Source organism: Rutidosis leptorrhynchoides, chromosome 1 (assembly GCF_046630445.1).
Source record: "Rutidosis leptorrhynchoides isolate AG116_Rl617_1_P2 chromosome 1, CSIRO_AGI_Rlap_v1, whole genome shotgun sequence".
In the NCBI taxonomy this organism is placed as follows: Eukaryota; Viridiplantae; Streptophyta; class Magnoliopsida; order Asterales; family Asteraceae; genus Rutidosis; species Rutidosis leptorrhynchoides.
The window spans coordinates 97,226,261-97,370,439 of NC_092333.1; the positions used below are offsets into that span (position 1 = coordinate 97,226,261).

General features: G+C 35.2%; 1 protein-coding gene across 1 annotated transcript; it reads right to left on the reverse strand.

Annotated features, from left to right (window-relative positions):
* Positions 1-60,692: 60,692 nt before the first annotated feature.
* Positions 60,693-62,374, reverse strand: LOC139887505 (uncharacterized mitochondrial protein AtMg00810-like). Its single transcript, XM_071870649.1, has 3 exons — positions 61,967-62,374; positions 61,731-61,869; positions 60,693-60,958 (listed from the first exon to the last, which is right to left on the reverse strand). The coding sequence occupies exons 1-3, from the start codon at positions 62,372-62,374 to the stop codon at positions 60,693-60,695; spliced, it is 813 nt and encodes a 270-aa protein (XP_071726750.1).
* Positions 62,375-144,179: the final 81,805 nt, after the last annotated feature.

A 144,179-nucleotide genomic window follows, 5' to 3' on the forward strand; every position in this document is an offset into this window, starting at 1 on the left:
GATATATGCAATTGATATAGGTTCTTGAATCTGAGGCTAACCCTGCATTGTTCAGTTTCGTCGTATGAATATTTTTACTACAAAATATTGGATAGTGAGCTCATTTGCTCCCTTTTACTCTTTACATTTTTGGGACTGAGAATACATGTGCTGTTTTTATAACTGCTTTATTAAATGCTTTTGAAATATATTTTTTGAACTGAGAATACATGAAATGCTTTTATAAATGTTTGATGCGATATGACACAAGCGAAACATTCCTCGAATGAATTATTATGTAGACAGAAGTTCTGTGGATTATTATTGAATTAGTTGGACGTTATAATTGCCACTAATTGTTGTGAATATTTCCCCTGATTATTATTGCTTGGTAACCTAATAATTAGAAACGGGTATGGCCCTAATTTACGCGAATCCTAAAAGTAGCTACCGGGTTTAACACCCCCACCCAGAATGTTCATTAGACGGAAGAGCTAGTGGGTGTGGTGTTTAGTACTTCGAAGTTTATATATTATACAGACGAGATGTTCTGTTTTGGGGATATTATTGATGCGCATTATATGTTAAGGTCGGTTACCATGTTGAGCAATAAAATAAAATTGAATGTTATGTATCGAGAGAATGATTTTTATACACAGGTTATGTGTATTATTTTTGTGCACGAGATATGTGTTCGGTTATTTAAAAATCGCGAGGCAACCTACGGGTGAGAAAAGGATACGAACCTACTCTGCTAAGCATTATGAAAAATAGTTTTGTACACGAGATAGGTGTACTGTATTTAAATCTTGTGGTCTATCAAAATGATGAATTTTACTATTTATGATAAACCTATGAACACACCAACCTTTTGGTTGACACTTGAAAGCATGTTTATTCTCAGATATGAAAGAAATCTTTCGCTGTGCATTTGCTCATTTAGAGATATTACTTGGAGTTATTCATGGCATATAGAGGTCTGTACCTCACAATGGGACCAGGTGTTGAAGACTTCGTCCAGGTGGATTAGGACGGGTCACTACAGCCATGGTCCCTTCGAGTCTTAATGAAGCTCCGTCATTGGATCTATGTAACTACTAACTAGATCTGCTGTAGGTGGTAACCGAAATCGTCAATTACGATTTAGATTCGTTATGTAGTATCACTGATTTAATTATTCACAATTAACTATAAATTTACTTGACTAAAGGTATGCTGGTATAGTGAATAATAGATGGAGCATGTAAATGATTATATTCCTTAACTTCTCTTTCGGATAAAATGATATGGACAAAATGATATTCATTATGTTAAAGACCAAGTATATGGATACAATGAAATGTTATGCATAGATCTACGTTAAGATAGATAAAATCCCAATAACTATTTAGAAAGTCTCATACAGATGTAAAAAAACGAATGAATAATAGTAATGTGCTTACAGTTACAAAATCACTAGGCCTGTTATGCAGTGTGTGTGTGTGTGTTTGTGGACAAACAAACCTGGGTAAATTTGTTTTATCAGTTCAATATTTACTTTTTAATCATGTTATGGATCTTGCAGCAAGATAACATATGGTCAACAGTTGGTCAGGGTAGTCTTTATACTCAATATTGGACATAGGTGTTTACACGTGCATGCCATTACATATTCGTCTAAATCATCGTGAATGCCTACGTATGTTATCGAGTCTTCTTTGGCTATTAGATGTTAAAAGTCACAGTTTTTCATTATGTAGATAATATACCATCTGATAGATATTGGTGCACTTTCTCCAAATGTAAGATAAGTTATGAAATTTTGTACGGCGCAGGTACTTGATTGGTAATAGGTTAGGCAAAGCTTGCAAATAACGTTTTGATGGTCACAATAAGTAAGTTTTTCTTATAGAACTTTTTGTGCTTGGTTATTAGAACAATTAATAAGAATCAATATTGTTTCTACAAATTATATTTACAGATTCAACCTAAAGACTGATTTATGATATGTTTCATGCTTTAGATTATTTTAGGTAATCCTCATTCATATTTGGCTTCTTTTGAGTTTTACATTTGCAATTGTGTTGTTTATTAACATTCATCTACACAAGGTTGAATAATTTGTCTAACTTAATATGTTATTTGCATCTTTTGTAGACACACAGGAAAGAAACAACGATGCTCAAAAGAAGAAAGACTAGCATGACAAAAAATTAATCTTTATAGCCGCCACTTGAAGTCATTTTGCTAGCTTTTACAATGATCCAACACCTTTTGTAGAACATTATATATGTAGATATATAACATAATCATTGATTGATGTATGCAACATTTCAGCTTCTTTTGTACAAGAACAGAACACACCATCTATGTAAACTACCCAATTTTGCCGCACCGCGCGGACCACAAAACTAGTTAATAAATAATTGATATTGATATATATATATAAGGTGGAAAGAATGAGAAATTTGATTTTTAATTTAAAAATCTAAAAGCTAACTATAGTTGGACCTCTATGAAAAAATTATAATATTCAAATTCATGAAATTGCTAGTAAGTATAAAATTGTGTGGAGTGGCCATGGCCCATTCGGGTCTTAATGAAGCTCCGTCATTGGATCTATGTAACTATTAACTAGATCTATTGCAGGTGGTAACCAAAATCGTCAATTACGATTTAGATTCGTTGATCTTCGAAATCCACTATGTAACAACCCTGCTTTTTCCGTTACTTCCGTTAACCTTCCGTTAGTTTATTTAACGACGATTACTTGACGTTTATGTGTTTATATGTAATAAATGCGTACTTGATCCATGATGGGTTACAATAATTAATATGGGTTGATATTAATTCAAATATATATTTCAGATAAAGAAATACGATAAAAACGATACAGTTTTGATAACTGCGTTTTGAACAACGAAACGCTCGGATTTATTTTAATAATTAAATTATTAATTATTAACTTTTCAAAAATATTTAATTTTTGGGTTTTTAATAAATTAACGTTTGGTTGCGTTTAACGATCGGTTTAGCGTTCCGGGCCTTCGGTACGATTAAACGGCACTTAAAATGGACCACGAATACGCGCTTTTACAAAACGAGAGTCCGGGATGCCCATAGTGGGCCCCATTTGGCCGAAACCCCCACTCCCACCCCTTGAATTTCTATTTTGGGCTACTTTGTTAATTATATGCTTAATTAGGGCCAAAGTGGAATATTTTATTAGACCTAAAAATCACTGGAACCCTCCCCACTTCACACATACAGTCGACATTCTTCCTGCTCTCCCTCTCCCTCTTGGCCGTCGCCCATAGCACACACACATACACACTCAAAAATTAATTTTTGATCAATCTTGCTTCATCAAAGTTGCAATTCGGGTTAACCTCTACGCGTGTGTATCATTAATTTTGTGATCTAAGGTATAATCACATAAATCCTAATCTTAAAAATCTGATTTTTATTAAAGTTTCATAGTTATGTTGTCAATAGCTCGAGTCTATACGCGTACGTGTTAATTGTTATCGTTAAATTGATCGTTTGATGCGTTAGGGTTTAAAACTAAATTTTTTTATGCATGATCAGTAAATTTAAGTTTTTAAAATGCATGATATTATGTTATATTCAGATTCTTTGCAAAAAACTATTGAGTTTAGGCTTTGGATTCGCTTGATTTCATTTCCGGATGATCAAGTTATGGCTAATTGAAATTAACGTTGTGTTTTTGTATGTAATCAGAAATATGGGTTTGATAGATCACGAATTGGCATGTGAAACTTATACCACTGGAAATATAATTTAAAAACACTCAATTTACACTAGGATATCATGTCGTTTGCTTATGTATAACCCGAGATATGCTTGATTTAGTGTAAAAGTGGATTTATACAGCACTTGCATGAAAACAGCCTTGTATGATAAAATGTGTTGACTTCTATGATTAAAGCTTTGCATATTTGAAACTTACACAAAAAGTAATTCACCTTTCATGTAGATATCATAGACTAATTGTATCTAGATCTTCGGCAATCGCGTGCGAATGTGACTAGCTAAACTAGAATCGAATCTGTAAATTGCTCTCTGTTTTACACTCTGTGGATTGTGTTTATTGAATGAGCATGTAAGCTTCTGGAATATGAATTTTGACATGATATGTGACTTATGGTCAGTTTATTGCAAACTCTAAAACTTTATGCATTGGGCACACTAGTGTCATACTTTGTGTGACTTCTGAATTGAGCTGAAAAACTGAACATTCAAATTGCATGAATAAACTGTACAAATTGGCTAAACAAAAATTGCTAAATTTTTGATATGTGTTAGTTTGACTTGTCCTTGAACTATGACCACTGGTCTTGTATCAATTGCATGTTCCTAGCTCCGGTTATAGGCAAAACGATATCAGTGCGCGGTCAGAAACTGACATGGCAAACCCCAAATGTACCCCTTCTGATTCCTGACTTTTAATTATCGTATGAGGCCCTGGATGGACTTTTTGGAATCTATTTTGAGTATACTTATGATCTGAAGTTTTCCATGTTTGCATGAATTTTGTACTATGAGATAATGTGCTAAGTATGCTACGTGTTCATGAACTTTGTGCACAACGATAAACTGAAATTGTGAAAATGATCATTTATGACCTGAAACGTGTTGTTTGACTTAGTATTGACATGTTGACCAACATTTGACATGAAACTACTGATGTTGACTTTAGTTGACCACATTGACCAAGTTTGACTTTCGGTTTGACTTCGGTTGACTTTATTTGACTTGCATGATATAGTTGACTTTTACTTTGAAACGCGTCGAGTCGAGCAATAAGACAATTTATACTATGAAACCACCCTTATTTGAGATACATATGTTGACCAACCTAAATACGTATACTTAGGTTACATTACTCAGCTGTAAACCGTACAAGTTTTTGTCTGTCATCCGAGCTTTATTCAAAGGTGAGTCTACAGTCCCGCTTTTTACATGTTTTCAGGGATGAGAATACATGCTGTTATACTTACTTTATCAAATGATTTTGTATTAACACGAGTACTATATATGCGTACTGAGTTTGTTCACAAAGCCTCTAGCTTGAATACTTTTAATACCATCGGTGTAAGCACAATTTAGATGGACGGATCTGTTAGGTTGACAACCTCACCCTACATTATTAACTGTGGTGCATTCACTTTGAACATTAGATACGCTTGAACAAGTGTATAACATTTTACGAGGTAAGGGCGGGTATAGCGGTTTCTATACTCTGGTCATTGCTAGTATTCAGGTGCTCAGATTATGCAAACGTTTTTGCAACTAGGTGTTGTACTTATAAAATCTCGTGGTCAAGGAACTTAAACTATATTTTTCTGATAACTATTTTTCAGATACTGTTATATAACTTTAAACCTGTAGATTCACCAACATTTTTGTTGACCTGTTTTTGCGTGTTTTTATTCTCAGGTCCTAAAGAGGTAGGCTTCCGCTGTGTTTGCTGCATGTCTGGCCGTGAAGTCAGCATTTAATTTAAAAGAACATTATTACTTTCGCATTTAAAACTTTTATATCTGTTTAAATACTGTTGGCTTGTGGTTACGATCACAACAGTGTTTCTATTTTCGGGATTATTGACTTATGTTTTGAAAGTCAACTTTTAATAAAATTAAATGCGATTGCTTTAAACGTCTCGTATAGAGGGCGTAACTATTAACTGTAGGACCTGGATTAACACGCCGTCAGATGGAAATTTGGCGGGGTGTTAAAGTTGGTATCAGAGCTAACGGTTCGTAGGGAAACTAGGACTTGCATTAGAGTGTCTGATATGGTCATTAGGACACTTTGGAGAGTCTAGACTATGACCGGGACTTAGTCATTACATGAGTACTTTATGACTAACGTTATTTACTTGACTATCTGCTTTCTTATGTGTTCTTGTATTGTGAGTTAGATGTCACAGGATTCCGGAAACAGTAGCAACGACACAAGTGTGGCTGAGGTGAATGCACCTGCACCAACACCTGCTCCGCACCAGATACCTAACCATCCCGTCAATCTTTATGAGCTGGACCTGATTCATACTAATCGAAACAGGGATGTAGTTGTTCGTGTTAATGCTTTGAGTGATATTACGCGGACATACCCGCACCCCGATGATCTTGATAGGTTGGACTCAAGGGTCACGTCCATAAATACTTATACGTATGAGGCTGAAGCGAGGTTCTTCGACATGGAGCGATTGATAACAGCCTTGACTGCCAGGGTTGCTGCGTTGGAGGCAGAACGTAATAGGCCGAGGAATGATGGACCTGCTTCCTGTACCCGACAGAAGAGGAAGTGAAGGTTCATTCGACCATGAGCTTTCTTTTCTTTTTCATCCATCATCCTTTCCTTATTGATTATATAAGACTACCGGGTGTTATAAACCGGGCTACTAGTACATTATGATTATTGTTTGGGTTATTACTTTTGGGAGTTGGTTTATCACTCTTTGGATTTTATTATATTAATGGTGGATTATGCAATGAATAATTATTATCTTTTATTGCATGCGGTACTATTATTAGTTAGTAAGACTGTATGATTTATGATGCTTATGTTTTGTGATACTGCCATGATTACCATTAATGTTACTACTTAGTGTTACTACTACTGCTACTACTACATAACGCTAGTACCACTACTATCACCACTAGTGTCACTACTACCACTACTAACACTACTATCACTACTCATCACTACTAATACTACTTACACTACTTCTCACTACTAACAAATCTTTTCGTACTATTATTATTTACTAGTCTTCAACACTCGTTGCTAGTGTATTTTCATATATAGTGTTGTTTTGACACTGACCTAGTGTGTTTTTCTGTGTTGAAGATGCCTCCGAAGGAATCAACCGCCGCTCAAATCAGGAGAATGGTCGCCGAAGGTATCGCGGTTGAAAGAGCTAAACTACTGAGAGAATTCAACAACGCTCGAAACAATAATGATCGTGGTGGTTCGAGCAACACCAATGGGAACGACACTCAAGGCCGTAATAGATGTTCTTACAAAACATTCACTAGTTGCAACCCGCATTCTTTCAACAGAACTAAGGGACCAGTTGGTCTCACTCGATGGTTTGAGAAGCTTGAGTCGGTTTTTCGCATTAGTGGGTGTAATGATAATGACCGGGTAGGTTTTGCTACGGGCACACTGTCGGACAGTGCACTCACCTGGTGGAACAACTATGCTCAATCCCTGGGTCAAGATCAAGCTTATACTCTACCTTAGGATACTCTGAAGCAAAGAATGATAGAGGAGTATTATTCAAGAAATGAGATTAAGAAAATGGAACGCGAGTTCCGAGAGCTGAAGTTAGTAAGCAACGATCTCACCGCCTATAACAAGAGGTTCTTTGAGCTAGCATTAATGTGTCCTGAAATGGTTACTCCTGAAAAATGTAAGGTAGAGCTGTACATCGAAGGTCTAAGTGAGAATATTCAAGGCGGGGTCACTACTTCCAAACCCGCAAACGTGCAAGAAGCTATTGACATGGCTACTTTGCTATTGGATCAGATTGCCCAGAGAGGGAAGGGCACTACAGTGAATTAGAATAAGTCCAACGATGGTAAGAGGAAGTGAAACGGTGGTCAGGACAAGAACTTTAGTCAGCAGCCATTCAAGAAGCAAGATTCTTACCGCAAAGACACTGGGGTCACAGGAAATAACTCCGGGTATAAGGGCAAAAAGCCACAATGTCAGAAGTGAGGCAAGCATCACACTGGAAACTGTTCTATTCTAAATTGTGACCGTTATAAGAAGTTTGGCCATTTGGCGAAATATTCAAGGTTAATCTCAACGGAAACACCAACAACAACACTGCGAGCAATCCGAATAATGCTAATAATGGTAAGAACTTTTATGGTTGTGGACAGCCGGGTCATTTCAAGAGGGACTGTCCTAAGAACAACAACAATGGGAATGCTCGAGGCAGGGCGTTCAACATCAATTCTGCGGAAGCTCGTGATGATCCGAAGCTAGTCACGGGTACGTTTTCACTCGATGATCAACCTGTTTATGTTTTGTTTGATACTGGATAGAAGTTTTATATCTAAGGATATTTGTCACAATGTTAAGAATCCTGTTTCTCCCTTAGATAACGTGTATTCCATAGAACTAGGGAATGGTAACTTGATGAGAGCCGATAAGATTTATCACGGTTGTACTTTGACGTTAGAGGGTAAGCCTTTTAACATTGATGTGATACCTATTAAACTGGGAAGTTTTGACCTTGTGGTTGGAATGTACTGGTTAGCTGATAACAAAACCGAGGTGGTGTGCGACCTAAAGGCTATTCGTATTCCTATTGCTGACGGTGAACCTATGATGATTTATGGAGAGAAGAATGGCTCACAATTACATCTCATTAGCTACTTGAAAGTTCAGAAGTATGTGAGAAAGGGATGTGTCGCGTGTATGGCTCATGTAAGCCAGATTGTACCTGAAGAAAGGAGACCCGAAGACGTTCCTATAGTTAAGGAATTTCTTGAAGTTTTTCTGGAGGAAATACCTGGTCTTCCACCACATCGAGAAGTTGAGTTTCAGATAGACTTAGTGCCATGAGCGGCACCGGTGGCTCGCGCACCGTACAAACTTGCACCCCTAGAGCTTCAAGAGTTGTCTAGCTAATTGCAAGAGTTATTAGACAAGGGATTTATCCGACCGAGTTCTTCACCTTGGGGAGCTCCAGTCTTGTTTGTCAAGAAGAAGGATGGGTAGATGAGACTGTGTATCGACTACAGAGAATTGAACAAGTTGACAATCAAGAATCGGTACCCGCTACCGAGGATTGATGACTTATTTGATCAGCTGCAGGGATCTAGTTGTTATTCGAAGATTGATTTGAGATTCGGGTATCATCAATTGAGAGTCAAAGAAGCTGATGTCCTGAAGATGGCATTTAGAACACGTCATGGACATTATGAGTTTACAATGATGTCGTTTGGTTTGACGAACGCACTAGCAGTGTTCATGGATCTCATGAACTGTGTGTGTAAGCCATACCTAGATAAATTTGTCATTGTGTTTATTGATGATATATTGGTGTACTCCAAGAACAGGGAAGAGCACGAACAACATCTACTTTCGATATTGACTATGCTTAGAAAAGAGCAGTTGTATGCAAAATTCTCTAAGTATGACTTTTGGTTACCAGAGGTACAATTTCTTGGCCATGTTGTAGGGGCCAATGGAATACAGATCGATCCAGCAATGATTGAGTCGGTTAAGAATTGGGAAACTCCAAAGACGCCAACTCAAATCCGGCAATTTTTGGGTCTAGCTGGTTACTACAGGAGATTCATTGAGGGATTCTCTAAGATTGCCCGACCATTAACCGCATTGACTCATAAGGGCAAGAAGTATGAGTGGTCAGAACTGCAAGAGACTGCATTTCAGTTGTTGAAAGAGAAGTTAACAACTGCACCAGTATTGTTTCTACCCAAGGGAAGTGAAGATTTTGTTGTTTATTGTGATGCCTCGCGTCAAGGAATGGGTTGTGTGCTTATGCAACGAAATAAAGTTATTGCTTATGGATCGCGGCAGTTAAAGATTCAATAGCAGAACTACACTACGCATGACCTTGAATTAGGAGTTGTTGTCTTTGCACTTAAAATGTGGAGACACTACCTGTATGGAACCAAATTTACTATCTTCACTGACCATAAGAGTTTACAGCACATATTCGACCAGAAACAGCTCAACATGAGACAATGACATTGGATGGAACTACTTAACGATTATAACTGCGAACTTCAATACCATCCGGGCAAGGCGAATGTTGTGGCGGATGCTTTAAGCAGAAAGGAGCGATAGATACCTCTTAAGGTTAAAGCTCTTAACATAGTTGTCCGTACAAATCTCACATCACAGATCCGTGAAGCACAACAAGAAGCAGTGAAACAAGAAAATGTCGATGTTGAATTTCTCATAGGAATGGATAAGAAATTTGACGTCAAGGAGGACGGAACACGGTACTTTGGTAATCGAATATGGGTACCAAAGTTTGGTGGATTGAGAGAACTAGTGTTGGAGGAAGCACACAAGTCAAGGTACTCAATTCATCCGGGATCAGATAAAATGTACCAAGATTTAAAGGCGTTTTATTGGTGGCCAAATTTGAAAGCTGATATTGCTACCTATGTCGGAAAGTGCTTGACTTGTGCTAAGGTCAAGGCTGAACATCAGAAGCCATCAGGGTTATTAACTCAACCAGAGATTCCCCAGTAGAAATGGGAAGGTATTACAATGGATTTCGTCACGAAACTACCGAGAACAGTGGGAGGTTATGATACTATTTGGGTTATCGTGGATCGTCTCACAAAGTCTGCACACTTCTTACCGATAAGAGAAACTGATAAAATGGAGAAGTTGGCTCAAATTTACATTAAGAAAGTCGTCTCTAGGCATGGAGTGCCTATATCTATTATATCCGATCGCGACAGCAGATTCACTTCTAGATTTTGGCAGTCATTACAGAAAGCAATGGGGACTCATTTAGATATGAGTACATCATATCACCCCCAGACCAATGGCCAGAGCGAACAAACTATTCACACTTTTGAGGACATGTTGCGAGCATGTGTCATTGATTTCGAAAACGGATGGGATAAGTATTTACCACTAGCTGAGTTCTCATACAATAACAGCTACCATGCGAGCATTAAAGCTGCACCTTTCGAGGTGTTGTACGGAACGAAGTGTAGATCTCCCGTTTTTTGGATCGAATTGGGAGATAGTCAGTTGACAGGTCCTGAGATTATTCAGGAGACAACTGAGAAAGTCCTAGAGATTCAGGAACGATTGAGAACGGCTCGGAGTCATCAAAAGAGTTATGTCGATGTTAGACGGAAGGACATAGAATTCCAAGTTGGTGACAAAGTTATGCTTAAAGTATCACCTTGGAAGGGTGTTGTACGATTTGAAAAACGAGGTAAACTGAGTCCTAGATATGTTGGACCATTCGAGATAACTGAAAGAGTTGGACCGGTAGCTTACAGGTTGGAGTTGCCACAAGCACTCAGTGGTATATACGACGTTTTTCATGTATCCAACCTAAAGAAGTGCCTAGCCGATGAGAATTTGATTATTTCATTAGAGGAACTGCATATAGATGACAAACTTCATTTCATTGAGGAACCTGTCTAAATCTTGGGCCGTGAGGTCAAACAGTTGAAACAAAGCAGAATTCCTATCGTTAAAGTTCGGTGGAACGCGAGAAGAGGACCGGAGTTCACGTGGGAGCGTGAAGACCAGATGAGACTGAAATACCCGCAACTATTTCCTGAGGAAACTACTTCAGAGGATGATCACTAAAATTTCGGGACGAAATTTTTAATAACAGGTGGGTAATGTAACAACCCTGCTTTTTCCGTTACTTCCGTTAACCTTCCGTTAGTTTATTTAATGACGATTACTTGACGTTTATGTGTTTATATGTAATAAATGTGTACTTGATCCTTGGTGGGTTACAATAATTAATATGGGTTGATATTAATTCAAATATATATTTCAGATAAAGAAATACGATAAAAACGATACAGTATTGATAACTGCTTTTTGAACAACGAAACGCTTGGGTTTATTTTAATAATTAAATTATTAATTATTAACTTTTCAAAAATATTTAATTTATTTGGTTTTTAATAAATTAACGTTTGGTTGCGTTTAACGATCGGTTTAGCGTTTCGGGCCTTCGGTACGACTAAACGGCACTTAAAATGGACCACGAATACGCGCTTTTGAAAAATGAGAGTCCGGGATACCCATAGTGGGCCCCATTCGGCCGAAACCCCCACCCCCACCCCTTGAATTTCTATTTTGGGCTACTTTATTAATTATATGCTTAATTAGGGCCAAAGTGTAATATTTTATTAGACCTAAAAATCACTGGAACCCTCCCCACTTCACACATACAGTCGACATTCTTCCTGCTCTACCTCTCCCTCTTGGCCGTCGCCCATAGCACACACACACACACTCAAAAATTAATTTTTGATCAATCTTGCTTCATCAAAGTTGCAATTCGGGTTATTCTCTACGCGTGTGTATCATTAATTTTGTGATCTAAGGTATAATCACATAAACCCTACTCTTAAAAATCAGATTTTTATTAAAGTTTCATAGTTATGTTGTCAATTGCTCGAGTCTATACGCGTACGTGTTAATTGTCATCGTTAAATTGATCGTTTGATGCGTTAGGGTTTAAACCGAATTTGTTTATGCATGATCAGTAAATTTAAGTTTTTCAAATTCATGATATTATATTATATTCAGATTCTTTGCGAAAAACTATTGAGTTTAGCTTTGGATTCGCTTGATTTCGTTTCCGGATGATCAAGTTATGGCTAATTGAAATTGACGTTGTGTTTTTGTGTGTAATCAGAAATATGGGTTTGATAGACCACGAATTGGCATGTGAAACGTATACTACTAGAAAGATAATTTAAAAACACTCAAGTTACACTAGGATATCATGTCGTTTGCTTATGTATAACCCGAGATATGCTTGATTTAGTGTAAAAGTAGATTTATACAGCACTTGCATGATAACAGCTTTGTATGATAAAATTTGTTGACTTCTGTGATTAAAGCTTTGCATATTTGAAAAATACACAAAAATTACTTCACCTTTCATGTATATATCATAGGCTAATTGTATTTAGTTCTTCGGATAATCGCGTGCGAATGTGACTAGCTAAACTAGAATCGAATCTGTAAATTGCTCTCTATTTTATACTCTGTGAATTGTGTTTATTGAATGAGCATGTAAGCTTCTGGGATATGAATTTTGACATGATATGTGACTTATGGTTAGTTTATTGCAAACTCCTAAACTTTATGCATTGAGCACACTAGTTTCATACTTTGTGTGACTTCTGAATTGAGCTGAAAAACTGAACATTCAACTTGCATGAATAAACTGTACAAATTGGCTAAACAAAAATTGATCAATTTTTGATATGTGTTATTTTGACTTGTCCTTGAACTACGGCCACTGGTCTTGTATCAATTTCATGTTCCTAGCTCCGTTTATAGGCAAAACGAAATCAGTGCGCGGTCAGAAACTGACTTGGCAAACCCCAAATGTACCCCTTCTGATTCCTAACTTTTAATTATCGTATGAGGCCCTGGCCGGACTTTTTGGAATTGATTTTTAGTATACTTATGATCTAGATTTTTACATATTTGAATGAATTTTTTACTATGAGATAATGTGCTAAGTATGCTACGTGTTCATGAACTTTGTGCACAACGATAAACTGAAATTGTGAAAATGATCATTTATGACCTGAAACGTGTTGTTTGACTTAGGATTGACATGTTGACCAACATTTGACATGAAACTACTGATGTTGACTTTAGTTGACCACATTGACCAAGTTTGACTTTCGGTTTGGCTTCGGTTGACTTTGTTTGACTTGCATGATATAGTTGACTTTTACTTTGAAACGCGTCGAGTCGAGCAATAAGACAATTTATACTATGAAACCACCCTTATTTGAGATACATATGTTGACCAACCTAAATACGTATACTTAGGTTGCATTACTCAGCTGTTAACCGTACAAGTTTTTGTCTGTCATCCGAGCTTTATTCAAAGGTGAGTCTACAGTCCCGCTTTTTACATGTTTTCAGGGATGAGAATACACGTTGTTATACTTACTTTATCAAATGCTTTTGTATTGATACGAGTACTATATATGCGTACTGAGTTTGTTCACAAAGCCTCTAGCTTGAATACTTTTAATACTAACGGTGTAAGCACAATTTAGATGGACGGATCCGTTAGGTTGACAACCTCACCCTACATTATTAACTGTGGTACATTTACTTTGAACATTATATATGCTCGAACAAGTGTATAACATTTTACGAGGTAAGGGCGGGTATAGTGGTTTCTATACTCTGGTCATTGCTAGTATTCAGGTGCTCAGATTATGCAAACATTTTTGCAACTTGGTGTTGTACTTATAAAATCTCGTGGTCAAGGAACTTAAACTATATTTTTCTGATAACTGTTTTTCAGATACTGTTATATAACTTTAAACATGTAGATTCACCAACATTTTTGTTGACCTGTTTTGGCGTGTTTTTATTCTCAGGTCCTTAAGAGGTAGGCTTCCGCTGTGTTTGCTGCATGTCTGGCCGTGGAGTCAACATTTGATTTAAAAGAACATTATTACTTTTGGATTTAAAACTTTTATATCTGTTTAAATACTGTTGGCTTGTGGTTACGATCACAACAGTGTTTCTATTTTTGGGATTATTGACTTATGTTTTGAAAGTCAACTTTTAATAAAATTAAATGCGATTGCTTTAAACGTCTCATATAGAGGGCGTAACTGTTAACTGTGGGACCTAGATTAACACGCCATCAGATGAAAATTTGGCGGGGTGTTAAACACTATTTAAACCCACCGTTAAAACATCTTGGCAGGTGGTGGTGGATGTCGTACGGCGTGGGTGGGGGTGGCTTTCAAAATCGAAACCCACTTCGAAACTCACCGGAGAAAATGTCGGAATTATCGCCGGTGGTGGTGGCGGAAGATGACGGAAACCCACTGGTGGTAGTGGCGTTTTTTGTTATTATAAAAGTTGAAATGGGTGTTTTTAATTTAATTGATATATTTTGATGTACTCGAGAAAAAAAAAGGTGAGATGAAAAGGTGGATTATTGTAATTGTGTGATTCCAATTCTGAGAATCTTTTAGGGTAAATGATTTGATTGAGAAAAAATAATTTAATTTAATTGTGATTGAGATGAGATGAAAATAAAATATGTGAATATGGGTGTTAGAAAAAGGAGAAATAAAAGATTTATTAAGTTTATAAATTTGTGTTGAAATTAAGGTGAATAAAAGAAGAGGATAAAAAAACTAAAATACCTCACATGTTTGACACATGCTACGATTTAACGGAATAATTTGATGATCCAGTGACAGATTGATTATAATTGAAAATTATTACAACTCAAAGGACTACTAATGAAAATTTAAAAGCACACAGGGACTACGCGTAAAAAAAATTGGTAAAAACTAAAGATCAGCGTAATTATGTCTTTTTTAAAAATTTTACTCTGTACATTCAAAGGGAACACTAAGGAATTTAGACCACTCTTAACCATGACATAATATCATGGCATCACGGAGTGACACATCACCGCCACATCAACACCTTCTTCCCATCACTAACCAACCACTAATACTAACAACCATGATGTACTCATCACACACTTCCTCACACTCACTAAATAAATTAATTATTTACGGGTACAAGTAACAATGCAAAATGTACAACAAATTAATACAAGTGTTCCGTGTGTTGGAAAATAAACTTGATTTTGGGCTATTTGTTTTGGATTTGGGCTTGCAAGTATACAAATATTTTGGATCAAGATTATAGCCCATTATGTAGAAGCTTCTTGTAATATGTAGTAGTGAAAGTGTGTAGAATGTGTGTAGAATAATCTTGTAAAATATCTAGGTCTAGAAATACTAGGAAATATCTAGATAGTAGTAGATGATGGAGTGATCTAGACTACTCCATTGAGTAGTATAAATAGAGGGCTTCACCCCTCATTTGTAATCAAGCAAAGCAAGCAATAAGCAATAAAAGAAAAGCTTTCAAGATCAATCTAACTTCTAAAAATCATCAATCCACTCTTCCACAAATAATATACATAACCTCCTATTTCCAACAAATTGGTATCAAGAGCTTGGTTCGACAAGATGATGGCCAACAATGTCATTACATTTCCTCGCCTCACAAAGGATAATTATGATCGATGGAGCATCCAAATGAAGACCTTCCTAGGTGGACAAGACTTATGGGAGATTGTGGAGGAAGGCTATGAGGAACCTGCAGAAAAAGGTCCTCTCGGCAAGGAGAAAAAATTAATGAAGACGAACGATCAAAAGGCTCTTTCCATCATCCAACAAAGTGTAGATGATGGAGCTTTTGAGAAAATTGCAAGTGCAACCACCGCCAAGAAAGCATGGGAGATCTTGGAGAATTCTTATAAGGGAGTTGATAAGGTGAAAAAGGTTCGACTACAAACACTACGAGGTGAGTTCGAATCCTTAAATAAGAAAGACTCAGAATCAATTTCTGATTATTTTACAAGAGTCTTGGCTGTTGTCAATCAATTAAAGAGGAATGGTGAAACTCTAAGTGATGTAAGAGTCATTGAGAAGATTCTTAGATCATTAGATTCAAAATTCGACTATATAGTCGTAGCCATTGAAGAATCTAAAGATCTAGAATCAATGACTATCGATGAACTCATGGGTTCACTGCAAGCCCATGAAGAGAGGTTCAATAAGAAAAATAAGGAGCCTTTGGAGCAAGCTTTACAAGCAAAACTCTCTTTCAAAGAAGAGAACAGTGAAAAGACTAATCAAACGAGTCAACGAGGTCGTGGTCAAGTACGTGGCCGAGGACGAGGACAAGGATATATCAAACGTGGAGGTTATAGTTCTTACAGAAATGAAGAAAGAAGTCAAGATTTTCACCCGACAAGAGGTCGCGGGAGAGGCTACACAAGTAGAAGGCCAAGGTATGACAATTCTCAAACCAAATGCTATAATTGTCATAAATTTGGCCACTATGCCTCGGAATGCGAGAAGTCAAACAATTACGTGCAAGAAAGAGCAAATTTAGTGCAAGAAGATACCGAAGCCGTGAAAAACACTTTGTTACTAGCATGCAAAGGTGAAGATAACGGGGAATCAAATTTGTGGTATCTCGACACGGGTGCAAGCAACCATATGTGCGGTGACAAAAACATGTTTGTGGAGTTAGACGAGGTAATTAGTGGAAATATCACCTTCGGAGATTCCTCTAAAGTCCCGGTTAAAGGCAAAGGTAAGATTCTCATCCGCTTGAAAAATGGAAGGCATCAATTTATCTCTAACGTGTATTATGTGCCCAATATGAAGACGAATATACTGAGTATTGGACAACTCTTGGAGAAAGGCTATGATATTCACATGATAAATCGTACCCTTTCTTTAAGAGACAAAAAAGGAGGTTTGATTGCTAAGGTGCCAATGTCAACGAATAGGATGTTCATGCTAAATATTCAACATGACATTCCAAGATGTTTAAAAGCATGTTTCAAAGATAATTCTTGGCTTTGGCACATGAGATACGGGCACTTAAATTTTGGAGGCTTAAAATTATTATCAAGTAAAGGAATGGTGAAGGGTTTGCCTCCAATTAATCATCCGGATCAAATATGTGAGGGATGCCTTCTAGGAAAGCACTTTCGAAACAGTTTTCCAATAGAAGCTTCTAGTAGAGCGAAGAAACCTCTAGAACTTATTCACACGGATGTGTGTGGACCCATCAGCCCACCGTCTTTTGGTAAAAATAGATATTTTCTTCTATTCATTGATGATTTTAGTCGAAAGACATGGGTCTATTTTCTAAAAGAGAAGTCGGAAGCTTTTGGAATGTTCAAGAAGTTTAAAGCATTTGTGGAGAATCAAAGTGGTCTCACCATAAAGGCGTTGAGATCCGATCGTGGAGGAGAGTTCACATCCAAGGAATTCAAGGAATTTTGCGACAACAATGGGTTACGACGTCCTCTAACCCTTCCGTATTCACCTCAGCAAAATGGTGTTGCGGAAAGAAAAAATAGGACCATTCTTGATATGGCTCGGAGTATGTTAAAGAGCAAAAGGATGCCTAAGGAGTTTTGGGCTGAGGCAGTGGACTGTGCGATCTATCTAGCAAATCGTTCGCCCACTAGAAGCGTCAAGAACAAAACGCCCATTGAAGCTTGGAGTGGAAGGAAGCCCGGCATCTCACACCTTCGAGTGTTCGGAAGTGTGGCATATGCTCATGTGCCAGATCAGAAGAGGACGAAGCTCGATGATAAAAGCGAGAAACTCATATTCGTGGGCTATGACTCAAGTTCGAAGGGTTACAAGTTATACAATCCCAAGACCGGTAAAGTAATCTCAAGTCGAGATGTGGTGTTCGATGAAGAAGAAACATGGGATTGGAATGTTCCCGAAGAGGAGAACTACGACTTTCTCCTTTATCCATTCGAGAGTACTGCAAGGAACGAAGAATATCTAGAAGTTCAAGAACCTTCTAGTACACCATCTCCGCACTCTCCACGTACTCCAACCACTACACCTAATGAAGTGACACCAACATCAGGAGGAGAATCAAGTAGGCTACAACATCACACAAGGAGCATTCAGGAGTTGTACGAGGTAACTCAACCTATGGAGGATCTAACATTGTTCAGCCTTCTTGCCGATTGTGAGCCAATAAGTTACGAAGATGCAGCAAAAAGCCAAAAGTGGAAACGTTCCATGGACGAGGAGATTCAAGCAATCGAGAAGAATGATACGTGGGATCTTGCTACACTTCCAAAAGGGCATAAGGCTATTGGTGTAAAGTGGGTGTACAAGGCCAAGAAGAATTCCAAAGGTGAAGTTGAAAGATACAAGGCAAGGTTGGTGGCGAAGGGATATAGTCAACGAGCTGGCATAGACTATGAAGAAGTATTTGCTCCCGTCGCTCGTCTAGAAACTATAAGATTAATAATCTCACTTGCGGCTCAGCATAATTGGAAGATTTATCAAATGGATGTCAAATCCGCGTTCCTTAATGGCCACTTAGAAGAAGAAGTCTATATAGAACAACCTTTGGGATACATCGTGAAAGGCCAAGAGAATAAGGTGCTGAAATTGAAAAGGGCCTTATATGGGTTGAAGCAAGCGCCTCGAGCATGGAATAGCAGGATAGACAAGTATTTCCAACAGAATGGCTTTACAAAATGCCCACATGAGCATGCTCTCTATACCAAAGTAAGCAAGGAAGGAGATGTTATGATTGTGTGCCTATATGTGGATGACTTAATATTCACTGGCAGTAATCCCAAAATGTTTGATGAGTTCAAGAAAGCAATGGTTCGGGAGTTCGAGATGACCGACATTGGACTTATGGCTTACTATCTTGGGATTGAGGTAAAACAAAAGAAAGAAGGAATATTCATATCCCAAGAAGGTTATGCGAATGAGGTGCTCAAGAAGTTTAAGATGAATGACTGCAAGTCAATGAACACACCGGTGGATTGCAATCTCAAATTGTCAAAAGATGATGAAGGACACTTGGTGGACCCAACACAATACAAGAGTTTGGTTGGAAGTCTGAGGTACCTAACCTGCACGAGACCAGATATTCTCTACGGAGTTGGACTAGTAAGTCGATATATGGAAGCACCTACAATAAATCACTTGAAGGCGGCCAAGAGGATACTTCGCTACATCAAAGGTACGATTGACTATGGCCTGTTTTATTCGCCTTCTGAGCACTTCAAGCTAGTTGGATACAGTGATAGTGATTGGGCTGGAGACATAGATGATCGTAAGAGTACGAGTGGTTTCGTGTTCTATATGGGAGATACGGCGTTCACATGGAGCTCGAAGAAGCAACCCATTGTGACTCTGTCAACGTGTGAAGCCGAGTTTGTAGCAGCAACATCGTGCACCTGTCATGCAATATGGCTCAGGAAGTTACTAAATGAGCTTAAGTTTTTTCAAAAGGAATCTACAGAGATATATGTGGATAACAAGTCTGCGATTGCTCTAGCGAAGAATCCAGTCTTCCATGATAGAAGCAAGCACATTGATACGAAATACCATTACATCAGGGAGTGTGTTACAAATAAAGAGGTGCAGATAAAGTACGCGAAGTCACTTGACCAAGTTGCAGATATTTTCACAAAGCCTCTAAAACACGAGACGTTTCAGAGATTACGGAATATGCTCGGAGTAACGAAATCAAGTTTAAGGGGGGCTGTTGGAAAATAAACTTGATTTTGGGCTATTTGTTTTGGATTTGGGCTTGCAAGTATACAAATATTTTGGATCAAGATTATAGTCCATTATGTAGAAGCTTCTTGTAATATGTAGTAGTGAAAGTGTGTAGAATGTGTGTAGAATAATCTTGTAAAATATCTAGGTCTAGAAATACTAGGAAATATCTAGATAGTAGTAGATGATGGAGTGATCTAGACTACTCCATTGAGTAGTATAAATAGAGGGCTTCACCCCTCATTTGTAATCAAGCAAAGCAAGCAATAAGCAATAAAAGAAAAGCTTTCAAGATCAATCTAACTTCTAAAAATCATCAATCCACTCTTCCACAAATAATATACATAACCTCCTATTTCCAACACCGTGATCCATTTTGCTATCCAACGACAAAATGAAGTACGGGTGATGCAACGGCGGCCATGGACGAAATGCTAGTATTGGGGTGATGCAACCACGGGCTCAAGCACGGTTCATTCACGGAATCGATATTAGTGCTCTAATGATCTATTTATTCGTTAACATCAGAAATAATTTTTCGTGATTTCAATTACTATTTTCTACTGTATTTTTGTAGTTTTCGTACACAAAATCTAAAAGGTAGGAAAATTTGCATTACCTGCAAATAAGGGAATTGAAACATCGTTTTCCTCACCATGTGACTACGTGAGCATATAGGGGATTATTGATATGCAAGTTGATCATATGAGTTTTAATTTGAAGCTTTGACATCTATCTATCAATCTATCTATTACTCGTCTATTATCTATTACTCGGTATAAAAATAGAATTAAAAATATCAATTAAATGAACCAGAAATCAATTGATATTACTAAATAGATCATATTTACGTTTATGTTAACCAATACTATATTTAATGAATTTATACCCAACCGAGTGCGGAAACGGAAATTTTTTTCACCGGGATCAATTTTTTTTAAAAAAGTGGCAATTAGTTTGGGAAAAATATGAATGTTTTTGGGCAAAATATGGAGACTTTGTGAGTAAATTATGAAGACTTTTAGATAAAAAAAAAAAATCCATTGTGGCCAAATTAAAAAATCCAAAACTTTTACATAAAAAATTTTGAATCCACTGGAGGCGGCCCCGTTTGTCCCTTACTACTTCCGCCCTCGTTTGTCCCTTACTACTTCCGCCCCTAAGTCCTGTGTAGGTTTCGATTGTGACTGATTGGTAACTTTGGAACTTATTTTTCATAGAGCAATGTTGTACTTACAGAAATTTTTTATGAAATTTAAAGGATCAACAAAATTATGAGAGACTATCAAGTGATAGAATATAACAACTCACGTGATTATTTCACATATTATATCATATTATATTATTTTATTTAATAATTTATATAATTTCATTAGTGAAGTTTTTGAAACTCTTAACATCTCTAATTTCATGAACGACACCTAAATTATTGAGTAACCAAACAGATTTCTCCATTTCGATATTCCGTAACTACAGACAAAATTCCGATGTGTTGGAATATAGATTGTTGGGCCATATTTTAATGGCATGGGCTTTCGAGTAGCTGAAAGTGGATACTTAAGCCTATTGGGGCTTGTTTCATGAGGATATACAACTATACAAGTAAAATATATTTTTAAAAATGGTTTTGATAGTTTAGTGTGTAAGTGTAGGATCGTGTAAACAGGATTAAACGATCTTAGATTCAATAACTAGTGCGGAAAATCTCGTTATTGGGTTTTATACTCAAAATACTCTAATCACCTTTGATCTTAATGAAGAAAACAACTTTTGTATGTTAAAGATCGACTTAGATGAATGCTAGAACACCTGAGTATCAGTTTAGACTTGTAGAATAGGTTAGGACTCGTATCCCTAACAATGAACCCGTAATACCCATTATTTACACACAGCACGTGCAACCGTGCGGTTGCACCTTGCAACCGTGCGGTTGCGTTGTCTATCCGTTCGGTTGCATACCTGCAACCGTGCGGTTGCATTCCAACAGTGAAAGTTAAACGTTAAAGCATTTCAACATGATCGTAATGAACTCGGGGACTATAATGCACCAACAAACTCCCCATAGGACCCAGTTCGAAATAAACTGAAATTTAAAACATTCAAGTTCACAGTTCATGAATTCAAATTCAAAAGATAGACATTTAAGCATAAATATCATATGCATAGCATCATAACACAGTTTGATAATTTAAGCATTAAAGCACAAACATTGTTAAGTAATTCCAAAGTTCAGATTGTCCGAATTACATCCCATAAAGCCATACTCAAAAACAATTCACCACCAAAGAACTTTATAGAGTATCAACAAACAAACTCGGATATCACATAACCAACATGAAATAAACATTTAAGCAGCGTACAAAGTCTCAGATTCCACCTCCTCTACATCTGTTGGATAAACCAACTCCTCTTCATCAGCAAAGAAATTATTTAGCAACATCCCATAGGGCAGACCTCTTCCAGTAGCCGCAGGTAGCCCTACCATTCGATTTGCTATCACATAAGCGAAATTTATAGGAATTTGACTAATCAGACACATCAGAATTAGAACTTCAGTCACATAAAGTTCTACATCATCTTCCTCTCGAAACATAACATTTTTCTTAATGATCCTCATCATTTGCCTGTATTGATCCAAAATATTTTCTTCTCTGATAACGACAGGTCCTCTACTTGGACAATTGTAATCTGGTTTACATAAACCCGATACAAACCCAAAAGATGAGTACAGGTTGCCCGTAGTTGACCTTCTAGGAGCACAGTTCACATCTTTACTTATACTGAAGAATTTGAAATCCCCAGCCGGTATATCAAGTTTCTCAGCGAACTCCTCCAAGGTCCAATCATAAGGATACCCAAACATTTTCAAGTGAACACATTTTACCTTACGCTCATCAAACACATAATTTGTGTAGAATTCCCTGATAAGCTTAGGGTAGTAAGATTCATCTTGATGGAGAAACGCTCCAACACTTATACCCCTCCACTATAAAGTGAAACTAGGTTGAGATCTAACATGGCATCCAGTAAGGATAACATGATCAGCAACTAAATTCCTCCGTTCAGGAATAGCACTTTCAGTTTCACTCTGTGAAACCCTTCGTGATGATCTGTTTGCCATGTGTATAAACTGAAACACCCCAAACTCAACACATAAAGAGTTAGACTTGTCAAAATAATCAAGAACTGCCTAGTTAAGGTAATCGTACGGTTTTACAGTGTAACCGTGTGGATGCACTGTACAGTAACCCGGATGCACGATCAGCCGGGCAGTTGCAAGTTGCAACCATACGGTTGCGTTCATCGAGTCTGTTAGGGTTTTCAAAACCCAAAACCTTCAAAACATGTATTAATCATAACAAATACAGTTGGTAAAAGTCGATACACTTCCAAATAACATGTGTTAAGCAATAATTTCAGTAAAAACCACTCATAGATTCTTGTAATAATTCAACCCTTTTTCCAAAAATAAACGCAAACAGATCTCAAGATTTAGGAAGTTTAGATGTTACCTGTTGTGATGAAATTGACCAGATACACGAGTAGAATATGAAAAACAAACACAAAAACTCGTTCCAACACTTTTTAATTTTTGATGAAATTCGCACTTAGAATATTTGAGAGCACAAAAGTTCCACGGTTCAGCTTTTGGGTATTTATACCTATCCTGCAACCGTGCGGTTGCAGGTCTGTAACCGGCCATAAGTTGTGCAACCATGCGGATGCAAGATGTACCCGTACGGTTGTACTTTAAGTCCAATTTACCCTTAAAACCTATGTATCCGGGTGGTTACATGATGTAACCGTGCGGTTGCATAGTGTAACCGTCCGGTTGCAAATTCACAAAATACGATTTAACTTTTCATACCGGCTTTTTCTAACTTTAATTTCACGACAAATTCATCTCATCTAAACAGTCACATTATCATTTAACTATCAGTTTTCCCAATATAATCCATGACTTCTCAATTTTATCAACTTTCACAAGATCCATTAAATTTCAAACTAAGTCAAATAACCAAATACCCGACTCATTGAACTTTTCCTGTAACATCCCGTATTCCTCATACATGTCCTAAGGTACGTATTCGATCTTAAGAACGTTCATACTTGGTCGTATATGTGATTAAATGATTTAAAGATTTAGTTTGAAGTACACGATATATATATATATATATTATATATATATATATATATATATATATATACATATACACACACACACATGAGAATGTATACATGTATAAGTATATGCATGGTTTAAGAAGGTATTAAGTCGAGTGAGACTTTGTGGCGAAGTCTAAGTGTATACGCGAAGCACGTATGAAGGGTACGAGTCATGCTACGAGTCTTGGCAAAAGGTTTTGAGGTGCTCGTTTTGAGAAAGAGTGGCTTTACTTTTGGTAAAAGAAAGTTTGAAGCTACTAGTCATTCCAATAAGAAAAGTAGGGGTGCGAGTGAGAGTGTTGGTAGTGTGAAGAAGGGTGCGTCCGGGGGTTTCGGACCTAAATGTTATAATTGTGGACGACAAGGACACATGGCTCACGATTGTACAAATACATCTTCAACACCAAAGCTCACTTGCTACAATTGTCAAAAGGAAGGGCACTGAAGGACGGAATGTCCCGAGTTGCAGGGTGACCATGTTAAGAAGTTGGAGAAAGCGGCGGGTACATCTCAGGGGAGAAATTATATAATGACCAATGATGAAGCCAAGCAATCCAATGAAGTTGTCTTAAGTACTTTCATGGTTAACTCTAATCCGGTAAGGATATTATTTGATAGCGGTGCTAATTTGTCGTTTGTGTCTCCGAGATTTGTGCCTAAACTCAATAAACCGCTAGCTAAGTTAAGTCATCCGGTAGAAGTCGAAATAGCGGATGGTAAGACGGTGCTAGGGGTTGATGTTTGTAAAGATTTTAAGGCACAATATTTGGTGCCGAAAAGTTTAAAATTGATCTCATTCCGATAACTTTGGGTGAGTTTGATATTGTTGTGGGTATGGATTGGCTCGATCGTTATAGAGCCGATATTGCATGCCACGAAAAGTTCATTCGTGTAAAGACCCCAAGTGGGGGAGAGTTAATCATTCATGGCAATAAGCGAAGAAGACTCGTATCATTTTGCACTTATACGCGTGCGCGACGTTTTCTTAATAGTGGTGGTATGGTTTTTCTCGCTCATGTAGTTGATACTCGCGATGAGCCACCATCCATTCGTGAAATTACGGTGGTTAATGAATTCGAAGACGTTTTTCCGGACGAGTTACCGGGTGTTCCGGCGGAAAGACAAGTTGAATTTCGCATTGAGTTGGTTCCGGGGGCTACTCTCATTGCTAAAACTCCTTATCGTTTAGCACCGACGGAAATTCAAGAGTTGTTAAATCAAACCCAAGAGTTGCTTGAAAAGGGTTTCATCCGACCTAGTGCCTCGCCGTGGGGTGCTCCGGTTTTATTTGTGAAAAAGAAAGATGGTAGTATGCGGATGTGCATCGATTATCGGGAGTTGAACAAAGTGACGATCAAGAATCGTTATCCATTGCCTCGGATTGACGATTTGTTTGATCAACTCTAAGGTGCAATGTATTTTTCTAAGATTGACTTACGGTCCGGCTATCACAAAATGCGGGTCCGTGAGGAAGATGTTGAGAAACGGCTTTTCGAACTCGTTACGGGCATTTTGAGTTCGTAGTTATGCCCTTCGGTCTTACGAATACACCGGCGGCATTCATGGATCTTATGAACCGAGTGTGCCAACCTATGTTGGACAAGTTGGTACTTGTGTTCATTGACGACATACTTGTCTATTCTAAGAGTATGAAGGAACATGAACGCCATTTGCGTGAAGTGTTGAAGACGTTGCAGACGGAGAAGTTGTATGCCAAACTTTCCAAATATGAATTTTGGCTAAGGGAAGTACAATTCCTTGGCCATATTGTGAATAAAGAAGGTATTCAAGTAGATCCGGGGAAAATAGAGACGGTGAAGAATTGGGGACAACTGACTACGCCTACAGAAATTCGAAGTTTTCTCGGATTGGTCGATTATTATCGTCGGTTTATCCAAGACTTTTCTAAAATCGCCTCTCCTTTGACGAAGTTGACAAGGAAGAACGTGAGGTTTAATTGGGAAAATGAGCAAGAAATTGCTTTCCGATTGTTAAAGGAGAAATTGTGTCAAGCTCCGATGTTGGTATTGCCGGAGGGAATTGAAGATATGACGGTTTATTGTGATGCCTCATTAAATGGAATCGGGTGTGTGCTAATGCAAAGATGTAAAGTCATCGCTTATGCCTCTCGACAATTAAAAGAGCACGAAAAGAGATACCCGACTCATGATCTTGAATTGGCGGCGGTGGTTCACGTGTTGAAAATTTGGCGCCACTACTTGTACGGTGTCAAGTGTACGATTTATTCAGATTATAAGATTTGAAACATCTCTTTAACCAACGAGATTTGAATTATCGTCAACGTAGGTGGATGGATGTGGTAAAGGATTATGATTGTGAGATACTTTATCATCCTGGTAAGGCGAATGTGGTCGCGGATGGGTTGAGTCGAAAGAGTCAACATCCGGCGGTACGAGTAGGATCGTTACGCATGATTTTCTTGTAAAGCTTGGTGAGATTCAAATTGAAGCTTGGTGAGATTCAAATTGAAGCTTTTGTTAACAACAAACACGAGGAACGAATCATGGGGCAAACAGAGTCCATTACCTTAGGCTCGCATGGTTTGTTGTCCTTTCAAGGAAGGGTGTGGGTGCCTAAGATGGGGGATTTTCGACAAGTGCTACTTGAAGAAGCACATAAGTCAAAGTATTCAATTCATCCGGGTGCGACAAAGATGTATCTTGATTTAAAGAGAGAGTATTGGTTGTCGGGCATGAAACATGATGTTGTTAAGTATGTTGAATAATGCGTCACGTGTTTGCAAGTTAAGGCCGAACACCAAAAGCCGTATGGTATGTTACAACCGTTGGAAGTTTCAAAGTGGAAATGGGAGCACATAACCATGAATTTCATTATAAAGTTACCAAAGGTGGCGAGAAACCAATTTGATACGATTTGGGTGATAGTTGATAGATTGACAAAGAGTGCTTTGTTTCTTCCCATTCGAGAAACGATCTCGTCGGAGACTTTGTCTAAGTTGTTTATCAAATAGGTGATATCAAGGCATGGGGTTCCTATATCTATTATTTCGGATCGGGATACTCGTTTCACATCTCAGTTTTAGAATAAGTTTCATGAAGATATGGGTACACAATTGAGAATGAGCACGACGTACCATCCTCAAACGAACGGTCAAAACGAACGTACGAATCAAACATTGGAGGATATGTTACGGGCATTTATTATCGATTTCGGTGGTAGTTGGGATGAACACTTGCCCTTGGTGGAATTCTCATACAACAATAGTTATCATGCTAGTATTGGAATACCACCTTATGAGATGCTTTATGGGCATAGGTGTCGAACTCCGATCTGTTAGGGTGAAGTGGGACAAATGGAAATCGGGAGTACCGATTTAGTTTTAGAGACTAATAATAAGATTGAGATGATTCGGGCTCGACTTAAGGCGGCGCAAGATAGACAAAAATCTTATGCCGATAAACGCAGGTGACCGATTGAGTTCCAAGAAGGTGACATGGTGATGCTTAAGGTTTCTCCATGGAAAGGTGTTATTCGATTTCGAAAACAAGGAAAGTTAGCTCATCGGTTTATTTGTCCTTTCAAAGTTTTGGCTCGTGTTGGTGAGGTTGCTTATAGACTAGAGTTGCCCGAAGAGCTTGCGGGAATCCATAACACATTTCATGTTTCTCATCTCCGTAAGTGTCTTGCGGATGACTCGACTTGGGTGCCGTTAGATGAGATTGCTTTGAAAAACAATTTAGACTATGTTGAAGAGCCGATTGCAATTCTAGATGAAAAGATTAAAACGTTGCGTAATAAAGAGGTGAGAACTTTTAAAGTTCAATGGCGTCGTAGTAAAGGTTCCGAGTTTACATGGGAACCCGAAGAGTTTGTATTGGTGTATCTTCCGGGTTGTCATGCGGCTTGGATCGCGAGGACGCGCTCTGATTCAAGTGGGGGAGAGTTGTAACATCCCGTTTTCCTCATACATGTCCTAAGGTACGTATTCGATCTTAAGAACGTTCATACTTGGTCGTATATATGATTAAATGATTTAAAGATTTAGTTTGAAGTACACGATATATATATATATATATATATATATATATATATATATATATATACACACACACACACACACACATGAGAATGTATACATGTATAAGTATATGCATGGTTTAGGAAGGTATTAAGTCGAGTGAGACTTTGTGGCGAAGTCTAAGTATATATGCGAAGCACGTATGAAGGGTACGAGTCATGCTACGAGTTTTGGACTTAGTTAACCGAAAAATTGGTCAATTTGTTTGTCGCGCCGTGGACCGTGGGGTCGTGCCGCGAGGATACACACGAATCAAGATCAGGAAACATCCAAGGCTAAGTGTGGTCGCACCGCGACCTTACTGCAGTACTGATCCGATTTTCAGTTTTAAAAAGGAGTGGTTCGAGGGCATTTTTGTCTTTTCACGTGTGGATCATATTGTGGCCCTAAATCCCAGCCACATATCTCTTTTTCATCATTTCTTTTCCCTTTTCTTACTCTCTTTTCACTCAAAACATAAAACCTTCTTAGATTCAAAGAGAGATTTGAAGGTGAAGAATTGTGATTCGATCTTTGGAGCAAGAAGGAAATTTGTTCTCCTCGTTCTTAGCTATGATTTGATAGTTGTGATAAGTGTTAATTCCGAGTTTCAACTTTAGTTGTTTTATGACTAGTGATTTGGTTATGGGTGTTGTTGTAAGACCCATTTTAGGGTTTAATGGGCAATTTTGGGGTGAACTTGATGAATGGAAACCCTAAGGTTTGAAATCTAGGGTTTGGTCATGATTTTGGTGTTTGTAAGTGTTAATTTTATTGTTAAAAACACTAGTACACTTGTGAATTAGTGTAAGTTTGTTAATGGGTTCAAGTTTGACCAAATTTGTAAGTCTAAGTGTTAAAATGGGTAATGGTTGACCTAATTGGGTGAGATGGGTATGAAATACCCTAAGTTTGTGTTAGTTGGTGTTAGTAGACTTTAATCACTAGCTTTCAGTGATTTATGATGAGTCTTGGCCATTAATGGGCGGTTTTGGTGTAAATAGATCATTTAATGCATTGGGTCATTAAATGCCCAAGAGTTAAATGTTGGTGGTTAGTTCCACTAGTTTGTATGTTGATGTAGGTACTTAATGTATTAGGTACTTCGCTTGAAGCTGGCGGATTATAATCATCACCTTGGCGTTAAGGTGAGTGGAATATTTATGCATGTATGTATATAGTATATTTATTTGTGTGCTATGGTATGAACCACGGAGCCGGTAGTGCCATAGTAAGTGCGAGTGTGCTATGATGTGAACCACGGAGCCGGTAGCATCATGGTACGTGTGTTGTAGTGTGAACCACGGAGCCGGTAGCACTATAGCACGTTAAAGTGTGAACCACGAAGCCGGTAGCACTATAAAATGAGGTGTGAACCACGGAGCTGATAGCACCAAAGTGTGAACCACGGAGCTGGTAGCACTATAAAAGAGTATGGCTCAAATGCGTAGTGACGTGAACCACGGAGCCGGTAGCGTCATAGCATTGCGTATGGTGTGAACCACGGAGCCGGTAGCACCATGATGCGTGTATGGTTAACCATATAGTTTGTGTATATATTGTAGTGTAGCATATTATAATTTGGAGTATATGCTATTGTTTATGCTAGTTGTGGTTTTGGAGGTTATTAGCTTTATATTTGGAGTTCGTATGCTAATATTATATTGCTAGCATGTTTGTGGTATGTGTGTAAGTGGTTGCAAGTAGGTATATTATATATGCATGTGTACACTTATTGCACTCACTAAGCGTTAGCTTACCCCTCTCGTTGTTTACTTTTTAGATGTAGGTGCGGAGAAAGGGAAATGGGTTGTTGGGCACTAGAAGTCCCTTGTTGGATGCTTGTTGGAGCTTTTGGAAGTCGACCTAGAGTTTTGGGTAGTTTATCCCCAAACCATGCTCGGGTATTGTTTGGATTAAAACTATCACGTTAATGGGTCGAACTTGTAAACACTTATTAAAGGCCTTTGTGCCTCTTATTGTAAACACTAAACTTGTTGTATGTTTAAATGGGTTATATGAAATGGTTTACACGTTGCGATCATTCGAATGGCGCGTAAATAGTTTATTATATTTATAAAAAAAATTAGTCGGGTTGCATAAGGGTTGGGATGTTTCATTTCTGTTATTCGGATCTCTCACGCTTGCTTACTCCCCCTGGTCCACACATACTGAGTTTATGAAATAACCACCAAATGATATGCAATATTATACAGTATGAAACATGCAACAATGCTAAAAACATACTAAATCTTTTTGTATTTTTCATTTTATAATGCAGACTATGAAGAATAAATGCAAGCATATACATTATGATGAATTAAACAATAAACTAACCGCATAGTAAATATCACAACCATGAAATAGAAAGCTAATTAACACAAGACATCAGATAAGATAACATGAACAAACTATACAGCTATCATGATATTAACACATATTTTTGTGAGAAGATGAATTAATCAACATTTTCTAGGGATCAGAACTGAACTATGTTTTGCAGTTTTAACATCGTTAATTCCTTTCATTCAGAACTTTTTGTTCCATTTTTGATTTTCAAGTACTTACACTTTCAGTCTTTGAAAATCAATAAATTTATTAGACATTCCTCCCAAACTTTTTGAAGATCACTTGCACATTTAGGTAAATAATCATAAACTCAGTCCTCACTTGAGATCGCACAAATTTATTAGGTAGTCAATTGAGCACAATATATTGAAGCTGTCCGCTATCACCTCGATGTACTTTTGATTTAATTGAATAGGAAGCATCTCACGATGTTTCCAGCAACCCTGTCAGCCTTGAGCTTCTACCTTATGTGACGACCCGAAAATTTTCCAACCAAATTTAAACTTGATCTTTATATGATTTCGACACGATAAGCAAATTTCCGACCAAATTTAAAATTGATCTTTATATGATCTTTTAAGAAACTACTTAATCACAGATTAGTTAATAATTCTATTTTGACACAAAACTGTCCCCGGCAGCGGCGCCAAAAACTTGATGTGCAGAACGTAGTATATGAATTATTGTATGAAATAATATGGAAAAATACCGATTAAAGATTGCTACACACTAACGGGCAGTGTACCAGATCATGTAGTAGTATAGTAAATGGTAAAATCCGTGTATCGTTCCAAAGACAATATCTAAGTCAAATTAGGATCATAAAATAAATTGTGATTAACTAAGAAAATTACAGTTACAAGATATTTTGGTTTACCCTTTTACGATGGGCGAATCAAATGATGAATAAGATTAAAAGACAATATTTTTGGTATTTTAAGTTTATGAAAGTAAAAAGATAGTTTTGATATTAAATTAAGGAAATATGCTCATCTAGACTTTTTACCCTTAATGTTGAATGTTATTTAGGATTAAGATCGGATTGATTGGTTATGCACGAGAACTAATTAATTGGTTCACCAAGAGTAGTCTTGCGCAAACACTCAAACGAGATTACACGATGCAAGTGATGTTCTTGTCATCTAAGACCTCCTATTTATAACCAACTAATTCAACTAGTTTGAAGACTTGAAGAATGATCAAGTCAATGGTGTGTTGTACATGATCTACTCCTATATCAACTAAAGGTTTAACTTAGTTCATTTCCTTGGTCCGGTTAAATGCTCAATTCACCCAACCCAAGTAATTAACTAAGTGATATAATAAGATCCCTATAAATGTCACTAGATAAGGAAAATCACTAACACATGTTAATTAATTAAACTAGGTAGTTGAAAGTGTGTGTAACATATTCTAAGGATTTGGCCATTCTCCCAAACAATTACACATACTAATTAAGCTATTCCAAAGTATCTACAAGAGTCGTTCTTACATCCTTATGTAAATTAACCATTTGAACTCAACTTATCCCTTTTGGTAAAAGACGGATAAACACATGTCACTAGGTGTAAATCAATACATTAATTTAACAAGACGATGTTTCTTAATCAAATGAACATATCAACTAGTTGAATCGAAAGGATTAAACTTAACAAGAATGGTTCTTGTATTCAAACATCAAACTATCGTGCATAATAACAATCAATCAATAGTAAACATTCAACATTTCGGTTATTTATCTAGATGAACATAAAATGGACTAGCCAACAATTATGCTTGAAAACTTAAACAAAACAGTAACAAAGATAGAATTAATTGTAAATACAAGATTGACCTTTTAGGAGTAATCTTGGATGAAGCTCTTGAATGATCCTTGACTCTTCAATGATTTGAGTGCATAGATGCACTTTGATAAGCCCAAGAATTACTTTGATTCGTATGTTTTTGTCTCTGAACTGAAAGGAAACTGGTGCCCTTTGAAATGAAGCTGGACATGGAATTAAATAGGCTGATAGTGGTTGAAAAGCACTGTGTGTGGCGCTCACAGTAAGGGTGCGCGGAGCGCACTCTTACCTACTTCACTTTGACTTTACAGCTAACGATCGCACCCTCATTTTGACTTGTGCGCGGTAGGGGTGCGCGGTGCGCTCAATTGTGAGCGGCGCGCACAGGTGAATTTTGCACGGGGCGCACGCTGGTTTTGATTTAACAAGATTTCTGATCAAATTACACTTGCACGGAGGGGTGTGCGGTTAATGTGTGCGGCGCGCATAGCCTGTTTTTGGATTTCTGAGCTGTTTCATCTTCATTCTAGCATGTTTCTTCAAGTTTATCATGATTATGGACTGAATTACAACGATAATGAAATATGAACGTAAAATCTAAGTTTACATACGAAATGAACGTCAAATGAACTTGATATTACGACTAAAGATATGACTAATTTGAGTAATATCAAATCCCCCATACTTAACTCTTGCTTGTCCTCAAGCAAGTCTTGTTCTAATCATTCGCATACAAAACACAAATATACATGAATCACACACATTATTTGAAGTATACATTAAACTAAATCACACGAAGCACACAAAACACACACATTATTTTGGAACACAAACTCACGCTATATGAAACACAAATTACACAAATGGAATACACACTCACACTTTTATGAACACATGTTTACACAATTGGAATACACACTCGTTGAGGTACACACACAATTTATGAAACACACGCACACATTTGGATTGTTTGGGAGAGACGAACTTCGGTGAAAGTTCTTTAAAAATTTGGATCCTTAGGGAAAATTAGATCTTTGAGAAAACATTTTAAGATTTTGAAAATGTCATTGCTAGTTTTTAAACTAGACACGTTTTCCGGTTTTAACCTCAAATTCTGGTTGAGGGTAACTGAGAACCGAAGTCTCAGTCGGCGATTAGCAAGCTATTCGCCCCCATGGTTGTAGTATCATGAAACTCTTAATCGGGCGCCCCCTGACGCGTTATAAATATCGGTCTTTCATGACAATTTGTACAATTTAGATCAAGGGTTAAAACTGCGAAGACTGAGCTATCGCGTGGGACAGATCCTGCTCCAGCTTATATACCGTAATCGGTTTTACACTGGACAGCTCCTTGGATTTACCCTACAAAGTTTATTTTCGGGTTTGAAAGTTCAAGACTTTCCCTTCCCACTTTACCTTTATATCGTGATATGATATTGGTATGAAATGATATAGTTTAGGAAGTTTGCTATATTAAGTAAGGCAAAATTCGGAAGACTTTACTTCCTTCAAGGATGGACTAGATGCATCCTTTCCATTTAGTGACTTTTATTTCTTTTATTTTCAAGCCAAAAGTACTTTAATTGTTTTAACTTTGCAAAATTTTGTGATAATAATTCGAAAATATTAGTAAAATCCCCCACACTTGGCTTTTTCGCTAATACTTTTAGTTCAAAAATTTAAAAAAATTTCATAAAATGCGACAATAAGCCAAGTTGCATTGCATATCTGAGAGAATTACCCCTCCCCCACACTTAAGATTAAGTAAGGCCCTCATTACTTAAAATCAGAAATAATTTAAAAATTCACGAGGGCATTAGTGTGAAAAGAGTTCGAAAAACCTTGGCATAAAGCCGAAGATGGTGAAATGTAGGTGAGCAATGGTACTGAACTTAATGCCAGCATAAGAACATCATTCATTCCTTGATCTCTATCACAAATTCCAAATTGATTGTACTTCGCTGAACTTAATGCCAGCATGAATAAACCTTAATAGTAAGAAACAAACAAACACACAAAATGAAATAGATAAAAGTGGTGTATTCAACACAACCACCACAAACGTTAATTCTACAACATAAATATTCTAACTATTACAAACCATTATTTTAAAAGAAACCATTCTAAAAATTACCAAAGTGTTACAAAATGTTACCAAATAGGGCACATGAGCCCTCTAATTGTCACCAAAGAAGTTACCAAAAGGCCAGCCGGAGTAGGTGCCTGAACCATCATTCTTAGGTCTTCCATGCGGGTATTGCTCCTCAAAGCGTCTTTGTGCATCTTGCATAGACGCTTGTTCGTCATATAAAGGAGGACTAGGAATTCCGTTTGGAGTATGGTAATAGGTCGGTTGTTGGTAGGAGGTAGCATAATATTCTTGTGGGTTTTGCATATATAAACCAACATTATGGCGAAGCCAATCGCCCTTGTAATTCCCCAACCTTTGGTCATACCTTACATCCCTATTATGCTCGCGCTGCTCTTCATGATATTGGTTGAATTGTTGCCTTTGTTGCTGATATTGGTCATCCCTGTTTTGATAACCTACCCTCATGTCATGAAACCCAGAAATAGCTTCCTCCAACTCTTCTTCCCTTGACCTTTGTGTCCGCCTACGCCTTCGCCTTTGAAATTGTGTTAACTCTTCTTCAGTTTCAGGTTCTTCCATGTGAACCTCTTCCTCCGTATCATCTCTTCCAACACCGCTACCACCTGCTTCATGATCATTTGCACATGGTGGATGGTTAGCACGTGGTAGGGCAACTCGAGGAACAAATGGAACGAGCCTTTGCTGATTGTTGTATTGCAAAAATTCTGCATTAACATAATATTTACTTCCCAAAGGTTCCATTCTCTCCGGATTTTCCATTAACTGATCGAAATTAATACCTAATGACCTCGCTATCCTGGTTATATAGTGACCACTTATAATAGGGTTTGCTGATCTCGTCCCTGTATCGTCAAGATATTTTGCAATAGTGGTTGGAATGTCAACCGGAACTTTGTTGAAGATTTTGTCGACCAGAAAAACATCAAGCCAAGATACCTTGTTATTGCCGTCTCTTCTTGCATTAAATGTGCAAGTAACTAACCTTTGGATTAACCTTTTATCTTGATGAGTTATTTGACTAAATTTGCTTCGGCTAGCGGAGAAGTCATCATTACTCATATCTATCCAAAACGGTCTCGGATCGTAGGAGGTTTCATAGTATTCGGCTTGTCGGATAAAGGCATCTAGTTGATCATCATCGAGTTCGTTGTATAGATCTAAGGCTCGAGCAAGATCTATTTGGCTCAGTGTTCGATCGGTACCACCCAATCTAAACCTCATAAAGTTTTGCCCCCTTGGATTTAAAATCATTTCAAACTTCAGAATTGATATGAATTCTTTACATAATTCGGGGTATATGATGTCATGGATTCGCATGATATGTTCCCAATCCCTTATTGTAATTTCTTGTCTTGATGAAACTCGATGTTTAACTTCCAACATTTTTGCCACTTTATCATATTGTCTTGCTTCAACCAATGGTGCCGGATCAAAATACCAAGTAGCTTCACATTTTTTTCGTAAAACCCAAGCAAACTCGTTCGCATAGTCCGGATGGTCCCGAACATAAGATAACCAAACAATATGATCATTTTGATCCGGTGCGGGTGCTTGCTGCCCTCCTTGATGTGATCCTTCTCCTTATTGAGGTGCTTGTCTTGTTGACCTTGTCTACACATAGGAAACAATACTAAAACATAAGGCATATAGAGATAATACCTTGTTAGTGTGAGTTTAAGGCAAAACAAATGTTCAAAGATATATATAGCACATAGTTATGTTAATGTTTCAAGCAAATAAATCCTTTAAAGAGCAAAGATTATCATGACTATCATAGCGTTATAGAAACCAAATTTGAACACAGTCATCAAGCACAATCTATCCCATAATGCTATTGTTACCCAAAAATTTATCATACATATCATAATAAGCATAATTAAGTGGAAACACTAAAAATTTTCATGCTACATTATCAATCTATCATTCAATTCATGATAGCATTCCAACTTTAATACTTATATTCATCTTAAGATAACAAAAACTCATGAAGTATCTAAAATCATCTTCAATCAAACTAAAATCACTAGTTACAAACCATTCTTAACACATTAACAAGCTAGGAATTTGATTAGCATGTAAACCCTAGAATCATAAGAATATCCTAAAAACACAATGGAATATCAGTTTTAAGGCATACAAGGCATACATATCACTTAGAGCATGTTAATGTTCACAAAAATCATGAATTGAAGAAAACCCACATAAATTCTTTAAACAATCCAAAATTAAGAAAGTGAAATCGATGTATTAAAAAGAATAAAATGTAGAAGAACATGAACATACTCTCCTCATCTTGAATTAGCTTGAAAATTGAAGAGATTTGATGAAGATTGGATGTAATTTGGTTAGGGTTTGGAAGGATTTTGAGTTTGAGAGAAATAGAATCAGATTTTTAGGGTGAAGAATAACAGAAATCGGGCTTGGGTTATTTGTGGTTGAGATTAAAATGTAGACCCCACAATAATTGAACCAGAAATCAGCTGAACAAAGGGGTGCGCGGAGCGCACACATAAGTGTGCGCGGCACGCACGAGCGTGCACGGAGTGTTTCTTTTTAATTTTACGCGGAGTGCATAAGGCATGAGCTTAGAAAGCCTTCTGATCAAAATTTTCTCGAGTTCACGGAATGTAGAGGTGTGCGTGGGGCGCACACATAAGGTTGCGTGGCGCGCACCGTGTTTTCTTCATTGTTTTTTCGATTTTGATCAGTATTTTTGTTTGGTAACGTTAAGGTAATCGCAGAAGTAGTTTCAAGAACATTAAAATCACAAAGAATTACTAAAAATCACGCAATCCTAATTCTAACAGTTGTGAAGGTTTAAAAACGAGTCGCTTCACCCGAATCTTCCCCCAAACTTAGGTAGCTTTGGGGTCGAAAATGAGTTTTACCTCATCTTCAATGTTCATAGGTCCATCAACATATAGTTTGACTGTAGTGACCCGAACTTTTCCATGTTTATATATATTAATTGAGATTGATAATTACATGATTAAATGTTTCCAACATGTTAAGCAATCAAACTTTTTAAGACTTGATTAATTGAAATATGTTTCATATAGACAATTGACCACCCAAGTTGACCGGTGATTCACGAACGTTAAAACTTGTAAAAACTATACGATGACATATATATGGTTATATATATAGTTAACATGTTTTTATTATAAGTATGTATCTCATTAGGTATTTTAACAATGAGGTATATACATAAAAATGAGACTATTAATTTAAGAAACTCGAAAACGATATATATAACGATTATCGTTATAACAACGTCTTACTAGGTACATATGAATCATATTAAGATATTGATACACTTGGTTAATTATGTTAAATGATAAGTAAATATATTATTAAGTGTATTAACAATGAAATACATATGTAAAAATAAGACTACTAACTTAATGATTTCGAAACGAGACATATATGTAACGATTATCGTTGTAACGACATTTAACTGTATATACATCATACTGAGATATATTATATATCATAATATCATGATAATATAACAATTTAACATCTCATTTGTTATAATAAACAATGGGTTAACAACATTCAACAAGATCATTAACCTAAAGGTTTCAAAACAACATTTACATGTAACGACTAACGATGACTTAACGACTCAGTTAAAATGTATATACATGTAGTGTTTTAATATGTATTTATACACTTTTGAAAGACTTCAATACACTTATCAAAATACTTCTACTTAACAAAAATGCTTACAATTACATCCTCGTTCAGTTTCATCAACAATTCTACTCGTATGCACCCGTATTCGTACTCGTACAATACACAGCTTTTATATGTATGTACTATTGGTATATACACTCCAATGATCAGCTCTTAGCAGCCCATGTGAGTCACCTAACACATGTGGGAACCATCATTTGGCAACTAGCATGAAATATCTCATAAAATTACAAAAATATGAGTAATCATTCATGACTTATTTACATGAAAACAAAATTACATATCCTTTATATCTAATCCATACACCAACGATCAAAAACACCTACAAACACTTTCATTCTTCAATTTTCTTCATCTAATTGATCTCTCTCAAGTTTTATCTTCAAGTTCTAAGTGTTCTTCATAAATTCCAAAAGTTCTAGTTTCATAAAATCAAGAATACTTTCAAGTTTGCTAGCTCACTTCCAATCTTGTAAGGTGATCATCCAACCTCAAGAAATCTTTGTTTCTTACAGTAGGTTATCATTCTAATACAAGGTAATAATCATATTCAAACTTTGGTTCAATTTCTATAACTATAACAATCTTATTTCAAGTGATGATCTTACTTGAACTTGTTTTCGTGTCATGATTCTGCTTCAAGAACTTCGAGCCATCCAAGGATCCATTGAAGCTAGATCCATTTTTCTCTTTTCCAGTAGGTTTATCCAAGGAAATTAAGGTAGTAATGATGTTCATAACATCATTCGATTCATACATATAAAGCTATCTTATTCGAAGGTTTAAACTTGTAATCACTAGAACATAGTTTAGTTAATTCTAAACTTGTTCGCAAACAAAAGTTAATCCTTCTAACTTGACTTTTAAAATCAACTAAACACATGTTCTATATCTATATGATATGCTAACTTAATGATTTAAAACCTGGAAACACGAAAAACACCGTAAAACCGGATTTACGCCGTCGTAGTAACACCGCGGGCTGTTTTGGGTTAGTTAATTAAAAACTATGATAAACTTTGATTTAAAAGTTGTTATTCTGAGAAAATGATTTTTATTATGAACATGAAACTTTATCCAAAAATTATGGTTAAACTCAAAGTGGAAGTATGTTTTCTAAAATGGTCATCTAGACGTCGTTCTTTCGACTGAAATGACTACCTTTACAAAAACGACTTGTAACTTATTTTTCCGACTATAAACCTATACTTTTTCTGTTTAGATTCATAAAATAGAGTTCAATATGAAACCATAGCAATTTGATTCACTCAAAACGGATTTAAAATGAAGAAGTTATGGGTAAAACAAGATTGGATAATTTTTCTCATTTTAGCTACGTGAAAATTGGTAACAAATCTATTCCAACCATAACTTAATCAACTTGTATTGTATATTATGTAATCTTGAGATACCATAGACACGTATACAATGTTTCGACCTATCATGTCGACACATCTATATATATTTCGGAACAACCATAGACACTCTATATGTGAATGTTGGAGTTAGCTATACAGGGTTGAGGTTGATTCCAAAATATATATAGTTTGAGTTGTGATCAATACTGAGATACGTATACACTGGGTCGTGGATTGATTCAAGATAATATTTATCGATTTATTTCTGTACATCTAACTGTGGACAACTAGTTATAGGTTACTAACGAGGACAGCTGACTTAATAAACTTAAAACATCAAAATATATTAAAAGTGTTGTAAATATATTTTGAACATACTTTAATATATATGTATATATTGTTATAGGTTCGTGAATCAACAGTGGCCAAGTCTTACTTCCCGACGAAGTAAAAATCTGTGAAAGTGAGTTATAGTCCCACTTTTAAAATCTAATATTTTTGGGATGAGAATACATGCAGGTTTTATAAATGATTTACAAAATAGACACAAGTACGTGAAACTACATTCTATGGTTGAATTATCGAAATCGAATATGCCCCTTTTTATTAAGTCTGGTAATCTAAGAATTAGGGAACATACACCCTAATTGACGCGAATCCTAAAGATAGATCTATTGGGCCTAACAAACCCCATCCAAAGTACCGGATGCTTTAGTACTTCGAAATTTATATCATATCCGAAGGGTGTCCCGGAATGATGGGGATATTCTTATATATGCATCTTGTTATTGTCGGTTACCAGGTGTTCACCATATGAATGATTTTTATCTCTATGTATGGGATGTGTATTGAAATATGAAATCTTGTGGTCTATTGTTACGATTTGATATATATAGGTTAAACCTATAACTCACCAACATTTTTGTTGACGTTTAAAGCATGTTTATTCTCAGGTGAATATTAAGAGCTTCCGCTGTTGCATACTAAAATAAGGACAAGATTTGGAGTCCATGTTTGTATGATATTGTGTAAAAACTGCATTCAAGAAACTGATTTCGATGTAACATATTTGTATTGTAAACCATTATGTAATGGTCGTGTGTAAACAGGATATTTTAGATTATCATTATTTGATAATCTACGTAAAGCTTTTTAAACCTTTATTTATGAAATAAAGGTTATGGTTTGTTTTAAAAATGAATGCAGTCTTTGAAAAACGTCTCATATAGAGGTCAAAACCTCGCAACGAAATCAATTAATATGGAACGTTTTTAATCAATAAGATCGGGACATTTCAGTTGGTATCCGAGCGTTGGTCTTAGAGAACCAGAAAATTTGCATTAGTGTGTCTTATCGAGTTTGTTAGGATGCATTAGTGATTCTGGACTTCGACCGTGTTTTCTTTAAAAATGATTGCTTAACATTTTTGTTGGAAACTATATATTTTTAACATATGAATATTATGTGATATATTAATCTCTTAACGTGTTTGATATTATGTGATAGATGTCTACCTCTAGAACAAGTCCCATTGACTCACCTAATAATAATGAAGAGTCAAATGTAAATTGGAATGATTCGTGGACTGATTCACAAGTTCCCGAAGAGGAACCGGAAGAAGAGTCGGAACCGGAAGAAGAATCGGAACCGGACGAAGAATCGGAACCGGAAGAAGAATCGGAACCGGTGGGGGAAATAATAAAACGGTTAAGTAAAAGAGAATCCTCAACCAACCGACCAAGGTTAATTATGGTCAATGGTGTTTCCGCCAAGGAAGCAAAATATTGGGAGGATTACCAATTCTCCGATGAATCGGATTCCGACGAGAATTCCGATGATGTTATAGAAATTACCCCAACTGAATTTAAAAAGGCAAAAGAAAATAATAAGGGAAAGGGCATAAAAATAGAGAAATCTAATTCCAACCCCGATGAACTTTATATGTATCGTCAACCCCCGAAGTCCTTAAGTTGTAACAATGACCCGGGAACCTCTAAACCACCAGGTTTTTCTAAACCAATGTGGACAACGATGGCTCGTATTAGGGGAACATCATATATCCCTAGAAACTTGGCAAAACGAACCAAAACCGAAGAAGAAGAAACGAGCGAGTCGGAATAAGATAGTTGTATTCGTGTGGTGTAATATATGTAATATAGTGTTCTTATGCTTTATGATATATGTAAAAATTGCTTGTATTAATAAGTATTTTTTTATGAATCTAACTCTTGTCTATTTTACAGTTTAAAAACACAAAATGGATAGACAACCCAATATTTTAAGAGACCTACCCGGAGACATGATTGATGAAATCTTGTCTAGAGTCGGCCAGAATTCTTCGGCACAACTATTTAAGGCGAGATTAGTTTGTAAGACATTCGAAGAACGTTCCAAGAATGTCTTGGTTTATAAGAGACTTTCGTTTGAAAGATGGGGGATATCACATTGGGAAACCCATAAGTTACGATGTGTTTACTTTGACACATATATTGCGGGGAACCCAAATGCTATTTTACGCAATGGGTTAAGAAATTATTTTGACTCAATATATCCGAATATTGGACTTCGTGATTTAGAAAAAGCGGCTAACATGCAACATAAAGAAGCATGTTATGCTTACGGATTAGTAATGTTCGCTTCTCACCAAAGTGAGAACAAGAACATCGGGCTACAACTATTAAACAAAATGTTTCCACAAGTGACGGAGTCGGTAATTGGGGTAAGAAATGAGGTTTTTAGATTATTACGGGACTGTTGGACATTACGTAACCCTCGTCCCTTTGATGACGTTACAACACGCTGTCTTATCAACGGCCATAACGGTTATGTTGCACAAGACTAAGGATGGGAAGTAGTCCTAGTAAAACCAGAATGCATGACTTGTTTCTGGACGTATGAATTACGTGTCTTTATTGCCTTTGCTGAACGACTTGTGTACTAGCTAGAATTGTCTTCACAACTATCTTGTATCAAAGTTATTGTGTGCTATATTTCATGCTTTATGTAAAATAAGCGGTATTGTAAGTTTGTAAAATATTGTATAAAAGTTTGAACGCGAAATATTATTATAATCAGTTTTTCATATAGAATTGTAGTAGTTGAATTGTATATTAGCTACTAAGTATGAACTTAACGGGTAGGTACTACCCGAATTTAAACTTATAAAATGCTAATATGAAGAAAAAGCTTTTATAAATGAGTTCATATTATGCTACGAAATACTATTAACTACTCTTAATATTCTGTATGATTAACTTGTTCCATTTAACTATTTTGAAGGAAATGGCACCGACTACTCGACACACCGTGAATATGAATGAAGAGGAATTTCGTACTTTTCTAGCTTCAAACATAGCCGCAGTACAGGCTGCGCTACATACCAACAATAACCTTGGATCTAGCAGTACAGGAAATCGTGTAGGATGCACCTACAAAGAATTCACTGCCTGCAAACCTTTGGAATTTGATGGAACCGAAGGACCGATCGGATTGAAACGGTGGACAGAGAAGGTTGAATCGGTGTTTGCCATAAGTAAGTGTACTGAAGAGGACAAAGTGAAGTACGCTACGCATACCTTCACAGGTTCTGCGTTAACATGGTGGAATACCTATCTAGAGCAAGTGGGACAAGATGATGCTTATGCACTACCGTGGTCAGCATTCAAGCACTTGATGAACGAGAAGTACCGTCCCAGAACCGAGGTCAATAAGCTCAAGACAGAACTTAGAGGGTTACGAACCCAAGGATTTGATATTACCACGTATGAAAGACGATTCACAGAATTGTGCCTATTGTGTCCGGGAGCGTTCGAAGATGAGGAAGAGAAGATCGACGCGTTTGTGAAAGGATTACCGGAAAGAATCCAAGAAGATATAAGTTCACACGAGCCCGCCTCCATACAACAGGCATGTAGAATGGCTCACAAACTAGTGAACCAGATTGAAGAAAGAATTAAAGAACAGACTGCTGAAGAGGCCAATGTGAAGCAAGTCAAAAGAAAGTGGGAGGAAAACGGTGATAAGAATCACCAATACAACAACAACAGCAATTACAACAATAATCGCAACAATTATCCCAACAATCGCAACATCAATCGCAACTACAACAAACGGCCCAACAACAACAACAACAGCAACTACAACAATCATCCCAACAACAATAATAACCGCAACAACAACAACAATCAGAAGCAGCTATGCCAAAGGTGTGAAAAGAATCACTCGGGGTTTTGCACCAAATTTTGCAACAAGTGTAAAAGAAATGGTCATAGCGCGGCGAAGTGTGAGGTCTACGGACCAGGGGTTAATAGAACGAAAGGAACAAATGGTGTCGGAACGAGTAATGGCGGAGCAAGTAGTGTCGGAGCAAGTTATGCCAATGTAGTTTGTTATAAATGTGGAAAACCGGGCCACATTATTAGAAATTGCCCGAACCAGGAGAACACGAATGGACAAGGCCGCGAAAGAGTTTTCAATATTAATGCGGCAGAGGCACAGGAAGACCCGGAGCTTGTTACGGGTACGTTTCTTATTGACAATAAATCTGCTTACGTTTTATTTGATTCGGGTGCGGATAGAAGCTATATGAGTAGAGATTTTTGTGCTAAATTAAGTTGTCCATTGACGCCTTTGGATAGTAAATTTTTACTCGAATTAGCAAATGGTAAATTAATTTCAGCAGATAATATATGTCGGAATCGAGAAATTAAACTGGTTAGCGAAACATTTAAGATTGATTTGATACCAGTAGAGTTAGGGAGTTTTGATGTGATAATCGGTATGGACTGGTTGAAAGAAGTGAAAGCAGAGATCGTCTGTTACAAAAATGCAATTCGCATTATACGAGAAAAAGGAAAACCCTTAATGGTGTACGGAGAAAAGGGCAACACGAAGCTACATCTTATTAGTAATTTGAAGGCACAAAAACTAATAAGAAAAGGTTGCTATGCTGTTCTAGCACACGTCGAGAAAGTACAAACTGAAGAAAAGAGCATCAATGATGTTTCCATTGCAAAAGAATTTCCCGATGTATTTCCGAAAGAATTACCGGGATTACCCCCACATCGATCCGTTGAATTTCAAATAGATCTTGTACCAGGAGCTGCACCAATAGCTCGTGCTCCTTACAGACTCGCACCCAGCGAGATGAAAGAACTGCAAAGCCAATTACAAGAACTTTTAGAGCGTGGTTTCATTCGACCAAGCACATCACCGTGGGGAGCTCTTGTTTTGTTTGTCAAGAAGAAAGATGGTACATTCAGGTTGTGTATCGACTACCGAGAGTTGAACAAACTTACCATCAAGAACCGCTACCCACTACCGAGAATCGATGACTTATTTGATCAACTACAAGGCTCGTCTGTTTATTCAAAGATTGACTTACGTTCCGGGTATCATCAAATGCGGGTGAAAGAAGATGATATTCCAAAGACTGCTTTCAGAACACGTTACGGTCATTACGAGTTTATGGTCATGCCATTTGGTTTAACTAATGCACCAGCTGTGTTCATGGACCTTATGAACCGAGTGTGTAGACCATACCTTGACAAGTTTGTCATTGTTTTCATTGATGACATACTTATTTACTCAAAGAATGACCAAGAACACGGTGAACATTTGAGAAAGGTGTTAGAAGTATTGAGGAAAGAAGAATTGTACGCTAAGTTTTCAAAGTGTGCATTTTGGTTGGAAGAAGTTCAATTCCTCGGTCACATAGTGAACAAGGAAGGTATTAAGGTGGATCCGGCAAAGATAGAAACGGTTGAAAAGTGGGAAACCCCGAAAACTCTGAAACACATACGCCAGTTTTTAGGATTAGCTGGTTACTACAGAAGGTTCATCCAAGACTTTTCCAGAATAGCAAAACCCTTGACTGCATTAACGCATAAAGGGAAGAAATTTGAATGGAATGATGAACAAGAGAAAGCGTTTCAGTTATTGAAGAAAAAGCTAACTACGGCACCTATATTGTCATTGCCTGAAGGGAATGATGATTTTGTGATTTATTGTGACGCATCAAAGCAAGGTCTCGGTTGTGTATTAATGCAACGAACGAAGGTGATTGCTTATGCGTCTAGACAATTGAAGATTCACGAACAAAATTATACGACGCATGATTTGGAATTAGGAGCGGTTGTTTTTGCATTAAAGACTTGGAGGCACTACTTATATGGGGTCAAAAGTATTATATATACCGACCACAAAAGTCTTCAACACATATTTAATCAGAAACAACTGAATATGAGGCAGCGTAGGTGGATTGAATTGTTGAATGATTATGACTTTGAGATTCGTTACCACCCGGGGAAGGCAAATGTGGTAGCCGATGCCTTGAGCAGGAAGGACAGAGAACACATTCGAGTAAAATCTATGAATATAATGATTCATAATAACCTTACTACTCAAATAAAGGAGGCGCAACAAGGAGTTTTAAAAGAGGGAAATTTAAAGGATGAAATACCCAAAGGATCAGAGAAGCATCTTAATATTCAGGAAGACGGAACCCGGTATAGGGCTGAAAGGATTTGGGTACCAAAATTTGGAGATATGAGAGAAATGGTACTTAGAGAAGCTCATAAAACCAGATACTCAATACATCCTGGAACGGGGAAGATGTACAAGGATCTCAAGAAACATTTTTGGTGGCCGGGTATGAAAGCCGATGTTGCTAAATACGTAGGAGAATGTTTGACGTGTTCTAAGGTCAAAGCTGAGCTTCAGAAACCATCAGGTCTACTTCAACAACCCGAAATCCCGGAATGGAAATGGGAAAACATTACCATGGATTTCATCACTAAATTGCCAAGGACTGCAAGTGGTTTTGATACTATTTGGGTAATAGTTGATCGTCTCACCAAATCAGCACACTTCCTACCAATAAGAGAAGATGACAAGATGGAGAAGTTAGCACGACTGTATTTGAAGGAAGTCGTCTCCAGACATGGAATACCAATCTCTATTATCTCTGATAGGGATGGCAGATTTATTTCAAGATTCTGGCAGACATTACAGCAAGCATTAGGAACTCGTCTAGACATGAGTACTGCCTATCATCCACAAACTGATGGGCAGAGCGAAAGGACGATACAAACGCTTGAAGACATGCTACGAGCATGTGTTATTGATTTCGGAAACAGTTGGGATCGACATCTACCGTTAGCAGAATTTTCCTACAACAACAGCTACCATTCAAGCATTGAGATGGCGCCGTTTGAAGCACTTTATGGTAGAAAGTGCAGGTCTCCGATTTGTTGGAGTGAAGTGGGGGATAGACAGATTACGGGTCCGGAGATTATACAAGAAACTACAGAGAAGATCATCCAAATTCAACAACGGTTGAAAACCGCCCAAAGTCGACAAAAGAGCTACGCTGACATTAAAAGAAAAGATATAGAATTTGAAATTGGAGAGATGGTCATGCTTAAAGTTGCACCTTGGAAAGGCGTTGTTCGATTTGGTAAACGAGGGAAATTAAATCCAAGGTATATTGGACCATTCAAGATTATTGATCGTGTCAGACCAGTAGCTTACCGACTTGAGTTACCTCAACAACTCGCGGCTGTACATAACACTTTCCACGTCTCGAATTTGAAGAAATGTTTTGCTAAAGAAGATCTCACTATTCCGTTAGATGAAATCCAAATCAACGAAAAACTTCAATTCATCGAAGAACCCGTCGAAATAATGGATCGTGAGGTTAAAAGACTTAAGCAAAACAAGATACCAATTGTTAAGGTTCGATGGAATGCTCGTAGAGGACCCGAGTTCACCTGGGAGCGTGAAGATCAGATGAAGAAGAAATACCCGCATCTATTTCCAGAAGATTCGTCAACACCTTCAACAGCTTAAAATTTCGGGACGAAATTTATTTAACGGGTAGGTACTGTAGTGACCCGAACTTTTCCATGTTTATATATATTAATTGAGATTGATATTTACATGATTAAATGTTTCCAACATGTTAAGCAATCAAACTTTTTAAGACTTGATTAATTGAAATATGTTTCATATAGACAATTGACCACCCAAGTTGACCGGTGATTCACGAACGTTAAAACTTGTAAAAACTATACGATGACATATATATGGTTATATATATAGTTAACATGTTTTTATTATAAGTATGTATCTCATTAGGTATTTTAACAATGAGGTATATACATAAAAATGAGACTATTAATTTAAGAAACTCGAAAACGATATATATAACGATTATCGTTATAACAACGTCTTACTAGGTACATATGAATCATATTAAGATATTGATACACTTGGTTAATTATGTTAAATGATAAGTAAATATATTATTAAGTGTATTAACAATGAAATACATATGTAAAAATAAGACTACTAACTTAATGATTTCGAAACGAGACATATATGTAACGATTATCGTTGTAACGACATTTAACTGTATATACATCATACTGAGATATATTATATATCATAATATCATGATAATATAACAATTTAACATCTCATTTGTTATAATAAACAATGGGTTAACAACATTCAACAAGATCATTAACCTAAAGGTTTCAAAACAACATTTACATGTAACGACTAACGATGACTTAACGACTCAGTTAAAATGTATATACATGTAGTGTTTTAATATGTATTTATACACTTTTGAAAGACTTCAATACACTTATCAAAATACTTCTACTTAACAAAAATGCTTACAATTACATCCTCGTTCAGTTTCATCAACAATTCTACTCGTATGCACCCGTATTCGTACTCGTACAATACACAGCTTTTATATGTATGTACTATTGGTATATACACTCCAATGATCAGCTCTTAGCAGCCCATGTGAGTCACCTAACACATGTGGGAACCATCATTTGGCAACTAGCATGAAATATCTCATAAAATTACAAAAATATGAGTAATCATTCATGACTTATTTACATGAAAACAAAATTACATATCCTTTATATCTAATCCATACACCAACGACCAAAAACACCTACAAACACTTTCATTCTTCAATTTTCTTCATCTAATTGATCTCTATCAAGTTTTATCTTCAAGTTCTAAGTGTTCTTCATAAATTCCAAAAGTTCTAGTTTCATAAAATCAAGAATACTTTCAAGTTTGCTAGCTCACTTCCAATCTTGTAAGGCGATCATCCAACCTCAAGAAATCTTTGTTTCTTACAGTAGGTTATCATTCTAATACAAGGTAATAATCATATTCAAACTTTGGTTCAATTTCTATAACTATAACAATCTTATTTCAAGTGATGATCTTACTTGAACTTGTTTTCGTGTCATGATTCTGCTTCAAGAACTTCGAGCCATCCAAGGATCCATTGAAGCTAGATCCATTTTTCTCTTTTCCAGTAGGTTTATCCAAGGAAATTAAGGTAGTAATGATGTTCATAACATCATTCGATTCATACATATAAAGCTATCTTATTCGAAGGTTTAAACTTGTAATCACTAGAACATAGTTTAGTTAATTCTAAACTTGTTCGCAAACAAAAGTTAATCCTTCTAACTTGACTTTTAAAATCAACTAAACACATGTTCTATATCTATATGATATGCTAACTTAATTATTTAAAACCTGGAAACACGAAAAACCCCGTAAAACCGGATTTACGCCGTCGTAGTAACACCGCGGGCTGTTTTGGGTTAGTTAATTAAAAACTATGATAAACTTTGATTTAAAAGTTGTTATTCTGAGAAAATGATTTTTATTATGAACATGAAACTATATCCAAAAATTATGGTTAAACTCAAAGTGGAAGTATGTTTTCTAAAATGGTCATCTAGACGTCGTTCTTTCGACTGAAATGACTACCTTTACAAAAACGACTTGTAACTTATTTTTCCGACTATAAACCTATACTTTTTCTGTTTAGATTCATAAAATAGAGTTCAATATTAAACCATAGCAATTTGATTCACTCAAAACGGATTTAAAATGAAGAAGTTATGGGTAAAACAAGATTGGATAATTTTTCTCATTTTAGCTACGTGAAAATTGGTAACAAATCTATTCCAACCATAACTTAATCAACTTGTATTGTATATTATGTAATCTTGAGATACCATAGACACGTATACAATGTTTCGACCTATCATGTCGACACATCTATATATATTTCGGAACAACCATAGACACTCTATATGTGAATGTTGGAGTTAGCTATACAGGGTTGAGGTTGATTCCAAAATATATATAGTTTGAGTTGTGATCAATACTGAGATACGTATACACTGGGTCGTGGATTGATTCAAGATAATATTTATCGATTTATTTCTGTACATCTAACTGTGGACAACTAGTTATAGGTTACTAACGAGGACAGCTGACTTAATAAACTTAAAACATCAAAATATATTAAAAGTGTTGTAAATATATTTTGAACATACTTTAATATATATGTATATATTGTTATAGGTTCGTGAATCAACAGTGGCCAAGTCTTACTTCCCGACGAAGTAAAAATCTGTGAAAGTGAGTTATAGTCCCACTTTTAAAATCTAATATTTTTGGGATGAGAATACATGCAGGTTTTATAAATGATTTACAAAATAGACACAAGTACGTGAAACTACATTCTATGGTTGAATTATCGAAATCGAATATGCCCCTTTTTATTAAGTCTGGTAATCTAAGAATTAGGGAACAGACACCCTAATTGACGCGAATCCTAAAGATAGATCTATTGGGCCTAACAAACCCCATCCAAAGTACCGGATGCTTTAGTACTTCGAAATTTATATCATATCCGAAGGGTGTCCCGGAATGATGGGGATATTCTTATATATGCATCTTGTTATTGTCGGTTACCAGGTGTTCACCATATGAATGATTTTTATCTCTATGTATGGGATGTGTATTGAAATATGAAATCTTGTGGTCTATTGTTACGATTTGATATATATAGGTTAAACCTATAACTCACCAACATTTTTGTTGACGTTTAAAGCATGTTTATTCTCAGGTGAATATTAAGAGCTTCCGCTGTTGCATACTAAAATAAGGACAAGATTTGGAGTCCATGTTTGTATGATATTGTGTAAAAACTGCATTCAAGAAACTGATTTCGATGTAACATATTTGTATTGTAAACCATTATGTAATGGTCGTGTGTAAACAGGATATTTTAGATTATCATTATTTGATAATCTACGTAAAGCTTTTTAAACCTTTATTTATGAAATAAAGGTTATGGTTTGTTTTAAAAATGAATGCAGTCTTTGAAAAACGTCTCATATAGAGGTCAAAACCTCGCAACGAAATCAATTAATATGGAACGTTTTTAATCAATAAGAACGGGACATTTCATTGACCCTGTGTCTGTTTACCTTAAATGTATCACCTTTCGCATTCCTTAATTCCACCGTTCCATATGGAAAAACATTGTTAACAACAAATGGTTCCATCCATCGGGACTTGAGTTTTCCACGGAAAAGTTTAAATCGTGAGTTGAATAACAAAACACGATCACCCTCTTTTAAATCTGTTGGATTCTTAAGACGGTTATCGTGCCAAACTTTGGTCTTTTCCTTGTATATGAGTGAGTTTTCATAGGCGTTATGTCTCAACTCATCCAACTCACTAAGTTGGTTTAAACGAAGGTTTCCCGCTTCTTCATGATCGAGATTACATGTCTTAAGAGCCCAATGTGATTTGTGCTCTATCTCCAAAGGGAGATGACATGCCTTCCCATAGACTAGGCGGTAAGGTGTGGTTCCAATAGGTGTTTTGTAGGCCGTGCGAAAAGCCCACAATGCATCATTTAACTTAACAGACCACTCTTTTGGATTTGCATCAACGGTCTTTTCAAGTATGCATTTTAAAGATCGATTGGTATTCTCCACCTGCGCACTTGTTTGGGGATGATAAGATGTTGAAATTCTCCATATCTTTTCAACACCTTTTCTAATTTCTTATTGCAAAAGTGGGTGCCTCGGTCACTGATAAGGGCTTTTGGTTTGCCAAACCTTGAGAAAAGTTCCATCAAAAAGGTTACTACAACTCGGCCTTCATTTGTTGGGAGAGGTTTTGCCTCCGCCCATTTTGAAACATAGTCTATGGCAACCAGTATGTAGAGATAAGAATGAGACTTTGGAAAGAGCCCCATAAAGTCAATTCCCCAAACATCGAACACCTCGCATACTTGGATGCTTTGTTGAGGAATTTCATCATGTTTAGTGATTTGACCGGCCCGTTGGTACACGTCACAAGCTTTACAAACGGCGTGGGCATCTTTGAATATTGTTGGCCAATAGAATCCGGCCTCGTAAACTTTCCTCCCCGTAATTTGGGGACCCAAGTGCCCACCCGTTGGACCAAGGTGACAATAAAGAAGAATTTGCGTGCATTCCTTCCCCGAAACGCACCTGCGAATAACTCCATCTGCACATCACCTAAATAGATAAGGGTCTTCCCAAAAATAGTATTTTAGGTCACTAAAGAATTTCTTCCTTTTCTGATGTGACCAACCAGTTTCTAGGTACCCTCCAATAATGTAATTGGCAAAATCAACATACCACGGGTCTTCCACCTTCTCTATTAGCATGAGGTATTCATCGGGAAAATCATATTTAATACTCGATTCATGGAGTACTTCAAGATTGGGATTTTCAAGTCTAGAAAGATGGTTAGCCGCGAGATTTTCGGCACCTTTCTTGTCCTTAATCTCAATATCAAATTCTTCCAAGAGCAAGACCCATCTTAGTAATCGAGGTTTGGCATCCAGCTTAGAGAAAAGGTATTTTAATGCCGAATGATCAGTGAAGACAATTGTCTTCGATAGGACAAGATATGATCGAAATTTGTCAAAAGAAAAGACGATAGCAAGGATCTCTTTTTCCATTGTTGTGTAGTTTAATTGGGCTCCTTGTAAAGTCTTGCTTGCATAATAAATGGGTTGAAAACTTTTCTCAACCCGTTGGCCCAAAACTGAACCAACTGCAAAATCCGATGCATCACACATTAGCTCGAATGGTAATGACCAATTTAGAGCTATGATTATTGATGCGTTAACAAGTTTTTGTTTTAAAATGTTGAATGCCTTAGTGTATTCACTTGTGAAGACAAAGGGTGCGTCTTTTTCGAGAAGTTTATTTAATGGCGTTGCAATTTTTGAAAAATCTTTAATAAATAGCCGGTAAAACCCGGCATGCCCAAGAAAACTTCTCACACCCTTCACATTTGAAGGAGGTGGAAGGTTGGCAATGACGTCAACCTTTGCTGGATCCACCTGAATACCAACACTTGATATTTTGTGCCCCAAGACAATTCCTTCTTTACCCATAAAGTGGTATTTCTCCCAATTTAGCACTAAGTTTGATTTCTCACACCTTTTTAGCATTTTCTCCAAATTTAGAAGGCATGAATCGAAAGTGTCACCGAAGACTGAAAAGTCATCCATGAACACCTCCATGCAATCTTCAATCATATCATAGAAAATGGCCATCATGCACCTTTGGAATGTTGCAGGAGCATTACATAGACCAAAGGGCATTCGGCGGTATGAAAAGGTGCCATAGGGACACGTGAAGGTAGTCTTTTATTGATCCTCGGGGGAGATGGGAATTTGAAAGTACCCCGAAAAACCATCTAGGAAACAATAAAAGCTATTTCCCGCTAGTCTCTCTAACATTTGATCAATGAATGGTAGCGGAAAATGGTCTTTTCTAGTGGAATCGTTTAACTTACGATAGTCAATACAAACTCGCCACCCCGTAACAGTTCGTTTAGTGATAAGCTCGTCTTTATCATTGGTGGTAACAGTTATACCACCCTTTTTAGGAACACAATGGACCGAGCTTATCCATGGACTGTCTGAGATTGGGTAGATTAGACCTGTATCTAGCAATTTAATGATCTCCTTCTTGACAACATCTTGCATATGAGGATTTAGCCTTCTTTGACGTTGCACCACTGGTTTGGAATTTTCTTCCATTAAGATCTTGTGAGTGCAATAAGAAGGACTAATTCCTTTTATATCATGAATTTTCCATGCAATGGCCGGTTTGTGCACATGTAACAAGGAAACAAGACATTCTTTTTCATGTTTAGAAAGAAGTAAGGAAATAATTACCGAAAGCTTCGAATCCTCCTGAAGGAAAGCGTACTCAAGATGATCAGGGAGCGGCTTAAGCTCCAAAATTGGAGGTTCCTCAATTAAGGGCTTACTCCTGTACTTGCTATCCTTGTTCAGTTGTTCTAACTCCTCCTCAGTTGGTTCATACCCATTTTCGATTAATGTAGCCATCACATCCATTTCTTCTTCAGGAAATTCTTCATCTCCACTCGCCAAATTGTATGTACATGTTTCATCCGATTTGGGAAATTCCTGCAAGAACTCATAATGCGAATCTATGCTTTGCATAAAATAACAAGTATCATCTAAAGATTCAGGATATTTTAATGACTTGTCAATTGCAAAAGTCGCACTAGCTTCACCAATTCTAAGGGTCAACTGCTGATCATAAACATCAATGACACATCTAGCAGTATTTAAAAATGGTCGACCCAAAATAATTGGTATTCTGTCATCAACTTCCATGTCTAAAAGCACAAAGTCTGCCGGAAAAATCAGATTCTCGGTCTTAACTAACATATTCTCTATTATTCCTCGAGGGAATTTTATAGAGCGATCAGCTAGTTGAATAGCCATTCGTGTGGTTTTGAGTTCCCCAGCGGCTAATTTAAGGTAAATCGAATAGGGCATCAAATTGATACTAGCCCCCAAATCGGCTAATGCCCTCATATAATCAAGGTCACCCATTAGACATGGAATAGTGAAACAACCCAGATCTTGAAGCTTTTCGGGAAGTGTATTGGACACCAGCGCTGAACATCTAGCATTTAAAGTGACCGATGACACGCTTTCCATCTTCTTTCGGTTGGTGAGCAAGTCCTTCAAGAATCGAGCATATTTAGGCATTCCTTCAATAACATCAATAAAAGGTAAATTTACGTTAACTTTCTTGATGAGCTCCATGAATCTTGATTTTTCTTCCTCGAGCTTCTCCAATCTTTGTTTTCTTGGGAATGGGAGTGGTGGTTGATACGCTTTAACAACCAGTTTGACTCGCACCGTGTCTTCTTGACAGTCTGTGTGCTCATTGTCAATACTTTCAACCACATTTTCCGGCTCCTTCTCCTTCTCCGGTTCATTTACACTACCTGGTTCATTCTCTTTCATTAATGGAACACGAAAGTCAAAGACTTCTGGAATTCTTGGTGGATCATAGGTTACCCCACTTCTGGTGGTGATAGCTTTTGCTTGCTCATTTCGGGGATTAGATAGCGTATTTCTTGGCAATTCCCTCGGTTTTCTTTCGCTTAATAATTTAGCAAGATTACTCATCTGTTGTTCCAATACTTGAATGGAAGATTGTTGGTTTCTAAATTGTTGCTCATTCTTCTCATTCATTTTTCTTATATTGGTAACAAGTTGAGTTTGCGATGCAATTATCTTCTCCAACAAAATCTCCATATTTGACTTTTTCTCTTCATGTTGGGGTTTTTGATAAAAACCCGGAGTTTGTTGTTGGAACCCACTACTTGACCCTTGTTGGAAATTCGAATTTTGACCTTGAGGGTTGTAAGGGTTATTGAAGTTTCGGTTAAATTGGGCTCTTCCTTGAAATTGGTTATTATTCCTTTGGCTTATGAAACCCACTTCTTCTTTCTGAGCCATTGTCAAACCTGCATCACAATCTTTTCCTAAATGTAAACCACCACAGTATTCACACCCCTCCTTCGTTCCATGGATTTCCTTGGTAATCTTTTCCATGTTTCGAGCAACACCATCTATCTTCACGCTAAGAGAACCAATGTCATCATAAGCACCGGCGCTTGAGACTTGAGCATGATGGGTCATGGGTCTTTCTTGATGCCATTCATGAGAATATTCGGCTTGCTTTTCGATTATCTCATAAGCGTCTTACTCAGTTTTGTCCATGAGTGAACCTCCTGCCGCTTGATCAATTGAAATTCGGGTTGCAACATCACAACCCTTGTAAAAGATTTGAACTTTTTGGAAGGTATCCAAACCATGGTTTGGACAACCTCTTAGCATTTTGGAAAATCGATTCCATGCTTCATACAAGGTTTCCATCGGCATTTGAAAAAATTGGGTAATTTCTTGTTAGAGTCTCGCGGACTTAGAAGCTGGAAAATATTTCTTAAGAAATTTTTCCAACATACCATCCCAAGTTTCTATCGTAGCCTCGGGCAATGAATCCAACCAACTCCGTGCTTCCCCGTGGAGTGTCCATGGGAAAAGTCTTAAAAATATGGCTTGATCAGTGCCTGGTTGAAGCTTGAATAGAAGACATATCTCTTGAAAAAGTTGAATATGTTCATTTGCATCTTCATTCAGACCACCACCAAATTGACATCTGTTGTTAATCACTTGGAGAATAGGTCCTTTTATTTCAAATTTTGCTTCACCTGTGGGCGGAGTAATTGCACTTCCTTTTCCGGTTCGGGTTGCCTTCATCTTGGCCGCCATTAATTGTCTTGGTACCACCGGTCTTGCCTCTCCTTCCATTTCAAAATTTGGAGGATGAACGGGTTCACCAAATTCAGAATATCTTGGCTTGGTTGTACTTGATTCTGAATCAAAAGTTTCTTGTTTTGATGAAGATTCAAAAAGTTCAAGTACTTCTTTTGGGATTCTACCAAGCTTTCTATCAGGTTCTGTAAGCGGTGTAAGTAATGGAGAATCTGAACTTCGGGTATGTGGCATATGCAACCTAAAATCTGTCAATCACACAACTAACAAAACTATTAAACGCACTGATTCTATAAGTTTAAAAATCAAAGGCTATTAATAATTTAAAAAAAATTAAGAAACTACTTAATCACAGATTAGTTAATAATTCTATTTTGACACAAAACTATCCCCGGCAGCGGCGCCAAAAACTTGATGTGCAGAACGTGGTATATAAATTATTGTATGAAATAGTATGGGAAAATACCGACTAAAGATTACTACACACTAACGGGCAGTGTACCCGATCATGTAGTAGTATAGTAAATGGTAAAATCCGTGTATCGTTCCAAAGACAATATCTAAGTCAAATTAAGATCATAAACTAAATTGTGATTAACTAAGAAAATTACAGTTACAAGATATTTTGGTTTGCCCTTTTACGATGGGCGAATCAAATGATGAATAAGATTAAAAGACAATATTTTTGGTATTTTAAGTTTATGAAAGTAAAAAGATAGTTTTGATATCAAATTAAGGAAATATGTTCATCTAGACTTTTTACCCTTAATGTTGAATGTTATTTAGGATTAAGATCGGATTGATTGGTTATGCACGAGAACTAATTAATTGGTTCACCAAGAGTAGTCTTGCACAAACACTCAAACGGGATTACACGATGCAAGTGATGTTCTTGTCATCTAAGACCTCCTATTTGTAATCAACTAATTCAACTAGTTTGAAGACTTGAAGAATGATCAAGTCAATGGTGTGTTGTACATGATCCACTCCTATATCAACTAAAGGTTTAACTTAGTTCATTCCCCTGGTCCGGTTAAATGCTCAATTCACCCAACCCAAGTAATTAACTAAGTGATATAATAAGATCCCTATAAACGTCACTAGATAAGGTAAATCACTAACACATGTTAATTAATTGAACTAGGTAGTTGAAAGTGTATGTAACATATTCTAAGGAATTAGCCATTCTCCTAAACGATTACACATACTAATTAAGCTATTCCAAAGTATCTACAAGAGTCGTTCTTACATCCTTATGTAAATTAACCATTTGAACTCAACTTATCCCTTTTGATAAAATACGGATAAACACATGTCACTAGGTGTAAATCAATACATTAATTTAACAAGATGATGTTTCTTAATCAAATGAACATATCAACTAGTTGAATCGGAAGGATTAAACTTAATAAGAATGGTTCTTGTATTCAAACATCAAACTATCGTGCATAATAACAATCAATCAATAGTAAACATTCAACATTTTGGTTATTTATCTAGATGAACATAAAATGGACTAGCCAAAAATCATGCTTGAAAACTTAAACAAAACAGTAACAAAGATAGAATTCATTTTGACCTTTTAGGAGTAATCTTGGATGAAGCTCTTGAATGATCCTTGATTCTTCAATGATTTGAGTGCATAGATGCACTTTGATAAGCCCAAGAATTACTTTGATTCGTATGTTTTTGTCTCCGAACAGAAAGGAAACTGGTGCCCTTTGAAATGAAGCTGGACATGGAATTAAATAGGCTGACAGTGGTTGAAAAGCACTGTGCGCGGCGCTCACAGTAAGGGTGCACAGAGTGCACTCTTACCTACTTCACTTTGACTTTACAGCTAACAATCGCACCCTCATTTTGACTTGTGCGCGGCAGGGGTGCGCGGCGCGCTCAATTGTGAGTGGCGCGCATAGGTGAATTTTGCACGGGGCGCACGCTGGTTTTCATTTTACAAGATTTCTGATCAAATTACACTTGCGCGGAGGGGTGCGCGGTTACTGTGCGCGGCGCGTACAGCCTGTTTTTGGATTTCTGAGCTGTTTCATCTTCATTCTAGCATATTTCTTCAAGTTTATCATGATTATGGACTGAATTACAATGATAATGAAATATGAACGTAAAATCTAAGTTTACATACGAAATGAACATCAAATGAACTTGATATTATGACTAAAGATATGACTAATTTGAGTAATCTCATATGGTGCGGGTGAGCGGGAGGTCGCGGGTTCGAGCCCGGTCCGGGGCAGTTTTTTTTACAAGCTTGTTTGGAAGGTAGTTATTGTTACAAAAATTATTATTATTATTATTATTATTATTATTATTATTATTATTGTTAATATTATTATTGTTATAATTATTATCATTATTATTATCATTATTTTGATTATTATTATTATTATTAGTATTATCATTACTAGTATTATTAATTAACACTTATTATTATTAGTATGATTATTACTACTAAATATTATCTTTATTTTCATTATTAGATATTGATATTATTACAAGTAATATAATTATTATTATGATTAATGCTAAAATAAATATTAAGTATCATTCATTATTATTATTATGATTATAATTAAAATTAAAATTTATATTAATATTATTAAAAATATGATTTTTACCATTTTTATTTCTATTAGAATAAGTATCATTATCATGATTATTATTATTATGAAAATAATAAAATTTATTATTATTGTCAGTAACATATGTATTATTATAAATATTATCATTATTATTAACATGATTATCATTATTAAAATAGTTATTATTATTATCATTACGATTATTTTTTTTTACTAAAATTATTACTTTGTTTTCATTAAAATTATCATTATTATTATTATCAGCATTATCTGTATCAATATTACTAAAAATAATTACGTTTATGAAAATAAAAATTTTAAAGATATTCTTAAGGTTGTATGTATGTTTTAATCATATTAACAAAGTTTTTTTTTTTTTTTGGAAAGGCAAATATTATTAAAACAAACGAACGTACACAAAGGATGATTCTTACAAGCACGAATCACCCACCCGAGAAGAATTAATGGGATGTTAACAAAGTTTATATAAATATTCATATATAACATGTTAAGTATTATTATTAAAATACTAATCAAATACATATTAATATAACTATATATATATATATATATATATATATATATATATATATATATATATATATATATATATATATATATATATATATATATATATATATATATATATATATATATATATATATATATATTAAACATTTTGAATATATACACAAACTAAATAAGTATAGTATAAAATTTAAGATATAATATATAAACTTGTTCGACTACGACTATATATTTTAATAAATATACAAATGATATAGGTTCATGAATCCGAGGCCAACCTTACATTGTTCAGTTCCGTCGTATGAATATTTTTACTACAAAATATTGGATTGTGGGTTTCATTTGCTCCCTTTTTAAATGCTTTTGCAATATATATTTTTGGGACTGAGAATACATGCGCTGCTTTTATAAATATTTGACGAAATAGACACAAGTAATCGAAACTACATTCTATGGTTGAATTGTTATACCGGATATCGCCCTTGTTGAACTTGGTAGCCTAAGAATTGGTGTTTATTATAATTGCCACCAATTGACACGAATCCTAAAGATAGATCTATAGGCTTTGACACGCCCCAGTCAGAGAATTTGAACAGCTTTAGTACTTCGATGTTTATATGTTTAGGGATATTCTAGATGCATTTTTTTAATGTCGGTTACCAGGTGTTCAATCCATATGAATGAATTTTAAACACTTGTGAGTGTATGATTATTGAATGAAATCTTGTGGTCTATTAAAATGATGGAAAAGATTGTTTATGATAAACTAATGAACTCACCAATCTTTTGGTTGACACTTTTAAGCTTGTTTATTCTCAGGTATGAAAGAAATCTTCCGCTGTGCATTTGCTCATATTAGAGATATTACTTGGAGTCATTCATGACATATTTTAAAAGACGTTGCATTCGAGTCGTCGAGTTCATCAAGATTATTACTAAGTCAATTATAGTTGGATATATTATGAAATGGTATGCATGCCGTCAATTTTCGATATAATGAAAGTTTGTCTTTTAAAAACGAATGCAATGTTTGTAAAATGTATCATATAGAGGTCAAGTACCTCGCGATGTAACCAAATGTAATGTATTCGTCCAGATGGATTAGGATGGGTCATTAAACCTTAAACTTATACCTTTCGATTCAGAAGGCTTTGTTTGTCTCAATTTTATTGCATACTCCGAAAGAACACAGTTACCAGTCGCTATAAACCCGATGCTTGAGCGGAAAGCTATTAATGATGGAATGATGTGATGTATTTGGAGGTGATGGAATTCTAAGTCAGAATATCCTCCAGAAGATGTTCGCAGCTATCTAGATCAATCGGCACAACCCATATCACAGACAGTAGATGTAACGTCCCTCTAAACTATGATTTGAGTTTTCTAGATCTGAAACTCTGACACTTCTCCCCCTCGGATATAGACACCTTAAATCGTTCTGATCAGCACATTGTTTAATCATTTCCTCTCTCAAATAGAATTCACTTTAATTGATAGACACGAAGTCCAAACTTTGAGAACGCAAATTCTTTGTGGTGAATGTGGTACAGCATCTTTATTGATTATCATACATCATTTTTTTTTTATATTTTTTTTTTTTTGGATTTTCTGATGTTGCATTTTAAGCATTCCCAACAAAAATAAAGATAGACATAAAACAAAATCTAAATTACAAATTTGATGATGATGCACCACATTTTAAGATGAATCACTCTTCTGCTTAAATCTATGGTGTTGAAGTAGTCTCCTTTGATATATTCTCAAACCGATGATTTGTCTGTGATACAGAATTGTCCCTTTCGACCCGTTCATAGTGAAAACATCCCCTTTGAATTCCTGAGTAACCTAATGATGTGTTCCGGCCCAAGCAATAAAGGTAAATAGAAACGGGTAGAGGTTCTAACATCGTAAACTCACCTTGTGGACTTACATTGCAATCCTTCACTAGAGTATAAATCGTAGTAGGGGAGACCTCAACTGTCTGTTGAGTTCCTGAACGATCATTTCACAGTACATTCTTAGTGATAGTTAGGTGCTACCGTCAACCGCTGTAAACCTTTTCGCGATTTCCTTGCCAAGATTATTTACTTTATGTATAGGTGATCCTCTCATTCCAAAATTCAATCCTCAAAATTTATGAACGTTCATTAACTAATCATATATTACTTACTTTATACGCAGAACGATTAACATGCAAGTTCAGTAATACAATCATTTCCCTTTTCACATAACAACTTCTCATTTTCTGATTTTTCAAAATTTTTATTGCTTTTTCATTTTTCAATGTTTTTGTATTTTCTGATGAAGCAATGTTCTCAACTATTCTACCTAACAGAAAGCAAATAAACACAATCTTTTTGGTTTTTTGATTTTAGAATGCATAACTAAAAATAAAATGATCATGCAAAATAGAAAATAAACTAAGTAACATGCCAAAATGATGCAAAATGCAAATATACATATGATACAGATCAGATGGTTACTTCAATAACTCCCTATCGGACATAACCTCCGCCATGTATTTCACTCCTAACACATTTAACAGGAATAGGAAACGAGGTCGGTCAAACGCTTTGTAAACAAATCAGCCCTTTAGGTGGTAGTACCTATTTGCAGAACATCAATTAATTTCTTCTCATAACAATCCCTAATGAAATGGTACTTGATCCCTGTGTGTTTGGTCTTAGAATGATTAACAGGGTTTTAGTAACAGCAATAGCAGCAGTATTATCAACATATATAGGAGTGTTAGAAATTTTCAAACCGTAATCCCGAAGCTGTTGTTGAATCCAGACAACTTGAGATGAACAACTCGCAGCAGCAATATATTTAGCCTCACACGTTGATTGTGCAACTGCCGTTTGTTTCTTACACTGCCAACTTACCAACCTGCTACCTAGAAACTGACAACCACCAGAGGTCAATTTAAAATCTCTTTTACAACCTCTGTAGTCAGAATCACTGTATGCCGTCAGATCAAACCCATCCTTACGCGGATACCATAAGCCCAAACTTGGAGTTCTCTTTACGCATGATCTTCTTTGCTGCCAACATATGATTCACGTTCGGTTGTACTTGATAACGAGCGCACAAAAAAGTAGCGAACATGATATCTGGGCGAGATGCTGTAAGATACATCAAAGAACCAATAATAGCCCGGTTTAGAGTTGGATTGACTTTCTCCCCTGTATTATCTGGCGTAATCACGTGATTCACTAAAAGAGGATTCTTGGCAATTCGTTCATCTTCCATCCTTAATCGGCTCAAGATGTCAGCTACATACTTCGATTGATGTAGAAAAATGTCTTTTTTCATTTGATCAACCTGCAACCCTAGGAAGAAATTAATGGCCCCTAGTGAACTCATCTTGAATCGTTTCTGCATTACATCCTGAAACTCATCAAACATTTTCTGATTAGTTGACCCAAAGATGATATCGTTCACATATACTTATACCAACATTATATCGTAGCATACCAAGCTCTCGGGGCTTGGTGAAGACCATACAGCGCCTTTTCCAAGAGATACACCTTTTATGGATGATGCGGATCAACAAAACTCGGCGGCTTAGTCACATACACTATTTCTCGAAAAGTGCCATACAAGAATGCACTCTTAACATCCATCTTAAAAACTTTAAATCCTTTCCATGAAATAAAAGCCAAAAACATTCGAATAGCCTCCAGTCTTACAACCGGAGCATAAACTTGATCGTAATCAATTTCAGGAATTTGCTGATATCCTCGAACAACCAATCTTGCTTTGTTCCTGATCACGATTCCTTGATCATTAGTCTTATTTTTCAATACCCACTTCAGGCCATACGGTTTATAGCCCGAAGGTGGTATTACCAACCTCCACACACCCAAATGATTGAATTGTTAAAGTTCTTCTTGCATAGCTGAAACCCACTCATCATACTGTAACGCATCTTTGACATCTTCAGGTTCGATTTGTGACACAAAGCAACAGTGCGCATTCCTAAAGATTCTTCCGGTCTGATTCAATTGAGTATAAAAAGCAGTAACAACATTTGCAGAGGGTGTCATACGCTCATCCATCTCTGAAGATTCACCTGTATTAGCACCTGAAACACCTGCAGGGTTAGTAATATAATCATCAAAACGTTTAGGGAGGGATACCGTTCGACCAGACCGTCGTAGTCCTTCTGTTTCAGTAGAATCATGTGTATTGGTTTGAATAGGACCCGCATTCAGTGGAGTAGGTTCCTCAAGCATAGTTCGAGTGGGTTCCTCATCCACCAAATCCTCATAAACTTCATCCAGATACAAATCCTCCCCCTCAGATTGTAATGTCAATTTCTCTAACACGGGAACTGAATCACCAGAATCTGATTCATCATCATTTGACCCTGTCACTGGTGCTCTTTCTTCAGTCATGATTGGTACTTTAGATTGCACACGCACATCAGTCATACGTTCAGCGGAGAGACGCATGTTATACATCATTTGTGCAGCAACCTCTTCATCCCCAGAGTCATCCTCAGGAAGATTGAACGAATCAAACAACTTATCATAGTCAAACTGCCACGTATACCCTTTACCAGCTGGAATTGCTGCATGTCGTTGAACATCAATTTCAGTACATTCTTCAACGCACCGAGACTCCAAATTATACACACGTTTGCATGCGTTCCCATAACACAAGAATCTAACCATTCAAAACTGCTCGAGATGTTTGAATTTCCCACCTATAACAGCTTTCAGATTGAATTTCCCACCTGTATCTCTAACCATTGTGGTACACAGAGAACCAAACGGCTCGAGATGTTTGATATAAGGTTTCCTTTTCAACAGCAGTTCATAACATGTCTTGTCGTGACGTTTCACAACAAGAACTCTATTCATCGTATAGCACGCATTCAAAATTGCTTCACTCCAAAAGGTAACTGGTAATTCTGAGTCAGCCAACATGGTTCTGGCAGTCTCAATTAGAGTACGATTCTTTCTTTCAGCTACATCGTTCATCTGTGGAGTGTACGGTGAACTAAATTGTTGTTGAATTTCTCTTTCATTACAATACTCCTCCATCTTCCTGTTTTTAAACTCTGTCCCATTATCTGTTCGTATCCTTCTTACCCTTAACTTATACAATGTTTCAAGTCTCGTGATCAGTAATCTGATTTGTTCAAATGTATCAGCTTTACTTTTTAGCAACACCACCCACGTAAAACGCGAGTACTCATCAGTAACCACCAAGCAATAGGAATGTCCAGTGATACTCTTCTTGTTGATTGGACCGAACAGATCCATATGCAGTAACTCAAGAGGAGTGTCAATGGAATGATGTTTCTTAACTTTGTGTGGTTTCTTGGCTTGCTTCCCTTTCTTACACAGCACACAACCATCAGGAACATGAAACCCTTTTACATTTACACCTTCCACCAAACAATTGTGAACTAAATGGTTCATTTTCCTGAAACTTAAGTGACCCATCCATTTATGCCATAACATCAACTCCTGTTCAGTAGCCTTGGACACAAAAGCCTGATGCCCTGTAGCTGCTTTCACATAAGCCTTTGACATATCAAGAATGTACAAGTCTTGATATCTGGGTGCCGTCATAAGAATCATATTTTCTGAAACTTTGTATTCATTTCGCATAATGTAACACTGCTGCTCATCAAATAGAACTTTATGCTTCTTATCACACACTTGAGAGATGGACAGCAGGTTATTTGACATTTCTTTCACGTAACTCACTTTGTCAAAACTGATAAAGGAATTTTAAATCATCCCTTGAGCAGTTATAAAACCTCCTTGATCACCAGCAAAAGAAACTGGTCCACCTTTAATTGATTTAACATCATGAATCAGAGACATGTTTCCGATCATGTGCCGGGACGCCCCACTATCAACAATCCAAGTATTTTTGTTTGGACTGTAGGCAACCTGCACAAATAATTGAAAAATGATATAGTTTAAGGGGGATACCCATGCCTTATCGGAAATGGGTTTTCCGTTAATGGTGACAACCTTTTCATTATCCTTATAAGCGGTACCCGAACCACTAGCCCCATTAAATCCCTCCTTGGTTACCCACATTTGATTTTTATGTAAGGGTTTCTTAAAATAAACATTATCTTGCATAACCCTTTTACCATTATCAGTCTTGGAAGAATTTTCATGACTCACATGTTTATCAGACCTTTGAGAGTTAGGTCTAGATGACATATGAGTCTTAGGAGGAGAAGCTGATCTAAACTTTTGAAACCTTTTAAGGGGACTCAACTCAATCCTCCTCCTGGGTGCTATGAAACATTTGGAACAGTGTATAGCCCTATGACCTCCTAACCCGTAATGTAAACATGAACGCGTAGTCTCAATATGTTCATCTCTAAAATAGGAATCAAATCTAGGTTTATAAGCAGTTGGAGATCTATGTCTCCGAGGTCCGGGTGGAGACCTCCTGCTTACAGGAGAACTCTCAAGAGTTCTAACCGGAGACCTTTTAGGTGGAGGAACGTACTTAGGTGGTGAGTTACAAGATAGTTTCAAGAAGTCCTCCTCCTTAAAATTAGGACCTTTAACAAATTTAATTGGAGATCGGTTCCTAATCCTGATAGGTCTCTGATTAGCTGGGTTTTTCAAAATCTTAATAGGTTTAGTGTTAGGTTTATCTACCTTCTTGGAATTATCTACCCCTACTTTAGGAGTCTCTGATGTACCTACCCGTTTACCCTTTTCTTGTTCGGTCTCAGTTGGTTGAATTGGAACATAATCCTCACCGAATTGTTTCTCAGGTGGTGAAAAGCTATAATCGTGCTCAAAAGGTGGAGGACACTGCTTATAATCACCACTAGTTTATTTTCCTCCAACGTTTTGACAATACTCTAGAACAAAAGCAGACCTCTTATAGATATACGCCTTATCTCTTTCTGTCTCATAACTAATCCTAAAGGATTCTTTATCTCTCTTAGGCTCATCTATCTCAGTGATCTGTCTCATAATGGTCTGAGTATTTAATAGCACATTTGACTTCAAATCTGTCACATGGTCGTCTAATGTTTTAATGATTTCCCTAAAATCTTTTTCCCTTGATTTCAAGAACAAATTGTCCTCATACTGCTTCTTAAGAACCTGATTACCCTTTTTAAGCATATCAATTTGCTGTTCTAAGGCAGTACAGTTATTACAGTTTAGGCAAATGTCAGACAATCTTTTAACATGATCCTCTAAAGTCACACATCCAGTACACGTCTTTACTGACTCCCTAAGTTCATTTAATTGTAACTCTAAGCTAACACAATTATTACACACAGTATTAGTTTCAAGTGTTACCTTAGATTTGTTTGAAGAGTCTGCCATAAAGGCATAGAGACGTGGAGCCTTCTCTTATACTACACCAGATTCTGATTTAGATTCCGATTCTGACTCTGAACTCGAGCTATTCGAACCAAGATCCAAGTTGACCAACCTTTCCTCATTCAATATCTTCGTCTTAACTGTTGCTGAGTTGCACACAGAAGACTGACCAACATACACACAAGATTTCTTTGAGTCGTCGTCTGAAGAGGATGACTCACTGTCTGTCCAAATGTCCCCGTCACTGTGAATGGCCCCTTTAACTTCTCTTGCACCCTTTTGTTTATGTACCCTCGATGCAAGTAATTCGCCCAGTACCATGCTCTGTCAATCCTATCTTCCATTCTGCATCACAGGCACTTGCATTGCTTATCTCTACCAACACAACTCATATTTTCTCTCTCAGCTTTTTTCCTTTTCAACCTCTTCCTCAGAAATTTGAACCCTCACAACATTCGCTTGACGATCGAAAGCATCAGTTACATCAAGAGACCAATCATAGGACTCATCATCATAGGTAACAGCTAAGGCCTTTAGACTCATCCACAACTAGAATGTTAATCGTATTTTTCGATTCTCGTTTCTGATTATGGAATGGATTATGAAAGCCTGGTTGCTTCGGCTTATTGCAGGTTCTCCTAAAGTGACCCAACTCATGACAGTTGTGATACCTGACTTTGTTCATATCAAAGCCAAACTTAGTGTTCATGTTCACACCCAAATGTTTCTCACCAGTCTTCTCAATATATCTCTTGGCCCTACGAATAACACTAACCATAGCCCATAGGATATCCATCTTTTCTATTTCATTTTCATCAATCTGATCATAGTCCTCCTGTTCCAAATGACTGTTCCCAATTCTTCCATTCAACAGATCATTGTAAGAATTCACAACCATAACGACCAAAGCCATATCCTCCTCAACCCCTTGAATTGTACGCAATCGGATGTTTTCAGTTCTCAAGACCTCAGTACTCGCATTTTTGCTTGAAGTGGCTTGATAAAGAACACTTTGCGGTGCAGGAGTAACATAGCTAGACATTATCTTCTGAGTGTTTGAAGTAAACGCTGTCTGAGGTGGTGCATGTTTCTTATCAGCAGAACCAATTTCAGGAGATTTATACACCACGGGGTTCTGAACTGTCTCCAATCTTTTCAACCTCTCTTGAAATTCAAGCTCCTTTGCTTGTAGCTTTGTAACAAAAGCACTAAACGAGTTATCCAGAATTGTAAAGGACTTCTCAATCTCTAGGATAATGGGATCCCACTTTATCGGTAAACCCTCACGAAAACACTGTACTATCTTCTTATTTAGAAACACAATATCAACACGTTTAAGTTCTGTCAATAAGTGACGATATCTAGCAACAGCATCTTTCAATGATTCATCAGGCTGAACGACAAAATTCTTCCATTGTTTCTTCAGAACCTTACCCTTTGTTTTTCTATACTCAGCACTCCCCTCATTTCCACTCTCAAGAGCATTCTACAAGGTGTATGTGGTCAGATGCGTCTCAGACTGATGGAAAATCTCGCTAGAAAGTGCCTGAGTGAGATGACTGTAAGCTTTGCATTCTAAATTATAGTCTTCTCTTTCTGCTACACTGAGTTCCATTGGAGTCTTGGACTCACCATGATCCTTAGTTGGAAAAGTATATTCAGCCTTTAAGAAATTATACAATCGAGAGTCTATTCCGTTCAATGATCAAAAACCTAGGTTTCCATTCTGCAAAGTCATCCAATGATTCTAGCCTAGGTACACGATAAGAACTACCAATCTCATTTTCTGTCTTTAGTAAGTGATGAAGACCTGACAAAGAAGCACCGACAAGAGCTAACTGCATTTCTGAAGTTTCAAAACTGTCTGACATTGTAACCGTACGGTTGTACTACACGGATGCAGAAATAAACACGGTTGCACTACTCGGGTGCAAAATTTAACACGGATGCAGGTTACACGGTTGCAAAGTGTAACCAGATGAAATTATACTGTTGCATTGTATAACCGGACGGGTACAGGATGTATTGTACGGTTGTAGTGTTACACGGTTAGAGTATAAACGGATGTAAAGTACACGGATGCATAGATGTATCCGTACGGTTTCAGTATCCAGGTGATGTATCCGTACGGCTGCAGGTTGTAACTGTATTGTTGTATGCTTGGTCGATTCTGGGCAGAAAACTGCACAGAAATTAGGGTTTATGGTTTGGGTTGATCTAGCACTCGATCTGGAGCAAAATCACTGATTGTTTTACGTTCAAAATAAAGTTTTTGACTAGATTAACAACTTTTCTTAACAAAAAACACGGATTAACACGTAAAAATTATGAGATTTTAATGATATTTCAAGAAAAACAAAAAAACTCAACTTTTCTATTCGATTTTGACACAAACTGATCGTTTAATCAATCACACAAGCTATGATACCACTTGTAGGATCGTGTAAACAGGATTAAACGATCTTAGATTCAATAACGAGTGCGGAAATCTCATTATGGGTTTAATACTCAAAATAATCTAATCACCTTTGATCTTAATGAAGAAAACAACTTTTGTATGTTAAAGATCGACTTAGATGAATGCTAGAATACCTGGGTATCGGTTTAGACTTGTAGAATAGGTTAGAACTCGTATCCCTAACAATGAACCCGTAATACCCATTATATAAACACAGCACGTGCAACCGTGCGGTTGCATTGTCTATCCGTACGGTTGCATACCTGCAACCATGCGGTTGCATTCCAACAGTGAAAGTTAAACGTTAAAGCATTTCAACATGATCGTAATGAACTCGGGGACTATAATGCACCAACAGTAAGAGAGCCGAATCACTCGTGATTAACTCGATTTTGACAAAACAATTGATTCGTGCCTGAGATGAGATGATACTCTATATCAGTGGTGGAACTATGATTTTTTTTTCACCTGGGGCAAAAAAATATTTAATCCCGTAGCAATTTTTTTGAACAAAATATGGAGGTTTTGGGGCAAAAAATTGAGGTTTTTTAGGCAAATTATGAAGGTTTTTTTTGCAAAAGTTGAAGGTTTTTGAGCAAAATTTGAAAATTTTAGGGCAAAATATGTAGGGTTGGGGGCAAAAAAAAATCCACTGGGGGCAAAGCCGAAAAACCCAAAGTTTTGACACTAAAAAAATCTACTGGGAGTGGGCGCCCCCTGCCCCCATGTAATTTCGCCCCTGCTCTATATCTCAAACTCGAATAAGTTTACGGCTAATCAGTGGAGGTACTTAGTTATATCCAAGTTTGCCCTATGAGTGGTTGGCTCCAAGTTCCGCCACTTCGACTAATTACTATTTTTATAATGATATTAATTGGTATTGGTACAAAACTGCAAACATATTTGAAAAGGTAGTGGCTTATGCATGCAAAACTAAGATCTTATTATAATAATAAGGTCTAAATTATTTACATTATCAACAAAAGAGTTTGATTAATTATATCAAATCAAAGGTGTCATATTCCCAATGAATATTTGAATATTGGCTTTTAATTTATACAATATTTCCGTTGATAAGGTATCATAATAATATGCATTATTGCAATTATTTTGTTACTATTGATTACGGAATATTAACTAGAGTTAAATGAGACGTGGAGGGTGATGAAAATTCTAAACTTTTTCACTATTCTTTGAAACGCACGCTTCGTATTCAACACATCAGGGTCTCTTAGTTGACGGAGTTTGGTTAAATGATCCGAATGTTATTAAAGAGAGATTTTTTGATCACTTCAAAGTTAAATTCGATGTTCATGAAGCTGATTTTTTATGTTCTGATCCGCGGCCTATTCGTGTCCTCACTGAAACAGAAACTTCGACTTTAGAAGTGGACGTTGATGATAAGGAAATTGAACGAGCGATGTGGAGTTGTGGTAGTTTAAAAGCTCCCGGCCCGGATGGTATCTCTTTTCGTTTCATTAAACATTTTTGGGATTTATTAAAATTTGATTTTTGCAGAGACATTAGAGGTTTTTTCTCTTCATGTTCCATGCTTCGCGGTGCAAATTCAGCTTTCTTTTCTCTTATCCTGAAGATTCATAACTCAATGCTAATTACCGATTTTCAACCTATATCCTTGGTTGGTTGTTTTTATAAGACAGTCACCAAGATTCTTACGAATCGTCTTCAAGGTATCATCGATAATGTGACGCCCCGTACAAAATTAACGTGTACGGATCATCAACAACAGGATCATTACAAGGTCAAACACTATATGCTTTTTAAAATAAGTTTGCATTCATAAGAAGAGGTGACGTCTTAACTAACATCAAAAGTTTTACAATCGATAGTATGCTTCTACGAATAGAAGTAATTAATAATAGTACGTGACCCAATGGTAATTACAAATTCATTATTCAAAAGTAACATAAATTGTGAATGCAAGGTAAACGTTTCATGCAGAGACATCTCTAACAAAAGCAGCGGGAGTCTACACAGCAAGACTACTACAGCGGAAGCATCAAACCTCTAAGCACCTGAGAAAACATGCTTAAAAATGTCAACACGAATGTTGGTGAGCTATAGTTTAAATTGTAATAGCAATGTACGGTAGGCCACGAGATTTTAGTATTTCAAAACAGTATGAAAAGTATATGATTAACCGTGGGCACTTGGTAACTAACTTAACGTAATATCACCCCCTAAAAGTACACTTGGCAAGTGCATAAGTCTATGAAGTATTAAACACCCGTTAAATGCTAGCGCGACTAGCCCGAGTGGGGATGTCAAACCCTATGGATCCATATCTAAGATTCGCGTTCACCGGTTCAAAAACCAATGACTAAACGTTACCGAGCTAAGGGGAAAGTTTATGCCGTTATATAACCCACACATATATAAAGTTTAAGTACTCGTGCCTAGTATGTAAAACGTAAAAATTGTATGTATTCTCAGTTCCCAAAATAGTTAAAGTAAAAAGGGATGCTATAACTCACAGTGAAAAGTAGTAAAGTCGATACGAGATAAGTAAGCAAGTAGTTGGTCCGAAAGGTCCTCAACCTAAGTCAAAAGTTACTAAGTCAGTAAATCGTTCCCAAAGGTTTAAAATTATGTAAATTAGGTCTTAAGTATCAACATCATTCAACAACATAAGTAAAAAGTAAAGTAAGTTTTCAATCAAGAATAGAGTTTAAAAGAAAGGCTGACTTCGTTCAGCTGCCACGACCTCTATACGAACTGAAATGAGGTGAGACCAGTGGCCATGAGTCCGTATATGAGTCCTTTAACCACTGAATAGTTTTCAGAACCAAACTCATCTTCGTTTGACCGTGGCGACTGTTTAAGTGCGAGTAGGTCAGAAATTTTAGCACAACGTTAAAAGGGCGTAATGACTTTCGGAAGGCTATAAATCCTAAACCGTATATCGGATTTAGGCGAGGCCTAAACGGAAAATCATCTACTCGAACCGAACTAACTGAAAATAAACTTTCCAGTAGCCCAGGGAGTTTGATCAGACCCAGAAAATAGTAATAAAAGTGCTCCAGTGGGATTCTTGGTGCTTAATGTTCATCAAGGTTCTCATCCTTGATGCTTGTAGCTTCAAGTGCACAACTCGTTGATGTGTTTGCATCACTTTAACCAAGTTTTGACCATCATGACACTAGTGTATGTCTAAGATAAATAGCACAACTCATTTAAGGGTTGTAAGATGGTTGATGAACCAAAGTTACATCAAGATCTTAGATCCGACACATACATGAGTTCTAATAGTAATATTAAGCTATAAACTTGAACTAAACTAAATAAACAAGATCTTAAGTTTTAAAACTTAGAACTTAGTTAGATCTAGAAGATCCTAGACTAAAAAGTCTAGATCTAGTATTCTTAAGTTAACCCTAAGTTATAGAACTTGGATCTTCACTTTAATAAAACCATAAGTTATGAAACTTAGATTTTAGTCTTGTAAAATGTATATAAGCTTATAAGCTTTTGTTTTAGACAAAATTGGAAGACCATAAGTGTAACGACCCGACTTTTTCGACTTGTTTTTGTGCCTTGTGGTTTTTGCGAAATTGCGTATTTGTGCGTACTGTGCTACTTTATACTCTGGAATCTTTATACATGATAGTGCTCTAAATAAACATATATTTAGTATCAATATCCTTCCAATATGTAAAGTTTTCAGTTGCAACTGTTCTATTTTCAAGTAATATTCGTTTAAATAAATAAGTGCAAAGACAAAAGGCGAAAACGAAGATTTGAAGAAGCAAACGTCCAAAAAGCTCAAATGTACAAGATATCAACCAAGTGGTTCAAATTATTGATAAGAAACGTCTAAAAATGACAAGAGTACAAGTTTCGGAACACAAAGTACAAGATATTAAATTATACGAAAGGACGTTCGAAAATTCGGAACCGGGACCTGAGCCAACTATCAACGCCCGACGTAACAGACCAAAAATTTTGAGTCTACTATGCACAAGAATATAATATAATATTTAAATAATTATATAAATTATTTATTTATTATATATTTAATTAAATATAACGTCGACAAGCTAGCAAACAAAGCAATTGGGCATGGCCAGGCTAGCCATGCGATCGTATGAGATTAACACTGAGAACTCATGCGATCGCATGAGCCTCAAGATCAGACCACATCTATAAAAGGCAACGAGTTTTGGCCAGAAAAAATATATATATATATATATATCAATATCCCTCTGTAATATATAATAAATATATATATAATATATATAGTATAGGGTAGTTTTATATTAGATTAGTTTGGGTTATGTAAAAGTTATTTTACGGGTTTTGAAGTCGAAGTTCTGTCCGTGTAACCCTACGCTATTTTTAATTATTGTAAGTTATGTTCAACCTTTTTAATTTAATGTCTCGTAGCTAAGTTATTATTATGCTTATTTAAAACGAAGTAATCATGATGTTGGGCTAAAAATATTAAAATTGAGTAATTGGGCTTTGTACCATAATTGAGGTTTGGACAAAAGAATGACACTTGTGGAAATTAGACTATGGGCTATTAATGGGCTTTATATTTGTTTAACTAAATGATAGTTTGTTAATTTTAATATAAAGATTACAATTGGACATACCTATAAATAACCATATACACTCAATCGGACACGATGGACGGGATATTTATATGTACGAATAATCGTTCATTTAACCGGACATGGGAATGGATTAATAGTTAATAGACTTATTAAAACAAGGGTGAAATTATGTACAAGGACACTTGGCATAATTGATAACAAAGTATTAAAACCTTGGGTTACACGCTGTCGATATCCTGGTGTAATTATTAAACAAAGTATTAAAACCTTGTTACAGTTTAAGTCCCCAATTAGTTAGAATATTTGACTTCGGGTATAAGGATAATTTGACGAGGACACTCGCACTTTATATTTATGACTGATGGACTGTTATGGACAAAAACCAGACGGACATATTGAATAATCCAGGACAAAGAACAATTAACCCATGGGAATAAACTAAAATTAACACGTCAAACATCATGATTATGGAAGTTTAAATAAGCATAATTCCTTTATTTTCATATTTAATTGCACTTCTAATTATTACACTTTTATTTATTGTCATTGTATTTAATTGCACTTTTAATTTTCGTACTCTTTAATTATCGTAATTTTATTTTATCGCACTTTTATTTATCGCAATTTCATTATCGTTATTTACTTTACGCTTTAAATTAAGTCTTTTATTTATTTAATATTTTACATTAGGTTTTAACTGCGACTAAAGTCTTAAAAATCGACAAACCGGTCATTAAACGGTAAAAACCCCCTTTTTATAATAATAATATTACTTATATATATTTGTATTTTTATAAGATAAAACTAATATAGCATTAAGCTTTGTTTAAAAGATTTCCCTGTGGAACGAACCGGACTTACTAAAAACTACACTACTGTACGATTAGGTACACTGCCTATAAGTGTTGTAGCAAGGTTTAGGTATATCCATTCTATAAATAAATAAATATCTTGTGTAAAATTGTATCGTATTTAATAGTATTTCGTTATAAAAATATAACTATTTTGTACCCATTTGCTTTAACATCAATACACATGGCTTACTTTCATTTATATGATAAAACATGCCTTTAAGTACGTAGGTTACTTAACTTGATCACCGGATGCCTTTATGACCGTTAATGTCACTTGACGTTACGAACAAATAGCGTACTGCGTACACATTTAACTTGTGTCGTAATCGGAATATTATGACTACGAAATCTTAATTATTATTTCATAATAATAATTACTTGGGTTTTTGGATGCTTAATTACGCGTAGTAATTTACTTATGCTTACTAGTTAGTCTTGTTGGACTTTCTACCTTGTTGAGCCTTAGCCCACCCTACACTAGTTTGTGGACTATTTAATTAGCCCAATTATTAATAGCTAGTGACCCATTAATATGTAAGACAAATGCCCATTTATTAGAGGGAAAATGCTAGCATTTTTGTCAAGTATTATCCTTAATGTTGCATGGTATCCTAACATAAGCACCAACTTTAGACAACCATTAACCAAAAAGCAAAAGTGTATCCCCCTTGTCCCCTCCCATTCCAACGACCATCACCACCACCCTCACCCTCATTCACCTATAAATACAAGCCTTATTCCATCCATTTTACACTTGCTCTCATTTACATTTCACACACACTTACTCTCTTATCTCCTCTCTAGTCTTTCTCACTCTAAAACTTGTAAGTTTTTGAATTTCTTCTTCTTCCTCTCTTATCATTTTTGAATTCATCATCATCATTAAAGGGTCTAGCTTTTTAGCTTTGATCTTGATTACATCTTGTAGATTCAAACTTGGATTTGAATCCTTCAAGAACATGGAAGATTCAAGCTTTCTAGCTTTGAATCTTCACCTACTTTGTAGATCTATATCTTTTAACTTTAATCTTGTTATTTTGTTATAAAGATTCAAACTTGTGTTTGTAATCTTCATGTAACTTAAAGATCCAAGCTTTATGCTTCAAGATCTTCAAGAACAACCAAGATGCAAGCTTTCTAGCTTGAATCTTCATATCTTTTGTTGGATCTAAGTTTCCTAACTTATGATCTCATTATTTTGTTATAAAGATCAAAACTTGTGTTTATGGTCTTCATATAACTTAAAGATCTAAGCTTTATGCTTCAAGGTCTTCAAGAACACTAAAGGTTTAAGCTTTCTAGCTTTGTGATCTTATAACTTGTGTGAAAAGGATCCAATCTCTCTAGCTTAGGGTTCCATCACTTTATTTGACTTAGATTATGTTCATACTTGTTTGATTGAGGTAAAGTTTGTAGCTTTAGTTGAAAATGTAACTTGTAATTTTGTTAAGACTAAGGATATGATGTAACCTTGGTTCATCATCCATCTAAGACTCTTAAATGAGTTGTGTTCTTACTTAGTCTTAACATATTTTGTGTTGATGATAGAATCTTGGTCAAGGTGATGCTAACCCATCAACGAGTTGTACACTTGAAGCTACAAGCATCAAGGATGAGAACCGTGATGAGCATCAAGCACTAAGAACCCCACTGGAGCACCTTGCTTACAGTTTTTGGGATCTGATCAAACCACCTAGGCTACTGTAAAGCTGATTTTCAGTTAGTTCCGTTCGAGTAGATGATTTTCCATTTAGACCTCGTCTTAATCCGAGTTACGGTTTAGGATTTATGGCCTTCCGAAAGTCACTACACCCTATTAACGTTGTGCTGAAATTTCTGACCTACTTGCACCTAAACCGTCACCACGGTCAAACGAAGACGAGTTTGGTTCTGTAAATTATTCAGAAACTATAGGACTCCCATACGGAGCCATAGTCACTGATTACACGTCTTTTCGATTTACGTAGAGGCCGTAGCAGCTGATCAAAGTCAGCCTATTGTTTCGACCTCTATACTTGTTAAACGTACTTAACTTTTACGATGATGAATGATGATGATGATGATGACACTTAAACTTATTTTATGCACTATTAGCACTTATGAGGATAACATACTGACCTAGTAACCTTTGACTTAGGTTGACGACCTTTCGGACCGACTTACTACTTGCATACTTTCATTATCGACTTTACCGCTCTTATCACTGTGAGTTATAGTATCCCTTTTTACTCTAACTATTTTGGGACTGAGAATACATGCGCTTTTTACGTTTTACATACTAGGCACGAGTACTTAAACTTTATATATGTGTGGGTTATACAACGGCATAAACTTTCCCCTTAGCTCGGTAACGTTTAGTCATTGGTCTTTGAACCGGTGAACGCGAATCTTAGATATGGATCCATAGGGTTTGACATCCCCACTCGGGCTAGTCGCGCTGGCATTTAAATGGTGTTTAATACTTCGTAAACATACGCACTCGCTAAGTGTACTTTTAGGGGGTTACAAACGTTAAGTTAGTTACCAAGTGCCCACGGTTAAACATATACTTTTCATACTGTTTTGAAACACTGAAATCTCGTGGCCTACCTTACATTACTGTTACAACTTAAACTATATCTCACCAACATTATTATTGACATTTTTAAGCATGTTTTCTCAGGTGTTTAGAGGTTTGTTGCTTTCGCTGTTTAGACTTGCTGTCTTGGTGTTTAAACTTACTGTTAAGGACCTGCTGTGCTAGAATTCTGTGATGACCCGGAAATTTCCGATCAAATTTAAACTTTAATCTTTATATATTTCTGACACGATAAGCAAAATCTGTAATGTTGAGTCTCGAAAGTTTTGAAATCTATATTTATGTAATCAATTTCCCTTTGACTATGCTCGACGATTCACGAACAGTAGTTTACGATTAGATGTGTAATCTATAAATATGAAATTTTATCTTTATAGTATTGATATTACAAATATGATTATTATCATTAGTATTATTATAATTAGTATTATTATTATATCGGTATTATTATTAAGATTATTAATTGTATTCTTTTTTATAAATCTATTATATTTAGAAATGATATTATTATTATTATTTTATTATTATCAATTATTATTATTAATATTAGTATTCTTATTAATATAAATGTTAATAACATTATTATCATTAAATACATTGATAATTATTAATATTAAGTTAGATTTAAAATATATAACTACAGATAAATATGTATATTAATACATATACATATATAAAAGTACAGCTTTATAAATAAACAGATATAGATATATATAAAAATATATATACTAATATATACATTCAAGTGGTTAAATGGGTACGTAATCAGTTTCCTTTTACCATCCTTTTGTGATCAATTGGTCCTACTACAGCTAATCTCGTACGAATTAGAATCAAACACTAGAAACAATCCAAAATCAGTTAGCCATATTAATCAGATTTTTATTTGTTTTATATTTTTTTCTGTACGTTCGAATAATCCTTGTCTCTAATCTGTGTTAGCAGTCAACTTCACTTAAGCAGTATGATAAATTATAGCAGCTACACTATGTATTCAATTACTCTATATAAGTTAACCCCTATAATTCAAGAACGAAAAACCAAAAGAATCAGATACAAAATCTGTTAGCATCCCTTTCAATCTTTATATAATTTTGTTTCTATCTACAATCTGTTACGTGTCACAATCTATCAATTTCTATCTAACTGTACAGATATCTTCATCTATCAATCTGACATCAAATTATATGTATGTATACCCGAACATATGGAAGAAAATAAAAACATTTCTTCTTCTCCTCTTTATTGTATCGACAACCTTCCATCCTCATTAGGACCACTTGTATTGTTACTTCTAGTTTAACTCGAACACCATCATTGACGAACCACTAGACCACCATAACCATTTGGTGTCTCTTCCTTCCATTTTCTAAATCGGTTAACCTCACAACACTCTCACCATCGTGAGCTTTCACTTTCAATTACCACCTTGAACAACACACAAACTACCATACGAACCACTTTCCTCTCTCTCTTGGCCATGAACCACTTTGCAAAGCAAGAACAACCACGATTGCTACTACTTTGAACTTCATCTTCAATCATCATTAAACCAAGGAATATTATATAAACTCACCACCTTGTTATCTTTTCTTTTTCTGCACGCCTGCAAAACGCCAAATATCACCTCGCAGACCAAGGATCATCGAACCTTTAACTATCAATTACTAGTACAAGTTGTAGCAGCGTTTTTCTGCTTCTTAGTCTGTACAATAAGCAGCGACTGCAATTGAATATATTGGATGACGAGGGTGGCTTAATGATGAAGAAAATACTGCGGTTAAGAACCTTATAATAAGGATGATGTGTGATTTGTGATGAAGAAAGTAAGGGTCACTAAATACCCTCAACTCTACTTGCAAGTAAATTTAGTTTCTCTTTATATATAAGGCTTTATCAAATATCCAAGACAAGTGATCTCCATGTGGGACTAGACTAAGTGACCGACCCAAAATGGGTCACTTACATCATGCGTATTATATTTTTTCATGATGATGTTTGATTTTAGGATTTAATAATGATAAAAGTAGGGTAGAAGAAGGGTGACGAGCAGGACATATTTTTATTCATATTCGATTAAGCCTTAAATATAAACAAGTAATCCTTGTAGTAGTAATTGATTGAGCCGAGTAAAGTTTGATAAGTGAGGTTTCAAATCCAACGGAATTGATTTAAATTAGAAGAATGATTAGTAGACTAGTTAGTGGATACAATTATAAGAATGTGGACCATTAAATAGGCTTTTTGTTAGAATACTTTGATTATGTTAATTGTTGTTGTTTTATTGGAAGTGGTAGCCGACACCTTCCACTAAATTTTTTAGTATAAGCTCAACAATATATTTGGACTACTAGACTTAGGGTTCTACTTTGGGCACTAGATGATCGATATGTATACATAAGTTGGGACGCATTCTGCTTCTTTTTTTTTATATATAATCATGATAAATTTAAGTGGAGCATTATTATAAAGGTGATGGAAATTTGTCTAGTGATTATGATAAACATGATACAAGGGAACGGATATATGAAATATAAAAAGGATAGTAGATTGGATTAAGATAATGAGGTTATTGGTAATGAAATAAAGTTGAGGATAACTAGCTACTTCGTTATTTGTTGTTTCCTCTGATCGAATTACTGGGAAAAACAGAATAAGCTTGATACTATAATTGGGCCGATCATTATTACAATCTCTCAAACTGGGTCGTAAACTTAATTAAATGTTGGGTTTGATTTTCATTTATTGGGTTGTCTTAGTTAGTGGGTTGAACTATATAGTTGTGGGCCATGTACTTATCTCTTTTGTTGGGCTGAAATTCCTTTTTGTTGCTGTTGGGCCGAGATCTTTATTTGCTGATTGGGCTGAATTCTAAATTGTTGTTGGGCCTTAACTACTTTTGGGTTTGAACTAATAAACCGGTTAAATAAGGGGGAAGTCTGGTATTAATCAGAATAACATAACGGATTGGATGGTTAAGGAATGTTTGTGTTATATGAGAGGTCTTGGGTTCGAGTCTTAGCTTGGGCGATTCATTATTTTTTTTTTTTGAGCCTTTGAAGGTAGCCATTTATCAACTTATTATTATTAATAATATTATAAATATTATTGTTATTATTATGATTGTTATTGTTATTATTGTTATTGCTACTATTATTACTATTAGTGTTAAAATTATTAATTTTATTATCATATGTAAAAGTATTATAATTATTATCATTATTATTATTATTAAAATATATATAGTATTATTATTAATATGACTATTAAAATTTCTATTAGAATCATCATTTTTATTAAAAGTACCATCATTATTTAAAATATAATTTTTTTATAAAATTAACATTTTTATCTTATCATTATTATATTTTCATTAAAATTATTATTATAACTAACATCACTTTTATTATTAGTATTATTATTAAAATTATTAATAGCAGTATCATTACTAAATCTAATTACTTTTAGTATTATTATTATTATCATAAAAAGATACAAATTTTTATTTGTTATTATTGATATTATTTTAACAAATGAATAGTTATATAATGATATATTTAAAACATATCGCATAACAACCTTAATATTTTTCATAATAAATACTAATTATTTATCTAAAGTATATAGAATAAATTTTGTTAATATAGTTACCAATGAAACATACAATTTGCTAAAATAACAATTAATAATAATAATATCTAAACTTGTTCGATTACAAGTATATATTCTTAATAAATATATGAACAATATAGGTTCGTGAATCCGAGGTCAACCCTACATTTGTTTAATGACGTCATATGTATTTTTACTACAAAATACAGTATGGTGAGTTTCATTTGCTTTTTACCCTTTACATTTTTGGGCTGAGAATACATGCGCAACTTTTATAACTGTTTTACGAAATAGACAGAAGTACCTTAACTGCATTCTATGATAGAATTATCTGGGATTGGGGTTGATTATTATGACACGCATTAGCCCCCGATTTTCGTTAGAGCGTGTGAGCTCCCGAGCCGGGTGGATGATTTATTATTTACGACATTTTGGCACCGGTTGGCCTATATTTTATAAACATGTGTTCAGCCGTGGGGTGTAAAGACCGGCACAGAGGTTCTATATTCTGAAGGCACATGTATTCAGCCGTGGGGTGAAAGACTGGCACAGATGGTTACTATTATATTTGGAATCCTCACCAGGTGTTCTTCATATGAAAGATATTTTTTGTGCAGTTGGAATGGGACTTCTGCACGTTTCATTATTTTTAAAAATCTTGTGGTCTATTAAAATGATAAATATGAAATGATTACTATAAACTGATGAACTCACCAACCTTTTGGTTGACACTTGAAAGCATGTTTATTCTCAAGTTTGAAAGAAATCTTCCGCTGTGCATTAGCTCATTTTAAGGATATTACTTGGAGTCATTCATGACATATTTCAAAAGACGTTACATTCGAGTCGTTGAAGTTCATTAGAGATTATTATTAAGAAAATGCCGGATTAGGTCATTTATAGTTTGGATATTATGAAATGGTATGCATACCTGTCAACTTTCGATGAAATGAAAGTTTGCCTTTTAAAAATGAATGCAATGTTTGTAAAATGTATCATTTAGAGGTCAAATACCTCGCGATGAAATCAACTATTATGAATCGTTTATAATCGATATGGACTTCATCCGGATGGATTAGGACGGGGCATTTCAGTTGGCATCAGAGCGATGGTCTTAGCGAACCAGGTCAACATTAGTGTGTCTAACAGGTAGTTGTTAGGATGCATTAGTGAAGTCTGGACTTCAACCTAGTAGTTGTTAGGTTATATTAATGAGTCTGGACTTGAACCTGGCCTGCATGTCAAAAGTTTTGCTTATCATTTCTTGTCGAAAATTACCTGCTTATCATTCTTAGTCTAGACACATCTTACTGCATTGATTGCATGAATAGTGTATAGACAAAAATTCATATCTTAGCGTATCTGCTAATCCATATCTTAGCGTATCTGTTACCATAAACTATGCATGATATATTTCGTAAATTCCTCGAATTTCTCTCTCCAGAAATCAAAGCACAGTTGAGCAACAGAAAAGCACTCTTTATGACTAAGGAATTGAGAGAGAATACTCTTCTTTATATCTTGGGTAGTGCTAATAACCGTCTTACCATAGATTATTGGCATCAATTCACTTCTTCTTAATAACTTTCTGGATCTTACTGTATCGCAGACCTCGGTTTTTGTGCTCTGAGGGTTAATGCCAAATCTACCATAGAGCGAATTCATAAGGATTTTGTACACATAAGACAACGCATCATTCCCAGACTTCTTAGCTTCTAACCTTCTTTCAAAGAGATTGCTTACAAAGTTACTGAAAGGGCTTTCCTTCTTCCCAAAGAGGTAGCCAGAGAGTGGAATCACAGTGTAGCCAATCTCTCTAGCAAACTTCAATTCTTCGCTAAAGTATACACCCACAAACTTTCCTGTTGGAAAAAGGAGAAGCCCGTTCTTGTCTCGATAGGGTAGAAATGGATTCTTGATAGTTTTCGGACATTCCACATATGCCTCAATAAACCCTAACTTGTTATCTACGAAATCTTTTGGTCTATATACATAGATATTCTATGTAATTAGAATATCATCCGATATTCGAAAATCATTTCATATCGAAAATCCTTTATCTAACCGTGCAAGATGAATTCTGCAACCAGTTCAAGTTCTTCGGCTTTCGACAGTGATTCCGATATGGATTCCCACTCCAGCTCCGAAAACAGCGTCACCAGAATGAATCAATCATTCAGCCATCCCCAATTCATCTGATGAGTTTGTAGCCTACTTAATCATTGGAGACTAGAAGAAGGCGATCCTTTCCATAACTCGAATTCACCTCTTGGCGAAGAACCTGAATCACTTACCGGCGAACCAATCCGAAACACCATTTTCACCCTCATTACCCGAATATCTCGCCATGATTATATACTCTCTCAATTTCAAAACCTTATACATTCGCTCGTTCCGACCGACAATCTTCCTGGAGTAATAAGTCAACGAGCTTCGCACCCGAGTTGTAGTTTGGAAAAAAAATATGGTGCAAAATGTACCAGCTTCAGCAACATTACCGGCAGCAACAGTACCACCAACAACAACATTCGTATCCCAAGCCTCAAGTTCACAATCTGTCCCACGAACATCAACATCATACGTATCATAGATACTAAGGAGTACCAACAGCAATGAACAATGAAGTATTGATCCATAACTTCATTAATATTCTGCGAAGAATATGTGGATCCTAATAATTAACGATGAAGTATTGATCCATAACTTCATCAATATTCTGCGAAGAATATGTGGATCCTAATAGTTTTAGAGATTACTTATTCTAGATCAAACCGAAAATCAAATGAGTCTAATGTTATATTAACTCATTTAAATCCATGAATACATCTGAAGAAAATATATATAAATATATTTTCATAGGGATTATGATTAAAAATTCTTTCGTACAAATTGTTAATGATGAAAATATTTTAACGGGTAGGTAATACCCGAGGAATATTTCAGATTTCACATTAATGAGTTACACTATACATTCTTCAAATCTGATTCAACAATCATTTCCTATCCTACTTACATCCACACATATACGTATCCGTTCATCAAAGAACAACTATTTTTATCCAAGTTCAATTTCATATTTGGATTTTGACCTATCAGAATCCAACAAGTGGCATAATGAAGAAAACATTTGACGGAATAAAATTTGTTAGAAACAAACAAATTAACTATGAGAAATTTTGTTAAGAATCCACGCTAACAAAATCCTAGCTAACTGTTCCTAGCTAACTGTGGACTAATCAACTGAGGACTACCAACAGTGGACAATTAAAATGAATTAAAATATTGATTATAACATATGAAACTAAATAATTCTTCAAGTTGCCACTTGATTTTCATCTTAAACCTCATTTGTATCTTGACGATTCTAATTTGCGTTCAAACCTTTCATAATTTTTGAAAACACTTCAATCGAGAGGATGAACCAACCGTACTTCATCTACGGAAGAAAAGATTGATGCACATAGTTATGCACCTGAAAACTCTCGAAACCCGAGTAAACGTTTAACACGTATTGGTGCTAGTTTCTTTGGCATTGTTATTTTCGAAAATAACAACGCAATTTCTTTTCAAATTAGCCAATTTTGTGACAGCTCCAGCAAATCAACTTCATTTGTTTAATACGAATCAACCTTACTATAACAATTATTCCTTCATCATTGTTACCGGGAAATCGTTTATATCTTACCACATTAGCAGTAAAATTACCAACAACTCCGTTGATCTTTGACTTTCCGAAAAATCACTATATTCATTGAAATTCTATCATATACTCATCTACACCTTGTAACGAGAATTGCCATATCAACAACCGGGAATCAGCAATCAGTACTTTGAAATCTCGCAGCATGTCTACATCAACAGTTAAATGTATACATATAACCTTTATCTCTTAGAATTATGATCTCCCATTCTGAAATTCCAAAAAACACCCAGTTTACAAATCAATACTCCAAAAACTGTATAAGCTGAATACAGCAGCAAAAACTGTACACGACCTTAACCGTCGAAGGTATAAAGATAAAGAATAGTATATTCGCAAAGCTCGGAAAAGTAGGAACTGGAACCCGGATTGAGCAAACTATGAAGGAGACTCTGAACAAATTACAAGGACTAAACTTGTACATAAAGAATCTAGATGATTCTGTTTCTGATGAAATCTTTAGCGAATACCTTACTCCTTAAACACTCTAAATCATCGTGAATGAATTTCTTCACCATAATTTGGTTCTAACATTCCAAGATATTATCGTATCTTTCATTGTAAATATCCTCAATATTTCTGAATATATCTTCATAAATATTCTCGTTCCATATAAATTATCTCTCCGCGCTATCTGTGTTATCTCATAAAAGGAAACTGTTTTAGTTTCTATATTCTATGAACCTTCGAATTTAAAATATGAATGTTTTTGAAGTAGTGTTGGAAACTGATACATGAGTTAGTATAATATAATGACACTTGATCAACGTGATTATATTACAATAATTCATGTTGAGTTTCTAATGGAACGTGATGATTCACAGAACATACCGTCATCATGTGCCATTTACACGACTCTTGCATTCTACTCAATCTCCAAACATATTAAGAACATATCTTCTTAATAGTTCTATTTTTTGGATATTCTGGTAATTTACCAAATCAAGATCGTGCAATTACGATTCCTTTCTTAGAACATTAACTATGTTCATTTCAAAATCCATACCTACGTATTCCGGACCATTATTCGCTTGACTTGAAGTTGGGAAGAGGAGACAAAAGTATGGGACTCTTGAATATAAGAGAAGATATAAAACCCAACAACTACTCCGAAATTATAAACTGTATATATCAATGCATATAGCAATATAAAGACAAGGAATAACTAAAAACACTATAAAACCAAGAGTATAGTAGAAGTAAATAGAATCCTCCGGTGGTAGACGAAAGAGAAGAATGACAGATATAAAGGTTAGAAGTATATCAAGAATCAGGACAGGATGAAGCATATTAATGAATGCTTTAAAGTATGAATTGAGGGAGAAAGAAAAGAAGTTGTGAGTTGTAAGGAAACGACGGGGGTGGATTTATAGTGAAATATCCAACAGGGCAATCGAAACAGATTATTACATTTAATCAAAGAAAATCCTAATTTCTTAAATCGTCGATGAACCAAATCTTATCATGAAGATTTTCTTTAAATCCCGTGAATTCCGGAAATCAATCATAACAACGTCATCGGTTAAAACGAATATACATTTACTCATTCCGCTCTCTTGCGATAGCTTCACTTATACTCTTCGCGTAATCAAATTGTTTTATCCATATTACTCAATGATGATAGAACTCTAATTTCAAGCTCGTATGCATCATGAAAACATATTTATTGCCAGCCATGATCATCTCAATCAAATTTCGGGACGAAATTTCTTTAACGGGTAGGTACTGTGATGACCCAGAAATTTCCGATCAAATTTAAACTTTAATCTTTATATATTTCCGACACGATAAGAAAAATCTGTAATGTTGAGTCTCGAAAGTTTTGAAATCTATATTTATGTAATCAATTTCCCTTTGACTATGCTCGACGATTCACGAACAGTAGTTTACGATTAGATGTGTAATCTATAAATATGAAATTTTATCTTTATAGTATTGATATTACAAATATGATTATTATCATTAGTATTATTATAATTAGTATTATTATTATATCGGTATTATTATTAAGATTATTAATTGTATTCTTTTTTATAAATCTATTATATTTAGAAATGATATTATTATTATTATTATTTTATTATTATCAATTATTATTATTAATATTAGTATTCTTATTAATATAAATGTTAATAACATTATTATCATTAAATACAATGATAATTATTAATATTAAATTAGATTTAAAATATATAACTACAGATAAATATGTATATTAATACATATACATATATAAAAGTACAACTTTATAAATAAACAGATATAGATATATATAAAAATATATATACTAATATATACATTCAAGTGGTTAAATAGGTACGTAATCAGTTTCCTTTTACCATCCTTTTATGATCAATTGGTCCTACTACAGCTAATCTCGTACGAATTAGAATCAAACACTAGAAACAATCCAAAATCAGTTAGCCATATTAATCAGATTTTTATTTGTTTTATATTTTTTTCTGTACGTTCGAATAATCCTTGTCTCTAATCTGTGTTAGCAGTCGACTTCACTTAAGCAGTATGATAAATTATAGCAGCTACACTATGTATTCAATTACTCTATATAAGTTAACCACTATAATTCAAGAACGAAAAACCAAAAGAATCAGATACAAAATCTGTTAGCATCCCTTTCAATCTTTATATAATTTTGTTTCTATCTACAATCTGTTACGTGTCACAATCTATCAATTTCTATCTAACTGTATAGATATCTTCACCTATCAATCTGACATCAAATTATATGTATGTATACCCGGACATATGGAAGAAAAGAAAAACATTTCTTCTTCTCCTCTTTATTGTATCGACAACCTTCCATCCTCATTAGGACCACTTGTATTGTTACTTCTAGTTTAACCTGAACACCATCATTGACGAACCACTAGACCACCATAACCATTTGGTGTCTCTTCCTTCCATTTTCTAAATCGGTTAACCTCACAACACTCTCACCATCGTGAGCTTTCACTTTCGATTACCACCTTGAACAACACACAAACTACCATACGAACCACTTTCCTCTCTCTCTTGGCCATGAACCACTTTGCAAAGCAAGAACAACCACGATTGCTACTACTTTGAACTTCAACTTCAATCATCATTAAACCAAGGAATATTATATAAACTCACCACCTTGTCATCTTTTGCACGCCTGCAAAACGCCAAATATCACCTCGCAGACCAAGGATCATCAAACCTTTAACTATCGATTACTAGTACAAGTTGCAGCAGCGTTTTTCTGCTTCTTAGTCTGTACAATAAGCAGCGACTGCAATTGAATATATTGGATGACGAGGGTGGCTTAATGATGAAGAAAATACTGCGGTTAAGAACCTTATAATAAGGATGATGTGTGATTTGTGATGAAGAAAGTAAGGGTCACTAAATACCCTCAACTCCACTTGCAAGTAAATTTAGTTTCTCTTTATATATAAGGCTTTATCAAATATCCAAGACAAGTGATCTCCATGTGGGACTAGACTAAGTGACCGACCCAAAATGGGTCACTTACATCATGCGTATTATATTTTTTCATGATGATGTTTGATTTTAGGATTTAATAATGATAAAAGTAGGGTAGAAGAAGGGTGACGAGCAGGACATATTTTTATTCATATTCGATTAAGCCTTAAATATAAACAAGTAATCCTTGTAGTAGTAATTGATTGAGCCGAGTAAAGTTTGATAAGTGAGGTTTCAAATCCAACGAAATTGATTTAAATTAGAAGAATGATTAGTAGACTAGTTAGTGGATACAATTATAAGAATGTGGACCATTAAATAGGCTTTTTGTTAGAATACTTTGATTATGTTAATTGTTGTTGTTTTATTGGAAGTGGTAACCGACACCTTCCACTAAATTTTTTAGTATAAGCTCAACAATATATTTGGACTACTAGAATTAGGATTCTACTTTGGGCACTAGATGATCGATATGTATACATAAGTTGGGACGCATTCTGCTTCTTTTTTTTTATATAATCATGATAAATTTAAGTGGAGCATTATTATAAAGGTGATGGAAATTTGTCTAGTGATTATGATAAACATGATACAAGGGAACAGATATATGAAATATAAAAAGGATAGTAGATTGGATTAAGATAATGAAGTTATTGGTAATGAAATAAAGTTGAGGATAACTAGCTACTTCGTTATTTGTTGTTTCCTCTGATCGAATTACTGGGAAAAACCGAATAAGCTTGATACTATAATTGGGCCGATCATTATTACAATCTCTCAAACTGGGTCGTAAACTTAATTAAATGTTGGGTTTGATTTTCATTTATTGGGTTGTCTTAGTTAGTGGGTTGAACTATATAGTTGTGGGCCATGTACTTATCTCTTTTGTTGGGCTGAAATTCCTTTTTGTTGCTGTTGGGCCGAGATCTTTATTTGCTGATTGGGCTGAATTCTAAATTGTTGTTGGTCCTTAACTACGTTTGGGTTTGAACTGATAAACCGGTTAAATAAGGGGGAAGTCTGGTATTAATCAGAATAACACGACGGATTGGATGGTTAAGGAATGTTTGTATTATATGAGAGGTCTTGGGTTCGAGTCTTAGCTTGGGCGATTCATTATTATTTTTTTTGAGCCTTTGAAGGTAGCCATTTATCAACTTATTATTATTAATAATATTATAAATATTATTGTTATTATTATGATTGTTATTGTTATTATTGTTATTGCTACTATTATTACTATTAGTGTTAAAATTATTAATTTTATTATCATATGTAAAAGTATTATAATTATTATCATTATTATTATTATTAAAATATATATAGTATTATTATTAATATGACTATTAAAATTTCTATTAGAATCATCATTTTTATTAAAAGTACCATCATTATTTAAAATATAATTTTTTTTATAAAATTAACATTTTTATCTTATCATTATTATCTTTTCATTAAAATTATTATTATTATAACTAACATCACTTTTATTATTAGTATTATTATTAAAAATTTTAATAGCAGTATCATTACTAAATCTAATTACTTTTAGTATTATTATTATTATCATAAAAAGATACAAATTTTTATTTGTTATTATTGATATTATTTTAACAAATAAATAGTTATATAATGATATATTTAAAACATATCGCATAACAACCTTAATATTTTTCATAATAAATACTATTTATTTATCTAAAGTATATAGAATAAATATAGTTAATATAGTTACCAATGAAACATACAATTTGCTAAAATAACAATTAATAATAATAATATCTAAACTTGTTCGATTACAAGTATATATTCTTAATAAATATATGAACAATATAGGTTCGTGAATCCGAGGTCAACCCTACATTTGTTCAATGACATCATATGTATTTTTACTACAAAATACAGTATGGTGAGTTTCATTTGCTTTTTACCCTTTACATTTTTGGGCTGAGAATACATGCGCAACTTTTATAATTGTTTTACGAAATAGACACAAGTACCTTAACTGCATTCTATGATAGAATTATTTGGGATTGGGGTTGATTATTATGACACGCATTAGCCTCCGGTTTCCGTTAGAGCGTGTGAGCTCCCGAGCCGGGTGGATGGTTTATTATTTACGACATTTTGGCACCGGTTGGCCTATATTTTATAAACATGTGTTCAGCCGTGGGGTGTAAAGACCGGCACAGAGGTTCTATATTCTGAAGGCACATGTATTCAGCCGTGAGGTGAAAGACTGGCACAGATGGTTACTATTATATTTGGAATCCTCACCAGGTGTTCTTCATATGAAAGATATTTTTTGTGCAGTTGGAATGGGACTTCTGCACGTTTCATTATTTTTAAAAATCTTGTGGTCTATTAAAATGATAAAAATGAAATGATTACTATAAACTGATGAACTCACCAACCTTTTGGTTGACACTTGAAAGCATGTTTATTCTCAGGTTTGAAAGAAATCTTCCGTTGTGCATTAGCTCATTTTAAGGATATTACTTGGAGTCATTCATGACATATTTTAAAAGACGTTGCATTCGAGTCGTTGAAGTTCATTAGAGATTATTATTAAGTAAATGACGGATTAGGTCATTTATAGTTTGGATATTATGAAATGGTATGCATACCTGTCAACTTTCGATGAAATGAAAGTTTGCCTTTTAAAAACGAATGCAATGTTTGTAAAATGTATCATTTAGAGGTCAAATACCTCGCGATGAAATCAACTATTATGAATCGTTTATAATCGATATGGACTTCGTCCGGATGGATTAGGATGGGGCATTTCAAATTCCGCTGCATTACTTAGAGATGTCTCAATCATAGAACTTTTCTTTTGCATTCGTAATTGATGTTAAAGTGAAGGGGTACAAAATAGTTATATTTTTACTACAAAATACTATTAAATACGATACAATTTTACACAAGTTATTTATTTATTTATAGAGTGGATATACCTAAACCTTGCTACAACACTTATAGGCAGTGTACAGAATCGTACAGTAGTGTAGTTTTTAGTAAGTCCGGTTCGTTCCACAGGGATCTTAGCCAAGTTTAACGCTATATTTTTAAAAACTATATTTGTAAAAATATAAATATATATATATATATATATATATATATATATATATATATATATATATATATATATATATATATATATATAAGTAGTAGTATTATTATAAAAAGGGGGGTTTTACCGTTTAATGACCGGTTTGTCGATTTTAAAACTTAAGTCGCAGTTAAAACCTAATGTAAAATATTAAAAATAAATATAACTGAATTTTAAGCGTAAAGTAAATAACGATAATGAAATTGCAATAAATAAAAATGCGATAAATAAAATGACGATAAATAAAATTGCGATAATTAAAAAGTACGATAATTAAAAGTGCATTTAAATAAAATGACAGTAAATAAAAGTGCGATAATTAAAAGTGCAATTAAATATGAAATAAAGGAATTATGCTTATTTAAACTTCCGTAATCATGATGCTTGACGTGTTGATTTTAGTTTATTCCCATGGGTTAATTGTCCTTTGTCCTGGATTATTCAATATGTCCGTCTGGTTTTTGTCCATAACAAACCATCAGTCATAAATGTAAAGTGCGAGTGTCCTCGTCAAATTATCCTTATATCCGAAGTCAAATATTCCAACTAATTGGGGACTTAAACTATAATTACACCAAGTGTCCTTGTATATAATTCACCCCTGTTTTAATAAGTCCATTGACTATTAATCCATTCCCGTGTCCAGTTAAATGAACGATTATTAGTACTTATAAATATCTCGCCCATCGTGTCCGATCGAGTGTATACGGTTATTTATAGGTACGTCCAATTGTAAATCTTTATATTAAATTAACAAACTATCATTTAATTAAACAAATATAAAGCCCATTAATAGTCCATAGTCTAATTTTTACAAGTGTCGTTCTTTTGTCCAAACCCCAATTATGGTACAAAGCCCAATAACCCAATTTTAATATTTAAGCCCAACATCACGATTACTTCGGCTTAAATAAGCATAATAATAACTTAGCTACGAGACATTAATTTAAAAAGATTGAACATAACTTACAATGATTAATAATAGCGTAGCGTTACACGGACAGAATTTCGACTTACACCCTTACAACATTCGCTAACATACCCTTATTATTATTAAAATTAAAATTAAAATTATAATTATAATATATATATATATATATATATATATATATATATATATATATATATATATATATATATATATATATATATACGTAGAGAGAATGAAGAAAGAAAAAGATGTGTTTACATTCAACTGAAACTGCGAAATTTATAGCAATGTGGCCTCACTTTTTGGGTCATGCGACCGCATGAAATTACTTCTTCCTGGCCATGCGATCGCATGGCCAGCTGGGACAGCTCACATTTGGTTGTTTTCTTCTTGCGACGGTTTAATTAAATATATATTATATAAATAATTTTAAGAATTATTTATATATTATATTATATTTATATGCATAGCTGACTTGTAATTTTTAGTCCGTTGTGTCGAGCGTTGAGAGTTGACTCTGGTCCCGGTTCTGGATTTTCGAACGTCCTTGCGTACAATTTAATATCTTGTATTTTGCGTTTTGCGTCTTGTATTCTTGTAATGAGATGTTTCTCATCAATAATTTGAACCACTTTGATTGTACTTTGTACTTTTTAGCTTTTTGGTCGTTTGCGTCTTCAAATCGTCGAATCTGTCTTTTGTCTTCACCTTTTATTATTTAAACGAATATCACTTGTAAATAGAACAATTGCTACTAAAAGCTTGTTTTTCTTGAGGGATAATGCTATGAAATATATGTTCGTCTTTAGCATTATCAAATATTCCCACACTTGAGCGTTGCTTGTCCTCAAGCAATATAGTCTTGAAAATAAAAATACTAGAATCACTTCTTTTATTCTTCACACTTTGTATATCAGTGATTTCTTTACGGCGGTATAAACAATGATAGTAACGTTATGGTTTACAGTCTCACATGACTATGAAAATTTAGATCCTTAAGGAAATTGGATCTTTATGAAAACATTTGATCTTTTGAAAATTAAATCTAGCTTTTACCTTAGATACGTTTTCCAGAATAACCCTTCACCGGTGTTTGCAAAATTGTTTTTGTGGGTTTTGTGGGTTTCAGATTTGAAAATTTTAGCTCAAAACTTGCGGTTTTGTGTCACCCACTTGCTAACCTTGTATTGAGAAAGCAACACGTCCAGTATACTTGCTCCGTATATTACCTTTCGGTAAACTACCGTCCGGTTGTAAAGGAAAGTGTTGAACAAGCAACTGTTAAGGTAATGTCCCGTGACATGCTTTTAATTATGGTCTATATCGTGTCGGATGCAATTACTATCCTTTGTAGGAGCAATAGTAAAGATCACCCTATAGTTTTTTGGTCTGGCACAAGGTCCTGTCTTTGACCATGCTATGCAACCACCGTTCTTACGGTTGACACCCGATTTGGTTCAGGTGACCTAATGAATTCCAGGTGAATTCCTAGGATTTTACGTTCAATGGTAATGAACGCATTGAAAATAGGGTTTTCAGAAAATAAATCGGTTTGTAATTTTTATCAAAATATTTTCTCGTTCAAGCTCGAGTTTAAATATCATCGAATTCCATGAGTTTGAATTCTCAATCTTTAAGGTCAATCTCAAGGATTGAGTAATATCAGTCTTAAAAGCTGATTTTTAATCTTTAAGGAGATTATCCTTTCTGGAGGTCTGATTCATTAGTCTTATCAAGCTAATTTGCACGACGCCCTCCCCATTTTACGAGACAGATCCTCTCATGGTTAGGATAAGTCTGACCACTTGGTGACCCTGTTTGATGCTGAGGTCCGTAGATTTCCAGCTGATTTACGAGAAAACTTTTCAAGGTTTTTCGTAGACTCTACAACTGGTCTGGACGACAACTTCCTGACCTAAATCAAGAAGCGCGTGTCTTTTTCGGAAGACTTTACTTCCTTTTAATGATGGAATTGATTCATCGTGTAGATCCATCTTTTCTTTCAAATATATTATAAGAAATTGGGTAAAACTGATAAAATTGTCCAAAACAAAAGTATCTTAAGTTATTTGTACAAAAATATGTGATATATGTTTTAAATAATTTGGTAAATTTTTCCCACACTTGCCTTTTATTTTCCTTTCTTTGCCTTTTTATTGTCCTCTATTCCATTTTAAATGAATTCTAACATTTTGGGTTGTTTCTCAATTTATGTCTTTTCCGAGGTAACAATAATTTCGGTGTTAACACCTAGTTTTATCGTTCATAAATATGTATAAATATGATTTTGAATTCATTTATTTGAAAATTTTGAAAAATTTTACTAGAATTGGGTAGTCAGTATATAAGACTAGGGATGTTCTTTATTATCAGAGAGCACTAGATTCTAATACAACTACTGCGTTACTAGTATTTTTAATGGTAACCAAGTGTTTAAGTCAAAAAATTTTAAAAATCCGAAAGAATGTAACCCCTTCCCACACTTAAGATCTTGCAATGCCCTCATTTGCAAGAAATCAGTAACAATTTAAATTATTGAGGGTGATTAGTGTAGAAAAATGATTAAATTTTACCAAAGTTTCCAAACATATTGGCGTTTGTTTGTTGAATGATAAATGGTGCACATCATTTGTTCATTCCGTCTTGTTGTTACATCACATTTGTTTTTCGTTTTGTCGTCAAAATTAGTAGCTTTTGCTGAACTTAATGCCAGTCTTTGAAAATGCGCGATTTTACCCTGTTGTGTATATGAAATAAAATACATACAATACAAATATAAACATGCATGGTAATTTGAAATGGAACTTAAAATCCCACTTTCAAATCAAATACGAAATATTAGTACAACATAATAAAAATATTAAACTTACATAAAAGTATCAATATTTGTATGTTTAAACATAAATAAATAGAAATAATAAAAAGATAAAAATCATAGAAATCACCAACGGGAACTATATCAATCTGGATAGGGGTTCCAGTTCATGTCGTCGGTCGGGTTCCATGGTTGGTGATAGGTGTACTGATAGGCCTGGTTAGGGTCGTAGAGAGTAAATGGTGGTCTCATCTCGGGTTGGTGTGAAGGATAGTAAGCGGGTTGGGTCGGTATGTAGTGATCCTGAGGTGATAGCTGACTCATGATCTGACGCTGATGATAGTCTCATCTATCATGCTGTCGTTGCCTAGAATGCTCGTACTCATTCTGGGCTTGCCACTGCTCTAACCGACTAAATCTATCCTTGTTTGTCATTTCTACCTCATCTATACACTGGTAGACGTCAGTCATAGCCTCCCTAATGACATCCCTAATGTCATCCACTTCCTCCATTTCCTCATCTGAACCTCTCTCTACCTGTGGATGACGACCAACATAGGGTACTTCCTGATTGCGTCTGCTCTTCAATACCTTAGTACCCTGATAGACCTTCAATCCTAAAGTATCATCCTGTTCCCTATAAACCAAGAGTAGACCCCCTTGATCCCTATCTACACCCAAATACTCTCCAATGAGAGTAACAAAAATACCTCCTCCTATTATTCCTCCTTCTTGTATTCCTTCCACTATCTTAGACAAATAAAAACCAACACAGTAGGGGATATTAACAAAGCCTCTTGGGTCTCGAATACACTTAAGGTAGAATAAATCATGTAAGGTCATTTTCTCCTTGTTGTGACCTCTCTGTGTAATTGAGTTAGCCAAAAATCTATGAATTATATAAAGCTCGGCTCTGTGAATATGTAAGTAGGAGTGTGTTTCTGCCCGCCCAAAAACATTATAATCTGACATACGCCTCTAGACGGCGTTAGCATCAAAATTCATATCTACCCTTTCACCATGATAAATCAAATTCATACAATCGGGTAGTAGTAATTCAGCGGGCGTATATATCTGTAAAGCCCTGGCCATGTCCAGCATGGACATCCTATACATCCTACGGCCAAATATAAATCTAAGAAAACTTCTATCATCTAATCTAACTACATCCGCATTAAGTGAAATAGTACTCATAATCTCAACGCACCATTCCTTATATACAGGTCTACGAATGGTGAATAAACATTCCCAATAGGGAAAAGAAGAGCTGCCATACCTCTGGATCAAATGCTGTCTAACTGAGTTAACTAGTTGGACCCTTTCCAAAGGCTCCCAATCAATTACCCTTGGCACTTCTACATTTTTGGTCACCAATTTGAATTTGTTACTTTGATATGTCGGGTAATCTCTCCAACTCCGATCAAATCTCAAATTGGGATGCAACTGTTCTTCATAAAATGCTGGGTGTTGTACTATCAGATGCATCGTAAATACTACGTAGGCATCAATATATTCTTGTTGCGGATCATAATAAGGTACGTGTTGATCAGGTTGTTGTTGTTGTTCCTGTTGTTGCTCCTGTTCAGGTTCATATTGCATTTCTGGTTCAGGTTCTGGAGCAGGTTGTCTAGATGATGATGATGCACCATCAGTATTAGTAAATCTCTGCAAAACACATTAAACACACATTTTGTGCATCCAAATATGCATTAGTGTTAGCAAAATAACAACTTGAAACAATTACAATAACATGTTCAATCAAAATTAAACTTATACACATTTTCACAATTTTTACAATTCTACACTTTTTCAAATAAGCATATATGAAAATGTTTACAAAGTTCATAAGCATTCAACTCAAATGACATGTTAAAATAACCATTACTAGCAATTAAACAAGTTTCAAATGGCATTTACATCAATTTAATCAAGTTCATGAATTTTATACCTAAAAAGTCCACTTTAATTCTCAAAAATCATGTTTATGATCAAAGTTTGGATCATTTAGCTACCTAAACATGTTACACTACTTAATTTAGCAATAATTCATGACCAAAATCGGCAATAGCCTGTTTATATCAAAAAGTCCCAAATTGCTCAAGAACACAAACCCTAAATTCCTAAATTTTTTGAAGTTTTTGGCTTCAAATCATGTTAAATAGCATCAATCTAGGTTATACATGCATAATACACTAACAATTTAACTCTAATTACACTAGAAATTAACAAAATCAAATTAGGTAAAATATAGCTCAAGAACACTAAAAATCAAATTTAAAGAGGTTTAGGGGTGAAATTGTTACCCTTCTTGATAAACTTCTTATCAAATTCATGATTAGAGCGGATTATAGCGAGAAATTTGGTTGATTTTGGTGAAAAATTGATGAAATTAGGGGTGTTTTTGGAGTAGGTTCGTATGTATGTGTGTGTATTTGTGATGCAGCAGCAGACCCGCTGGAACTTTTGTTCCTGAGCTGAATTTTTACTCCATGCGATCGCATGGAAATGAAGGCCAAACCCCATGCGATCGCATGGGGTCCGATTTTTTTTTTAAAAAAAAAAACCATTACTAATAAAACATATAATTAATTAAAAATTAAAATTTTGTTTCTTTTTAGGATGAGGGCGTTTTGGATCGTTGTCCTAGTCCGTCCCTCGACAAAATTTTAAAAATTTGTCACGTTTTAAGCGCGGTTTTAAAAGTAAAGATTTTTGGGTTTTTTTAATGATTTTGGCATACTTTAATTCAATAAGATTAAAAATAAAGATAATAAAAGTTCTCGTCCCGCCCTCGGGTAAAGCAATTTCGGTTCAACGACCTCGTTTTCAACTCACGGCGAATTTTAAATATCAAATTTTTAACTTAATGAAATAAAGTAAATTTTTGTTTTTAAATTCACACCAAACTTAAATTTAAAATGCATAAAATTAAAAATTCTCACAAAATTTACATTATATTTTTGTTTTTATACATACAAACTTATATTAAAAATATTAATTTTTCAAATAGGTACAAACTTAAATATATTGATTTTAAAAAGTTTACAATATTAATTTAATATTAATTTTAAAAACATGGTAAAAATTAAAATTCAAAATCTTTTTGGTCTTTTATCCCACTTTAATCAATCAAATATTATCAAAAATATACGCCCCTCTTTTCGGTGAAGTAATTTCGGCTATATTACCTAGTTTTACTCCTGACGAATTTCTGAAATATTTTGGGTTGATTGATTAAAGATATTTATACCTTAAGAATAAACGGTAAATTTCGCAGTGATGTAATAAATTTTTGTATGATATCAATAATTTCGGTTACGCATACCTAATTTTATTGAATACCAATTTAATACTTTATAGCGAACGCTTCAGCGTTTATTATCAAAAGGTTAAAAGCAATAAAAATAAAAATAAAAACTGTACATACTTACCTGTGAGAAAGAATTCTCAGAGACCTGCTTTAGCCGACTCATAGGAGAGTTGTGTGATTTGATTTTCCATAGCTATGTAAGCATAACCTCGATTCTTCAATATCTTTTCTTCTAAACATATGAACGGTCCTTCTCTGCATAGAGTAACAAATTCGGTATTTGAATATGTTTGATTATTTGAACATTTACCTTCATGTGACCAACATCACGATTACTTCAGCTTAAATAAGCATAATAATAACTTAGCTACGAGACATTAATTTAAAAAGGTTGAACATAACTTACAATGATTAATAATAGCGTAGCGTTACACGGACAGAATTTCAACTTACACCCTTACAACATTCGCTAACATACATTTTTTATTATTAAAATTAAAATTAAAATTAAAATTAAAATTAAAATTATAATATATATATATATATATATATATATATATATATATATATATATATATATATACGTTGAGAGAATGAAGAAAGAAAAAGATGTGTTTACATTAGACTGAAACTGCGAAATTTATAGCAATGTGGCCTCACTTTTTGGGTCACGCGACCGCATGAAATTCCTTCTTCCTGGCCATGCGATCGCATGGCCAGCTGAGACAGCTCACATTTGGTTGTTTTCTTCTTGTCGACGGTTTAATTAAATATATATATTATATAAATAATTTTAAAAATTATTTATATATTATATTATATTTATATGCATAGTTGACTTGTAATTTTTAGTCCGTTGCGTCGAACGTTTAGAGTTGACTCTGGTCTCGGTTCCGGATTTTCGAACGTCCTTGCGTACAATTTAATATCTTGTATTTTGCGTTTTGCGTCTTGTATTCTTGTAATGAGACGTTTCTCATCAATAATTTGAACCACTTTGATTATACTTTGTACTTTTTAGCTTTTTGGTCATTTGCATCTTCAAATCGTCGAATCTGTCTTTTGTCTTCACCTTTTATTATTTAAACGAATATCACTTGTAAATAGAACAATTGCAACTAAAAGCTTGTCTTTCTTGAGGGATAATGCTATGAAATATATGTTCGTTTTTAGCATTATCAGTAATTTATGTTATTTTCAAATAATGACTTTGTAACGACCTTTGTGTCACGTTATCTTTTGTAAACGCTATCTATTTATGAATGCAAAACTGGTTTTCAAACAGCATATAGTGTTTGACCTTGTAATGATCCTGTTGTTGATGAACCGTACACGATGGTTTTGTACGAGGCGTCACATTTGGTATCAGAGCATTGGTTGTAGGGAATTAGGTTGCATTAGTGAGTCTAGACCGGACCGAGTAGGATTCACTAATAGGACTAATCTACAACTTGCTAGTTTACTTGTTTCCGCGAAACTTACTGCATGCTGCTTCTTACTTTTACTGCTATATGACGTATACTACTACTTGATTTTCATTACTGTATGCTACTATCGGCTTTTGATTGCATGATACTTCTGTACGATTTGCTATTATTGCCATGCTATTTACTGCTATAGATGATCTAGACTGTCGTAGTTATTTTGCCTAATACGTGCTTGCTTTATGACTTGCTGACATGGAAAAAGTTATTTTTCCCTGTTCAGATGTCGGATGTCCTGCCCGTTATCATTTTTGAGAGTGACTCAGACTCATCCGCCATCTCGCCTGCCATTATTGCCGATTCACAGATCCAGTCTTCGACACCCTCCAATGACTCTGGCGCTTCATTCTCTGGAGCCAGTGGCCATGCACTCGACCCAGTGATCACCTCAAACAAACACGAGGATCCATCAGAGATTCCAGCTCCACTCATCCCAGGAACCTCGGAGCTACAGCACCATTCCGGTGGTGTTGTGATCCTTAGGGAATACGGGAACGTTCTGTTCCGTAATGAGCATAACCATTGGGCTAGACGCCTTCCTGATGGGCGTGTCGTGTCGATCCCACCTTTCAGATATCGGATTATGACTACTGGCCGAGAGCATCTACCTTCAGATAATTCCGACGACTCACCACCCGACGACTCATCCTCTGATGACTCCAGTGACGAGGATTTCGACGAGGACCCTGAGGAGGCGCCCGTACAGCCACCCTCTACCCCGCCGAAGAAGCGGTATCATTTCGATGGTACCATTATTCCAGGGGTTAACGGAAGTAGGTCGTTCGTTAACACACATGGACTGAGGACTAGGGTCACCGCCCGCAACCGGGTTGTGCCGTATCCTGCCGATCCATTCTTGAGTAAGGCTTACTGTTACGCACCATCTACTTCTGGCGCTGGAACATCTGCACCACCTGCACCACCTGTACCATCTGCATCGCCTGCCCCACCAGTATCTCCCTCCGTCGAGGAACTGACGAGGGAAGTGGAGATCCTTCGTGCTCGGGTGACTGAGTTCGAGGACCAGATGTCCCACGTAATGGACATCCTTTACCCACCGTCACCATAGGGCATTGTAGTAGAATTCATTATGTAATCTTGTTTGTAGTTTCATGTTTTACTCATGTATTGTACGAACCTATGCGGATGTATGCAACTTATTATTAATGCTGGAAACTTAGTGTTGTTTACTTTTTGTACGGTGTTCTAATTACGTTACTGTATGATGATTCTGTGGTATCTGTATCTAGTTGTATTACTTAGTTAACATGTGTTGCGTTGATTCCATGTTGGCTGCCATATACTATATTATTATTTATTAAATGCTGGATTTTGACTTGAGTCAAAAATTTTGTTTAGAAGAGCAATGGAAAACGGAAGAGTAGCGCCCACAGCAGAACAAATTGAGGAAAAGATTGCTGAAAGAGTAGCTGCAGCTATTACGGAAATCAACCCACAAGCTCAACCAGTTAACCAGCCCATTCGTAACGGGTGTACATATAAGCAGTTTCAAAGCTGCAAGTCCCACAACTTTAGTGGTACTGAGGGGCCAGTTGGGTTGACTAGGTGGTTTGAGAAACTAGAAGTTGTGTTCCATGTAAGCAACTGCTCAGAGATGAACAAAACCAAGTATGCCTCCTGTACGCTATCGGACGGCGCCCTAACCTGGTGGAACACACTTGCTAAGGCCAAGGGTATTGACGAGGCTTATGCTACTCCTTGGGAAGAATTTAAGGGAGCCATGATCGAAGAGTACTGCCCCAGAACAGAGAGACAAAAAATGGAGGCTGAGTTCTGGGAGTTGAAGGTTGTGGCAAACGATCTTGATAGTTCCAACCGTAGGTATCTGGAATTAGCGCTGATGTGTCCCATGATGGTTACCCCGGAGTTTAAGAGAATGGAACGATACTTGTGGGGACTTCTCAAGTCCATTCAGGGAAATGTTACCTCTTCTAAGCCACCCAACGTCCCAGAAGCTATGCGCATGGCGCATACCCTTATGAATCAAATTACCAACAAAGAACCGGAAAAGGCTAAATCTGAATCGGGAGCCAGTGGTGAGAAGCGTAAGTGGGAAAACAATAAGGGGAGAGCCTATGATCAAACCCCCGCTAAGAGGCATAACTACGGAAGGAACCCCAACCCGAACACTAGCTCGAACCCCAAATACAAGGGTAGTCTACTGCAGTGCAAGAGGTGCTACAAGAACCATACCGGGTATTGTAATGTGGTCTGTGAAAAGTGCAAAAGGACCGGGCATATTGGTAAGGACTGCAAGATTCCCACCTCAACAGTGAAGACAAACCCTACTGGACTAAGGCAGTGCTATGAGTGCGGACAACAGGGCCACTTCAGGAATGAATGTCCCAACAAGAGAAAGGACGGCGGGCCAGCGCGTGGAAGAGCTTTCAATGTAAACGCAAGGGATGCCCGTGAGAACCCCGACTTGGTTACAGGTATATTCACTATCAACAATCTATTAGCTTCTGTCCTATTTGATACTGGTGCCGATAGGAGCTATGTTTGTAGACACTTTTGCTGTAAGATAGATTGGTCGTTAGTTCCTTTAAAGGAGAGTATGCTTGTTGAGGTAGCTAATGGAAAACTTGAGAAAGTTGACCAAATTGGCCGAGGAGCTATTATCAACATAGCTGGAGTGGATTTCGAGATTGACTTGATACCCATCAAATTGGGAAGTTTTGATGTGATTGTCGGTATGGACTGGTTGACCAAAGTAAGGGCCGACATTATCTGTGGAGATAAAGCTCTTCGTATACCCCACGAAGATGGTGAGCCACTGATTATTTACGGAGAGAGATGTAGTTCGAAGCTGAACCTCATTAGTTGCATGAAAGCACAAAAGATCATGAAGAAAGGACGTCTTGCTGTTTTAGCACATGTGAAAACGTTAGAAGCCAAGGTGAAGAGTGTGAATGATGTACGAATTGTGAACAAATTTCCCGATGTCTTTCAGGAAGAATTGCCTGGATTACTGCCACCGAGAGCAGTGGAGTTCCAGATCGATCTAGTGCCGGGAGCTACACCCGTAGCTCGCACACCTTATCGACTAGCACCTTTCGAACTGCAAGAGTTGCAGAGTCAACTACAGGAATTGCTAGATCTTGGATTTATCCAACCGAGTTCATCGCCTTGGGGCGCACCTGTTTTGTTCGTGAAGAAGAAGGATGGATCTTTCTGCATGTGTATTGATTATCGTGAGCTGAACAAGTTGACGATTAAGAATCGGTATCCCCTTCCCAGAATTGACGATCTTTTCGATCAGCTGTAAGGATCCAGCGTTTACTCCAAGATTGATCTGCGATCAGGTTATCACCAGTTGAGGGTGAAGGAGAGCGATGTGATGAAGACTGTGTTCAGAACCCGTTATGGTCACTATGAGTTTCTAGTGATGTCATTCGGTTTAACCAACGCACCTGTCGTGTTTATGGACCTCATGAATCGAGTATGCAAGCCATATTTTGACAAGTTCGTTATCGTTTTCATAGATGATATCCTCATCTATTCTCGAAGTGAAGAAGAACATGAACAACATCTTCGACTAGTGTTGGAACTCTTGAGATAAGAGCAACTTTATGCCAAATTCTCCAAGTGTGAATTTTGGTTGAAGGAAGTCCAATTTCTGGGTCATATTGTGAGTGATCAAGGTATCAAAGTTGATCCCGCAAAGATTGAAGCTATCAGCAAGTGGGAAACCCCCACTACTCCGACTCACATCCGCCAATTTCTAGGTCTTGCCGGTTACTACCAAAGATTTATTGAAGGTTTATCTCTGATTGCGCGTCCTTTGACCGCGCTGACTCACAAAGGGAAGAAGTTCGTTTGGGAAAAAGAACACGAATCAGTATTTCAAAACTTGAAGCAGAAATTGACCACCGCACCTATCTTATCTCTTACAGAAGGCAGTGATGATTTCGTCGTATATTGTGATGCCTCGAAGAATGGTTTTGGTTGCATATTAATGCAAAGATCAAAGGTTATTGCCTATGCTTCTCGTCAACTAAAGATTCACAAGCGAAACTACACTACTCATGACCTCGAGCTTGGAGTCGTTGTATTTGCGCTCAAATTGTGGAGACACTATCTTTATGGAACTAAAAGTACCATCTTCACCGACCACAAAAGCCTCCAGCACATATTCGATCAGAAACAACTTAACATGAGACAGCGACGATGGATCGAGATGCTGAACGACTATGATTGTGAACTTCGTTACCATCCTGGAAAGGCAAATGTTGTAGCCGATGCCCTGAGCCGAAAGGAGAGGACGATACCTCTTCGTGTCCGCGCCTTGAACATCACCATTCATTCAAATCTCAATAGCCAGAACCGAGTAGCCCAAGATGAGGCTCTCAAAGAGGAGAATATTTCTCAAGAACACTTGAACATTCTCGTTTCACAATTCGAGGTTAAGGAGACTGGACTCTAATGCTTTGCCGGAAGGATTTGGGTACCTAGTTATGGAGATCTATGGAGCCTTATACTAGATGAAGCCCACAATTCGAGATATTCGATTCCTTCAGGAGCCGGTAAAATGTACCACGATCTCAAGGAACAGTATTGGTGGCCTAATCTTAAGAAGGATGTTGCAACTTACGTTGGTAAGTGTTTGACTTGCTCGAAAGTTAAGGCCGAACATCAAAGGCCATCTGGATTACTTCAACAACTAGAAATCTCGCAATGGAAGTGGGAAAGGATAACGATAGACTTCATCACAAAGCTATCGAAGATGGTAGGCGGTTATGATACCATCTGGGTTATCGTTGACCGACTTACCAAGTTTGCACACTTCTTAGCCATGAAGGAAACGGATACGATGGAGAGACTCGCTCAACTATACATCAAAGAGGTTGTATCTCGTCATGGTATGCTCTTATCAATTATCTCAGATCGCGATCCCCGTTTTGCTTCCAGATTTTGGCGTTCTTTGCAAGAAGCTTTGGGAACTCATCTCGACATGAGCACCGTGTATCACCTGTAGTGACCCGAACTTTTCCATGTTTATATATATATATATTAAATAAAATTGTTATTTACATGATTAAGTGTTTCCAACATGTTAAGCAATCAAACTTGTTAAGACTTGATTAATTGAAATAGGTTTCATATAGACAATTGACCACCCAAGTTGACCGGTGATTCACGAACGTTAAAACTTGTAAAAACTATATGATGACATATATATGGATATATATATAGTTAACATGATATTATGATAAGTAAACATATCATTAAGTATATTAACAATGAACTACATATGTTAAAACAAGACTACTAACTTAATGATTTTGAAACGAGACATATATGTAACGATTATCGTTGTAACGACATTTAATGTATATATATCATATTAGGAGATATTCATACATTATAATATCATGATAATATAATAATTTAAAATCTCATTTAATATTATAAACATTAGGTTAACAACATTTAACAAGATCGTTAACCTAAAGGTTTCAAAACAACACTTACATGTAACGACTAACGATGACTTAACGACTCAGTTAAAATGTATATACATGTAGTGTTTTAATATGTATTCATACACTTTTGAAAGACTTCAAGACACTTATCAAAATACTTCTACTTAATAAAAATGCTTACAATTACATCCTCGTTCAGTTTCATCAACAATTCTACTCGTATGCACCCGTATTCGTACTCGTACAATACACAGCTTTTAGATGTATGTACTATTGGTATATACACTCCAATGATCAGCTCTTAGTAGCCCATGTGAGTCACCTAACACATGTGGGAACCATCATTTGGCAACTAGCATAAAATATCTCATAAAATTACAAAAATATGAGTAATCATTCATGACTTATTTACATGAAAACAAAATTACATATCCTTTATATCTAATCCATACACCAACGACCAAAAACACCTACAAACACTTTCATTCTTCAATTTTCTTCAACTAATTGATCTCTCTCAAGTTATATCTTCAAGTTCTAAGTGTTCTTCATAAATTCTACAAGTTCTAGTTTCATAAAATCAAGAATACTTCCAAGTTTGCTAGCTTACTTCCAATCTTGTAGAGTGATCATCCAACCTCAAGAAATCTTTCTTATTTATCGTAAGATATCTTTCTAATACAAGGTAATACTCATATTCAAACTTTGATTCAATTTCTATAACTATAACAATCTTATTTCGAGTGGAAATCTTACTTGAACTTGTTTTCGTGTCATGATTCTACTTCAAGAACTTTCAAGCCATCCAAGATCCTTTGAAGCTAGATCCATTTATCTCTTTTCTATCAGGTTTATCCACAAAACTTGAGGTAGTAATGATGTTCATAACATCATTCGATTCATAGATATAAAGCTATCTTATTCGAAGGTTTAAACTTGAAATCACTAGAACATAGTTTAGTTAATTCTAAACTTGTTCGCAAACAAAAGTTAATCCTTCTAACTTGACTTTTAAAATCAACTAAACACATGTTCTATATCTATATGATATGCTAACTTAATGATTTAAAACCTGGAAACACAAAAAACACCGTAAAACTGGACATACGCCGTCGTAGTAACACCGAGGGCTGTTTTGGGTTTGATAATTAAAAACTATGATAAACTTTGATTTAAAAGTTGTTCTTTTGGGAAAATGATTTTTCTTATGAACATGAAACTATATCCAAAAATCATGGTTAAACTCAAAGTGGAAGTATGTTTTTCAAAATGGTCATCAAGACGTCGTTCTTTCGACTGAAATGACTACATCTTACAAAAACGACTTGTAACTTATATTTCCGATATACTTTTTCTGTTTAGATTCATAAAATAGAGTTCAATATGAAACCATAGCAATTTTATTCACTCAAAACGGATTTAAAATAAAGAAGTTATGGGTAAAACAAGATTGGATTTTCTTTGATTTTTGTAGCTACGGGAAATATTAACAATTCTATACAAATCATATCCTAGCTAATTTATATTGCATTATAAGTTGTATTATAATATATTATGTAATCTTGGGATACCATAGACACGTATGCAAATGTTTTGACATATCATATCGACCCATGTATATATAATATTTGGAACAACCATAGACACTCTATATGCAGTAATGTTTAAGTTAGCTATACAGGGTTGAGGTTGATTCCAAAAATATATATACTTTGAGTTGTGATCTAGCCTGAGACATGTATACACTGGGTCGTGGATTGATTTAAGATAATATATATATCGATTTATTTCTGTACATCTAACTGTGGACAACTAGTTGTAGGTTACTAACGAGGACAGCTGACTTAATAAACTTAAAACATCAAAATGTATCAAAAGTGTTGTAAATATATTTTGAACATACTTTGATATATATGTACATATTTGTTATAGGTTCGTGAATCGACCAGCGGCCAAGTCTTACTTCCCGATGAAGTAAAAATCTGTAAAAGTGAGTTATAGTCCCACTTTTAAAATCTAATATTTTGGGATGAGAATACATGCAGTTTTATAAATGTTTTACGAAATAGACACAAGTAATTGAAACTTCATTATATGGGTGAATGATCGAAGTCGAATATGCCCCTTTTGCTTGGTAGCCTAAGAATTAGTAAACCGATCTACTAATTGACGCGAATCCTAAAGATAGATCTATTGGGCCTAACGAACCCCATCCAAAGTACCGGATACTTTAGTACTTCGAATTCGTTTTTATCATGTCCGAAGGATTTCCCGGAATGATAGGGGATATTCTTATATGCATCTTGTTAATGTCGGTTACCAGGTGTTCACCATATGAATGAATTTTATCTCAATGTATGGGATGTATATTGAAATATGAAATCTTGTGGTCTATTATTATGATTTGATAATATATAGGTTAAACCTATAACTCACCAACATTTTTGTTGACATTTTAAGCATGTTTATTCTCAGGTGATTATTAAGAGCTTCCGCTGTTGCATACTAAAATAAGGACAAGATTTGGAGTCCATGCTTATATGATATTATGTAAAAACTGCATTCAAGAAACTTATTTTTTGATGTAATATATTCTTATTGTAAACCATTATATAATGGTCGTCTGTAAATGGTATATTTTAGATTATCATTATTTGATAATCTACGTAATGCTTTTTAAATCTTTATCGATAAAATAAAGGTTATGGTTGTTTTAAAAATGAATGCAGTCTTTGAAAAACGTCTCATATAGAGATCAAAACCTCGCGATGAAATCAATTAATATGGAACGTTTATAATCAATATGAACGGGATATTTCAGTTGGTATCAGAGCGTTGGTCTTAGAGAACCATAAAATTTGCATTAGTGTGTCTTATCGAGTTTGTTAGGATGCATTAGTGAGTCTGGACTTCGACCGTATTTTCTTTAAAAATGATTGCTTAACATTTTTGTTGGAAACTATATATTATTAACATGTAAATATTATGTGATATATTAATCTCTTAACATATTTGATATTGTGTGATAGATGTCTACCTCTAGCAAAAATCCCATTGACTCACCTAATAATAACGAAGAGTCGAATATATATTGGCAAGATTCACAAGTTCCCGAAGAACCGGAAGAAGAGGAAACGGAACCGGAAGAAGAGGAACCGGAAGAAGAAGAGGTTCCGGAGGGGGGAATAGTAGGAACCACATAAAATCGGTCAAATAAAAGAAAATCCTCAACCAATGGACCAAAGTTAATAATGGTCAATGGTGTTTCCGCTAAGGAAGCAAAATATTGGGAAAATTACGAATTTTTCGATGAATCGGATCCTGATGAGGATTTTGATGATGTTATAGAAATTACCCCGACCCAATTTAATGAGGCAAAAGAAAATAATAAGGGAAAAGGCATCAAAATAGAGAAATTTGATTCCGACCCCGATGAACTTTATATGTACCGTCAACACCTGTATTTTCAATATCGTGACAATAACCCGGGAACCTCTAAACCACCAGGTTTTTCTAAACCAATGTGGAAAACGACGACTCGTATTAGAGGAACATCATATATCCCTAGAAGATTAGGAAAAAGAACCAAGTCCGAAGAAGAAGAAACCAGTGATTCAGATTAAAGGGGTGTGAGCATATTGTGTAATAAATGTATTGTAGTGTGCTTGTACTTTTATGTTCTATGTAAAAATTGCTTGTATTGTTTGTTATTACGAATCTAATCCTTGTCTATTTTACAGCATAAAAACAAAATGGACGTTAAGGGTAGACAACCGAATATTTTAGAAGACCTACCAGAGGATATGATTGAGGAAATCTTGTCTAGAGTCGGTCAGAATTCATCAGCACATTTAGTTATGGCGAAATTAACTTGTCAAACATTTGAAAGACTTTCCGGAAATGCCTTAGTTTATAAAAGACTTTCCTTTGATAGGTGGGGTATATCACATTGGGGAGACCGTAAGTTACGCCGTGTTTTCTTTAAAGCATTAAATGCGGGGAACCCAAATGCAATTTTACGCTACGGGTTAAGAACCTATTTTGACTCAACATATCCCAACATAGGATTTCGTGAATTAGAAAGAGCTTCTAACATGCAACATAAAGAAGCATGTTATGCTTACGGGATAGTGATGTTCGCTTCTTACCAAAGTGAGAAAAAGAATATCGGATTGCAACTTTTAAATAAAACCTTCCCACAAGTGACGGATTCAGTAGTTGGGGGTGAGAAACAAGGTTTTTAGATTATTACGGGGCTGTTGGACATTACGAAACCCTCGTCCTTTTGAAGATGTTACAACATGCTGCCTAGCCAATGGTCATAACGGTTATTTTTCACAAGACCAAGGATGGGAAGTCGTCTTAGTAAAACCAGAATGCATGACTTGTTTCTGGACTTATGAATTACGTGTCTTTATTTCCTTTGCTGAACAACTTGCGTATTAACTAGATTTATCTTCAAAACTGTCCTGTATCATAGTGTACTATATTTCATGTTATATGTAATATAGCGAAGTTGTAAGTTTGAAGAATATTTGTATGTGATATATTATTATAATCAGTTTTTTATATGGAATTGTAGTAGTTAAATTGTATATTAGCTAATAAGTATGAACTTAACGGGTAGGTAGTACTCGAATTTAAACTTATAAAACGCTAATAAGAAGAAAAAGCGTTTATAAATGAGTTCATATTATGCTACGAAATACTATTGACTACTCTTAATATTCTGTATGATTAACTCGATTCAGTTATCTTTTTTGAAGGAAATGGCACCGACTACTCAACACACCATGAATATGAACGAAGAGAAATTTCGTACCTTTCTTGCTGCAAACATAGCCGCAGTACAGGCTGCGCTACATACCAACAATAACGCTGAATCTAGCAATGCAGCTAACGGCGCAAGAAATCGTGTAGGATGCACCTACAAAGAATTCACTGCCTGCAAACCTTTGGAATTTGATGGAACCGAAGGACCATTTGGATTGAAACGGTGGACTGAGAAAGTCGAATCGGTGTTTGCCATAAGTAAGTGTACTGAAGAGAACAAAGTTAAGTACGCTATGCATACCTTCATAGGTACTGCGTTAATGTGGTGGAACACCTATCTTGAACAGGTAGGACAAAATGCTGCTTACGCACTACCGTGGTCGGCATTCAAGCAATTGATGAACGAGCAGTACCGTCCTAGAAACGAAGTCAATAAACTCAAGGCAGAACTTAGAGAGTTACGAACACAAGGGTTCGACGTTACCACATATGAACGACGATTCACAGAGTTGTGCCTATTGTGCCCGGGAGCATTCGAAGATGAAGAAGAGAAGATCGACGCGTTTGTAAAAGGGTTACCAGTAAGGATTCAAGAAGATGTAAGTTCACACGAGCCCGCTTCTATACAGAAGGCAAGTCGAATGGCTCATAAACTCATAAATCAGATTGAGGGAAGAATTAAAGAGCAGGCGGCCGAAGAAGCCAACACAAAACAACTTAAGAGGAAGTGGGAGGAAAACGGTGACAAGAGTCACAGTACAACAACAATAAAAATTACAACCACAATCGCAACAACTATCCCAACAACCGCAACAACAATCGCAACAATAACCGCAATCCTAACAATAACTACAACAAACAACCCAACAACAACAACAACTACAACAACCGTTTCAACAACAATAACAATCCCAACAACAACCTCAATAACAACAACGGCAACAAAAACCAAAAACAGCCATGTCATAGGTGTGAAGAAAATCACCAGGGGTTTTGCATGACATTTTGCAACAGGTGTAAAAGAAATGGTCATAGCGCGATGATGTTTCGCGAGGTGTATATAAAATACTATTAATTTTTACAAGAAAATACTATTAAATACGATTCAATTTTACACAAGATATTTATTTATTTAGAGAATGGATATACTTAAACCTTGCTACAACACTTATAGGTAGTGTACCTAATCGTACAGTAGTGTAGTTTTTAGTAAGTCCGGTTCGTTCCACAGGGAAATCTTTAAACAAAGCTTAACGCTATATTAGTTTACTTTTATAAAAATACAAATATATATTATATATATAAGTAATATTATTATTATAAAGGGGGGTTTTTACCGTTTAATGACCGGTTTGTCGATTTTAAAACTTTAGTCGCAGTTAAAACCAAATGTAAAATATTAAAAATAAATACAAGACTTAAATTAAAGCGTAAAGTAAATAACGATAATGAAATTGCGAATAATAAAAGTGCGATAAAATAAACTTGCGATAATTTAAAATTGTACGATAATTAAAAGTGCAATTAAATACAATAACAATAAAAATGCGATAATTAGAAGTGCAATTAAATAAAAAATAAAGGAAATTAAATATGAAATAAAAGAATTATGCTTATTTAAACTTTCGTAATCATGATGTTTGACGTGTTGATTTTAGTTTTATGCCCATGGGTTAATTGTCCTTTGTCCTGGATTATTTAATATGTCCGTCTGGTTTTTGTCCATAACAGTCCATCAGTCATAAATATAAAGTGCGAGTGTCCTCGTCAAATTATCCTTATACCCGAAGTTAAATATTCCAACTAATTGGGGACTTAAACTGTAACAAGATTTTAATACTTTGTTTAATAATTACACCAGGATGTCGACTGTGTGTAACCCAAGGTTTTAATATTTTGTTATCAATTATACCAAGTGTCCTTGTACATAATTTCACCCCTGTTTTAATTATTCTAGTGGCTATTAATCCATTCCCGTGTCCGGTTAAATGAACGATTATTCGTACATATAAATACCCTGCCCATCGTGTCCGATCGAGTGTATATGGTAATTTATAGGGACGTCCAATTGTAAATCTTTATATTAACATTAACAAACTATCATTTAGTTAAACAAATATAAAGCCCATTAATAGCCCATAGTCTAATTTTCACAAGTGTCGTTCTTTTGTCCAAACCCCAATTATGGTACAAAGCCCAATTACCCAATTTTAGTAATTAGCCCAACATCATGATTACTTCGGATTAAATAAGCATAATAATAACTTAGCTACGAGACATTAAATTAAAAAGGTTGAACATAACTTACAATGATTAAAAATAGCGTAGCGTTACACGGACAGAATTTCGACTTACACACTTACAACATTTGCTAACATACCCTTATTATTAGGATTAAAATTAAAATTAAAATATAAATTATAAATATAAATATTACGATATAGATAGAGAGATGGATATATGTTATATTTTGCGATCAGAATTCGTTTGCTTTTATAGGGACTTTCAGAATTTGGGACTCCGTGACTCGCGGCATTTTTTGCCTTCAAACTCCGCGAGTCGCGGAGTTTGAAATTACAGCTCACAAACTTTGGAGTCTTTCTTGCCGACGGATTTATTATTTATATAATATATAAATAATTATAAGAATTATTTAAATATTATATTATATTTATGTGCATAGTTGACTTGTAATTTTTAGTCCGTTGCGTCGAGCGTTGAGAGTTGACTCTGGTCCCGGTTCCGGATTTTCGAATGTCCTTGCGTACAATTTAATATCTTGTACTTTGCGTTTTGAATCTTGTACTCTTGTAATTTCGAGACGTTTCTTATCAATAATTGGAACCTCTTTGATTGTATTTTGTACTTTTGAGCTTTTTGGTCGTTTGCGTCTTCAATTCGTCGAATCTGTCTTTTGTCTTCACCTTTTATTATTTAAACGAATATCACTTTTAAATAGAACAATTGCAACTAAAAGCTTGTCTTTCTTGTGGAATAATGCTATGAAATATATGTTCGTTTTTAGCATTATCAAATATTCCCACACTTAAGCGTTGCTTGTCCTCAAGCAATATCGTCTTGAAATACTAGAATCACTTCTTTATTCTTCACACTTTGTATATCAGTGATTTCTATACGGCAGTATAAACAATGGTAGTAACGATATGGTTTACAGTCTCACATGACTATAAAAATTTAGATCCATTAAGGAAATTGGATCTTTATGAAAACATTTGATCTTTTGAAAATTAAATCTAGTTTTTACCCTAGATAAGTTTTCCGGAATAACCCTTCACCGGTGTTTGCAAAATATTTTTGTGGGTTTGGTGGGTTTCAGATTTGAAAATTTTAGCTCAAAACTTGCGGTTTTGTGTCACCCACTTGCTAACCTTGTATTTGGAAAGCAACACGTCCAGTTTACTTGTCCCGTATATTACCTTTCGGTAAACTACCGTCCGGTTGTAAAGGAAAGCGTTGAACAAGCAACTGTTAAGGCAATGTCCCCTGACATGCTTTTAATTATGGTCTATAACGTGTCGGACGCAATTACTATCCTTGGTAGGAGCAATAGTAAAGCTCACCCTTATGATTTTTCGGTCTGGCACAAGGTCCTGTCTTTGACCACTATGCAACCACCGTTCTTACGGTTGACACCCGATTTAGTTCAGGTGACCTAATGAATTCCAGGTGAATTCCTAGGATTTTACGTTCAATGGTAATGAACGCATTGAAAATAGGGTTTTCAGAAAACAAATCGGTTTGTAATTTTGATCAAAATATTTTCTCGTTCAAGCTCGAGTTTAGATATCATTGAATTCCATGAGTTTGTAATTCTCAATCTTTAAGGTCAATCTCAAGGATTGAGTAATATCAGGCTTAAAAGCTGATTTTTGATCTTTTAAGGAGATTATCCTTTCTGGGGATCTGATTCATTAGTCTTATCAAGCTAATTTGCACGGTGCCCCCCCCCCCCATTGTACGAGATAAATCCTTCTCATGGTTAGGATAAATCTGACCACTTGGCGACCCTGTTTAATGCTGAGGTCCGTGGATTTCCTGCTGATTTTAGTGATGACTTTTCTAGATTTTTCGTCAACCTACAGCTGGTCTGGACGACAACTTCCTGACTTAAATCAAGAAGCGCGTTTCTTTTTTGGAAGACTTTACTTCCTTTTAATGATGGAATTGATTCATCGTGTAGATCCATCTTTCTTACAGTAAATCAGGTAAAACTTTTTAGTTTAGTCCAAAGCAAAAGTATTTTCAGTTATTTGTACAAAAATATGTGATATATGTTTTGAATAACTTGGAGAATTTTCCCACACTTGGCTTTTATTTTCCTTTTTATTGCCCTCTATTCCATTTTAAATAAATTTTAACATTTTAGTTTGTTTCTCAATTTATGTCCTTTCTGAGGTAACAATAATTTCGGTGTTAAAACCTAGTTTTATCGTTCATAAATATGTATAAACATGATTTTGAGTTCATTTAATTGAAAATTTTGAAAATTTTTACTAGAATTGGGTAGTCAGTATATAAGACTAGGGCTGTTCTTTATTATCAGAGAGCACTAGATTCTAATACAACTACTGCTTTACTAGTATTTTTAATGATAACCAAGTGTTTAAGATAAAAGTTATAAAATCCGAAAGAATTTAACCCCTTCCCACACTTAAGATCTTGCAATGCCCTCATTTGCAAGAAATCAGTAACAATTTAAATTATTGAGGGTGATTTGTGTGAAAATGATTAAATTTTTTACCAAAGTTTCCAAATATATTGGCGTTTGTTTGCTGAATGATAAATGGTGCACATCATTTGTTCATTCCGTCTTGTTGTTATTTCACATATATTTTGCATCTTGTCGTCAAAATTAGTTGCTTTTGCTGAACTTAATGCCAGTCTTTGAAAATGCGTTGTTTTACCCTGTTGTGTACATAAGATAAACTGCAAACATATATACATATTTTTGAAATTTTGGTATATTACCCCACATTCAAAAATTATTAAAATCTAAGAATAAAAGTTAGAAAATAATAAAACTATTACAAATTCCACATAAGTATTAAATGTATCAACATTACAAATAATAAAAAAAAAAACTAAGTAGACTAGGGATGATACTGATACCAATAGGGGTTCCATGCATAACCATAGGTGCTATAGAATGCTTCGGCTGGGTTATACGTAGGATACGGTGGTTGCATCTCTATAGACCAGGGAGGGAATATGGGTTTTGGAGTAGGAATATAGTTTCTACCTATATGTTGGCAATGAGATATGATTTGGTTTTAATGAACTTGCCAATCTTCAAATGCTCTCTGTCTAGCATTTTCGTACTCCTGTGAAGCTATAAACCTTTGCATTTCTTGCATTTCATTTCCCCCTCCTACATTACCTTGCTGTTGGTTTCTCTCAACCTGTGGATGTCTACCATGGTATTGTACTGCGGTTTTATTTCGCCTCTTCAAAACTTTCGCACCATGGTATACATTTAAACCTATAGTATCGCGGGGTTCTGGTTATTCGACTAATAATCCCCCCCGACTTATATCCACACCGAGATATTCAGCAATCAAAGTAGTAAAAATACCACCTCCTATTATGCTATGCGGTCTCATCCCCCTAACCATAGCTGATAAATAATAACCCACACAATAAGGTATACTTACAGCGCTTTGTGGGTCTCGAATACACATATGGTAAAACAAATCCTGTTCATTTACCTTTTCCTTGTTCTTATCTCTTTGTGTAATCAAATTAGCTAAAAACCTATGAATCACTCTTAATTCAGCTCTATCTATATCCAAATAAGAGTAATTTTCCCCCTTGAATCGGTGATGGCTTGTCATTTGACTTCATACACCATGTGTATCAAAATTTTCATCTATCTTTCTACCATTTAGTATCAACCCTCTACAATCGGCAGATGCTAACTCCTCAGGCGTATATATATGTAAAGCCTGAGCCATGTCTAGTAAAGACATGTGGCGCATCGAACCTCCTAACAAAAATCTAATAAAAGATCGATCGGTTAAACTAGCTACCCGATCATTTAATTCTATACTATACAACAATTCTTCACACCATACTTTATATACAGGTCTACGCATGGTGAATAAACGTACCCAGTCGTTAAAAGTAGAATTACCATACCTCTGTGCAAGTAATTCCCTAATTGGCCCGGCCAATTCTACAGCTTCTAATGGTCCCCATTCTATGACCCTCGGTACCTCAACAACTTTAGAATGAAGAGTATGCAAACCCCTTTGGTATTTTGGATAATCTATCCAAAGTCTGTCAAATCTCAGGTTTGGATGCAAATCTTCCAAGTGCATATCAGAAAATGTCATGACTGGATGAGGTATATCTTGCTTGTAGTAGTTATCCACCTCCTGTTGTTCCGCATTCTCAGCAGGAGCATTGCGAGCTTGGGATGAAGATTCACCCCTTTCAGTCTGCAAAACACATCAAACACAATTTTTGTGCATCCAAATATGCATTAGTGTCAGCAAAATCATCAATCAAAATAATTACAATGACATGATCAATTTATATCAAACTTAAGCTCATTTTCATATTTTCATCAAATCTACACTTTTTCAAATAAGCATATACGAAAATGTTCGCCAAGTTCATAAGCATTCAACTCAAATAACATGTCAAAATAATCATTACTAGCAATTATACAAGTTTCAAATGGCATTATCTCTCAAAAATCAAGTTCATGAATTTTAGACTTGAAAAAGTCCACTTTAATTCTCAAAATCATGTTTAGGCTCAAAGTTTGGATCATTTAACTACCTAAACATGTTACACTACTTAATTTAGCAACAATTCATGACAAAAATCGGCCATAACCTGTTTATATCAAAAAGCCCCAAATTTGCTCAAGAACACAAACCCTAGATTACTCTAAATTTGAAGTTTAAGGCTTCTAATCATGTTAAATAGCATCAATCTAGGTTATACAAGCATAATACATAAGCAATTTAAGTATAATTACATTAAAAAGCATCAAAATCAAATTGGGGAAAAAATTGCTCAAGAACACTAATTTTCGGATTAAATGGTGTTTAGGTGTAGAAATTTACCGTTTTTCTTGAGTAATTCCTTGATAGCATCCTTCTCAACATGATTTTAGTAAAAGATTTGATGATTAACGGTTAAAAATTGTGATTTTGGGGGTTTTTTTTTCGGGTTTTTGCGGCTGTGTTTCGCAGTGTTTTCTGTTTTTGTGGTGTGGACTGATCAGTTCTGCGTTTATATTTTTTTTCTGTATTTTGGTCCTCCCGCGAGTCGCGGGGTTTAAACCTTCAAACTCCGCGAGTCGCGGAGTTTGTTTTTTTTTTTTTATATATATATATCTTATACTAATTAAAACAATTAAGTAATTAATTTTAAAATTTTGTTTCCCTTGTTATTTAGGACGAGGTCGTTTCGGATCGATGTCCTAGTCCGTCCTTCGACAAAATTTTAAAATTTGTCTTTTTGTAGCGATTGTTTTAAAAGCTAAGATTTTTGGGTTTTTTAATGTTTTTGGCATACTTTAATTCAATAAGATTAAAAATAATGATAATAAAAGTTCTCGTCCCTCCCTTGGGTAAAGCAATTTCGGTTTAAAGACCTAGTCTTCAACTTACGATGAATTTTAAAAATCATATTTTTAACTTAATGAGATAAAGTAAATTTTTGTTTTTAAATTCACACAATTTAAATATAAAATTCAAAATTAATATTAAAAATTCACACCAAACTTAAAATTTGAAATGCATAAAAATAAAATTCATATTTTAAAAATTCACACCAAACTTATATTAATTTTTCAAATATTTACAATTTTAAAAATATTGTTTTTACAAAGTTTACAATATTAATTTAAGATTTAAATGTTAATTTTAAAACATGGTAAAAATAAAATTAAAAATCTTTTTGGCTTTTTATCCCACTTTAATCAATCAAATATTATCAAAAATATGCGCCCCTCTTTTCGGTAAAGTAATTTCGGTTCCAAGACCTAATTTAACTCATGACGAATTTTTGAAATATTTTGGGTTGATTGATTAAAGATATTTATACCTTAAGAATAAACGTTAAATTTCGCAGTGATGTAATAAATTTTTGAATGATATCAATAATTTCGGTCGCCAAACCTAATTTTATTCAATACCAATTTAATACTTTATAGCGAACAAATTAGCGTTTATTATCAAAAGGTTAAAAATAAAAATAAAAAAAACTGTACAGACATACCTTTGAAATAGATTTCTTAGTTATACGATCTATCCCATTCATAAGATAGTAGGTTTAATTGGTTTTCCATGGCTACATAGGTTTAACCTCGAGCATTCAGTGTCTTTTCTTCTAAACATATGAACGGTCCGTCTCTGCATAAAGTAACAAATTCGGTGTTTGAATAGGTTTGATTATTTGAACATTTACCTCCATGTGATCATTTTCCGCATTTGTGACATCTTTCTAGGTGTCGTACTCTTCTTTTTGCTGCGGATTTTGATTTTCCTTTACCAAATTGTAACTTATTATCTTCGCATCTGGATTCTTTTCTAACTCCGTCCAATCTTTCTCTGATTACTGATACTATTTCACTCGGTAGTGTGTCATTATTACGTTTAGTGATCAAAGCGTGTAGCATTAGACCATGGTTTAGTTCACAGGAAGTCTTCATTTCCTAAATAAAAATAAAAATTCAGAATAGGGGGAGAAGACTAGTTCTTTAGGGTCTGCTAGGGAAAGACCATTCGGGTTCCATTTTCGAGAACTACACGAAAACAGACAATCTAACTCTAACAGAAATACATATTATCCTTTAAAGACTTGATTCTCCCCACACTTAGTTAGCTGTGGTGTCGAAATTGTGATTAACTTCGTTGTCGACTTCCATCGGACTATCTATGTAATGTTTAACTCTGTGACCATTAACTTTAAATTCAATCCCATTTGAATTTATTAATTCTATCGTTCCGTATGGGAAAACTCTTTTGACTATGAATGGCCCAGACCATCTTGATTTCAATTTTCCAGGAAATAGCTTGAATCGTTAATTGAAAAGAAGAACTCTGTCTCCTTCTTTAAATTCTTTTGAACTTCTGATTCTTTTATCATGCCATTTCTTCGTTCTTTCTTTATAGATTAACGAATTTTCGTATGCTTCATGTCTTAATTCTTCTAATTCGTTTAGTTGACTTAATCGTAGATGTCCGGCTTCATGTAAATCAAGATTACATGTCTTCAAAGCCCAAAATGCTTTGTGTTCAATTTCTACTGGAAGATGACATGCTTTTCCATAAACAAGTCTAAAAGGTGTGGTTCTAATTGGAGTTTTGTAGGCTGTTCTAAAAGCCCAGAGAGCATCCTCCAATTTAATGGACCATTCCTTCGGATTTGATCCTACAGTTTTCTCTAGAATACGTTTTAAAGCTCGGTTTGTATTTTCAACTTGTCCACTTGTTTGTGGATGATATGCGGTGGAGATTTTATGAGTTACTCCATATCTTTTAAGATCTTTCTCAAGTTGATTATTACAAAAATGAGTACCCCGATCACTTAATAAAGCTTTCGGTGTTCCAAACCTTGCAAAAAGACGTTTTAAAAAGTTGACTACAACTCGTGCATCGTTAGTTGGGAGAGCTTGTGCTTCCGCCCATTTAGATACATAATCAATGGCTACGAGTATATATAGATTATTATGAGATTTTGGAAATGGACCCATAAAGTCAATACCCCAAATGTCAAATACTTCACATACTTGTATGACATTTTGTGGCATTTCATCACGTTGACTTATTTTTCCGGCCCTTTGACAAGCATCACAGGATTTGCAAAGAAGGTTTGAGTCTTTGTAAATTGTAGGCCAATAGAATCCAGCATCATAAACTTTTCTTGCTGTTAGTTGAGGCCCATAATGCCCTCCTGTTGGTCCTGTGTGACAATGGTTTAATATTTTACTAGCTTCATCTCCAAATACACATCGGCGTATTATTCCATCGGGACAACTTTTAAACAGATGTGGATCTTCCCAAAAATAGTGTTTTATATCACTGAAGAATTTTTTTTGTTTTTGGTACGATAATCCTTTTTCAAGGAATCCACAAACTAAGTAGTTTGCATAGTCTGCAAACCATGGTATTTCATTATAATCTATCTTCAATAGATATTCATCAGGAAAGTTGTCTTGTATGGCCGATTCATTTAGAACTTCTAATTCGGGATTTTCAAGACGAGAAAGATGATCAGCGGCGAGATTTTCTGCTCCTCTTTTATCTCGGATTTCAATATCAAACTCTTGTAAGAGTAAGATCCAACGGATTAATCTTGGTTTAGCATCTTGTTTTGAAAATAGGTATCTAAGAGCAGAATGGTCGGTAAAAACCACCGTTTTTGCTAGAACGAGATATGAACGAAATTTGTCAAAAGCAAAGACAATAGCAAGGAGTTCTTTTTCAGTAGTTGTATAGTTCGTTTGTGCTCCTTGTAACGTCTTACTAGCATAATATATAGGTTGAAATCGTTTTTCAATCCTTTGTCCTAAAACGGCTCCCATTGCAAAATCACTTGCATCGCACATTAGTTCAAATGGTAGATTTCAATTTGGTGTTATCATGATCGGCGCATTAATGAGTTTCTCTTTAAGAATATTAAAAGATTTGATATACTCATCTGAAAAGATGAATGGAGCATCCTTTTCTAGGAGTTTATTCATAGGAGTGGCAATTTTAGAAAAATCTTTTATGAAACGTCGGTAAAAACCGGCATGCCCTAGAAAACTCCTAACTCCTCTAACATTGGTGGGATGTGGAAGTTTAGCAATTACATCTACTTTAGCTCTATCCACTTCAATTCCTTCTTTTGAAATTTTATGTCCAAGAACGATGCCTTCTTTAACCATGAAATGGCATTTCTCCCAATTAAGAACTAGATTTGATTGTTCGCATCTAATAAGCATTCGTTCCAGATTAGCTAGACATGATTCAAATGTATCACCGAAGACTGAAAAGTCATCCATGAAAACTTCCATGCATTCTTCTATCATGTCATGAAAAATCGCCATCATACACCTTTGAAAGGTTGCAGGGGCGTTACAAAGTCCAAATGGCATGCGTTTGTAAGCAAAAGTACCATAAGGGCACGTGAATGTGGTTTTCTCTTGATCTTCGGGTGCTATTGGAATTTGAAAATATCCAGAAAAACCATCAAGAAAACAATAGTAACTGTTTCCGGCTAATCTTTCCAACATTTGATCTATGAAAGGTAAGGGAAAGTGATCTTTTCTGGTGGCGTCATTTAATTTTCTATAATCAATACACACACGCCATCCTGTTACAGTCCTAGTAGGAATAAGTTCATTTTTCTCATTTGTAATGACAGTCATGCCACCCTTCTTAGGCACGCATTAAACTGGGCTTACCCATGGACTATCAGAAATTGGATAAATTAAACCTGCATCTAGCAGTTTAATAATCTCTTTCTTAACTACATCTTGCATATTAGGATTTAGTCTTCGTTGGCGTTGCACATACGTTTTATGACCTTCTTCCATAAGGATTTTATGTGTGCAATACGAAGGACTTATTCCTTTAATATCATGAATCTTCCATGCAATGGCTGGTTTATGAGCTTTCAACACAGAAATGAGTTGTGATTTCTCATTTTCAGTAAGAGAAGATGATATTATTACAGGTAATTCAGATTCACCATGTAAATAAGCGTATTCCAAATGGTTTGGAAGTGGCTTTAACTCTAATTTCGGAGGTTCTTCTATCGATGATTTGTATCGATATCTGTCTTCTTCTTTTAGCATTTGAATTTCTTCTGTTGTTGGTTCATATCCATTAGCTATAAGTGTAGCTAACATTTCAGCTTCATCAATTGGTTCATTACCTTCTCCTAAAGAACATTCTCCTGTTCCTTGTAATTCTGGAAATTCTTCTAATAATTCAGCATGTGCATCTATGGTTTGAATATAATAACATGTATCATCTGCAGATTGTGGTTGTTGCATTACTCTATCAACTGAAAAGGTAACACTCTCATCCTCTATACTTAGGGTCAATTTCTTACCGAACACGTCTATCATTGCTTTAGCTGTGTTTAAGAATGGTCTTCCTAATATGAGAGGAACTTGAGAATCTTCTTCCATGTCCAGAACAACAAAATCTACTGGAAATACTAAAGTACCAACTTTAACTAGCATGTTCTCCATTATCCCTCTAGGATATTTTATTGATCTATCGGCTAGTTGTATGCTTATTCTGGTTGGTTTCAATTCTCCAAGGTCTAGTTTAGCGTATAGTGAATACGACATTAGATTTATACTAGCACCTAAGTCTGCTAATGCTTCTATTGAACTAAGACTACCCAGAAAACATGGAATTGTGAAACTTCCTGGATCAGATAGTTTTTCTGGTATCTTATTCAACAGTACTGCTGAACAATTAGCATTCATGGTAACAGCCGAGAGTTCTTCCATTTTCTTTCTATTTGAGATTAGATCTTTCAAGAATTTAGCATATCTAGGCATTCCTGAAATCACATCAATGAAAGGAAGATTTACATTTATCTGTTTAAACATATCCAAGAATTTGGATTGCTAGGCTTCAAGTTTCTCTTTCTTCATTTTACTCGGGTAAGGAAGTGGTGGTTGGTATGGTTTAACATAAGGTTTAGCCTTAACTGTGTTATCTTCATTAACCTTTTCAACTACCGGTTCTTTTTCCTTATCTTGATCAGGTTGTGGTTCTTGTGGAGTAGGAATAGCTTCATCAGAAGTTACAGGTATTTCAGGTGGTTTAAGTGTTGTACCCCTTCTTTTGGTAATGGCTTTAGCTGTTTCATTCCGGGGGTTAGCATTTGTATCACTAGGTAGACTTCCTGGTTTTCTTTCACCTATTAACCTTGCTAGGCTACTTACTTCTTGTTCCAGATTTTGAATAGAAGCTTGTTGATTTCTAAATGCTTGAGCATTTTGTTCATTAGTTTTTTTCTGAGATGTGAAAAACTGCGTTTGAGTTTCAACTAGCTTCGTCATCATATCTTCTAAATTCGGCTTTTTATCATCGGTTTGTTGTGGTGGTTTCTTTTTGAAAATTAGGTCTTTGCTGATTGTAATTATTATTGGATACTTGTTGATTGCTAGGACCTTGTTGGTTGTTGTATGGAATATTTCGGTTATAATTCTGGTTTTGATTGTAAATCGGTCTTGGCGGTTGATAATTATTCTGATAATTATTTCCAGGCCTTTGGTTTATGTATGAAATATTCTCTCTTTGTTCTATTGTTAATTCAATACTGAGACAATCTTTTGTCAAATGTGGTCCTCCACACTGCTCACAACTAATTCGTATTGAGTGAATATCTTTAGTCATCTTTTCCATTCGTCTCTCGACAGCATCTATCTTTGCGGAAATGGAATCTAAGTCATGGCTAGAATCGGCTCTAGCTGCTTTAGATGATCTAACGATATCTTTTTCTTGGTGCCACTCGTGTGAGTGGGAAGCAGTGTTATCAATAATTTTGTAAGCATCAGTTTCAGTTTTCTTCATAATAGAACCACCAGCTGCTATATCTATGTCTTTCCTTGTAGTGATGTCGCATCCTTGGTAGAATATTTGTACTATTTGACAGGTGTCTAAACCATGTTGCGGACATCCTCTCAATAACTTTCCAAATCTAGTCCACGCCTCATATAGAGTTTCATTCAGTTTCTGTGTAAACGTAACAATTTCTCCTTGAAGTCTTACGGCTTTAGATGCAGGAAAGAATTGTTTAAGAAAATTTTCAACTAAAACATCCCATGTATCAATCGCCCCTTCAGGTAACGATTCCAACCAATCTTTGGCTTCTCCCTTTAAAGTCCAGGGAAATAACATGAGATATATCTGCTCATTCTCCACTTCTCGGATTTTAAATAGTGTGCAGATCCTATTAAAGGTACGTAGATGTTCATTTGGATCTTCCTTCGGCGCACCACTAAATTGGCATTGATTAGTCACCATGTGTAGAATTTGTCCTTTGATTTCATAATCTGGCGCATTAATGTCTGGATGAGTAATTGCGTGACCTTGGCCAGTGCGTTTAGCTCTCATTCGGTCTTCCATACTTAAAGGTTCCAGATTCTCCATAATTGAATTTGTTGAATCGGAATCACTAGAGGATTCTGATTTAATGGTTCGTTCCTCAACAATCTCTGTTTGAATGATTGGTGGTTCCGGAGGAAAGTTTAGTGGTTCAGGATCTATGAATCGTCCCTGAATATTCTTCGGATTCTCAATTGTGAGGTCGGGTTCAAAAAATGGATTATCGGAAATTTGAACTGGAGTACTTGGTTGACTGGATGACGATTCTAAAGAAAAATCAACGGCAGTAATATTTGCTAAATGTCTTGATCTAGTTACAGGTGGTGAACGTACAAAAGGTGGTGAACGTCTTGCTCGGTGCATTCACTGAATATCCTATTAGTTTTTAAAAGGAAAGAAAAATTATAATAAGTTATCCAATCAATAGACTTTTCTGATTTTGCCCACGTTTCGAATAGCCAAAAGATGCAGCAGAGGGGCAGGATTCGTTTGGTCTCAATATAATTGAGGACTGTTTGGCTCCAATAACCCGGTCCACGTACAAATCCAACTATTACTACGAACCAGAAAATTTTTATGTCTATCAATTTAATCACTTAAAATAAATTTTCGTAATCTTAAGAAATTTAGATAAGAAGTAGAATAAAAATCTATGTCCTAAAACTAGAATAGCGAGAAATAAGAAAGAAAAAGAGTTCGTCGAAAAAGAAAAATGGTTGAAAAATAAAAGGTGACGAAAAAATAAAAGAAACTTATAAAACTTAAAAACACTTGACTAACCTAACCTTATCACTACAACTAACTTAAAATTATAATCGCAAATTGAGATTACTAATTGGAATGATAATTGATACATAGGAAAAAGTCGTCTAAAAATATTAAAGCTTACAGGAAAAACTAAATCCCAAATGGAAATAACTTAAAAAGAAACTAAAACTTAAAAAGGCGTCGCAAAATTCTAAAGTACCTAAATCTTAGTCTAAAGAAAAAGCACTTAAGGAATTCTACGGCAAAGCCTAAAAATCTAGAAGTAAAAATAACTATGGCAAAAACTAAGTTTAAAACTAAATATGAGCGAAAAATACAAATATTACGCTAAAACGATTAAAAAGGGACAAAATATAAAAATATACTAAAAGTTGTAAAAAGTACAATTTTTATAAAAATATTATTTTTTATATTATTTATTTAATAAAACTATTAATTTTAAACTTTAAATAAACTAATTAAACTAAATAATACAAATAATAAATAAAACTAAATTAATTAATTTAATATAAATAACCTAATTAGGTTTTAAAGTTAATAATAATAATAAATACCCCGTATTAAATGCAGATTAGGGCTTATGGTCAGCTGTGTCAGACGGCTCCGCGAGTCACGGTTCTCGAAGCTGCAAACCCCGCGAGTCGCGGGGTTCCAAAATTCAATTCTGGTACAGTTTAAAACTTGACGCGTTTTTTTTTTATATATTTTTCTGTTTTAAAATCTAAATATTTATATAATAAAAACTTATATTTAAAAATTAAAATAAAAATAGAACTACTTTATAATTTTATAAATAAAAATTGTAAAACTAGATTTATATATATATATTTTTTTTTCGGTTTTATATTTATAAAATATATTTATAAAATAAATTAAATAAAACTTATATTTTTACAAATTAAAGAAACTTTATAAAACTTAAATATTTATCAAACTCCTAAAAATATTTATATTTTTGTTTTTCTTTTAATATTTTTGAATATTTAAAACGTATTTTTATAAAAACGAATTTTAATAAAAGTAAACTAAAAATCTTTTTTTTTATATTAGCGTTGCGCTTCCGGCTTTTAAGCGAATCCCCGGCAGCGGCGCCAAAAATAACTTGATGTTTCGCGAGGTGTATATAAAATACTATTAATTTTTACAAGAAAATACTATTAAATACGATACAATTTTACACAAGATATTTATTTATTTAGAGAATGGATATACTTAAACCTTGCTACAACACTTATAGGCAGTGTACCTAATCGTACAGTAGTGTAGTTTTTAGTAAGTCCGGTTCGTTCCACAGGGAAATCTTTAAACAAAGCTTAACGCTATGTTAGTTTACTTTTATAAAAATACAAATATATATATAAGTAATATTATTATTATAAAGGGGGGTTTTTACCGTTTAATGACCGGTTTGTCGATTTTAAAACTTTAGACGCAGTTAAAACTAAATGTAAAATATTAAAAATAAATACAAGACTTAAATTAAAGCGTAAAGTAAATAACGATAATGAAATTACGAATAATAAAAGTGCGATAAAATAAACTTGCGATAATTAAAAAGTACGATAATTAAAAGTGCAATTAAATACAATAACAATAAAAATGCGATAATTAGAAGTGCAATTAAATATAAAATAAAGGAAATTAAATATGAAATAAAAGAATTATGCTTATTTAAACTTCCGTAATCATGATGTTTGACGTGTTGATTTTAGTTTTATGCTCATGGGTTAATTGTCCTTTGTCCTGAATTATTTAATATGTCCGTCTGGTTTTGTCCATAACAGTCCATCAGTCATAAATATAAAGTGCGAGTGTCCTCGTCAAATTATCCTTATACCCGAAGTTAAATATTCCAACTAATTGGGGACTTAAACTGTAACAAGATTTTAATACTTTGTTTAATAATTACACCAGGATGTCGACTGAGTGTAACCCAAGGTTTTAATATTTTGTTATCAATTATACCAAGTGTCCTTGTACATAATTTCACCCCTGTTTTAATTATTCTAGTGGCTATTAATCCATTCCCGTGTCCGGTTAAATGAACGATTATTCGTACATATAAATACCCTGCCCATCGTGTCCGTTCGAGTGTATATGGTAATTTATAGGGACGCCCAATTGTAAATCTTTATATTAATATTAACAAACTATCATTTAGTTAAACAAATATAAAGCCCATTAATAGCCCATAGTCTAATTTCCACAAGTGTCGTTCTTTTGTCCAAAACCCAATTATGGTACAAAGCCCAATTACTCAATTTTAGTAATTAGCCCAACATCATGATTACTTCGGATTAAATAAGCATAATAATAACTTAGCTACGAGACATTAAATTAAAAAGGTTGAACATAACTTACAATGATTAAAAATAGCGTAGCGTTACACGGACAGAATTTCGACTTACACCCTTACAACATTTGCTAACATACCCTTATTATTAGGATTAAAATTAAAATTAAAATATAAATTATAAATATAAATATTACGATATAGATAGAGAGATGGATATATGTTATATTTTGCGATCAGAATTCGTTTGCTTTTATAGGGACTTTCAGAATTTGGGTCTCCGCGACTCGCGGCATTTTTTGCCTTCAAACTCCGCGAGTCGCGGAGTTTGAAATTACAGCTCACAAACTTTGGAGTCTTTCTTGCCGACGGATTTATTATTTATATAATATATAAATAATTATAAGAATTATTTAAATATTATATTATATTTATGTGCATAGTTGACTTGTAATTTTTAGTCCGTTGCGTCGAGCGTTGAGAGTTGACTCTGGTCCCGGTTCCGGATTTTCGAACGTCCTTGCGTACAATTTAATATCTTGTACTTTGCGTTTTGAATCTTGTACTCTTGTAATTTCGAGACGTTTCTTATCAATAATTGGAACCTCTTTGATTGTATTTTGTACTTTTGAGTTTTTTGGTCGTTTGCATCTTCAATTCGTCGAATCTGTCTTTTGTCTTCACCTTTTATTATTTAAACGAATATCACTTTTAAATAGAACAATTGCAACTAAAAGCTTGTCTTTCTTGAGGAATAATGCTATGAAATATATGTTCTTTTTTAGCATTATCACGCGACAAAGTGTGAGGTCTACGGATGAAAGTTTAACAGAACTAAGGGAGCAAATAATGCCGGAACAAGTAATGCCGAAACGAATAGTGTCGGAGCAAGTAATACCAACGCTGTTTGTTATAAATGTGGAAAACCGGGCCACATTATTAGAAATTGCCCGAATCAGGGGAATACTAATGGGCAGGGTCGTGGAAGAGTTTTCAATATTAATGCGGCAGAAGCACAGGAAGACCCGGAGCTTGTTACGGGTACGTTTCTTATTGACGATAAATTTGCTTATGTTTTATTTGATTCGGGTGCGGATAGAAGCTATATGAGTAGAGAATTTTGTGCTAAATTAAGTTGCCCATTGATTCCTTTGTATAGTATATTTTTGCTCGAATTAGCAAATGGTAAATTAATTTCAGCAGATAATATATGTCGGAATCGAGAAATTAAACTGGTTAGCGAAACATTTAAGATTGACTTGATACCAGTAGAGTTAGGGAGTTTTGATGTGATAATCGGTATGGACTGGTTGAAAGAAGTGAAAGCAGAGATCGTTTGTTACAAAAATGCAATTCGCATTATACGAGAAATAGGAAAACCCTTAATGGTGTACGGAGAAAAGAGCAACGCAAAGTTAAATCTTATTATTAACCTGAAGGCACAAAAACTAATAAAAAAAGGTTGCTATGTTGTGCTAGCACACGTCGAGAAAGTCAATTCCGAAGAAAAGAACATCAATGATATTCCCGTCGCAAAAGAATTACCCGATGTTTTTCTGAAAGAATTACCGGGACTACCTCCACACCGATCCGTTGAATTTCAAATAGACCTTGTACCGGGAGCTGCACCAATAGCTCGTTCTCCATACAGACTCGCACCTAGCGAAATGAAGGAACTTCAGAGCCAATTACAAGAACTTTTAGAGCTTGGTTTCATTCGACCAAGCACATCACCGTGGGGAGCTCCTGTTTTGTTTGTCAAGAAGAAAGATGGTACATTCAGGTTGTGTATCGACTACCGAGAGTTGAACAAACTCACCATCAAGAACCGCTACCCACTACCGAGAATCGACGACTTATATGATCAACTACAAGGCTCGTATGTTTATTCGAAGATCGATTTACGTTCTGGATATCATCAAATGCGGGTGAAGGAGGATGATATTCCAAAGACTGCTTTTAGGATGCGTTACGGTCATTACAAGTTTATGGTTATGCCATTTGTATTGACTAACGCACCAGCTGTGTTCATGGACCTCATGAACCGAGTGTGTGGGCCATATCTTGACAAGTTTGTCATTGTTTTCATCGATGACATACTTATTTACTCGAAGAATGATCAAGAGCACGAAGAACACTTGAGAAAAGTGCTAGAGTTGTTAAGGAAAGAAAAACTGTACGCTAAGTTTTCAACATGTGCATTTTGGTTGGAAGAAGTTCAATTCCTCGGTCACATAGTGAACAAAGAAGGTATTCAGGTGGATCCAGCAAAGATTGAAACCGTTGAAAAGTGGGAAACCCCAAAAACTCTGAAACACATACGCCAGTTTTTAGGACTAGCTGGTTACTACAGAAGGTTCATCCAAGACTTTTCCAGAATAGCAAAACCCTTGACTGCATTAACGCATAAAGGGAAGAAATTTGAATGGAAGGATGAACAAGAGAAAGCGTTTCAGTTATTGAAGAAAAAGTTAACTACGGCACCTATATTGTCATTACCTGAAGGGAATGATGATTTTGTGATATATTGTGACGCCTCAAAGCAAGGTCTCAGTTGTGTATTAATGCAACGAACGAAAGTAATTGCTTATGCATCTAGACAATTGAAGATTCACGAACAAAATTATACGACGCATGATTTGGAATTAGGCGCGGTTGTTTTTGCATTAAAGACTTGGAGGCACTACTTATATGGGGTCAAAAGTATTATATATACCGACCACAAAAGTCTTCAACACATATTTAATCAGAAACAACGGAATATGAGGCAGCATAGGTGGATTGAATTGTTGAATGATTACGACTTTGAGATTCGTTACCACCCGGGGAAGGCAAATGTGGTAGCCGACGCCTTGAGCAGGAAGGACAGAGAACCCATTCGAGTAAAATCTATGAATATAATGATTCACAATAACTTTACTACTCAAATAAAGGAGGCGCAACAAGGAGTTTTAAAAGAGGGAAATTTAAAGGATGAAATACCCAAAGGATCGGAGAAGCATCTTAATATTCGAGAAGACGGAACCTGGTATAGGGCTGAAAGGATTTGGGTACCAAAATTTGGAGATATGAGAGAAATGGTACTTAGAGAAGCTCATAAAACCGGATACTCAATACATCCTGGAACGGGGAAGATGTACAAGGATCTCAAGAAACATTTTTGATGGCCGGGTATGAAAGCCGATGTTGCTAAATACGTAGGAGAATGTTTGACGTGTTCTAAGGTCAAAGCTGAGCATCAGAAACCATCAGGTCTACTTCAACAACCCAAAATCCTGGAATGGAAATGGGAAAACATTACCATGGATTTCATCACTAAATTGCCAAGGACTGCAAGTGGTTTTGATACTATTTGGGTAATAGTTGATCGTCTCACCAAATCAGCACACTTCCTGCCAATAAGAGAAGATGACAAGATGGAGAAGTTAGCACGACTGTATTTGAAGGAAGTCGTCTCCAGACATGGAATACCAATATCTATTATCTCTTATAGGGATGGCAGATTTATTTCAAGATTCTGGCAGACATTACAGCAAGCATTAGGAACTCGTCTAGACATGAGTACTGCCTATCATCCACAAACTGATGGGCAGAGCGAAAGGATGATACAAACGCTTGAAGACATGCTACAAGCATGTGTTATTGATTTCGAAAACAGTTGGGATCGACATCTACCGTTAACAAAATTTTTCTACAACAACAGCTACCATTCAAGCATTGAGATGGCGCCGTTTGAAGCACTTTATGGTAGAAAGTGCAGGTCTCCGATTTGTTGGAGTGAAGTGGGGGATAGACAGATTACGGGTCCGGAGATAATATAAGAAACTACCGAGAAGATCATCCAAATTCAACAACTGTTGAAAACCGCCCAAAGTCGACAAAAGAGCTACGCTGACATTAAAAGAAAAGATATAGAATTTGAAATTGGAGAGATGGTCATGCTTAAAGTTGCACCTTGGAAAGGCGTTGTTCGATTTGGTAAACGAGGGAAATTAAATCCAAGGTATATTGGACCATTCAAGATTATTGATCGTGTCGGACCAGTAGCTTACCGACTTGAGTTACCTCAACAACTCGCAGCTGTACATAACACTTTCCACGTCTTGAATTTGAAGAAATGTTTTGCTAAAGAAGATCTCACTATTCCATTAGATGAAATCCAAATCAACGAAAAACTTCAATTCATCGAAGAACCCGTCGAAATAATGGATCGTGAGGTTAAAAGACTTAAGCAAAACAAGATACCAATTGTTAAGGTTCGATGGAATGCTCGTAGAGGACCCGAGTTCACCTGGGAATGAGAAGATCAGATGAAGAAGAAATACCCGCATTTATTTCCAGAAGATACGTCAACACCTCCAACTGCTTAAAATTTCGGGACGAAATTTATTTAACGGGTATCACCTGTAGTGACCCGAACTTTTCCATGTTTATATATATATATTAAATGAAATTGTTATTTACATGATTAAGTGTTTCCAATATGTTAAGCAATCAAACTTGTTAAGACTTGATTAATTGAAATAGGTTTCATATAGACAATTGACCACCCAAGTTGACCGGTGATTCACGAACGTTAAAACTTGTAAAAACTATATGATGACATATATATGGATATATATATAGTTAACATGATATTATGATAAGTAAACATATCATTAAGTATATTAACAGTGAACTACATATGTTAAAACAAGACTACTAACTTAATGATTTTGAAACGAGACATATATGTAACGATTATCGTTGTAACGACATTTAATGTATATATATCATATTAAGAGATATTCATACATTATAATATCATGATAATATAATAATTTAAAATCTAATTTAATATTATAAACATTGGGTTAACAACATTTAACAAGATCGTTAACCTAAAGGTTTCAAAACAACACTTACATGTAACGACTAACGATGACTTAACGACTCAGTTAAAATGTATATACATGTAGTGTTTTAATATGTATTCATATACTTTTGAAAGACTTCAAGAAACTTATCAAAATACTTCTACTTAACAAAAATGCTTACAATTACATCCTCGTTCAGTTTCATCAACAATTCTACTCGTATGCACCCGTATTCGTACTCGTACAATACACAGCTTTTAGATGTATGTACTATTGGTATATACACTCCAATGATCAGCTCTTAGCAGCCCATGTGAGTCACCTAACACATGTGGGAACCATCATTTGGAAACTAGCATGAAATATCTCATAAAATTACAAAAATATGAGTAATCATTCATGACTTATTAACATGAAAACAAAATTACATATCCTTTATATCTAATCCATACACCAATGACCAAAAACACCTACAAACACTTTCATTCTTCAATTTTCTTCATCTAATTGATCTCTCTCAAGTTCTATCTTCAAGTTCTAAGTGTTCTTCATAAATTCTACAAGTTCTAGTTTCATAAAATCAAGAATACTTCCAAGTTTGCTAGCTTACTTCCAGTCTTGTAGAGTGATCATCCAACCTCAAGAAATCTTTCTTATTTACAGTAAGATATCTTTCTAATACAAGGTAACACTCATATTCAAACTTTTATTCAATTTCTATAACTATAACAATCTTATTTCGAGTAGAAATCTTACTTGAACTTGTTTTCGTGTCATGATTCTACTTCAAGAACTTTCAAGCCATCCAAGATCCTTTGAAGCTAGATCCATTTGTCTCTTTTCTAGTAGGTTTATCCACAAAACTTGAGGTAGTAATGATGTTCATAACATCATTTGATTCATACATATAAAGCTATCTTATTCGAAGGTTTAAACTTGAAATCACTAGAACATAGTTTAGTTAATTCTAAACTTTTTCGCAAACAAAAGTTAATCCTTCTAACTTGACTTTTAAAATCAACTAAACACATGTTCTATATCTATATGATATGCTAACTTAATGATTTAAAACCTGAAAACACAAAAAACACCGTAAAACTGGACATACGCCGTCATAGTAACACCGCGGGCTGTTTTGGGTTTGATAATTAAAAACTATGATAAACTTTGATTTAAAAGTTGTTATTCTGGAAAAATGATTTTTCTTATGAACATGAAAGTATATCCAAAAATCATGGTTAAACTCAAAGTGGAAGTATGTTTTTCAAAATGGTCATCAAGACGTCATTTTTTAGACTGAAATGACTACCTCTTATAAAAATGACTTGTAACTTATATTTCCGACTATAAACCTATACTTTTTCTGTTTAGATTCATAAAATAAAGTTCAATATGAAACCATAGCAATTTGATTCACTCAAAACGGATTTAAAATGAAGAAGTTATGGGTAAAACAAGATTGGATTTTCTTTAATTTTTGTAGCTACGGGAAATATTAAAAATTCTATACAAATCATATCCTAGCTAACTTATATTGTATTATACATCTATTATAATATATTATATAATCTTAGGATACCATAGACACGTATACAAATGTTTTGACATATCATATCGACCCATGTATATATATTATTTGGAACAACCATAGACACTCTATATGCAGTAATGTTTGAGTTAGCTATACAGGGTTGAGGTTGATTTCAAAAATATATATACTTTGAGTTGTGATCTAGCCTGAGACGTGTATACACTGGGTCGCGGATTGATTCAAGATAATATATTTCGATTTATTTCTGTACATCTAACTGTGGACAACTAGTTGTAGGTTACCAACGAGGACAGCTGACTTTTCAACGTGTGCATTTTGGTTGGAAGAAGTTCAATTCCTCAGTCACATAGTGAACAAAGAAGGTATTCAGGTGGATCCAGCAAAGATTGAAACCGTTGAAAAGTGGGAAACCCCGAAAACTCCGAAACACATACGCCAGTTTTTAGGACTAGCTGGTTACTACAGAAGGTTCATCCAAGACTTTTCCAGAATAGCAAAACCCTTGACTGCATTAACGCATAAAGGGAAGAAATTTGAATGGAAGGATGAACAAGAGAAAGCGTTTCAGTTATTGAAGAAAAAGTTAACTACGGCACCTATATTGTCATTACCTGAAGGGAATGATGATTTTGTGATATATTGTGACGCCTCAAAGCAAGGTCTCAGTTGTGTATTAATGCAACGAACGAAAGTAATTGCTTATGCATCTAGACAATTGAAGATTCACGAACAAAATTATACGACGCATGATTTGGAATTAGGCGCGGTTGTTTTTGCATTAAAGACTTGGAGGCACTACTTATATGGGGTCAAAAGTATTATATATACCGACCACAAAAGTCTTCAACACATATTTAATCAGAAACAACGGAATATGAGGCAGCGTAGGTGGATTGAATTGTTGAATGATTACGACTTTGAGATTCGTTACCACCCGGGGAAGGCAAATGTGGTAGCCGACGCCTTGAGCAGGAAGGACAGAGAACCCATTCGAGTAAAATCTATGAATATAATGATTCACAATAACCTTACTACTCAAATAAAGGAGGCGCAACAAGGAGTTTTAAAAGAGGGAAATTTAAAGGATGAAATACCCAAAGGATCGGAGAAGCATCTTAATATTCGAGAAGACGGAACCTGGTATAGGGCTGAAAGGATTTGGGTACCAAAATTTGGAGATATGAGAGAAATGGTACTTAGAGAAGCTCATAAAACCGGATACTCAATACATCCTGGAACGGGGAAGATGTACAAGGATCTCAAGAAACATTTTTGATGGCCAGGTATGAAAGCCGATGTTGCTAAATACGTAGGAGAATGTTTGACGTGTTCTAAGGTCAAAGCTGAGCATCAGAAACTATCAGGTCTACTTCAACAACCCGAGATCCCGGAATGGAAATGGGAAAACATTACCATGGATTTCATCACTAAATTGCCAAGGACTGCAAGTGGTTTTGATACTATTTGGGTAATAGTTGATCGTCTCACCAAATCAGCACACTTCCTGCCAATAAGAGAAGATGACAAGATGGAGAAGTTAGCACGACTGTATTTGAAGGAAGTCGTCTCCAGACATGGAATACCAATCTCTATTATCTCTGATAGGGATGGCAGATTTATTTCAAGATTCTGGCAGACATTACAGCAAGCATTAGGAACTCGTCTAGACATGAGTACTGCCTATCATCCACAAACTGATGGGCAGAGCGAAAGGATGATACAAACGCTTGAAGACATGCTACAAGCATGTGTTATTGATTTCGGAAATAGTTGGGATCGACATCTACCGTTAACAAAATTTTCCTACAACAACAGCTACCATTCAAGCATTGAGATGGCACCGTTTGAAGCACTTTATGGTAGAAAATAAAGTGCATGTCTCCGATTTGTTGGAGTGAAGTGGGGGATAGACAGATTACGGGTCCGGAGATAATATAAGAAACTACCGAGAAGATCATCCAAATTCAACAACTGTTGAAAACCGCCCAAAGTCGACAAAAGAGCTACGCTGACATTAAAAGAAAAGATATAGAATTTGAAATTGGAGAGATGGTCATGCTTAAAGTTGCACCTTGGAAAGGCGTTGTTCGATTTGGTAAACGAGGGAAATTAAATCCAAGGTATATTGGACCATTCAAGATTATTGATCGTGTCGGACCAGTAGCTTACCGACTTGAGTTACCTCAACAACTCGCGGCTGTACATAACACTTTCCACGTCTTGAATTTGAAGAAATGTTTTTCTAAAGAAGATCTCACTATTCCATTAGATGAAATCCAAATTAACGAAAAACTTCAATTCATCGAAGAACCCGTCGAAATAATGGATCGTGAGGTTAAAAGACTTAAGCAAAACAAGATACCAATTGTTAAGGTTCGATGGAAAGCTCGTAGAGGACCCGAGTTCACCTGGGAACGAGAAGATCAGATGAAGAAGAAATACCCGCATTTATTTCCAGAAGATACGTCAACACCTCCAACTGCTTAAAATTTCGGGACGAAATTTATTTAACGGGTATCACCTGTAGTGACCCGAACTTTTCCATGTTTATATATATATATATTAAATGAAATTGTTATTTACATGATTAAGTGTTTCCAATATGTTAAGCAATCAAACTTGTTAAGACTTGATTAATTGAAATAGGTTTCATATAGACAATTGACCACCCAAGTTGACCGGTGATTCACGAACGTTAAAACTTGTAAAAACTATATGATGACATATATATGGATATATATATAGTTAACATGATATTATGATAAGTAAACATATCATTAAGTATATTAACAATGAACTACATATGTTAAAACAAGACTACTAACTTAATGATTTTGAAACGAGACATATATGTAACGATTATCGTTGTAACGACATTTAATGTATATATATCATATTAAGAGATATTCATACATTATAATATCATGATAATATAATAATTTAAAATCTCATTTAATATTATAAACATTGGGTTAACAACATTTAACAAGATCGTTAACCTAAAGGTTTCAAAACAACACTTACATGTAACGACTAACGATGACTTAACGACTCAGTTAAAATGTATATACATGTAGTGTTTTAATATGTATTCATACACTTTTGAAAGACTTCAAGAAACTTATCAAAATACTTCTACTTAACAAAAATGCTTACAATTACATCCTCATTCAGTTTCATCAACAATTCTACTCGTATGCACCCGTATTCGTACTCGTACAATACACAGCTTTTAGATGTATGTACTATTGGTATATACACTCCAATGATCAGCTCTTAGCAGCCCATGTGAGTCACCTAACACATGTGGGAACCATCATTTGGCAACTAGCATGAAATATCTCATAAAATTACAAAAATATGAGTAATCATTCATGACTTATTAACATGAAAACAAAATTACATATCCTTTATATCTAATCCATACACCAATGACCAAAAACACCTACAAACACTTTCATTCTTCAATTTTCTTCATCTAATTGATCTCTCTCAAGTTCTATCTTCAAGTTCTAAGTGTTCTTCATAAATTCTACAAGTTCTAGTTTCATAAAATCAAGAATACTTCCAAGTTTGCTAGCTTACTTCCAGTCTTGTAGAGTGATCATCTAACCTCAAGAAATCTTTCTTATTTACAGTAAGATATCTTTCTAATACAAGGTAACACTCATATTCAAACTTTTATTCAATTTCTATAACTATAACAATCTTATTTCGAATGGAAATCTTACTTGAACTTGTTTTCGTGTCATGATTCTACTTCAAGAACTTTCAAGCCATCCAAGATCCTTTGAAGCTAGATCCATTTGTCTCTTTTCTAGTAGGTTTATCCACAAAACTTGAGGTAGTAATGATGTTCATAACATCATTTGATTCATACATATAAAGCTATCTTATTCGAAGGTTTAAACTTGAAATCACTAGAACATAGTTTAGTTAATTCTAAACTTTTTCGCAAACAAAAGTTAATCCTTCTAACTTGACTTTTAAAATCAACTAAACACATGTTATATATCTATATGATATGCTAACTTAATGATTTAAAACCTGAAAACACAAAAAACACCGTAAAACTGGACATACGCCGTCATAGTAACACCGCGGGCTGTTTTGGGTTTGATAATTAAAAACTATGATAAACTTTTATTTAAAAGTTGTTATTCTGGAAAAATGATTTTTCTTATGAACATGAAACTATATCCAAAAATCATGGTTAAACTCAAAGTGGAAGTATGTTTTTCAAAATGGTCATCAAGACGTCGTTTTTTCGACTGAAATGACTACCTCTTATAAAAATGACTTGTAACTTATATTTCCGACTATAAACCTATACTTTTTCTGTTTATATTCATAAAATAAAGTTCAATATGAAACCATAGCAATTTGATTCACTCAAAACGGATTTAAAATGAAGAAGTTATGGGTAAAACAAGATTGGATTTTCTTTAATTTTTGTAGCTACGGGAAATATTAAAAATTCTATACAAATCATATCCTAGCTAACTTATATTGTATTATACATGTATTATAATATATTATATAATCTTAGGATACCATAGACACGTATACAAATGTTTTGACATATCATATCGACCCATGTATATATATTATTTGGAACAACCATAGACACTCTATATGCAGTAATGTTTGAGTTAGCTATACAGGGTTGAGGTTGATTTCAAAAATATATATACTTTGAGTTGTGATCTAGCCTGAGACGTGTATACACTGGGTCGTGAATTGATTCAAGATAATATATTTCGATTTATTTCTGTACATCTAACTGTGGACAACTAGTTGTAGGTTACTAACGAGGACAGCTGACTTAATAAACTTAAAACATCAAAATGTATCAAAAAGTGTTGTAAATATATTTTGAACATACTTTGATATATATGTACATATTTGTTATAGGTTCGTGAATTGACCAGTGGCCAAGTCTTACTTCCCGACGAAGTAAAAATCTGTGAAAGTGAGTTATAGTCCCACTTTTAAAATCTAATATTTTGGGATGAGAATACATGCATTTTTATAAATGTTTTACGAAATAGACACAAGTAATTGAAACTACATTATATGGGTGAATGATCGAAGCCGAATATGCCCCTTTTGCTTGGTAGCCTAAGAATTAGTAAACCGATCTACTAATTGACGCGAATCCTAAAGATAGATCTATTGGGCCTAACGAACCCCATCCAAAGTACCGGATGCTTTAGTACTTCGAATTCGTTTTTATCATGTCCAAAGGATTTCCCGGAATGATAGGGGATATTCTTATATGCATCTTGTTAATGTCGGTTACCAGGTGTTCACCCTATGAATGAATTTTATCTCTATGTATGGGATGTATATTGAAATATGAAATCTTGTGGTCTATTATTATGATTTGATAATATATAGGTTAAACCTATAACTCACCAACATTTTTGTTGACGTTTTAAGCATGTTTATTCTCAGGTGATTATTAAGAGCTTCCGCTGTTGCATACTAAAATAAGGACAAGATTTGGAGTCCATGCTTGTATGATATTATGTAAAAACTGCATTCAAGAAACTTATTTTTTGATGTAATATATTCTTATTGTAAACCATTATATAATGGTCGTGTGTAAACGGTATATTTTAGATTATCATTATTTGATAATCTACGTAATGCTTTTTAAACCTTTATCGATAAAATAAAGGTTATGGTTGTTTTAAAAATGAATGCAGTCTTTGAAAAACGTCTCATATAGAGGTCAAAACCTCGCGATGAAATCAATTAATATGGAACGTTTATAATCAATATGAACGGGACATTTCATCACCCACCGACGGTCAGAGCGAACGAACGATTCAGACTTTTGCGTGCCTGTGTTATTGACTTCGGAAAGGCTTGGGAGACACATTTGCCACTAGCTGAATTCTCTTACAACAACAGTTATCATTCGAGTATTAATGCCGCACCTTTTGAAGCGTTGTATGGCCGAAAATGCCGTTCTCCTATTTGTTTGGCCGAAGTAGGCGAAAAGCAAATCACCGGACCCGAGGTAGTCCATGAAACAACCGAGAAGATTGTCCAAATTCAAGCGAGACTTAAGGCGGCCCGTGATCGCCAAAAGAGTTATGCCGACCTTAAACGTAAAGACTTCGAATTCAACGTGGGTGACTGTGTAATGTTAAAGGTCGCACCTTGGAAAGGTGTGATCCGTTTTGGAAAGCGCGGAAAGTTAAACCCGCGATATATTGGTCCTTTTGAAATCTTGGAGCGTATTGGACCCGTTGCTTACCGTTTGGATCTTCCGACTCAGTTGAGCGCAGTTCACCCTACTTTTCACGTGTCGAATCTGAAGAAATGTCTTGCCGAACCAGAACTTATCATCCCTCTCGATGAGCTTACGATTGACGACAAACTCCATTTCGTGGAGGAACCTGTCGAAGTTATGGACCGTGAGGTCAAGACTTTGAAACGCAACAAGATTCTAATTGTCCAAGTCCGATGGAATGCCAAATATGGACCTGAGTTTACCTGGGAACGAGAGGATCAAATGATGCAGAAGTATCCTCACCTTTTCCCGACTCCAACACCTACCTCAACTTAAAATTTCGGGACGAAATTTCCATTAACAGGTGGGTAATGTAACGATCCGACTTTTTCGACTTGTTTTTGTGCCTTGTAGTTTTTGCGAAACTGCGTATTTGTGAGTACTGTGCTACTTTATACTCTGGAATCTTTATACACATGGCTTACTTTCATTTATATGATAAAAACATGCCTTTAAGTACGTAGGTTACTTAACTTGATCACCGGATTCCTTTATGACCGTTAGTGTCACTTGACGTTACGAACAAACTGCGTACTGCGTACACGTTTAACTTTTGTCGTATTCGGAATATTATGACTATGAAATCTTAATTATTATTTCATAATAATAATTACTTGGGTTTTTGGATGCTTAATTACGCGTAGTAATTTACTTATGCTTACTAGTTAGTCTTGTTGGACTTTCTACCTTGCTGAGCCTTAGCCCACCCTACACTAGTTTGTGGACTATTTAATTAGCCCAATTATTAATAGCTAGTGACCCATTAATATGTAAGACAAATGCCCATTTATTAGAGGAAAAATGCTAGCATTTTTGTCAAGTATTATCCTTAATGTTGCATGGGATCCTAACATAAGCACCAACTTTAGACAACCATTAACCAAAAAGTAAAAGTGTGTCCCCCTTGTCCCCTTCCATTCCAACGGCCATCACCACCACCCTCACCCTCATTCACCTATAAATACAAACCTTATTCCATCCATTTTACACTTGCTCTCATTTACATTTCACACACACTTACTCTCTTATCTCCTCTCTAGTCTTTCTCACTCTAAAACTTGTAAGTTTTTGAATTTCTTCTTCTTCTTCTCTTATCATTTTCGAATTCATCATCATCATTAAAGGGTCTAGCTTTTTAGCTTTGATCTTGATTACATCTTGTAGATTCAAACTTGGATTTGAATCCTTCAAGAACATGGAAGATTCAAGCTTTCTAGCTTTGAATCTTCACCTACTTTGTAGATCTATATCTTTTAACTTTAATCTTGTTATTTTGTTATAAAGATTCAAACTTATGTTTGTAATCTTCATGTAACTTAAAGATCCAAGCTTTATGCTTCAAGATCTTCAAGAACAACCAAAATGCAAGCTTTCTAGCTTGAATCTTCATATCTTTTGTTGGATCTAAGTTTCCTAACTTATGATTTCATTATTTTGTTATAAAGATCAAAACTTGTGTTTATGGTCTTCATATAACTTAAAGATCTAAGCTTTATGCTTCAAGGTCTTCAAGAACACTAAAAGTTCAAGCTTTCTAGCTTTGTGATCTTGTAACTTGTGCGAAAAGGATCCAAGCTCTCTAGCTTAGGGTTCCATCACTTCATTTGACTTAGATTATGTTCATACTTTTTTGATTAAGGTAAAGTTTGTAGCTTTAGTTGAAAATGTAACTTGTAATTTTGTTAAGACTAAGGATATGATGTAACCTTGGTTCATCATCCATCTAAGACTCTTAAATGAGTTGTGTTCTTACTTGGTCTTAACATATTGTGTGTTGATGGTAGAATCTTGTTCAAGGTAATGCTAACCTATTAACGAGTTGTACACTTGAAGCTACAAGCATCAAGGATGAGAACCGTGATAAGCATCAAGCGCTAAGAACCCCACCGGAGCACCTTGCTTACTATTTTTTGGATTTTATCAGACCACCTGGGCTACTGTAAAGCTGATTTTCAGTTAGTTCGGTTCGAGTAGATGATTTTTCGTTTAGACCTCGTCTTAATCCGAGTTACGGTTTAGGATTTATGGCCTTTCGAAAGTCACTACACCCTATTAACGTTGTGCTAAAATTTCTGACCTACTCGCACTTAAACCATCACCACAGTCAAACGAAGACGAGTTTGGTTCTGTAAATTGGTCAGCAACTAGGGGACTCATATACGGACCACAGCCACTGATTACATGTCTTTTAGTTTTGTATAGAGGTCGTAGCAGCTAACCGAAGTCAGCCTATTGTTTCGATCTCTATTCTTGTCAAACTTACTTAGCTTTTATGATGATGAATGATGATGATGATGACACTTAAACTTATTTTATGCACTATTAGAACTTATGAGGATAACATACTGACCTAGTAACCTTTGACTTAGGTTGACGACCTTTCGGACCGACTTACTACTTGCATACTTTCATTATCGACTTTATCGCTCTTATCATTGTGAGTTATAGCATCCCTTTTTACTCTAACTATTTTGGGACTGAGAATACATGCGCTTTTTATGTTTTACATACTAGGCACGAGTACTTAAACTTTATATATTTGTGGGTTATACAACGGCATAAACTTTCCCCTTAGCTCGGTAACGTTTAGTCATTGGTCTTTGAACCGGTGAACGCGAATCTTAGATATGGATCCATAGGGTTTGACATCCCCACTCGGGCTAGTCGCGCTAGTATTTAACGGGTATTTAATACTTCGTAAACATACGCACTCGCCAAGTGTACTTTTAGGGGGTTACAAACGTTAAGTTAGTTACCAAGTGCCCACGGTTAAACATATACTTTTCATACTGTTTTGAAACACTAAAATCTCGTGGCCTACCTTACATTACTGTTACAACTTAAACTATAGCTCACCAACATTATTGTTGACATTTTTAAGCATGTTTTCTCAGGTGTTTAGAGGTTTGTTGCTTCCGTGGTTTAGACTTGCTGTCTTGGTGTTTAAAATTGCTGTTAAGGACCTGCTGTGCTAGAATTCCGCTGCATTACTTAGAGATGTCTCAATCATGGAACTTTTTTTTTGCATTCGTAATTTATGTTATTTTCAAATAATGACTTTGTAACGACCTTTGTGTCATGTTATCTTTTGTAAACACTATCTTTTTATGAATGCAAAACTGGTTTTCAAACAGCATATAGTGTTTGACCTTGTAATGATCCTGTTGTTGATGATCCGTACACGTTGGTTTTGTACGGGGCGTCACAATAAGCTATAGAAACTTAGATCCAACATAAGTGTATAAAGCTAGAAAGTTTTACTTCAATGTTCTTGAACTTACAAAGTTTAAACTTTAGTTTCAAGAGAAATGAGATCAAGTTTAACTAGTAATATTTGACCAATATAAATAAATCACGAATTTAAAAAAGAAAAAGAAAAAGATGAAGAAATAAACTAAAGTTACAAGTAACAAATTCATGTTTGTTTCATACTTAAGGAGATTCAAGTCAAAGCTTGGATCTTAAGAAAATAAACCTTAAGTTTCCAAAACATGAACACAAGTAAGATCTTAAAGCTTATGAACTTTAGATCTTTATAACATTTCAAGTGTAGAACCATAAGCTAACAAGCTTAGATCCTTGTTCTTGATTTCTCGTCAAACAAAGGATGGAAGAAGCAAGATTACATGAAGATACAAACTAGAAAGTTTGATCTTTAACAACAAACAACAATCAAGTAAAGTGATGATGATACTTGGCAATTTCAAAGGAAGGAAGAAGAAAGAAAAAAAATATTTTACTTACAATTTAGAGAGAAAAAGTCTAGAGAAAAAGTGGTGTAAGTATGATATGTGTGGAATGGAGTAAAACTAGCATATATGTAACACACAAAAAAAAAAAAAAAAAATTTGAACTCCCTCCCCATGCCAAACCGTCAGTTTTGGCTTCCCAAAAGGGGTGGCCAATGTTGTTCTTTCATGTGTGGGAGGGTGGTGTTTGCTAGGAAAGTGTATAAGGTTAAATACATGGGAAGGCGGTGCATGCATGCTTGAAACATCCTTGTCTCCAACACTTAATTAATCATCTTAATGAATCACTAGCATAATAATGGACTCACTAATTAGTTCATTAAGTAATGTAGGGTGAGCCTTGATAGTCCAAGTTCAATAATATAAGCCCATGAATAAGTTTGCAACAATTTAGTAAAAAGTCCAAGTAATTAACTACTTACATTAGTTAATTAGGAATAATTAATAATAATTAATCATGAACGTAAATAATATTTAAAATATTATTCGTGAAAAGCGCGCGTCGAAAAGACGAGTCGGGACATTGGAAAGTCAATTACGGTGACAAGGAAAATGTATAAGAATACATTTATTAAAACGCAAGTATTAATAATAAATATTAATAATATAAGTCGGAAAATCTAGGGTCGTTACATTACCCACCTGTTAAAGAAAATTTTGTCCCGAAATTTTAAGCTGAGGTAGATGGAGGAGTTGGGAAAAGGTGAGGATACTTCTGCATCATTTGATCCTCTCGTTCCCAAGTAAACTCAGGTCCTTGTTTGGCATTCCATCGGACTCGGACGATCGGAATCTTGTTGTGTTTCAAGGTCTTGATCTCACGATCCATAATTTCAACGGGTTCTTCCACGAAGTGGAGTTTGTCATCAATCGAACGCTCTTCTAGTGGTATGACAAGTTCCGGTTCAGCCAGACACTTCTTCAGATTTGATACGTAGAAGGTAGGATGAACTGAGCTCAATTGAGTCGGAAGATCCAGACGGTAAGCAACGGGTCCAACACGCTCCAAGATTTCGAAAGGACCAATGTATAGCGGGTTGAGCGTTTTAATGTTTTCCAAAACTGATTACACCTTTCCAAGGTGCGACCTTCAACATTACACGGTCACCCACGTTGAATTCGAAGTCTTTACGTTTAAGGTCGGCATAACTCTT

Excerpts from the sequence above, each read along its gene's own strand:
- LOC139887505 (XM_071870649.1), bottom strand. The coding sequence starts at position 62,374 with ATGTTTGATGAGTTTCAGGATGTAATGCAGAAACGATTCAAGATGAGT. Across the intron at positions 61,870-61,966 it reads ACTCCAAGTTTGGGCTTATG|TTTCTAGGTAGCAGGTTGGT; the intron begins GTATCCGCGTAA and ends GGTGGTTGTCAG. Across the intron at positions 60,959-61,730 it reads ACAACAGCTTCGGGATTACG|GAACTCAACAGACAGTTGAG; the intron begins GTTTGAAAATTT and ends ATGATCGTTCAG.